The sequence below is a fragment of the Macrotis lagotis genome, chromosome 1 (assembly GCF_037893015.1).
Source record: "Macrotis lagotis isolate mMagLag1 chromosome 1, bilby.v1.9.chrom.fasta, whole genome shotgun sequence".
In the NCBI taxonomy this organism is placed as follows: Eukaryota; Metazoa; Chordata; class Mammalia; order Peramelemorphia; family Peramelidae; genus Macrotis; species Macrotis lagotis.
The window spans coordinates 414,432,855-414,575,875 of record NC_133658.1 but is presented as its reverse complement, the minus strand read 5'-3'; the positions used below and the strand labels follow the sequence as shown (position 1 = coordinate 414,575,875).

General features: G+C 40.5%; 5 protein-coding genes and 1 pseudogene across 25 annotated transcripts in view; 5 read left to right on the top strand and 1 right to left on the bottom strand.

Annotated features, from left to right (window-relative positions):
- Positions 1–43,827, bottom strand: part of CDC25C (cell division cycle 25C) — a 44,152-nt gene extending 325 nt beyond the window's left edge. Inside the window, exons 1-18 of one of the 18 annotated variants that reach the window (XM_074212941.1) lie at positions 43,237–43,826; positions 42,806–42,894; positions 42,195–42,307; positions 38,940–39,854; positions 37,963–38,090; positions 35,945–36,143; positions 32,622–32,716; positions 31,493–31,538; positions 28,924–28,957; positions 28,725–28,814; positions 27,203–27,301; positions 26,542–26,688; positions 7,771–7,869; positions 7,146–7,208; positions 6,469–6,567; positions 5,878–6,011; positions 5,394–5,505; positions 1–215 (exon numbers count right to left, since the gene is read on the bottom strand). The exon at positions 1–215 is cut by the window's left edge and continues 325 nt beyond it. In XM_074212941.1, the coding sequence (XP_074069042.1) occupies positions 24–215; positions 5,394–5,505; positions 5,878–6,011; positions 6,469–6,567; positions 7,146–7,208; positions 7,771–7,869; positions 26,542–26,688; positions 27,203–27,301; positions 28,725–28,814; positions 28,924–28,957; positions 31,493–31,538; positions 32,622–32,716; positions 35,945–36,105 (1,371 nt within the window). In that variant the 5' untranslated portion in view covers positions 36,106–36,143; positions 37,963–38,090; positions 38,940–39,854; ... (1 more) ...; positions 42,806–42,894; positions 43,237–43,826 and the 3' untranslated portion in view covers positions 1–23. Of the gene's footprint in view, positions 216–5,393; positions 5,506–5,877; positions 6,012–6,468; positions 6,568–7,145; positions 7,209–7,770; positions 7,870–26,541; positions 26,689–27,202; positions 27,302–28,724; positions 28,815–28,923; positions 28,958–31,492; positions 31,539–32,621; positions 32,717–35,944; positions 36,144–37,962; positions 38,091–38,667; positions 38,810–38,939; positions 39,893–42,139; positions 42,159–42,194; positions 42,308–42,805; positions 42,996–43,236 lie in introns of those variants that run through there. The other 17 variants (XM_074212942.1, XM_074212943.1, XM_074212944.1 and 14 more) reach the window with 17 other exon arrangements.
- LOC141506650 (eukaryotic translation initiation factor 4B pseudogene) lies at positions 8,732–24,499 on the top strand (annotated as a pseudogene).
- LOC141506628 (uncharacterized) lies at positions 37,441–42,687 on the top strand. The gene is made up of 7 exons (XM_074213562.1): positions 37,441–37,459; positions 38,713–39,254; positions 39,572–39,657; positions 39,754–39,858; positions 41,004–41,180; positions 41,422–41,542; positions 42,104–42,687. The coding sequence occupies exons 1-7, from the start codon at positions 37,441–37,443 to the stop codon at positions 42,332–42,334; spliced, it is 1,281 nt and encodes a 426-aa protein (XP_074069663.1). The 3' UTR covers positions 42,335–42,687.
- Positions 43,193–52,968, top strand: FAM53C (family with sequence similarity 53 member C). Its single transcript, XM_074212959.1, has 5 exons — positions 43,193–43,611; positions 46,598–46,829; positions 47,264–47,321; positions 48,296–49,077; positions 49,761–52,968. The coding sequence occupies exons 2-5, from the start codon at positions 46,752–46,754 to the stop codon at positions 50,016–50,018; spliced, it is 1,176 nt and encodes a 391-aa protein (XP_074069060.1). The 5' UTR covers positions 43,193–43,611; positions 46,598–46,751; the 3' UTR covers positions 50,019–52,968.
- Positions 52,969–55,980: 3,012 nt separating this feature from the next.
- KDM3B (lysine demethylase 3B) lies at positions 55,981–122,026 on the top strand. Of its 3 annotated transcripts, XM_074212939.1 has the most exons (25): positions 55,981–56,221; positions 70,502–70,669; positions 72,298–72,411; positions 85,635–85,740; positions 86,813–86,937; positions 87,955–88,026; positions 90,118–90,291; positions 90,379–90,711; positions 99,168–100,401; positions 101,764–101,965; positions 103,802–104,016; positions 107,876–108,028; positions 108,909–109,016; positions 109,660–109,787; positions 111,726–112,002; positions 112,564–112,820; positions 113,797–114,063; positions 114,843–115,014; positions 115,446–115,536; positions 115,842–115,972; positions 117,117–117,236; positions 117,935–118,074; positions 118,479–118,655; positions 118,956–119,090; positions 120,595–122,026. In XM_074212939.1, the coding sequence occupies exons 1-25, from the start codon at positions 56,033–56,035 to the stop codon at positions 120,673–120,675; spliced, it is 5,169 nt and encodes a 1,722-aa protein (XP_074069040.1). In that variant the 5' UTR covers positions 55,981–56,032; the 3' UTR covers positions 120,676–122,026. The 3 variants fall into 3 exon arrangements, with proteins under 3 accessions (XP_074069040.1, XP_074069039.1, XP_074069041.1); XM_074212938.1 differs by having other exon boundaries at positions 90,118–90,711; XM_074212940.1 differs by lacking the exon at positions 55,981–56,221 and adding an exon at positions 56,607–56,712 and having other exon boundaries at positions 90,118–90,711.
- A 1,426-nt stretch (positions 122,027–123,452) lies between these two features.
- On the top strand, positions 123,453–133,616 carry REEP2 (receptor accessory protein 2). 2 transcript variants are annotated; one of them, XM_074212961.1, is made up of 8 exons: positions 123,453–123,618; positions 126,786–126,858; positions 127,014–127,090; positions 130,933–131,053; positions 131,285–131,398; positions 131,668–131,815; positions 131,961–132,094; positions 132,255–133,615. In XM_074212961.1, exons 3-8 carry the CDS (start codon positions 127,023–127,025, stop codon positions 132,318–132,320), a joined length of 651 nt encoding a protein of 216 aa, XP_074069062.1. In that variant the 5' UTR covers positions 123,453–123,618; positions 126,786–126,858; positions 127,014–127,022; the 3' UTR covers positions 132,321–133,615. The 2 variants fall into 2 exon arrangements, with proteins under 2 accessions (XP_074069062.1, XP_074069061.1); XM_074212960.1 differs by lacking the exon at positions 123,453–123,618 and adding an exon at positions 123,821–123,945 and having other exon boundaries at positions 132,255–133,616.
- The last annotated feature ends 9,405 nt before the right edge of the window (positions 133,617–143,021 follow it).

The window sequence follows — 143,021 nt, the reverse complement described above, 5'->3', positions numbered from 1 at the left end:
ATTGGTCTGGTTTGCCACAGAAGTCACTGCTTCCTCACTGGGGGTCCACAGTGTGAGCCAGTGACCACTCCTCTCTCATCCTTCATGAGACAAGCAATCTGATCCCGGAGCTGCCGCTCTTCAGTCCACGCTTTGCTCTGGCTGCGGCACTTCAAGAGCTCAGTTTTATGATCCTGGTGATACATTGGGCAATAGCTCTGTGGTTCACACAATTCCTGGGGAAAAGTAGGAGAAAAGGAATAAGTGAAGATCCAAACCTGGACAGAAAGTTAACTTCCATGTTCCCAATTTTTGTGGCTAAGATCTCTCCTACTTTTTACTGCCAAACTTAAAGAAAAAGTAGTCTAGGCAGGGCAGCTAGGTGACCCAGTAGATAAAGAGTATTGGCCCTGGAGTCAGGAGGACCTCAGTTCAAATCCAGCTTCAGGCACTTAATAATTACCTAGCTGTGGGACCTTGGCCAAGTAACTTAACCCCACTGTCTTGACAAAAAAAAAAAAGTAGCCTAGGCTCATTTCCTCCATTTCTGGATTGTTTTTCAGTTATTTAGTTGTGTCTGACTTTTTGTGATTCTGCTCTCCATGGAGTTTTCTTGACAAAGATATTAAAGTGTACCCAGTGTATCCATGGGAATAGGTAATCAGAGCTTAAACTAGTGGGTAACTGGAGGCCTCTAGTCTTCCAGACTCTATCCCATGAGACACCTAGCTGCTACTCACTTATTTCTCAAACCTTGCAGTCTGGCTTCCAAATCCAGCATTCCAGGGACTCTACTGTCACAAAGTTTATTGAGGATCTCAAATGGGAAATCTAATGGCTTTCCCCTTGATTCACATCCTTCTTGACTTTTCAGTTTTTCAACAGTTTCTACATCCTCTGTCATGTGGCTTCTATGAAAATGCTTTCTCCCAGTATTCTTCTCATTCCTCTGAATGTTTCTTCTCAGTCAGCTTTGCTGCATTCACCTCCCTTTTCAATCCAGCAAACCCCAAGGCTGCCCTAGGACCTTTTCTTGCCCTCCACTCTTCCTTTGATGATATCATCCATTACTATCCTAGTTGAGATCCTCAATTATCACCTTTATGCAAATAACTCTCAAATATATACATCTTCTAGAAAGTAAGGAAATCATTGAATAAATAAAACTAAGAGTTGGTTTCATGAAAAAAAATGAACCATTGAATTAATTTGATTTTTAAAAAAGAAATCAAATTACCAGTATTCAAAAATGGAAAGAGTGAACTCACCACCAATGAAAAGGAAATTAATAATTAGGAATTATCTTGCTCAACTGAATGACAATAAATCTGACAACCTAAGCTAAGTAAAATGGATAAATATTTATAAAAATACAAATTGTCCGGATTAACAAAGAGGAAATAGGATACTAAAATGACCCCATTTTAGAAACAGAAATTGAACAAGCCATCAATGAACTCCTTAATAAAAAAAATTCTCAGGGTCAGATGGATTCACAGAAGAACTATCAAACATTTAAAGAACAATTAAGTCTAACACTTTACCTAAACCTGGAAGAGTCAAAACAGAGAAAGAAAACTATAGCCCAATTTCCCTAATGAATATCAATGCAAATTTTTTTTAAAAATGCTAGCAAGGAGATTATATAACAATATATATCACCAGGATCATAGCCTATGATCAGGTTATATTTACTCTAGGAATATAGGACTGTTCAATATTAGGAAAACTATCAGCATAATTGGTCATATAAATAACAAAACAAATAGATATCATATGATTATCTCATTAGATCCAGAAAAAAGCTTTTAACAAAATATAGCACCCATTCCTGCTAAAAACACTAGAGAGATTAAGACTAAGAGCAACTGGGGCAGCTAGGTGGCACAGTGGATAGAGCATCAGCTCTGGAGTCAGGAGGACCTGAGTTCAAATGTGACCTCAGACTCTTAAAAATCGCTAGCTGTGTGATCTTGGGCAAGCCACTTAACCCCATTTGCCTTGCAAAAAAAACTAAAAACAAAAAAAAAAATGATAAGTAGTAGCTATCTATACCATCAGTAGTAATAGTATAAACTGGAAATCTCCCCAATAAGATCAAAAGTAATGTAAGGGGACGGCTAGGTGGCGCAGTGGATAGAGCAACGGCTCTGGAGTCAGGAGTACCTGGAGTTCAAATCTGACCTCAGACAACAATTACCTAGCTGTGTGGCTTTGGGCAAGTCATTTAACCCCATTGCCTTGCAAAAAAAAAAATAAAGCAACGTAAGGATGCTCATTATCACCACTATTATTTAATATAGTAGTAAAAATGTTTACTATAGTAATAAGAAAAGAAAATTATTGAAAGAATTAGAATAATGAGGAAACAAAATTAGCACTCTTTATAGATGATATGATGTATGTATACTTAAAGAGTCCTAGAAAATCAACTAAAAACTCCTTGAAATTATTAACAAAGTGAATGGTTATAAAATAAACCATCAACATTTCTATATATTACCTACAAAACTCAACAGCAAGGGGCAACTAGGTGGCGCAGTGGATAAAGCACCGGCCCTGGAGTCAGGAGTACCTGGGTTCAAATCCGGTCTCAGACACTAAAATAATTACCTAGCTGTGCGGCCTTGGGCAAGCCACTTAACCCCATTTACCTTGCAAAAACCTAAAAAAAAAAAAAAAATTCAACAGCAAGAGAAGATAAATTCTATTAAAATAATTGCAGATCATATAAAATACTTGGGAGTCTACCTACTAAGACAAACACAGGAATAATATGAACACAATTATAAAATACTTTGCAAATAAATAGTCAGATCTAAACAAATGAAAAAATATCACTATCACTGTCGTGGTTAGGCCAATATAATAAAAATGACAATTCTACCTAAATTAATTTCTTTATTCAGTAAATTAAATTTGTAAAATTTATTTTAAAAAAGTAGCAAACTACCAAAAACCTATTTTATAGCACTAGAAGGAATAATAATAAAATTCATCTAGAAGAATAAAAGGTCGAGAATATCAAAGGAATTAATGAAAAATACAAATGAAGGTGGTCTAGCCTTACCAGATCTCAAACTATATTATAAAGTGGCAAACATCAAAACTATCTAGTACTGGCTAACAAAATAGAGTAGTAGTTCAGTGGAATGATACAAAAGACACAGAAGTAAATGACCATAGTAATCCAATGTTTGATAAACCCAAAGACTTTGGCCCAGCTTCTGTGATGAGAACTCACTTATACTGTATACAAAGATAAGGCCAAAATGTACACATAATTTAGACATAAAGGGTGATATCATAAGAAAATTAGGAGAGATCTATGTCAGATGTGTGGAGAGGAATTTTTGATCAAACGAGACAAAGAACTTTACAAGACAGAAAATGGATAAAACTGATTATGTTAAATTTAAAAGATTTTGCATAAACAAAACCAATGCAATCAGGATTAGAAGGAAAGCAAAAATCTTTACAGCAAATGTCTCTGATAAGGGAGTCATTTCTAAAATATATAGAAAACTGAGTCAAATTTATAAGAATACAAATCATTCCTCAATTGATAAACTGGTGGTTTTCAGATAAAGAAATTTAAGTTATCGTCATATAAAAAATGTTTTAAATCAATACTGATTAGAGAAATGCATTTTACACTACCTCACATTTATCACATTGGCTAATATTTCAGAAAAGGAAAATGATAAATGTTAAAAGAATGTGGGGGGGTGCAGATAGGTGGCACAGTGGATAGAGCACCAGCCATGGAGTCAGGAGTATCTGAGTTCAAATCTGGCCTCAGACACTTAATAATTACCTAGCTGTGTGGCCTTGGGCAAACCACTTAACCTCATTGCTGTAAAAACTAAAAAAAAAAAAAAAAAAAAAAAAAAAAAAAAAAAAAAAAAGAATGTGGGGGGGAAGAATGTGGGAAAATTGTGGGACACTAATGTTGATGGAGTTGTGAACTAATCCAACCATTCTGGGGAGCAATTTGGAACTACATTCAAAAGGCATCAACACTTCCAAAAAATTAGAAATTGAGGAGATGCCCATCAATGTGGAATAGCTGAACAAGTTGTGGTATATAAATGCAATAGAATACTATTGTGCTGGAAGAAATGATGAGAAGGGACAGCTAGGTGGTGCTGTTAGAGCACCAGCCTGGAGTCAGGATCCTGTACCTGAGTTCAAATCTAACCTCAAACACTTAATAATTAACTAGGTGTGTGACCCTGGACAAGTCACTTCAACCCCAATGCTTTGCAAAAAAAAAAAAATGATGAGAAGGAAGATTTCAGAAAAAACCTGGAAAGACTTACGTGAACTGATAACAAAGTAAAATGAGCAGACCCAAGAGAACATTGTACATTTTGTAGCAACATTATGCAATGATCAACTTTGAATGACCTAGCTCTTCTTAGTAATGCAAAGATCCAAGATATGGATGGAAAATGCTATTCACATCTAGATAAGGAACTATTGGAGCTGGAATGCAGGAAAAAAGCCTACTATTTTCACTTTACTTTTTTCTTTTGGTCTGTTTCCTCTTTCACAACATGACTAATACGAAGTGTTTTAGATGAATGTATAACATATCAAATTGTCTACCATTTTAGGGAGGAAGGAAGGGCAGGAGAGAAAAATTTGGAATTCAACATTTTTTTTAAAATGAACATTAAATTGTCTTCAAATTTAATTGGGAAAAAATAAAGACATTTTTAAAAAATCTATACATCTATTCTTGATCTATTTCCTAAATTCTTAATATTGTCAAAATGCCAACTAAGCATCTTCACTTAGAAATTCCATTAAAATTTCAAAATCTATGTCTGAAATCAGATTCATAACATTCATCCCCAAAACAATCCTTCCTTATTTCAGTTCAGGTGTACTATTATTTCCACCTGGTTTGTAACTTCTATGCCAGACACCAAGTGAAGTGCTGGCATCCAAGGCTTTCCAAAATCTAGTCCCAGCCTCCTTTTCCACAATGCTTCTCTTTACATATATGCCCTTCATTCCCACCAACTGTTTCCTGATTTTAGTATTCCATCTCCTGCCTCCATGAATTTGTCTATGACATTCACTTTGGGCTGAACATAGTCTTTCTGCCTTCTGCCTCTGATTCTGTCTCCAATGCTCAGCACTTTTCCATGAAAATCTTCCTTAATCTCCCCCACTGGCTAGTTCTCTTTCTCTCCAAATTACCATGTTTCATACTTAACCTGTGCAAATACTATATCTATTGAACTCCTGAGGAGAAATATTATCTTTATATTTTTGGTGCCTATCACATAGCAGGGATCTGACAAATGTTTATTGACCTGAATACAGGCATTCATTAAGAGACAGGAATTGGTCCCTTCTGTATCTAGGACCTTATTTTGCTCCCATGTGCTCTGTTTTCTTACCACATATTCCAGGAAGAAGTCTCGGTAGCCTCCCTTAAGAATGTAAAGTTCAGGGTAGTAGAGGGCAGGGTACTTGTTCAGAGCTCTGTCTTCTTCTCTTAGATAGCGGCACCTTCAAGGGGAAGCCCAGAACCAGGATTGGGGGTGGCAGATCAAAGGGAGTGAGGGTGAAGAATGGGTCAAACTAGCGGTGAGTCAAGGTAGAGTGGGATTCAAATATTTTGGGAACATTATAAACTAGTCTTATCAGCGCTTCTTCCTCTCTCTACTTTTCCACCCACTATTTGGATCAGGTTTTACTCCCTGTAGAAACACCTTCCTATCACTCAAGCAATAAAACCACCTTCTTTATTCCTCTTCCTCATGCTATTCACAAGCCAATGGAGTGAGCAATGGATTGAATGACTTCCAGGTAACTATGGAGGCCTTTCTGGGAAGCAGACCCCAAACCCATGCTCTGTCTCACCCAAGACCACATTCTCACATTCGAGGGCCTCTTTCTGAGGAGAATTCACAATGAAACACGATGATTATTCTTTTCTGGGTACTGGAAGGGACAAAAGGCTTCTTCAGGAAGAAATTATGTAGTTCTTCCTGACTGTGAAGGTTCAAAGCTCCCTGTAGAAGAGAAGAATCTAAGCAGCAGATTCTAAAAGACTTCAGATAGCACAGACACTAAGAAACTCCTAAGTCACCATTCTTGTGATATTACTTGAGCCTTCCTTATGTTACCAGGGCTATTGAATTATCAAGTATAATAACAGGAAGGGAATAAGGGACAAGAATTGTATTAATCTCCCACAAAACAAAGAACAAGACTGGTCTCCAAATATTAAAGTAATTATTTAGGACTAGAGGGTACTATGGCATAAAGAAAGTATGAAGACTCAGTTCTGAGTACCCAGGACATTTCTTGATAGATATCCCTAAATATATATAATCTTCACCCTTCTCACTCTCACTGCATCCTGCTATGGAACCTTCTTGTAGTAAGTGAAGGGGTCCTTCTTCCACATCACCCCCTGAGTGACCACCTTCTCCTCCTTCTCTGTGGATCTGTAATCAACACCCTCACCTGAATATGACCTCCTTGATACTCATATGGGAAACGGCAATCAATAATATAAAACTTCTCAATCAGATCTTGCAGCTGCCCCCTTAGCAAAGCAGCCACCTATAAAAGAGTAAAAAATGACTAAACATGTTGGTCACTGCAGTTATTTTGAAGAAGGTAGTCAGGTAGTGGTCTTTTTGGTGAGTGATCCTGCCCTTGGCCCCCACAGGTCCTGTCTTCTTTTGTGTATTCCAGGAGTGTCAGAAGCCTCTCTTGAGGACATCAAGTTCAGAAGAAGACACAGTGCTGGGTACTTGTGCAGTTAGCTCAACAAGCAACAATTAAGAGAATGCAAGTTTCCAAAGTTGCCTGTCCTGAGGCAGGAAGCCAAGGAAGGGAAGAACAGGCCAGACTAAAAACAAACAATTGGAATTAGACTCCCTTGGATAACTCAAAAAACAAAATGATTGGAAGAAAATCAGGCAAATTTTTAGGATGATACTTAAATTAAGAATCCATCCTTGTCTTTGAAAGGAAAGAGAAATGTAGGAGCTAGCTTCCTTAGCCTCTAAAAGAAAGGTTTCCAATTAAAGAATATTAATTAGAAACCCTTCAAATCAGTTTATCTGACTAAAAGGATTGGGTTAAAAAGGTCAAAAAAAGACAAATGGAAAGTATGAAACAGAATGAATGCCTACCATCTCTGGGTTGATATACTTCAGATCTTGATGCCTTCCCGACACTGTTGGTAGCATGTAGACCTAGGAAAACCAAAAATGGAAGGGAAAACAAGTATACCATGCTTCTCAAATGTGTGAAAAATGACATTGTAGAATCAAAAATTCACTGACCCTTATATTTTTCCTTTTAAATTTCTCTAATGCCTCAAAGGTTTCTGAGAACAATAGCCACTGACCTTTCCTTTTTTTCCCAGCTGGTGCATGAGGCATAATATTTTATAAAAAAAAGGGGGGGCAGCTAGGTGGCACAGTGGATAGAGCATGGGCCCTGGAGTTCAAATCCAGTCTCAGACACTTAATAATTACCTAGCCATGTGGCCTTGGGCAAGCCACTTAACCACATTGCCTTGCAAAAACTAAAAAAAAAAAAAAAAAAAAAGTTCAGTGAGCCTGGTCTTTTATTGGTATCTTCTGGCTGCCCACTACCCCAGGACCCTCACCCTATCACCAAGGGACATATGAAGGACTAGGCTTGAAGCATAGATTCTCATGGATAAGCATGAATATTCTTCTCTCCCAGCAAAGAAGATGTCCTATGTCAAAGTGGCTGAATGAAGCCCAGGTTGAGAACAGTCCCACTCACCTCAGTGAAATCACCTATCAGATGACTCTGGTCAGAATTTTCCAAGATCTGAATGGCATTAACATCATAATGTGAAATTGTCCTCTTTCCATTTGATTCCTGAAGATGGAGAAAAAAGCCCCCCATTTGTAATCTCAGCAGATTTAGAACTTAGGTACATGGTTTCTCAGCAATCATTGTCCACCAAACCATTTTAAAGTGTAATGCTGACTCCTCCTCTAGTTGACTAGTAGACTTAGAAGGTAAGATTAGTATTTCTAAGAATGTAATACAAAAAATTATACTTAATACTGACATTTTTTACACTAAGAAGTTGATAATAGAAACGATGGGACAAAGACCCAGAAAAGCAATCGGTTATTTTCTAAACAGGAAAAAATGGAGAAAATGGACCAAGGCAATCTTGATTTTGTAAAGGATAAGAAAATAACAAAATAGAAGTTCTGAGGTAATGTTCTTATTTTCTCAAGTACTCTGATACTAGTGCAACATTTTTGGTTCACAATGTATATATTTTCTAACTAGTTGTTTTAGTTTTGGCTTGTTCAAAATGGTATAAAGTTTCTATTCATGGCACCTGCTCAGAAATGCCAAGTTCCCTGGGCAAGCACCATTCCTCCTCTATCTCTGTCATGTGTCTTCCCCCAGCCTGCCCCAGGATGCCATGACCTTCCATCTCCACTTCAATCCAGTCAATTGCCTCACATAAGCCCATCCTTATAGGGGAAAGAAAACTCCAGCCCAATTCCTTCAAGGAATGCTAGGATACTGACAATTAGAAGTTAAAGAATCCAACAGAGCTCAGAAAAATGTTAAAAATAAAAAAGTGAGGTCACCAAAAAAAAAAAAGCAGCAAGCAATAGAAGTTAGTTGAGATTTTCTGCTTAGTGATTTCTTTTCAAGAGAGTGAAAAAAAAAGATAAATTTCCTTTCCCTTCTCTCTTCTAACTATATACCTAAAATGGTGGAAGAAGGTGGGGAGGGAGATAGAAAAATTGGAAAACAAGTATATAAAGAACTTTGCAGACAATGGAAAATAAAAAAACTTGGATTTAAAGTTAAAATCATCAAGGGGAATACAGAAAGCATAACAATGTGTAACTATGATCAAATTTATCCTCAAAAAAAAGAGATGAGAAAATGTACCTGACTACCTTTTTTTGAGCAGGGAGAGAACTAAGGGTGTAGAATATTGCATATAACGTCAAACTCTGTTGATAAGTTGGGTAAGGCTGACCTGCGTTCCACCCCATTTTTTTTTATTTTAGGAGGGAATATATTTTTTTGAAAGATTTTATTTGAGTTTTATAATTTTCTCCCCATTCTTGCTTCCCTCCCCCCACAGAAGGCATTCTGTTAGTCTTTACATTGTTTCCATGGTATACATTTATCTCAGTTGAATGTGATGAGAGAGTAATCATACCCTTAAGGAAGAAAAATAAAGTATAAGAGAAAGCAAAATTACATAATAAGATGATTTTTTTTTTCTAAATTGAAGGAAATAGTCTTCACTCTTTGTTCAAACTCCACAATTCTTTTTCTGGATACAGATGGTATTCTCCATTGCAGATAGCCCAAAAATGTCCCTGGCTGTTGCACTGATAGAATGAGCAAGTCCATCAAGATTGATCATCACCCCCATGTTGCTGTTAGGGTGTACGATGTTTTTCTAGTTTTGCTCATCTTGCTCAGCATCAGTTTATGCAAATCCTTCCAGGCTTCCCTGAATTTCCATCAGGAGGAGACATATTTGAAATAAAGATGATAAAAATCATCAGAGAATGATACTGGAAGGACTTAAATCAAATACTACGATATCTATGGTATGAGATTCTAAGAAGGATGTAGACTCTTTATCAGGAAAACAGAATAAAAATAGTCAAACTTTAGCATGTGAGAAAAAAGTAGATTAGACACCACCGTTAACCTTCTACAAAAGCAGATTTTATCACTGCATTGGTCTGAGATAAGAATTACATACATAGGCACTTATTTGGTGGGCATGGTTAGGTACCATTCAATAAGCACTTATTAAAACCATAAGGATACAAAGAGAAAATGGGTGGATTCAATAAGCACTTATTAAAACCATAAGGATACAAAGAGAAAATGGGTGGGTGGAGAGAAACAATCTCTACCCTCAAGGAACTTCCATTTTACTAGAGATATACAATATTTAAACAAATAAATAAATACAAAAGTCTGAGGAAGAAATCAACCTCTGGCGATATCTTCCAGTAAATTTGACATACCTAAATTTGACATTTTGCAGGCATCTCTCTAAATAGTTCTAGTTCTGGATTAGAGAGGTTTAGACTACTGTTCCTTTCCCACACACTCACCTAGCTAATTGTGATATTCTGATTTAGGAGAGTACTAGACAAACAGGACAGGAGTCCTGGAAGACAGGTAAACAGCCTTTGGTTTCTGAGGAATGAAGAGGAATAGAGAATTTATCAATGCTAGGTTCAATTATTTTAAACAAAGAAATCATCTTACCAAGAATTTACAATCATTTCAGTTACCAATAAGAGAATGCAAACAGTCAGTATAATTGTATCTAACACAAATTTTGGTGTTTCATCAGAAGCTCTTCAAGGGTAAGGGCAGTGTCTTTTGTGTTGAGTCAGTTGATTGGTGTATACTATGAATGTTTCAAAATATTAACTTAAGAGTCAGAGAAGTTAATGATTATCATGCTGGGTTTTCATAATCTGACAAGAAGTCAAGAATAAATGGACATCAGCAGATTCGCCACTTTCATAAATACAGGAAAGCACTATTGTTGTATCATAAGTTTTCTAATTTATTTAAAAGGAAAGAAGTTATCTACTAGGACCTAGCAACTTATTGCACCCAAAACGAATGTAAGGTAATTTAAGAATGGCCTTTTGATCCTTTCTAGCCAATGAGTAATTTGCCATTTTCTAGAAGCTAATGAGAAAAGTTCTGTGAACCAGCTGCTTCAGATTGAACCATACTAAAATTAACATCTGAAAAACAGTGGCTTTCATTTTTTTAAGGTTAAATTGGACCTTTTCCAAATGTCTGATGGACCTTTTAAATATTATAAAACCCAAGAGGTTTTCAGGTCTTCATGAACCTGAATCCTACCTGCAGCTTTTTAGAGATCATTTACTTGAATACTTTTTATATATGTTGCAAAGAGCTAAGTCCTGAGGTGTGAAATCCATTATCCAGATATGAGGCTCATATATTTTGCACTAAAGATATTATCTAATTCTTATAAGATCAACACAGTCATTATATTGAGACAGCTGGTCTATCTGCCCTGGATATTCACAATTTCCTCTTGGTGGTTCAAATTTTCTTTAAGTGTGTTTAGAGGTAGTTAACTTTACTGCTTGACAGGGATCCAGTGATAACCAGGGGATAGGGGTTATCATCTCTTTGCTTCATTGGACATGTGATACAGCCTCATCTTCAATTCTAATATAGCAACTCCACCCTCCCAAGCAACAGCAGTAAGTCACATATGCTAACTTACGAGTTTATAAGTTATTAGACATGTGCTTGTATCCACTTTGCATCAAAAGAAGAAAGTAAATGAAAGATTTCTCATATTTTCTCACCTCAAACCATACTTTACTATAGTTATTTATATATCTCAACTATCAATCCTTCATCTCTTCCTTTCACAACCAAACTCCTAGAAAAAGTTATTTTAAATTAACCACAAAACATAAATGAAAAGTACTTGAAAAGTTCTTGAACTTTATAATTTTGCAATATTTACTTTTGAGTTTGGTGTGATTGTTATTTCCATTTGCATTTGTTGAATAATCATTATTCACATTTCTTTCTTGTTTACTTCAAATAAACCTTTCTTTGCTTCTCTGTATTCATCACACGGATCATTTTTAATAGGACAATAATATTCCATTACATTCATGTACCACAATTTGTTTAGTCATTCTCAATCAATGGATACATACACTGTTTCCAATTCTTTGCTATCACAAAGAAGTACTGCTATGAATATTTTGGAATATTTGAGAGCTTTATCACTGGCTTCCTTGGAGCACAAGCATAACAATGGAATCTTTGGGTGAAAGGGTATTGACATTTAGTCACTTTTGACAGACACTTTAGTCACCAAAATGCTTTCCAAAATAATTGTACTAATTCATAGCTCCACCAGCAACATATTAGGGTGTCTCTCATTCCACAACTCCTCCAATATTGACTACTGCCATTTTTTACAATCTTTTCCAATTTATAGGATGTGAAGTGAAATGTTAGGATTGTCTAAATTTGAATTTTTTTATTTTTAGTGATTTAGAGCATTCTTTCATATGGTTGCTAATACAATGCAATTCTTCTGAGAAATGTTTGTTCATATTCTTTGACTATTCAGGAATACCTACTGATGTTATATATTTGTTAACTGTTCATATGGGCTGGATGCCAAATACTTATAAGAGAAGTTCAATATAATTTTCAACTATTTGACCACTTTACTTCTCATACTAGATAGAAGTTTTATCTGTACAGGAGGTTTTTAACTTTTGTATAATAGCCAAAGTTACCTATTTTATGTCTTATAATTATATCTATCTTTTATTTGGTTAAGACTTCATTTCCTCATTATAGTTCTATTAGAAACCAGGAGGGATGGAAATTCAGAGAAGCCTGAAAAGATTTGCATGAACTGATGCTGAGCGAGATGAGCAGAACCAGAAGAACACTGTCCACCCTAACAGCCACATGGGGATGATGATCAACCTTAATGGACTTGCTCATTTCATCAGTACAACAATCAGGATAATTTTAAGGTATCTGTGATGGAGAATGCCATCTGTATCCAAAGAAAGAATTGTGGAGTTTAAACAAAAACCAAAGACTATTACCTTTAATTTAAAAGAAAAAAAGGTATTTTATTATGTAATCTAGCTATTTCTTTTATTTTTTTTATTAAGGATATTATTTCTCTTTCAACACATTCAATTTTGATCAGTGTATAGCATGGAAACAATGTAAAGACTATCAGGCTGCCTTCCGTGGGGGCTGGGGGGAGAGAAGCAAGATGGGAGGGAGAATTGTAAAATTCAAAAAACAATTTAAAAAAAGAAAAAAAAGAATTCATTTCCTTGGTGGTGCAGTAGATAGAGCACCAGCCCTGGAGTTAAGAGGACCTGAATTCAAATCTAGCCTCAGACACATAATACTAACCTAGCTATGTGACCTTGGGCAAGTCACTTAACCCTACTGCCTGGGAAAAAAACAAAAATGCATTTCCTTGTTTTTATCTGTAAATGAAGAAAAAAAATAAAATAATAAAATTTTTTTAAAAAGCAATCATCTATCCATAGCTGTGAAAAGTATATGATCCATATATCTTTTAATTTTATATGATCTTTAATATTAGTGTTGCAAATCCATCTACTGTGGAATACAGTATAATGTGCTAGTCTTAAATCTAATTTCTGCTAATCTACTTTCCAGTTTTTCCAGCAGTTTTTATGAAATAGTGAATTCTTTCCTAGATAATTTGTTTTCCACTTTATCAAACACTGGGTTATTGAAATTCATTGTTTCTGATTCTTCCTTGTCTAGTCTGTTCTATTGATCTCCTCCTATTTTTTAACCAAGACTCGATGTTTTTAATGACTGCTACTTTACAACATAGTCTGAGGTCTAGAAGTGTTATTCCCCCTTTCATCCCTATCTTTTTTTTAATCATTTGCCTCAATATTCTAGGTATTTTGTTTTTCTGAAATTAATTTATTAAAAAGTCAAAAAAAGAAATTAATTTATTATTTTATCAAATCCTATCAAGTATCTCTTTGATAATTTGATTGGTAAAGAATTAAAAGTAATGGGGCAGCTAGCAGTGGACAAAGCCACAGTCCTAGAGTCAGGAGGATCCAAGTTCAAATTCAGCCTCAGACATTTAATAGTTGCCTAGTTGTGTGACCTTGGGCAAGTCACTTAACCCCACTGCCTTAAATAAAAATAAATTTAATTTAAACAGAGAATTAAAAGTAGAAGTTGACTGTAATCATAACCAATGATCTCTTATACCTAAAATCATTGACCTTTTCTTCAATTCTCATCCTTTATGATCTCTCAATTGCTTCTGTTACTGTTGACCAACTCTATGTCCTTTCTCCTCTCTGTACTTCTATGAGATTGTTTTCTTCTTGCTCTCCTCTCTCCTAGTTAAGCCTCCTCAGTGTTCTTTGATGAATCATTATCCCCAAATTGTAGATTGTCCCTAAGATTCTGTCCTCTTTTCTCCCTCTCTTCTCTCTTCCTTGGCAGTAGAATCAGATGCTAGGGGCTCAGTTATTATTAGGCAGATAATTTACACATCTATATATTCAGACCTAATCTCTTTCCTAAACTCCAAACCTACCCTATGCATTGCCTATTGGAAACTTCCACCCTCACATCCCATCAAAATCTCAATTCAACATGTCCAAAAAGGAACTGCATTCTATTTCATCAAATTCCATCCTCCTCTTTTGTTTATTTCTGCTGAGAGTATTTCCATTCTTCCAGTCAGTCACCCAGGTGTGCAACTTCAAGTGTTATCCTGTACTCTTCTTCTCACCCATTCACAAACTCCAAATCCAATCAGTTATCAAGTCTAGTCAATCAATCCTACCTTTACATCATCTTGAATCTCTGTCAAATGGACTTGACTCATATAACAACCATCTTAATTTAGGCCCACATTACTTCTTGTAATCTCCTGATTGTCTCCCCTCCCTTTTTCTCTCTAGTTCATTCTCCACACAACTATCAAACTGCTGAAGCATAGGTCTGACTATGCAACTTTCCTACTCAAAAATTTTCAGTAGCTCCTTTTTCCCTCTAATAAAAAATATAATCTCCTAAATCTGCCATTTAAGACCTTCACAATTTAACTCTAGTCTACTTATCCAGATCATTTCACATTATTTTCCTTCATGCATTCCACTATCTAGTCTAATATTCTATGAATTTTGCATTCCATTTCCCACTACTATGCTTTGCATAGACTGTACCTATTCCTGGACTGTGCTCCTTGATTTCCTTCAGAATCCTCACATTCCTACAAAACTCAACTCAAGCACTTCTCACTATTTAAAAACTTATTAAGATCCAGTCAGTTGTTACTACTCTCTCCTTCTCAAATTAACTTGTGTTGATACATTGTATGTCCCAGTAGAATTTAAGTTCCTTGAGGAAAAAGACATTTAAAACTTTGTCTATATCCTCTTTACACCCAATAAAAGCTACTTTATGCTTTGGTAAATACCTAAAAAAAGATGTGTTGAATTGAACTAAATTAGCCAAAATCTTCAATTAAATCTTCACATGTTTCTTTTTTATATCTTTATAAGGAAAAGAAACACAAGAAAATAAATTTCAGAGCTCACTCCCAAACCTTGACCAATAGGAGCTAGAAAATGTACCAACCCAAATTCTAATGGGGGAAATCCAAAAACAAAATTCAAGTCATTTTTTTCTAGTCAAGTTAAGCGTAAGGATTCAGATGGAAGGATCTTTGGTCACTGGAGATGGGGTCTGACCAGAAGCCATTGGCAGAGCACTACACAGCAGAGAGAGGCTGTGCATGACAGAAAGGCCGAGGATCAGGCTAGGCATCTTGATCTTGTACAGAGACATGGCCAATGAACAACTCTATCAGTTCAAAGTCACAGATCCAGAGTGGCAAGGGGGGAACTTGTGCCCAAGCTTCCCGAGCAGGGGCAGGCAGGCCCTGGACTGTGTCCCCAGAGAGAAGAAAGTAGCAATGGTGTGGTAACTCACCTCCAACATCTTTTTTTTTTTTTTTTTAGGTTTTTTGAAAGGCATTGGGGATAAGTGGCTTGCCCAAGGCCGCACAGCTAGGTAATTATCAAGTGTCTGAGGCCGGATTTGAACCCAGGTACTCCTGACTCCAGGGCCGGTGCTTTATCCACTACACCACCTAGCCGCTGCTCTCCCATCACTCTTAAGCACTTGTTTCTGCCCATGAGGGAGCTTCCAATAATACAATCACTTCCACAGATGGTTCTGTTAGCTCCCTTTCAGGCATACACTTGGAGATAATGTGGGTTCAGTTCCAGTCCCCTGCAATAAAGTGAGCTATTACCAACATGTGACACAGAGACACAATGTGAGAAGATGCTTTTAGGAAAGTGATGTTGAGACACGTTCAATGCAAAGTTGACACAAATCTTCAATTTGTAAAAAACAATTATCTGCAAAATGCACAATTAAACAAGGTATGCCTAGATATGACTCTTTCCTGAGTCTCATTGCTTCTACTGCCTAACTATTTTAGGTGAACATATCTTATGGATGGCAAATTTCTCGAGGGCAGGATCTATGTCTTCCAATGGTTTTATGTTATCGTCAATGATAAGCAGAACTATGCATAGGGCAAGCACTCAGTAGAATCTGGCAAGGTAAGTCTTTAAAACCACAGAACCCAATGGTCAGTATACAAAGTAGGAATAGAAAATCCATGGTACACACTCCAGAGTCTCTAGCATTTTACAAACCATTAGATGCAGATATTCTTTGCAGAGATATAAATAAAATAAAGGAAATTAGAGGATATATGAATTACTTGGATATATGTATATGTATATGTATATGTATATGTATATGTATATGTATATGTATATGTATATGTACGTATAGGAAGCAACCCCAGGAGGAATGGAGATTAGTTTGATAAGGTTAACTCTTCATTGAGTCTAATTCCTTGTTTTCTAGATTTAGACAGATGAAATATTGTTTTGGTTATTGACTTTGTCTCTATGAGGAGTTATGAATGCACTTTGTTCTAAGAATCATTAAGTTAACCACATCTTTCAATAACTATCTCATTCCTGGAATTAAAACCTGAGCTATACTCATGGATATAGCCTTTTTCTATTTCTTATATCATCACAGTTATCTCCATATCCCTATTTATCACTCTGAGAGTTATTCCCAATATTAGTAATTTTTAAAGTGTTAAAAAAAATCGGTACAATACATTGAAAAGCTATGTAAGTGTGTGAATGTGTAACACCAGTGCACTGCCTACCTTTAGACATAATATTTTAAAAGGGACAAGATGATCCTGGAGAGATAGAGAGAAGCTTGTCACAGGGACTAAGATCCTTGGAGGCAAGCCTTCATCTCCATGTGGTTCCTACATGGTCCAGTGTACACTAAGAAATCAATTGGTCCATGACCTCAGAAACAGCAATAGAGACAGCAATAAGCTTCTAACAAGCCAAGTCAAGGAAGCTGCCAGAACTGCAACCACCAGTAGAGAAATAGAAATAACAAAACTATGGAGCAGATGCTGGAACAGTAAAGGAACAAACCACTATGTGGAGAAGGAAACCAGGATTTTGTTCTTAATTAGTACTGTGAGTTCCATGGACCATGCAAGTGCAGGGAGAGAGATGTGTGAGGAAAAAGTAGATTCTCTAACAACCCAAGTACTTCCCCTGTGGAGAAAGCAGGGGCTCAGCTATAGGGCTGTAACAGCTTATATGTCCCTTGTCTCTTCCTCCAGTGGACCCCACTTCCCTTAGTGATCTATACAGCTCTTCTGATTTAAAATATTACACTGCAGTGAAGTCCATCTTCAAGGTGGAGTTAACTCAATAATGCCCAGAACAAGGAAAGTTCATAGTATGTTAAAAAAAAATTTACATAAGCAAAGGTTTCATCTGCCTTAACACTGTTAACAGAAGGGGCAGACAGGTGGCGCAGTGGATAGAGCAACAGCCTGGGAGTCAGGAGTATCTGGGTTCAAATCCAACCTCAGACACTTAATAATTACCTAGCCGTGTGACCTTGGGCAAGTCACTTAACCCTATTGCCTTGAAAAATCTAAAAAAAAACAAAGGGGGGCAGAGCCAAGATGGCGACAAGAGCAGATCGTGTCTTAGGCGCTCTCTCATAAATCTTCGAAATTAAGGACTCTAACTAAATTTTCGAGAGACAGAAGCCACAAAGGGACCCAGTGAGGTAGTTCTTCTACTCAAGGTAACCTGGAAAAGAGCAGAAAGGCTCTGCGACCCAGGGTTGGAGGAGCAGCCCGCCAGAGGGGTGGCCTGCCAGAGCAAAAGAACTTCAGCCTCCCAGAGGCAGCCCCAGGGTGCTGGGAGCCACTGAGCCGTGGGGGAATTTCCTAACCTACCCCACTGGAGAGCACCAGGCACAAACTGGGGGTACAGAGGGGGACCTCTGCCAGAGCAAGCACATAAAGCCCAGCCTTCAGGGCACATAGCAAGCAGCATGGCCACTGCAGCCCAGATCCAAGAAACAGAAGCAGGCAGAGCAGGTAAGCAGGAGCCCCCAGGGCATGAGCCCATTGAACCTAGGGAGGGGAGTGAATAGAGAGACTGCAGAGCTGTCCTCTGCTCCTGGAACAGGTCTCTGTGGCTCTGACCACATTCAGATCCTGCTTCCAGTCTAGGCCCCCCCCCATAGAACAGCAGGGGCCCCTCCCACCTCAGCCCTGTGGCAGAGGGGGACACATATGATCATTCACAGACCAGGAGGGAGGACAGAGCCTCACACACTGAGATCCTTGTAGGAGTGTCCCAAAAACTCAGGAAGCACCCCCAAAACAGGATACGGCTGGGAAAATGAGCAGAGAAAAAAGAACCCCACTGAGAAATATTTTGCATATGAGCCCAAGAAGAATCAAAACACTCAGTCTGAAGATGAGGAAGCACAAGCTCCTGCATCTAAAGACTCCAAGAAAAACAGAAACTGGGATCAGGCTATGACGGCTCAAAAAAGACTTTGAAAATCAAATGAGGGAGTTAGAAGAAAAACTGGGGAAAAAAATGAGAGAGATGCAGGAAAAACATGAAAATGAAGTCAGCAGCTTAGTCAAGGAGATCCAAAAAAATACTGAAGAAAACAGCATGCTAAAAACCAGCTTAGGTCAAATGGATAAAACAGTTCAAAAAGTTATGGAGGAGAAGAATGCTTTAAAAAGCAAAATTGGCCAGATGGAAAAAGAGATAAGAAAACTCCCTGAGGAAAACAAATCCTTCAGACAAAGAACAGAACGCAGGAAGATTGATGAATTTACGAGAAATCAGGACTCAATACTTCAAAACTAAAAGAATGAAAAATGAGAAGAAAATGTGAAACATCTCACTGAAAAAACAACTGATATGGAAATCAGATTTAGGAAAGATGATTTAAAAATGATTGGAATACCTGAAAGTCATGATCAGGAAAAGAGCCTTGACATCATTTTCAAAGAATTCCTACAGGAAAATTGCCCTGATATCCTAGAAGCAGAGGGCAAAATAGAAATGGAGAGAATCCACCAATCACCCCAAGAAAGAGATCCCCCCCAAAAAACCAACCCCTAGGAATATTATAGCCAAGTTCCAGAACTCCCAAGTCAAAGAGAAAAATATTATAAGCAGCCAGAAGGACACAATTCAAATACTGTGGAGCTGCAGTCAGGATCACACAGGACTTAGCAGCAACTACATTAAAAGCTCATAGGGCTTGGAATATAATATAATATACCAGAAGGCAAAAGAGCTTAGAATGCAACCAAGAACCAACTACCCAGCAAAACTGAATGTCCTCTTCCAGGGAAAAAGATGGACTTTCAATGAACCAGGGGAATTTCAAATGTTCCTGTTAGAATGGCCAGAGCTGAACAGAAGGTTTGATCTTAAAATACAGGACTCAGGTGAAGCATAAAGAGTGGAGGAGAAGGGTAAAATATGAGGGACTTGATGATGAACTGCATGTGTTCCTGCATAGAAAAATGACACTGACAATATTCATATGAACCTTCTCAGTTAATAGAGCAGGTAAAAGGAGCTTTTATAGTTGAAGCACAGGAGAAAGCTGAATTTGAAGATAAAATATGGTGTAAAAATGGAGTCAACAGAAAAAAGGGAAATGTAATGGGAGAAAGAAAGAGGAGAGGGGGAAATAGGCCAAGATATTTCATATAATAAGATTTTTCTTTATTACAATGAACTATTGCAATGATATGGAAGGGGGGAAGGCAAAGGGGAATGTGAGAATCTTTGATCTCATCAGAGGTGGCTAGGAGAGGAAACAGCATATACATTCAATGGGGTATAGGCATCAGGAGTAAGAAGGAGGTGGGGGACAGGGGGAAGGGGGGGGTGTGAGTGATGGAGGAGAGGATGGACCATGGGGGGAGAGTGGTCAGACATAACACATTTTCTTTTTTACTTCTTGCAAGGGGCTGGGATTGGAAGGCCTGTCTGGGACCATAGGGCCAGGTGGATGCTGGGCCTAAGGGGTGGTATGGGGGTGCAGGGCCTCTTGGCCCCAGGGCCAGGGAGCTGTCTGCTGTGCCACTCAGCGACCCTACAGCAGAATCAGAGTGAAAGGAGAGAGAACACATAGTACACAGTAGTGGAGAAATACAAAAGGAGGGAGTTGCAATCAGCAATGGCAATGGTGGAAAAATATGGAAGTAACTTTTGCCATGGACTTATCATAAAGAATGTGATCCACCCACGACAGAGTTGTTGGTGTTGGAACAAAGACTCAAGCACATTTTTTATTATTATTATTTGGGGGGGGGGTGCAGGGCAAATGGGGCTGGGTGGCCTGCCTGGAGCCACATAGCAGGGTGATCATTGGGTGTCTGAGGCTGGATTTTGACCCAGGTGCTCCTGGCTCAAGGGCCAATGGTCTGTCTGCCACCCAGCCACCCCTACTATTATTACTATTTTATTTTATTTTGGGTCTTTTTTTTCCTTCTTTTTGGTTTTTGCAGGGCAGTGGGGTTGGGGTGGCTTGCATGTCACACGGCTGTTGTTGGGTGTACAAGGCCGGATGTGGGCTTGGATGCTCATGGCTCCAGGGCTCGTGCTCCGTCCACTGTGCCACCTGGCCATATCTACAATTTTTACTATTATTATTATTTTTTTAATTTTAATTTTTTTCTCTCCCCTTTACTTTATCGTTCAAGCAAGTCTATATTTTTTGGGGGGAGGGGGTATTTTGTTTACTCTTAAACAAGAATATTTTATTAATGTATAAAAAACATTATTTGTACAAAATGAGAATAAATAAATATTAAATATAAAAATGAAAATAAACAAAAACAAACAAAAAAATTTGTCAACACATGAAGAGCACTGGCCTCAGAGCAGCCCTGCTTTGAGAACCTGCAGCGGGAATCCAGAAAGCCAGCCTGCACCTCCAGAGCACAGCCCACAGATGGTAAGGGGATCAGGGAAGACTGCAGAAATCTCTCTGCTCTCCCTGGGGCAGGACTCTGCTGTTGCCCACACTCAGATTCAGGTTGCAGTTTGGGCTTCCATACTAAGATAGCCCATCAGGGACCCTCCTCACAGTTCTAGGGCAGAGGGGAGCACTTGTGGTCCTCTACATATCAAAGCACAGGCAAGACAGCATAAGACCTTGGAGGAATAAAGGTCCCAGTGGGGTGTCCCAAAATACCCTCAAAGCCTAGGAAGTGCTGTAAATTAGTCTTAGGCTGAGGAAATGAGCAAACAAAAAAAAAAGAAGAATCTGACGATAGAAAATTACTTTGGTCCCCTGGAAGATTCAGAAGATGACAAATTCAAAGCTTCTGTATCCAAATCCTCTAAGACAAATAGAAAATGGGGTTCAGGCTGTGGATGAGCTCAAAACAGACTTTGAAAAGCAATTAAGGGAGGTAGAGGAAAAATTGGGAGGAGAAACAAGAGCAACGCAGAAAAATCATGGAAACCAAATCAGCAGCTTGGTGAAAGAAATACAAAAAAAAAAAAAATACTGAAGAAAATAATGTTAAAAACCAGTTTAGGCCAAATGGAAAAAAGCAAAAAAAAAGGCAAATAAGGATAAGAATGCAAATTGGCCAATTGGAAAAGGAGATAAAAAAGCTCTCTGAAGAAAATGCAGAATGGAACTAAATGAAGCTGATGACTTTGCAAGAAATCAGGAAGAAATAGAACTCTTCCAAAAAAATCAAAAAAATTAGAAGAAAATGTGAAATATCTCACTGGAAAAAACAACTGACCTCAAAAACAGATCCAGAAGAAATAATTTAAAAATTACTGGGCTACCTAAAAGTCATGACCAGGAAAAGAGACTAGACTTCATTTTTCAAGAAATAATACAGCAAAATTTCCCTGAGATCCTAGAAGCAGAGGATAAAATAAAAATTGAGGGAATTCACTGGTCACCTCCTGAAAGAGATTCCCCCCAAAAAACTTCCAGGAATATCATAGCCAAAATCCAAAACTCCCAAGTCAAAGAGAAAGTACTAAAAGTGCCAGAAACAAATAATTCAACTACCATGGCTCTATAGTCAGGATTACACAGTATCAACATTAAGGACTCAGGGATTGGAATATGATATTCTAGAAGGCAAAACATCTTAGTTTACAACCCAGCAAAACTGAACATCCTCTTTCAGGGGAAAAGATGGACTTTCAATGAAAACAGGGGACTTTCAAACCTTCCTATTGACCCAACCAGAGCTGAACAGAAAGTTTGATCTTCAAGGATGAGAAGTACTAAGTATGAGGAACTTAATGATGTTGAACTGTTTGTATTCCTGCACGGGAAGAAGATACTGATAACTCATATGAACTTTCTCATTTATAAGAACTGTTAGAAGGAACATATTTAGACAAGGCACAGGAAGGAGTGGAATATAATGGTATAATATAGTAAAAAGATGGAGTCACTTAATAATTACCTAGTTGTGTGACCTTTGGCAAATCACTTTAACCCCACTGCCTTAAGTAACTTAAAAAAAAAAAAGATGGAGTTAATGGATGATAAAGGAAAGTACTGGGAGGAAGAGAAAGGAGAGGAAGACGGGACTAAGAAATTTCACATAAGAGTCAAGAAAAAGCTTTTTTCCCTTTGCGTTCTCTCTCCCTCTCCCAACATGGTGGCTTCAGCTAAAAAAGAAGAATAAGAAGGGGAAGACCCTCACCTTGACAGACTTCCTTGCTGAGGATGGTGGCTCTGGTGGTGGAGGAAGCACCTTTGTGCCCAAACCAGTCAGCTGGGCTGATGAAACTGATGACCTGGAAGGAGATGTTTCCACCACTTGGCATAGTAATGATGATGACATGTACAGGGCACCTCCAATTGACCGTTCCATCCTGCCCACTGCTCCATGGGCTGCTTGGGAACCCAATAGTGATTGGAGCCGTCTTCCCAAGTTGCCACCCTACACTGCTTTTTTAGGGAACTTGCCCTATGATGTGACAGAGGATTCCATCAAGGAGTTCTTTAGGGGATTGAATATCAGTGCAGTACGTTTGCCACGGGAACCCAGCAATCCAGAAAGATTGAAAGGTTTTGGTTACACTGAGTTTGAGGACTTGGACTTGCTGCTCAGCACATTGAGCCTGAATGAAAAGTCTATAGGCAACAGAAGAGTACAAGTGGATGTTGCTGATCAAGCACAGGATAAAGACCGAGATGATCGTTCCTTTGGCTGTGATCAGGATCGAAATCAGGATTCTGACAAAACCGACAGACTGGAGGGCTTTCCCTGCCACAGACAGCTTTGATGACTACCCTCCTCGAAGGGGTGATGACAGTTTTGGAGACAAGTATCGTGATCGTTATGATTTAGACTGGTACCGTGATGGTCCACGAAGGGACATGGACCAATATGGAGGCCGGAATCAATATGATGACAGGGGCAGCAGAGACTATGATAGAGGCTTTGATTCTAGGATAGGCAGTGGCAGAAGAGTATTTGGTAGTGGGTACCGTTGAAATGATGATTATAGAGGAGGAGGAGATTGCTATGAAGACAGATATGACAGACGAGATGAGTGGTCATGGAACTCAAGAGATGATTATAGCCGGGATAATTTTAGATGTGAAAACAGAGGTCCCCCAGTCTAGCCGAGCTGCCTCCATCTTTGGAGGAGCAAAGCCAGTGGATACAGCTGCTAGGGAACGAGAAGTAGAGGAACAACTACAAAAGGAGCAAGAGAAACTACAGCGTCAGTTGGAGTAGCCAAAACTAGAAAAACGGTCCCAGAAGAGACACCCAAGTTGGCGAAGTGAGGAAACTCAGGAACAGTCAAGGACAGGAAGTGAGTCTTCACAGACTGGAAATACAGCTTCATCTGGCAGAAACACAGGAAGGAGGGTGAGAAATCTCTAGAAAATGAAACATTCAACAAGGAAGAAGACTCTCAGTCTCCAACTTCCAAGCCTTCTAAATCAGAAAAGTGATGCCTGCAACCCCACCAAAGGAAAATGCTTAGGTGAAAGGGAGCTCCAACCCTCCCGCCCCATTGCAGAGCTCGGACTCTGCAGAGAAGCAGTCTCCCCCAAGTGGTGGAGGAAAGGTACCCGCCCAGCAGTCCAAAGAAGGATCAACCAATATTTCAAGGAAAGATGAGAATAAGGTAGATGGGGTGAATGTGCTGAAAGGCCAAAGTGGGAACTCCAACCACGGTCCAGTGGATGGAGGAAGCAAAGACCATTGGAAAGAGTCTGACAGGAAAGATGGCAGAAAAGATCAAGAATCAAGACCTGCATCTGAGCCAAAGAAACTTGAAGAAAATCCGGCCTCTAAATTCAGTTCTGCAAGCAAGTATGCAGCTCTCTCTGTTGATGGTGAAGATGAAAATGAGGGCGATGACTACAATGAATAAACTTCCACATCCTGTGCTTTCTCCCTGTCTCTTGCCAACCTGCAACATTCAAGAGCAAATCGAAGACAAGACAAAATAAAACTCACCATCTCCTGGAGACCTTTCTTAACTTTTTCTTTAAGGAGATAAAAAAGGAAAACAAAATGAAATTCTTTTGCATCCTGCTGCAGTCTTTACAGTATTAAACTAACTGGAGAATTTCCAACCAGTGTAGCGAGAGAGAGAGAGAGAGAGAGAGAGAGAGAGAGAGAGAGAGAGAGAGAGAGAGAGAAGGAAAAAAACAGCTTTTTAAAGAAAAAGTTCTGGTGTGTTTAGCAACACCATATAACTGCCTGTATGATTAGTGCCTAGGGTCCTCCTTTTAGCAGAAACATTAATATTAATGAGTTGGTTTCTGAAAGCTGGTTGGGTGATAGGACAGATACAAGGAAGGAAGTGGGTTTTCTCCCTCTTAATTCTTGCTATCTTATTATGGGATATATGAATTCTGAAACATTATGTGAATAAAACTTCATCCTTGAAGATAGGATAACTAGTCTCTGAGGTTATTTTAGTCTCCAGGAGGCTGTCAACCCCTCCTCTCATTTAATCCCAAACTGTTGGGGGCCAGTAGTGGAATGAAATGTTGTCCAGTTTTACCCCCCCTGAGGGATGGTTGAGAGTTGGTGCCCTAGACAAGACCATACTACATGGTGAGCAGATGCAATGGGAAGGGAGATCTGGTTCTGAGGGTGATTCTGATCAGATAAAGTGAAAGGTTAGAATCTCCAGAAAACAGATAAGCAATTATTTCTTAAAACTTAGTTGTGGGAACCTCTAGATTCATCAATAATCTGTTGCAATCCTGAATCTTAGGATTTTCAGCCCTTAAGTACAATTAAAGTTTTATGAACTTCCCTTAAAAAAAAATTAAAAAAAAAAAGAAAAAGAAAAAGCTTTTCTCAATGGAATGGAATGGGAATGATGGAAGTCGAGAGGGAATGAGTGAGCCTTCATTCTCAACAGAAACGGCTCAGAAAGGAAATAACATACACACTTAATAGGGTATAGAAATCTATCTTACCCTAGAGAAAAATGAGGAGAAAGGGATGGAATAAAGGGTAATGCGGGGAGGAAAGGGGGGAAATAGGTGACAGAAGAGAGGGAAAATTGTGGGAGAGGGTACTCAGATACAACACAGTTTTGGACAGGGCCAGGATGAAAGGAGAGAGAATAGAATAAATAAGAGTGGGGAGGAACAGAGTGGAAGGAAATATAGCTAGTAATAGCAACTGTGGGAAAAATATTGAAGCAACTTCTCTGGTGGACTTATGATACAGAAAGCAACTCACCCCAGAGACAGAGTCAATGGAATATAAACACAGACAGAAGTACATTTTTTTCTCTCTCTCACTATTCTTGAGGTTCCTCATCTTCTTGGGGGGCAAGGGGGTAATTATGTTTACTCTTATAACAAGATTATTGTAATAGCATGAAATAAATACCCCCCCAAAAGAAAACATTGTTAACATGTGGTTAGTTTTGCAAATTAAATCTTAAGTCCTTAAGGAAATAGAATATTCAAGAGGGAATCCTCCTGAGCATCCATTTATTAAATTCCTGGACAAATGACTATTCAGAATTTATAAAACTAAACATTTTATCTGAGTCAGATTATAGAGGAGAGTATTGGAACTGTCTGGGTTATAGTGTCATCGATCTAGGGCTAGAAGGGGCTCCAGAGGCCACTGAGCTCAAATCTTTTGTAATGAGAAAGCCAAGGCCCACAGAGGCTTACTGGCCTAACCAAGGTCACACAGCCAATATATCAGAGGTGGGAATTATAAACCAGTAACCAGACCGGAGGATTATCCCAGGGCCCTTCCCATTAAAGTAAATGACATCTAAAGTAAAATATCCATAGTATCCACTCTATCCACAGCAACGATGTCTAAGGCATTGTAGAATCAATGAGAGATTTAGAGCTGGACAGTAGATATAGCAATCATCTAGTCGAATTCCCACCTTTTAAAGAGGAAGAACTTTGGTCTAAAGCAGTTAATCCTTTGTCCAGGATTATACAGAAGCAGTAATGAACAAGGCTAGGACTTGAACTGAGAATCTCTAATGCTCCTTTCACTGTATTTTCAAGAGTCTTTACCTTGGTTTCCTGCTCAGACAGGAAAACTTCTATTAACTCAAGTGAAGTCTCCTCTGCACAGCTTTCCTCTCTGTCCTGATGCAGTGGAATTCTGGTAATGGGGCTTCCCAGATCACTCATTTCACCTTCCACAGAGTTTCTGTTGTCCTGACAAGAAAATGATATTGCAAGAAACCAAGTGGCCCAGCCAGAGACCTAAAATCTGAAGCATGATAACTCCAACAGCCACCTAAAATATATATGGTCACTTTTTCACTAGTCTGGAACTAACACAGAAAGTCTGAATTCTGCTCCAAAGGAAATGTGACATAATAATAAATGAGTAACTTAATCTATCCCTTGAGAGATAATCAGTTTATAAATAAAATAAAATCACAATTGAGATCATCTTCCTATCTATGAGGCATTGTACATCACCTTTAAATTAAGGCTGAAAGATCTAAGGTGGCTCTCTATTATTTTGGGTCCTGATTTTGAGATGCTTTTGAGATGCAAATGGAATTTGTTTCAATAATGATCAGCTTTGTCTAACCTGTTTGTTCTATCAACTTTACCATTCACTTCTAGTCCAGTTTGGAATAGCTGAATGAGTAAAGACTAGGTCTTCCAGAAAGTATACTCCTCTGCAGGTGATAATAGGGCCTAGAAGACAAACACTTACTAATAGAGAAAGAGGAGATAAGAGAGATCTTCTTGATCTTTCTTGAAGTCTTAAGGATCTGAGTGTTGGCCGTATAGGTTGTTCCAGAAAGCTGTTCTCCTGTACAAAAAAAGAAGAGCTGGTATTGAGTGGGAAAGAATCAAAGAGACTCCTGCTTCTTATTTGATTCTATGGTGGAACAAATTCTTCCTATCTATGTTCCACAGAATATAAACATTTTAAACATATCTTTTTGGTTTTTTTAGACAAAAATTATGATACCATAGCATGTGAATATCTTTTAAAGGTTAATTTTTATCATGACAGAATGACATATTCATAGACTAAAATAAGGATATAGGAAGGGTGCCTGGTAGGAGAAAGAAAAAAAAGTGAAATAAAGAACCTGCTTGAAAAAAAGTAGCAAGAAGGAGCTATAAGAAAAGGTTTAGAAAGTCTGACATCAAAGAATTGATCTGGGTTAAAGAGGCCCAAGAAAACAGATGAAAGAGGTACTGGTTAAGATATTCAACAAGCTTAGAATTCAGACAACTATGGAAATAAAGATTTGTGCTTGGGCTCATGGTAGAAAGGACATAACTTTATCAGAACAAGTTTGAAATAGAAGAACCAAATCTGCATAGTAGGCCATGCCAAACAGTGTCAATGATAAAGCCCAAGTGTGGTTAAATCTGCTTTTCTGTAGAGTGCTGTTTTATTCTCCCTTTAAGTACATTGCACATGCTAACCAACTGAATGAAGTTCTGACTGCCTGCTATGGAGGACCTTAAGCATCAATGTGTAGTAGGAAAGGCTTGAAATGTAAATTTAAAAACAGGGATAGTGACTAGCCCTGCTATTTCATTAATATAAGGAATTCAAAGATGGAAATGTCCCATTATCTAGGCAGGTACATTAAAGAGGGCTCAGAAGCCCAGACAATTCTTCATTTCCCAATAGCTGCTCTCCTTGGATTCCACTAAACCATCATCATGCACCTTCTCCTCCTCCTATTCCACTCTTTTCAGTTTCACTTTATAAGTTATCCTCCCCTATTCAATTTTAAGCTCCTTAAGGGCCTGTAATATCTTTTTTCTTATTGTACCCAGAGCCTGGTATATAGTAAGTGCTTAATCAATGTTTAAAGTTTTGTAGCATATTGAAGAATTGCCTCAAGCAGTGAGTAGTTAAGAGTCAGTATGCATCAGAGACAGGACACAAAGAGAAATCCTTTCTAGTTCCTTAGTTGAAAGCAGAAAAGATTAGCAGCAAAGAGTACCTTCCATTTGCTAGTGTTCAATTCCAACCAATATGGAGAATAGGAATGGTCCACTCACCAGACACTGTCCCATTCAGTGACTTTGGCACTTTGGCAGCATCATACTCACACAGGTATCAAAGGGTATTTCCACCAGAGGGAAAGTGATTATTGGATCTCTCCTTCCCAAAAATGCTTGGAAAAGAGGAACCCAGAAAACTCCCCAAGTACACAGTTCATGACCAAACTGGCCAAGTCACAACCCTATTCACACTGAATGCTTACATTTTCTTTGTCTGAAGAGGAGCTACCTGGTACATCTGTCTTTTGGCAGAAGGAACCTAAACCACTGGGAGTGCTACACAGCAGCTGTTCCTGAAAGAGATCCAAAGAGCAGTTTTCTAAGGATGCTGACCCACAGGCAGCAGAGTTCCTGGTTCCCATCTCCTATAAAAAACAAACCTCATAAAAAGTCAATACTCACAGGGATGCATTTCCTAAAATGTTGATGATGAGCCCTGCAAAGAACAAATTAGAGATCAGTGACACACCCCCCCAATCAATCTCTTTTTTTTTGTTATTTGGGAAATTACAATTTTCCTTCTATCCTCAGCACTAAGGGATCTAATCTATCCATTTCTTTAATATCTAACATGGTAATATTAAATGTGATATCTGAGGAGTAAAACTAATTCTGAAGTATTCCTTCCACTCACTTTTAAATTTTTATATACTGACTTTTTTATCTCTATAGAGATACTATTACCATCTATCCCAATCTTATACTAGGTCTTCTTTGAATTCTTCACATTTTAAGCCAGACTTGTCTATACTACATAAAACAAAGGAGAAAAAAAATCAAGATTTTTCATATATGCTAATAAAAACCCTGTACAATGAAAAACAATACAATAAAATTCACCTAAATAATTAAGTATCAAGCTCTGAAGTGATCCAAACATATCAGTCCCTTTGCCCACTGACAAATGGGAGGAGCCACCAAGTGAAATATAAAGGTTTATAGGACCAAAGGAAGAAAGAGACCTTAGAAATAATTTGATCTGAGGTGGAGAACATCATTAAAAACAAACTAGGTAAGTTTGATTACATAAATTAAAAAGTTTTTGCATAGACAACACCACTGTAACCAAGATCAATAGAAATGTATCAAACTGGGAAACAATTTTTACAACTAGTATTTCTGACAAAGGACTCATTTCTAAAATATACAGAGAACTGAGCCAACTTTTCAAAAAAAAAAAAAAAGCCATTCCCCAATTGACAAATGGTCAAAGGACCTGCAAAGGCAATTTACAAATGAGGAAATCAAAGCAATCCATAGTCATATTAAAAATTGTTCTAAATCACTACTTATTAGAGAAATATAAATTAAAGCATCTCTGAGGTACCACCTCACATCTCTCAAACTGGCCAATATAACCAGAAAGGACAATGGTTGATGTTGGAAGGGATATGGGAAATCTGGGACACTAATGCATTGCTGGTAGAGTTGTGAACTCATCCAACCTTTCTGGAGAGCGATTTGGAATTATACCCAAAGGGCAACAAAAATGTGCATACCCTTTGATCCAGCAATACCACTACTGGGGCTATACCCTGAAGGGATTATTAAAAAGGGTAAAAACATCACTTGTACAAAAATATTCACAGCAGCCCTGTTTGTGGTGGCAAAGAAATAGAAATTAAGTGAATGTCCTTCAATAGGGGAATGGCTTAACAAACTGTGGTAAATGTATGCCATGGAACACTATTGTTCTATTAGAAACCAGGACAGGGGGTGGCTAGGTGGCACAGTGGATAGAGCACCAGCCCTGGAGTCAGGAGCACCTGAGTTCAAATCCAGCCTCATACAGTTATTAATTACCTAGCTGTGTGGCCTTGGTCAAGCCACTTAACCCCATTTGGCTTGCAAAAACCTAAAAAACAAAACAAACAAAACAAAACAAAACCAGGAGGGATGAGAATTCAGGGAAGCAAGGAAGGATTTGCATCAACTGATGCTGAGCAAAATGAGCAGAACCAGAAAAACATTGTACACCCTAATAGCAACATGGAAGTGATGATCAACCTTGATGGACTTGCTCATTCCATCAGTACAACAATCAGGGACAATTTTGGGGTATCTGCAATGGAGAATACCATCTGTATCCAGAGAAAGAATTGTGGAGTTTGAACAAAGACCAAAGACTATTACCTTCAATTTAGGAAAAAAAAAAAACAATTATCTTATTACATAATTTTGCTATCTCTTATACTTTTATTTTTCTTCTTTAAGGATATGATTTCTCTCTCATCACATTCAACTTAGATCAATGTATACCATGGAAACAATGTAAAGACTAACAGACTGCCTCCTGTGGGGGTGGGGGGAGGGAAGCAAGAATAGGGGAAAAATTATAAAACTCAAAATAAATAAAATCTTTCTAAAAAAAAATAATAATTTGGTCCAACCCCCTAATTTTACCAAAGAGAAAAATGAGGTCCAAACAAGTTAAGTAATTTGTTCAAGGTCACACAGATAGTAAATAGCAAACACAGGTTCTCAACCCAGGTCCTTCTGAATTTAACTTCTCTGCTCTTTCCACTGTTATTATTTCATATCTGTTGAGTGCATTTACACTAAATAGTTAAGGGGAGGTCACCTGGAATGTGCTGGGTAGTAAGGGGAAAGAAACTGATTTGCTATTAAAATTTACATCAGTTAATCCATATGCAAATACAAAAATAATACTGAACATTATATGCAAAGAGATTATGATGCCAAAAGCTATCTGTATCCATGAATAAAAAGATCTGGAGCCTTTTCCACACTGCATATATGCTATAACATTTTTCATTTTACAACATTCCTATGACATCAATATTTTAATTATGTCCTGCTTCAAGAGTGGGAAAAACTTGAGAAGAGAAAAACATTTGGGCTTAAAGGGAAAATTTCTTCATTTTGCAAAGTGCCTGAAAACAAAGCCCTAGCTGACCCATCAATAACTTGGTGGGTGGAAAGTCTTTAGTCCCAGGACTTAGTAACTTACATATCAGCTAGCTGTACTTCCTGAGGTCCTGAGAAATCCAAGTTACCTGTAACCAGACAGGAAGAGTCAATGACAGGCTGACAAAATCTTCTGGCTCAGTGTTTTTATAAGTCTAGTATTATGATACATTAAAACAGAACAAAGATGTCAACAAGTATATCATAGCAAGCTAGTTTTTCTCATAACTCAAACTCCAGTTCCACTTTTGTTTGTCCCATTGTTAATCTATATCACTGGTGAATACTCTCTTGAAAGGGGATCAAATTAGGGGTCAGTAAGGATAAGTAGCCTGTAATTGCTCAGAGACAACCTAATTCAAAACAACTAAAGGATCACATATTGCTTTGTACACAGACCTCAGCCTCAACAGTATACCCTTCATTTTGAAAGACTTGAGTTCTCCATTCCCTTTAAACAGCACTACCCACAATCACAAAATGCAAGTTCCTTGACAATAGGGAGTATCCTTTTTAGGTCAGTATCTACAGTACCTAATATGGTGTACTATGGTACACATACCGACATGCAATAGGCATTTGATAAGGTCTTAACAAAAGACTGTTGTTCATTGTTCCCATATTTTATCTAACCCACTTCTTTCAACTAGGTATTCCATGGTAAATTTGAAAATTTTTAAGTGCATCATCAAAATAAAAAGCCTTATAAACTTCTACAAGAAGAAAGGGGAGCTACAGAAATCAGAAAACCTGTAAGTATATCAAATACTGGGATGAATGCTAAAGAAAATAATCTTCAGTCTGGAGGACAGGGACCTTCCACAAACATTGCTACTGATTTCCTCAGTTCTTTAGAAACCAGACTAGAGCACAAAACCAATCTCACCTGGGGTATGGTTTCCTACTATCCTAACCAATCAACAAAAATTGCATTCTATTCCTTGAGTTAATACCATCATATAGTAATTAACTTATTATATAATCCCATCTTAGACACTATTTTGAGCATGTCAAAATATTTCAGAGAGGTTCCTTAATTCCCCTCAGATAAAATTTCTAATGCTTTCTTCAAGTGTTCCTTTATCAACTTTTCCAATCTCAATTCTCCTCTTCTATCCTTAGATAATAATTAAACCATCCTTCCCATAGAAGCCTTTACACCTTTTTCCTACCAGTTTCATCAAGGTCTGGTGATGTGGCAAGCTGGATGGCAGCCGTCTCCTCAATACTAATATTTGACAAGTCAAGGCAACGCTTTGGGGTTGTTCTGCAGAGTCACAAAAAAACAAAACATTAAAATCCTTGTTAGAATGGAAGTTCCTCAAAGACAAGGTTTGTGTCAGTTTCTTATTTTCTAACACTCAAAGTCCCCAATTCTAAGTATCTGTGTACAGTGAAAGTACAAATGCTATAAAAGAACCAGGTTTTGGTAAAATCAAAAAAAGAAGAGAATCTATTTACATGGAAATAATTATAGCCAAACACTGGAAACTAAGGGGCTTTCCTTTTAGTGGGGAATGACTAAATAAATTATAATTTGTAACTTTAATGGTATATTACTATGCCATGAGAAATGATGAAACAGACACTGTCAGAGGGAATTGCAAAGACTTTTATGAACAAATGCATGGCAAAGTGAGCAGAACTAGAAGAATAATTTATATGCTGATAACATTAAAGGGGGAAAATATGAATGACATCAGCACTCTGATCAATGCAATAAAGATGAAACATGCCACTTACCTTCTGAAAGAAAACTTAAAATGCAGAGAGAAATAGACATTCATTTTTGATCATGGAAAATATGGGAATTGATTTTGCTGAATTATGTGGATAGATAGTGAGGGTTTTGTTCCTATTTTTAGTTTGCTCAGTGGGGAGGAAAGTAGAGGGAAAGATCAATTTAAAAAAGCTTATTTGAAACATAAAAATGATAAACAAAAAAAATTCTCACTGTCCAAAATCAGATCATACTATTAATTCTCTAAATTTCACAGAACTACCTAAGCACAAAAAAGCTGAATAGAATGATAAGACTAAAACTCTCTTCTCTCATTCCAATAGTTAGACCTCTAATTTGATTACTAAAGACTTCCCTCAATCATGGTGCATCAGGATTCAATTCAATTCAACAAACATTAAATCTCAGTTATCTGCAAGGTGCTAGTCAGACATGGAGAATACAAAAAAAAAAAAGGGTAGTGGGAAATTCTTACCCTCAAGAAGCTTACATTTTATCAAGGAGACACTATAAATATATATATATGTATATAGATAAGCAAATAAAATGCATGTAAAAATAATCCCAAGATGGATAAAACATTAACCACCAAAGGGATCAGAAAAGTAACTTTTGCAGGAAGTGGTACTTAAGCTAGATATATTTTTTTAATTGAATTTATTTTATTTTTCCAAGTACATGCAAAAGTAGTTTTTCAACATTCTTCCATTTGCAAATTTATGAGTTCCATATTTTTCTACTACCCTCTCTTCTTTCCCCTTTCCCCATGGCAGCAAACAGTCTGGTACAAGTTGTACACGTTCAATTCTGTTTAACCTATTTCCATATTAGTCATGCTGTGAAAGAGAAATTTGAACTAAGAAGAAAGAAAAAAACCATGAGAAAGAAAGGAAAAATATAGAAGTTTTAAAAAAGTGAACATAGTATGCTTTGCTCTACATTCAGACTCCACAATTTTTTCTCTGAATGTAGATGGCATTGTCCATAGAGGGTTTCTTAGGACTGTCCTAGGTCTCTGAACTGCTGAGAGGAGTTGCATCCATCACAGCTGATCATCTCATAATATTGTTGTTAATGTGTACAATGTTCTCTTGTTTCTGCTCACTTCACTCAGCATCAGTTCATGCAAGTGTAAGCTATATAACTTGAAGGCGACTAGGGATTCCAAAAGGCAGAGATGAGAAGGGAAAGCATTCTGGAGATGGAACATCACTGCACGATTGTGGGATATGCAATACTGTAAACAGAGTTAGTAGGTCAGTTTGACTGAAAAGGAGAGTGCATGAAGTAAATAAGACTGCAAAGACTGAAATGCCATATTATAGAAGTTAATTGCAAAGCTGAGAATTTTACATTTTATCTTAGAGAATATAGTGTCAGAGATTTTTTGGGGGGAGGTTTTGTTTTTGCAAGGCAAATGGGGTTAAGTGGCTTGCCCAAGGCCACACAGCTAGGTAATTATTAAGTGTCTGAGACCCGATTTGAGCCCAGGTACTCCTGACTCCAAGGTCGGTGCTTTATCCACTATGCCACCTAGCCGCCCCAGTGTCAGAGAATTTTGAGAAGTGGAATAACAAGATCAGATCTTCATGTTAAGAATATCATTTTTGGCAGCTATGAGGAGAATGACATGGAGAAAGGAGAGCAGAAGACAGAATTAGGGTACTATTGCATTTGTTCTGTCCATCCCAGTTAGCTAGCATCCTATCTCTTCTTTTTTTCCATGACCTTCATCACATCACACCTAAACTACTGCAACAGTCTGATTGGTCTTTTGATCTCAAATCTCTCCCCAATGCAGTCCATCTTTTACTCAGCTGTCAAAATATCTGTAATGGTTCCTTATAACCTTCAAAATCTATGTTTGGCTTATAAGCCCCTTTCAACCTTTCCAGTTTTCTTTTCTCTTGCTCCCCTCCACATACTCTGCAATCCATCAATACTGGTCTCCTTACTATTCCTCTCAAATGATACTTCATCTCCCTACTCCATGCATTTTTACTGGCTGTTTCTCTTGCCTGAGATTCTCTCCCTCTTCATCTCTGCCTTCTGGAAGCTCTCTGAAATTATCAACAATTTGTACTGTATATACATATATATATATATATCACATATATATTATATCTTGTTTGTACGTAGTTTTATATATATACATATATATACATAATATCTTATTTGTATATGTATATAGTTATTTGGATGTTTTCTCCCCATTAAACTGTGAGCTCCTTGATAGTAAGAACAAGCAAGAGAAACAGCTAATAAAAATGCATGGATGGGGCAGCTAGGTGGCGCAGTGGATAGAGCACCAGCCCTGGAGTCAAGAGTACCTGGGTTCAAATCCGACTTCAGACACTAATAATTACCTAGCTGTGTGGCCTTGGGCAAGCCACTTAACCCCATTTGCCTTGCAAAAAAATGCATGGAGTAGGGAGATGCTATTTATTACATCTCCAATCAGCACATTGCATGGCACCATAGGAACTTACAAAATATTTGTTGATTTGATTTGAATATTGCAGTCTTCCAGGACAGATGCAATGAGGTTCTGAACTAGACTTGAGATGGTCTGGATGGAGAGAAAGGAGCAAATGAAAGAGAGTTGCTACACAGGTAGAATCAACAGAACTTGGCACCTGATTGAATTCGGGGATGAGAAGAAGGAATCAGGAAGATTGACTCCAAATATGAACTATCTGGACCAGGGAATAAATATAAGAAACAGTAAAGGATAGAAGCAAAAAATGGATTTACCCTGTCAAAGAACTGAGGTTTCCAGAATCAACAAGGAACTTGCTAGACGGGGTCTTGGGAAGTTCTGAGTAAAAGGAAAAGGAAGCATTTTTCTCTAGAAGCAAGTTCAACTTTTCTCTGTAGGTATATCTGAAGCAGGATCTAAAAGGAGTCCCAGACATGGCCTCAAAAGAATATTATACTGGAAAAAAATGAGCCGCTGAAAATCAAAGAGAGAAAACACATCAACTGAATATCCATACCATAATTCATAACCCTTGTCTCCCATATATTCTCTTCACTCAAATTGCCCATCAAGAAGACAGCAACCACTAAGATTAGCAGAACTAAAAGAAAAACTTAATAGTCCCCAGTTTCCAAAAGGAATGGGCAACATACCCAGAAAGGAAAGTTAACTGGATTTGATTTAAGATCTACATTTCAGTCTGCCACTCTCTACTTATGGGATCTAGGGTCAAGTGTCTTCCCCTCTCTGAACTTCAGTTTCCATACTGGTAAAAAGAAAATAATAATGCCTTCCTTACTCCACAAGGGTCTTGTGAAGAAATTATACTCTGTAAAAATCAACATAAAATGATAATGACTGGGAACTGAGCCAAGAACAAAAGCAAATTCTCTGCTGCCCAAAGGGCTTTCTTTTCTCCAAGGCATACCCCTAAGAACCATTCTGGATATTGTGTGAGGACTCAGCATAATAAAGTATAAAAAAAAATTTGAAACTGAAATCAACCTATTTATTATCTGCTATTTACTATACTTGTTGACCTTAGGCACAAGTCACATCCCTTCACAGAGCTTCAGATTCTCCCTCTATTAAAAGAACGGTTTGATAAATTGATTGTAAAATTATAATGATCAAGTTTGGTCACGAGATGAGAAAAAATACAATTTTCTCTCTTCTTAGAAGAGGTTGATGTTCTTCTGGCCCAGTATTCAAGCTTAAAGTAAGATTCTAGTGGATCATAAAATGCAATAAAAATGATTAATAGTAAAAGTTGAAAAGAATACAGTTCCTAATGTTTAAAAAGATTATAATTCATATTAAATGGCTAGTCCCTTCCACCATATAACATTCCACAAAATGGAAAGCATAGGCCCTGAAGAATAGGAATTCCACTAAAAATCTGCCACAGCAATTCCCCATTGGGTAGGCCTCAGGTGGCAAAGAAGTCAAGCTAATGATAATTCCCCAGAAAGGCTTCTCCATCTCTTTAATGGGAAATTAGCTCAGCCTACATAAAACAGGTGCAGCTCATACCATAATGAGGATCGTGGATTATATATATATATATATATAGAGAGAGAGAGAGAGAGAGAGAGAGAGAGAGAGAGAGAGAGAGAGAGAGACACACAGAGTTAGGGTCAATTGATACATTAATTTTGTTCAACTGCTTTCCACAGGCCCAGTTCCCACACTGCCCTCTACTCCCCTTAAGTTTCTACCTTCACCTTCTATATGAGAAGTAGAATGTTATGGTTTCTATTATTAGAGACAAATGGCTACACCCTCAAAAAGTATTACTGAATACTGACATTACTGAAATGTCAAGTTACACATTTTGAAAAGTTGGAAAAAAGCAAATGGTATGAAATAACATAATTATACAATAATTTGACAGTTAACATTTATTCTGACATGCTATGTTTAGCTCTCTAAGCTATTCCTGGCCAACAAAACCATCAACTTTGTCCTTGGGAAAATCCCTTTGGGGGTGGCTAGGTGGCACAGAGGATAGAGCACCAGCCCTGAAGTCAGGAGGACCTGAGTTCAAATCCAACCTCAGACACTTAATAATTACCTAGCTGTGCAAGCCACTTAACCCCATTTGGCTTGCAAAAACCTAAAAAAAATAAACAAAACACACACACAAAAAAACCAGAAAATCCCTTTGCCTTTCTGTTTCTTAGTTCACTTTAGGTGGTACTTTAGCACATTAGCCACATATATTTACTTAAATGCATTTAACAACAGTTATGAGATAGGTATGTGATTCTCATTTAATAAATTGGTTTCCTACTTTGTAGAATGAGAAGACTGGTCTGATGGAGGCTCTGCTAAACAAAGAAGCAGCAGAAAATATTGCTACACTATAAGAAAAAATGATTTAGGGATAACTTAGAGAAGCATGAGAAGATTCATGTGAACCTATGAAGAACAAAATAAGCAGTATTAGGAAAACAATTTGACCATGATTATAACAACATAAACTTAAATAAAAATAAAAAAATTATGACTAAGAGTGGACCTACTGAATGACTAAAAAATTTCAGCTCTTCCTTGCAGAGACAAGGGAATGAGTTAAGAATGTTATATATGCTATATATTATATATATCATCAGGAACTTGGATGTTATGGGCATGGTCCCGGGGGAAGGAGGGGAATCTATTCAGGAATAGAGGTGACAATGTATAAACTAAGGAATAAAGTCATATTAAATAATATAAGTGTATATAAAATATATAAACAATGAAGTTTATAAACAAGACATTGCCAGTAGCGGCTCATACTCAACAGTGCTTTACGTAATGGCATTTGATCCTGTCCTAGGAGGGAAGTAAGCGAGTAAAAACTCCCATTTTAGAGAAGGCCCCGAGGTCTTGCCCCGGGGACACGGGGTGGGGCGGGGAGGATCGGGGGACTTTTGAGATCCCTTTTGGTTCCAAAGCTAAGGTCGAGGCCGGGCAAACAGCCCTGCTTCCCCGGGGGAGGGGGGGAGCAAACCAGAGCGTCGGTGAAGTCCGCGGCCGCCTCTCCGGGGACCTCTAGGGAAGTGCCGAGAGTTCTACGAGGGGGCCGTCAACCCAACAGGCCACGACACCCAAAAAGTTCAAACCTTCCGCCTGCCGATCTACGCGCGCGCGACTCCCGACCAATCCCCGAGAGCCTGGGAGAAGCCCCGCCCCCTAGCGACTCCTGACCAATCACTGTGCGCCTCCCAACCAAATCCCTTCCCCCCCTCGCGCCTCCGCCAATCTTCTAGCCCTACCACCGACCCGCTCGCTTTGGCGTCACTTGTAGCCGGGCAAGACTCAAACTCATTAGGAAGGGCGGGACCCGAGTCTGGGCGCGCCTTCCGAGCCAGCGCGAATCGGCGGCGGATTGGCTACGAGGTTGCTCCGCCTTCCGGGGAAATCGGGTACATGATTGGCTCGTGCGTTGGCCATTCATGCCTTCCTCGCGATCTTCTTCCTTTTCACGCCTTCCACCCCGGGACATTTAAATCCGCGCTCAACCTCCGCCTTCCCGCACCTTCCTTCCTCTTCTTTCCCCGCCCCTGGTTGACTTTTTTCGAAAAATCGGGAGTGCAGGTGAGGGATTCCGGATTGCTGTGTTTTTTATCCTCTGCCTTCCTGTTCGTCTTCTTACCTAATGCACAGGCTTCTTACCTTAGTGCTCTGCCAGGTGATGGATGAGACGAAATGGAGAACCTCAGGTGTTGGAGAAAAGAGAGGCGTGCAGGTTCCCCATTCCCTCCTTGGAAGGGAGAGGGGGATCGCAGGGGATTGCTTTGCTATCTCAGCTGTGTAACTTGTTCTCTCGATTTTGCATCCTTCCTAATCAGGAATGGTACTGTGTGTGTCATTCCGATATCTCCTTTACCTATAGAACCTATGTTGCTTAAAAGAAGATGTTTAAGTATGGAAATTCTTCCTCCCCAGTGAAGATGGTGAGTGTGGGAGTCAGCACAGAGCCCAGCCACAGAAGGTCCAGGTGAGTTATGAAGTCTGGCAGACAGGGAAATTTGGCTTTCAGCATAATGAGATGTGTTTTAAAATATTTTACAATAGGATATTTATTTCTCCACAGGCAGGAGGCAGAAACAGATGAGATTGTTCTTCGAAGGAGGCAAAAGCAGATAGACTATGGGAAACGAACGGCTGGTTACCAGCGCTTCTTGCAGCAAGTCCCTAAGTAAGAGCAGAGGTTGGGGATGGATAATATTTATCTGTTGAAGAATAGAAGGCATCTTTAACCACAAATATTTATCAGTTAACACCAAGACACCCTTGACAACTCATATTAGAACGCCTCAAGAAAAATTAGGTGTTTTCGAGGTCTATGATATTTGTTCTGATCTTGTATATGGCTATCTTTTCTTCCCAAGCATTCTCACCACTTGCCTTTCTGCATGCCTCTAAAGACTTCCATTTTAAAATGTTTTATTAAGCTAAAACTTTCTCAGACATTCCGTTTCTTCTTTCAGGCTTTGAATATGACACAGTACCACTATTCCTCAATAAGGAGGGGCATTTTGGAGGGGTTCAACCTTGCAAGCAGTATGGTATAGGTAGAAAGAGTGGTAGATTTTGGGTCAGAGACCTGAGTTCAATTTCTGGCTTTTTTTTTTTTAATGTAACCTGTATGAACTTTTGTACAAGTCACTTAATCAGGAAGTGTTTATTAAGTGTCTACTATACGTTAGACAGAAATGAAATCCTACCAGATCTCAAGGGCCTTATGTTCTGAAGACAACATGTATACAAAAAGTATATATGAGGTCATTGGGGGGGGTAGGGGTTTCTGAGCAGGTGAAGATAATGTTAAAGGGGGCCTTTTAAAGCATGATAAATGAGAGATAGTGGTGAGGTGGGAGCATGGAATATGGCAACTTCAAAGTCCCAGAGCCCAATCTTAGCTTTATAGTTGTAAAATGAGTTATTTGGTCTCAGTAGTCTCCCTGTACTTTTTTTTTTTTAGGTTTTTGCAAAGCAAATGGGGTTAAGTGGCTTGTCCAAGGCCACACAGCTTAGGTAATTATTAAGTGTCTGAGACCAGATTTGAACCCAGGTACTCCTGACTCCAAGGCCAGTGCTTTATCCACTATGCCACCTAGCCACCCCCTCCTTGTACTTTCAATGTTAAACCTGTGAACCTATGAACTGTTCTAAAAACTGTTTCTAAACACTGTTCTAAAATCAGTCTCTGACATTTACAATCCTGAAGAATTCTTTCTTTTAACTAGGGTACTTTTCAACCATGCCAATAAAACAAACACTAATCCTCATCCAGCTATGTTTAGGTGTCTTTGACCCTAAAGATCTTCATTTGATCTCCAGGGTAGCTCGGCAACCAGGACTTCACCCTCAAACACCTGACAAAAGTCGAAGATACAGCCGACGCTCTTGGGATGCCCAAATTAGGCAATGGAGAAGAGCCCTACATGTTTGGGACCCCCCTGGTCAGCATATGTTATACAAGGAGAGTGATATATGTTCTTCTTGTACCTGGCTACAGTGAGTTGTGGGAATTGGGTTCTAAATCTTCTTTTCCCCTGTCAAGAGTTGGGGCATAAGAAGAGAGAAAGAACCAGAGCCAAAATCTCTTAATGGAGTAATTTGTGCTGTTACCTGAACCCTAATCTAAACGTTTTTTTGTTCCCAGTTCTGACAACTATCTACATTAAAAAGTGGGTCTGAACTGGTTCTGGGTTATTTTACTTCTGCCTCTTCCCCTAATAAAGTACATCTTTGCTAGGCAGAAAATGGAGAATCCTTCAGGGACCATGGATTCAAGCTCTTCCAATGGCTTGTTGGAAGACTGGCTCAGTATTTTGACTCCTCTAAGGAATCTAGATCAAGACCAAATGAGAACCCAGGTGGGTTCATCTCTCCATAGGAACAGTATCAAAGGAATTGTCTTTCAGGCTGTGGTTAGGTTTCAAAATGAATATGGCCGAATTAAGGGTGAGTTCAAAGCAGGTGTATAAGGATAAGAAACTAGGGGTGGGAAGTCAGGATGGTTAACTGGGAAGTGGAGGCACTTAAAACTTTCTTTTTATGAAAATAAATCAATGGTGTAATGGGAAGAAAGCTTAAATATAGAAATTAACCAAGTGTGGGAGGACAGGGGAACTATTCTCAATTAGAGCCCTAATTTTAGCCTCTGCCCATAAAGTTACATTATCTACAAGTCTACTTCCTTAGACTTTTGGAAGAATTGTCTAATGCTTTACAATCTGATCCCTACTAGGGTTTTACATTGTTTTAAAATGTTTATGGATTTTTTCTCTCAGAATTGGGAAAGGGGCATAATAAAAATCTTAATGAGTACTATTCTTTCCTCCAAGTTAGAATACGTCTTTGAAGTAAACAAGGAGGGTAGCTGTGGTCTACCTATCTCTTGAAAACGGCTCCATTTTCCTTCTTTCTCTTTTCAGTTTGACATATTGGCTCTTACTGCCTCACTTCCTTACCTCCAGCTGGAAGCTCCCTGTCACTGGCTGTACTTGGGTGATGGAAGCTACCTACCACTTTCAGTGTTGGAGGGTGCCGAGTGTGCCGAGAAGACAAGACCTTTAGGAAGTTGGTTCCTGGAGGCCAGGGAGGGTACTCAGCAATCTGGGGCAAGACCATCGTTGACCCTTGAAGAAAATGCCTCCTTAGTTTAGTGTCCTACCTTACTTTTTTCCCCTCCTTTCCTATTCCTTCCCTATTTTGCAAACTTGCCAGCTTCAATGAGAACCCTTCTCAGCTCAAACTTGAATCACTCTCCTTTGCCTCTGCTAGCATGACTGTAGATTCATTTATTTGCCTTGGCAGCTTCAAGTCTCTGGCCCTAGCTTTTCCCTCTATTTTAGCTTCTTTCATCTCGGCCTTTCTTAGGAACTGTTGAGTTTTAACTTGCCCCGTTATTTCACAGACAGATCCTTGTGGCTTGGGTGAAAGGAATAGCCCCTTTCCTCTCCCTGACCACTCCTGCTTTATGGACAAAGAAGGTCTTTGCAGGAGCTGACCTCTTCTACACAAAGAATGGAAAAAAGGGACTTGATGGAGGAGTCCTGCAGGCGCCTCCTCTCGAATGGGGGGGGGGGGGGAGAAGAGTTGAGCTTATTATGATGTCATAATCACAACCCAATTACCTCATCCTGCTGTGACTCCAAGGGGAGGGGAGGCGCGGTGGAAGAGAAGGGGCCCAGGCCCACTGAGTGTTACGGACATGCAGGCGCGGCTTCGAGAGAAAGAAGGACCAGGGTCCTGGGGTCCGGGGCGGGAATTCGCCCTCCTTCCCTCCCCAATCCTGATCTTTCCCTTGCTGCCCACGGCCCTGAGGTCCTTTCTAGCAGGCCCCAAGTCCGGCCAGCATTGGACTACATCTCCCATCTGCCCCTGGGTCTCGGACGAGTCCTCGGCGGCAGGGAAGGGGGGTTGTTTCCAGAGCAGTGACAGGATTGGGGGAGACGGAAAAATAAACGCGGGGGTGCGAGGCCTGCTCTGCGAGAGCTCAGGTGGGGGAAGAACGCTCAGGTCGGCCAGAGCAGGATCCGGGGAGAAGGGGCCCGAGTTTGTTTACCTCCGACTCTTCTCCCCACTAGCCCGAAGGTAGTTCAGCCTAGAGCTGGGCCCTTCCACCTCTCGCGATTTGGCGGGGGAGCCCAGTGGGCAGTGAGCACCCTTTCGCGCGAGGACCGCCGGGGAGAGCAAGTAAAGGGCTTTTTCCACCACGGACGCTACTAACTACCCACGTTCTCTTGGGGAGGGGGAGAAAACCCCAGAGGCTCTGGCCCTCGCACGGGGTTTCGGGGCGGGTCCTGGGAGTGGGCAAGGTACCCCCCCTCTCTGGTAGCGGGACGATTGGTTCGCTCCAGCGTTATTTAAGGGCGCCGTGGGGCGAGTGGCGAGCTCAGAGCTGCTCCGGCTGCGGCCCTGGGAAGGGGACCGAGCTGCGGTAGGTAGTGGGCGGGCGGGCCCTCGGGGCAGGTGGCGCTGGGCCCCGGGGCGGAGACCTCGGCCGCCCCTCCCTCCCTGCGCCCCTTGCCAACAAGCCCCTCCCCGCGGCCCGGCTGTGCAGGCCGTCCCGGCGCGGGAGCCTGGCACTGGTGGGGGAGGGGGCCGCTGGCGCTCCGGGGCCCCAGATGCCCACCCCCACCCCACCCCCGCCGAACTCCTCGGGCCCGGGTCCCAGGCCAGAAAGCTGGCGTTAGGGGGCGGGTAGCCGCTCTTTTGACGTCATCGCCCCACCCCCACGGGGTCATAGGTCACACCATGCCCCGCCCGTGGTTAAAGACTGGGGCTCCGCGAGGATGGGGGGAGTGTGGGGGGGTATGGTCTTTTTGTGGATGAAGGAGGAGGGGTGGGCAGCGGTCCTCACACCCACCCCAGGCTCCACCAGGGACAACTCCACCACTGTTGTTTTGTTCAGACCCTAACCCCAAGCTTCGGAAAGGGGCTGGGGGGGGGGGGTGGGCTTGGGCTGGTGATTGGGAGAGAAGGCATGGGGGTCTCCAAAAACTCTCCCACCAGACTGTCCCAGTGAACTAAGTAGATCCAGCCCCAAGGGAGAATTCTGCTCTTCGGCTCTGGCACAGTGTTTCTTGGACCCAAGTGTCAATCAGTGGTCACTTAGCTCTTTGGGGAATATCTAGTCCCCCTTTGGGCAAAGGACTAGGAAATTGGGGGGACAGAGGGCTGCTGAGAGGGTTGGGCCTGATGGGTGCCTGAGAGGCCAAGCCAGCTGCTTCCTCCCAGAAAGGCTTTGCTCCTTGCCAGATGTTAGGCTTGAGTAGTTTTAACTTGTTTAGTATGATCAGGGCTTTTTTATTCAGAGTTAGAAGTTAAGGGTGATGAAGGAGCCAAGAGTAAACCTCGTAATGCTTTAAGTTTGACTGCCTAGACTAGGGAGATAGACCCTCCTGAAGCGAGATCACCTTATTTTATATCTTGGTTCAGTTGTTTCAGATTCCCTTTCCCCCTCCCCCCCCAAAAAAAACCCTGCTGTAAGAAATGCAGGGCCCAAAATCGGTTAATGTGATAGATAGTAGTTGAATTGTTGCAGTGTATGACCACATCCCAACAATTAAAATGCAGAAAATATAAAATCATTCTCTTCATTTGGTTCTCGGAGTTTACTCTTTGGCCCAAATCTTACTTAATAGCCTGGGAATTAGTTTGTCTCACACACTAAAGGTTGTAGTTCCTAGTACCTGAATGCAACTAGGTACAGGTTCCTTTTCTATTAATGGATCTCCAAAAAAAGATAGTTTTAAGAAACCAAGAGCATGAAATGTATTAGAGCTTAAGCTTTACTTCTATAACAAGGGCATACATAGGGGGAGCAGCTGAGGAGAAATCTCAGTTTATAGGACTTCTGTAGTGCCTTTTTTTTTTCCCCTGAAGAGCATAGAGAACTTTTCCTGGGTGTCTTAAGGAAACAATCTTTCCCTGAGATTGGGGATGGCTTGGGAATATTCTCCCCATTTTACAGAAGGAAAAAAGTCACAGAATAAGTTGCCCCCAAGGTCACTTACAAAGCCGAGCTTGTCATATACAAACATTGCCCTTTTAGACTATTATGAGTACACAGGCACAAGTGAATGAATGAGTGAATGGTGTCCAGCCAGAAAGGTAGAACAGATTGCCTTCTGCATCCTAATGATGTCATCACTCCCAGCATCCCTAGGCTTTGTGGTGCATTGAACAGGAAGAGTGAGAGATGATACCCTGCTGGACTCCTCTGAAATGATTCCTTGAATTTATGTAATGTGTTGTTCCAAAAAGCTCAAATGGCTTTTATCCCTTGTTACCAGTATATGTTTATTTTCCCCTTATTTTCAATTATGAAGAAACTGAGGCCCATAGAGAGACTGAAGTTATTTGCCCAAGGTTCATATAGCAAGTCAAGTGGGAATTGGTACTAAAAACTAGGTGCCATTTAATTTCTTCCATTAGAGTAAGTTATTTACTCTAGAGGATTCTGTTACCCTCTAGGACATTCCAAAAATGGATGCACAGTCACCATTCAAAGACTAGGATAGCATCTCTACTTCAGTCCAGCAAAAGTCCCATAGCTGAGGTGGGTTCAGAGCCTGCTGTTAAATACGATATGAAATAGTATTCCTTAGAAAACTTTGTCAGGAAGTGCCAGAGGAACTCTGAAATTTGACAAAATGTGGTCATCTGTACAATTCAAATTTTTCTGCTTGCCAGTTTTTGGGTTTTTTGGGTTTCCATTCAAAATTTTTTGTAGTTGGCACTTAGCAAATAACCATTTTGTCAAGGAAAACAAATTCTTAGCTCTAGTTGAATGCAGTGCAAAATTCTGTTCTACAAAAACCACACTTTTTATCCTATTTCTCTGTAGTTTAGGCATGTCAGGAAAGAACATTTGTTACGAACTACAGATGAAATTTCTTAGTCATTAGTTCCATTGTCCTTGAAAGCAAACATTCAAACTTCTCTGACTGAGCAAACTTGAACTTTGGGTATGAGTTCAACTGATGTGACTCCTGAGAGTTAGCACCCCACTCAGATCTCATGTTACTTCTTGTACAACTTGAATGTATTGTATCATTTGTTATATATGTGTATTTCACATCCTTATAAGACTTTTCTTGAAGTAGAAAGTTTATCTAAACTTTGTATTTCTCTCAGCATCATCTAGACTCTTAGTTTAGAGGCACCCCGGAGATTTAATACATGTTTATTGAGTTGAAGGTTGAAGAAAATATATTAGCAGGAGACCAAGATGGGAATGACCACTTGGGTGCCTAGTTCTTTCCAAAAGTTGACAGCATAAAATGACTCTTGACTGTATTTAGGCTGCTGCCTAGTCAGGTAATACAAAACAAACTTAAATTAGGTGAGAAGAAAATAAACCAGAAATACGTATTCTCTAATACTGGTGGTAGGAAGCTTGGTCCTTGTATACCTTGCAGATTTCAGCAGGCATGAATCAAGTGGGAAGCCCCTTCAATGCTAGATCGGTGATGGATTGGCAGAAGGTGACTCAGAAGTGAGGTGATCAAAGGTTAAAAAAGACAAAGGAGACGTTCAACTTCTCCACTCAAGTTCTGCCTCTTGGGGAGAATCATGATAACTTTGATTACTGAGCAACTACAGAAGCAGAGTTTGGAGGAATTGAAATGCACATGCTTCAGGATCAGTCTGGTAAAAAAAAAAAGTTGCCTTCCACATGCCCCACTTTTCCTTTAGTCTTTAGGAATAGGCTTTCCTAGTATCTTGTTCAACACCTTGTGCTGCATGCTTCCCTTCCTTGGATTGAAAGGGCCCATAAAAGGTTATCTAGTTGAAAACTGGCCTAGGGTGTTAAGGAGTGGGGAATAATATAACCATGTACTTGGGAGCAAGAATGTTGGTTAGATTTTGGGGAACTCTGTTGCTTGTTTTAACTGAATTGAGGGAAGAGATAAATTATTTTGTATAAGGGGATGGGGGCTGGGAAGGGGGGATTGGTTTGATGCAATATCCAGACTTTTGTGTATTACATGAAATTTTTTTGAGCCATATAGGTTGGATATGGGGTCTTAGGCAGAGATTTCTCAGTATGTCTTGACTTTTTGTTCTGCTTTCTTTAATTAAAGCCTTTGCCTGATCATTCTGATGTCTCTACCTGTGGGGACTCTTTCCAGCTTGTTTCTGGTGAGATGTATTTTATGTATTGTCATACACGTCATAGGCTTACATGATTTTCTGCATTGAATAGTAACTTAGAGAGAATAAAGACCAATTTAAAGAAGTATAATCTTCTTTCTGACACTGACTAAGTCTGCCCAAACACCCTGACAGATCCTAGGGGCAATTCAACTTTTAGATCAGGGATTTCAACATGTATTTGTTTACCATTTGTTTTGCCTACTGACAAAGGATGGAAGGAACTTGGCCCATTCAGCAGAGCTGGTTTGTCTAAGTTCAGATTTCTCCAAATTTTATTGTTCATTTTCCTGGATAATATGATCAAGGAAACAAAGAAAAATTCTACTTGGAAGTCTTTCCCAGAGAGTTTATACTCCTTGAGGTCAGGGAATTATTTCTTTTTTTTTTTTTTTTTTTTTTTTGGTTTGTATCCCCTGTGCAGCAGAGTGCCTTGATAATAATATTTGCTTGGTGCTTGTTGATTTGAATTTGAATTGAATTTTGTTTCCTTGGGTGACAATGACCCTGTAAAGACAAGTACCTTATAAGAAAAAAGAATAGCTTGTAGTTGACTGTCTTAAAGGGGATTAGCTGGGCTTGGCATTTGAGGCAAATATTTCCTAAAGAAAGAATATAAAGTATGCTGTAGGGGAGACTGTGTGGTGCAGTGAATAAGGAGTAAGGAGTACCTGCGTTCAAATCTGGCCTCAAACACTTAATAATTACCTAGCTGTGTGGCCTTGGGCAAGACACTTAACCCCATGCCTTGCAAAAAACCTAAAAATAAATAAATAAATAAATTAAATAAAGTATGCTGTGTATACCTGAAACCACTTCTGGAAGAAGAGATGGAGTTAGGGGAGAAATCAGAAATGTTCACGTGTACTGTTTCTTATGGCTTGATTTGACAATCATTTGGGAATTTTCTGATTTGGCAGAAGAGTAATGATTTTAAATCTGGTTTTCTTAATGTCTTCCAGAAGGTGCTTCCTGGAGGGGCCTGCCCCCTTGTCCCTGTGCCGGGCTCAAGGACAGCCTTAGTCTCAGCTATCACCACTCTAGTCTGAGTTTGCACTTCAAACCTCCAAGCCGTGGAGGCTCCCCACAGGAGAAATCTCTCTGCCAGGGGCTTTCCCCAGAGTCTCCAGGCTCAGAGAAAGTTCCTGTCCCTCCTGCCCCTCCATCTAAGAGGCATTGTCGGTCTCTCTCAGTACCTGTGGACCTGTCTCGATGGCAGCCTGTGTGGCGGCCTGTTCCTTCCAAGTTGTGGACTCCTGTCAAGCGTCAAGGCAGTAATGGAGGAGTGGGTGGACCACTGGTACCGCACCAGAGCTCCCCCAAGCGGGTCTCCAGCCTCAGGTTCCTCCAAGCCCCGAGTGCCTCTCTTCAGTGTGTCAAGGCCAACAGATCCTGCAGTCCACCTTTCTTCAGTTTGGCTCTGACCCATCATGATTCCCCAAGACCCTGTGCTGCATCCCCTCCCAGTGAATCATGGGAGAGTGATCATGAGCCCCTATCCCCTTTCCCTCCACAGCGTCGCTTCTCCTTGTCCCCCATCCTCATCCCACAGGCAGGCCGGTTCCTGCCCTCTGCCCGGAGTTCCCCCTCCTCTTCCCCAGAGCTGACCTGGCGACCCCATGGTCTTCCCCGAAGCCGATCGCAGCCTTGTGACCTGGATGCACGAAAGGGTGGGGTCAAACGCCGCCATGATGATGACCCCAGGCGTCTTCGACCCTCACTGGACTTCGATAAGATGAATCAGGTGGGGCTGACTGGGGGATGAGGGAGCTTGGGGGAATCTACTCTGCTCCCACCCTTGAGTCAGCCCCCTTCCCCAAAGCAGCAAAAGAGAACTCCAAGGCAGGGGCTCCCTAAGATCCTTCTCTAAGTTCTTCCTGACCCAGGGGTTTGGCAAAAAATCCAGATCAAATTAAAGCAATGAGATGAGTACCCGAAGTGAATCATTCTGGTATACCTTCCCTGTATTTCCTTTTGCCTCCTCCTGCCAATCCTTCCCATTCCCCACCTTTTCCTAACTTCCATCAAGAATATTGGTGGTCAGAGAACCATAACTTTTTCCCATATTCCCAAGGTTTTACCATTTCCACCTCGCAGCTTTTCTCTCAAGTGAAAAAAAAAAGGTAGGCTTTTCAAAGCAGCAGCTGAAACAAGATTTTGAGCGAGCATTTTGAGATAGACAGAGTTGGCACACTGTTTAAGCGCCTTTAAAGGTCTCTAAAACTTAGCACTTTGATCTGCTCCAGCTTTGGGAGGGGGTGGCTCAGCCAGGAGCAGGAGAAGAAAAGACCCTATGTGGCTGGGCTGTTTGCCCATTAGAAGACTGATGACTTGAACTCATGCTCTGGGATTCCCTAGGGAGGGAGGGGAGGGAGGGATGGGGCAATGTTGCCTTTGTATTCTTAACGTTTGTTGTTTGTTTGACAGAAACCGTATTCAGGAGGTCTCTGTCTCATAGATACAGCCCAGGAAGGCAACAGCATCTCCCCGCCATGGTTCATGGCCTGCAGCCCTGCGCCCCTCTCTGCCTCCTGCAGCCCTCTTGGCGGCTACTCCCAGGTTCTGAGTGAAAGCGAAGAGGAAGAAGAGGGGACCAGGAGGTGGGGCCGATCCCTTTTTACCAAGCGGACACTCTGCCAGCAGGACTTTGGGGACCTGGACTTGAATCTGATTGAGGAAAACTAGAGCTGAGAAGCTGCTTCTTGGGGGGAAAGCAAACTTCATGTCTACTAACAAGTGATGAGGCCTCCAGGCCAGAGACTAAACCTGGGAACTGGGGTGAGTTGAGGGCTCCAGTTCTGGGCAACTGGGAAACAGCACGCACCACGAAGCTCCAGCAGTGCAGACCCAACAGCTCAATGAAAAAGGAGCTGAGTTTGGTTGTGGGAGAGCAAGGGGGTCAGATGGTGCAGAGTTCAACTTGTGTTGAAAGTCTTTAGCTAAAATCTGAGAAGAGCTACTGTGTGTGTTATCAAGAGAGCAGTGGGATGAAGTCTAGAGGAGGGCTTTGGGATCCCGTGTTTCTGTGTGGTGATGTTCACAAACATCTTTGACTGGAGAGATCTGTCAGGTCTTAGAATTTGTCCAAGATGTCAAATGATTTGTGTGTGTGTGGGTGTGTGGGATGTGAGGGCGTTTGTGTGAGCAGTCCCAGGGAAAATGTGGCTGGCCCACCGTGGAGTATCTAGTGGTATCAAGTGGTATAGAAGATCCCAAGTATCAATGAAAAATAAGGGGAAAATCTCTAAAGGGGAACAGGGCACCCTCCTTCCAATTCTATTCTTTCCTAACTGGTCGTGTGCTGGTATATGGTCAACTGTCCCTCTGCTTCACTATGTTTCTATTTTGGGTGGAAGCTTGTTCTTTAGAGGGGGCTGCCCTAAATTTGGGGACTTACAGAGCAATCCCCTGGAGGACATCTGGATTGTCCTAAAAATGTTTCATTAGTCTCCCAACTCTGGGAATAGTACCAGCTGTTGGGGGTAAGTATGTACACCCCAGATTGGTCATAACCAATCTTGATCCCCATCAGAATGGTCTAAGTATTCTACTCCCTCACCCTTTTTTTGTATACACAACTGGTAAATGTGGGGGAGGGGATGTTGAAGAGGGACAGTGGCTATGATAACCCTGCATGTTCATTTCTCCCTTTATCCCTACTTAGAGAAAGGTGTCTGTCATAGATACCTTTTCTCTCTGATCTTCCCCCACCCCACCCCTTTCGTTAGTCTGGGAGAGGGAAGCTTGGGAAGGCACCCCTTCCTGTTCCAGATCAGATTCACCGGCCTCCATCTTCACCAAGAACTGATGAGCACAGCAGCAAGAGGAGTGACAGCAGGTCCCAGCTGGCTTGGGTGAGCTCACCACATCACAAACATTTCAAAGCAGATGGGGAGGACAAGGTGGTGGGGGAGTCACTCTTAGATCCAACGTAACCTGGCCCAGTTGCTAAGCTTGACCCCAGGAGGGAGTTGGCATTGATTACTCTGGATTATACCAAACTCCAACTAGGAAATTAGTTTCTAATTGACCCTGGGAAATAGAAGGGAGTTTGGGACTCACTGAGGGAATTAATTGACTGTAGATTTTTAAAGCAAAACCTTTGTGAGGAACAGCTGGAATTTTTTTATTATTTGTTTGTTTGTTTAATAGATATTATTTTCTATCAGTGACCTGAGCCAGAGCATCAGGCCCTGGTGGTAGTGGTGAGGCTTTAAGGGCTATGCTGGTGACAGTGGGTATCACCTTTCTCTGCTGCTGTACCTGCTACCACAGTTTCTAAGTAGGTATTTTGTCCAGCTTTGGCTGGATCTAATACAGGACCCTATTTTTCCTATTATAGACACAGGGAAGAACATCTATTTCCTCTTTTAGTTACTAGTGTGTCCTAGGGAGACTTTCTAGGCCCTCATTTATGGAGGCTTCATATAGGTTTGAACCTGCCATTTCTTCTGCTTCTCACATTCCCATAATAGTAACACCAGTAAAAGATGCTGACTCTTGGGATCCAAGGGATCCTATAGTAGGTGCTAAAGGGGCCTTGCTGAGCTGGGCATGATTCCTAAAGTTCTTTCCCTTATATCTCTTCATGATCCTTACCTGATTTCATCTATACATTTCTCCTTTCTTGAGTCTCTCCTTGCTGTAAATGGGAGTGCAAGCCTGATAAAGACTGGGAAATATAATGCTGGAAGTTGTCAGTCCTTTGTTTCTTTCCTTCCTGTACTTTTGTTTCTTCCTGCTTTTTTCCTTCAGGTCAAAATTTCTTCTAGCCCAGGCTTCTACTATTTTCAGCATCATATTCCTATCTCGCTACCTAGGGAGTGCTTTTCTTCTATTGATGACTGTCTGCTTAATCATCTGATGTCTCTTTATGAAGGTAGACATCAGCTAGTATAGGAGGGTTGAACTCAGTAATTTGCACCCTTGACCTGGCTCTCCTAATGCCTTAGGGAGTATATTCAATTGAAGGAAAAGCCTAATCGGTACAATAGCATTAAAAATTGAAAAGCTTGAAGGTGTTTTTATGAAATCTACTGGAACCACTGTCTTGCCCCAGGATAAGTTTTTTAAAGAGCAGGTGAATTTTGCTTCACTGAATATATTCCTGAAAAATTTTGTGTCAACTGGATCCAAATATTTTAAATACACTGAAGGAAGTTCACCATTTTGAAGCATCCTGAAGCAAATTTTTGTCAAAAAAAAAATCTCCCAATTGATTTTATTTTGTAACTCTAGATTTTTCACATTGAGTTTGCCTAATACAAGGGGTACCCTTGTACCAGATTTATAGTGGGTACTGCTGGGTGAAAGTCTCCATCAGTGATATGTTGGGTTGATTGACTGACCCATGGGTGAGTATTTCTGTGTGTATGATTGAAGCTGCTGTAAGACTGGTGCTTTCATCCTCCTCAATCTTCCTTGTCCCCTGGTTACTGCCCAGCAGCAGCCCCTGCTGCCATGTACACTTCCACCTGCTGCCAAAGTCCCTGTGCTAATGGGATTAAAACCCACACAACAAAAGAAAATTTTGGTAACTTTGTTTTATATTAAAAGAAAAAAGTCTGTGTGTATTAAACATGAGGTGTCCTGCCTCTGTGGCTGTGTTTGAAAAAATAAAGTTTTATTAGAATAAGTTTTTCCCAAGCAACCCTTGTGGGCTGCAGTGTCTTTGTCCCTTCCCAGTTTCTCCCTCTACTTCCTCAGTATTAGAGGGGAATTTTGTATTTTACCTATAATGATACTTTTTCTGTCCTCAGATTCTTCTATAGCTGCAGTTAATAAGTAGCTGTGATGGCCAAAGATCTTGCCAGAGATACATTGTTTGTACCTTTCTGCTGCAGGCTTTGACTTTTGTCAATCTTGGTATATATAGTTCCTCTGTTTTCTTACCTTTTTGTCTTTTCTTCCCTGTTGCCAATACCTGGCTCCCAACTGATGAATGTTCCTTACCCTATGAGGATTGTTTGATTGTAGAGGGTGGGTAACAAGCACTTCAGTTAACAATATTTTCTTTCCTTTTTTGAGAGTGTTACTTGATAACAGTAAAATCTCAGGGTAGTGGAGAAACTATCAAAATTAAAATGCCAAAAAGTACAGATAGTTTTTTTATAATCCAGGGGGTATTGATTTTGAAAATGACTCAGCTATTTGTCCTATATGTAATGAAGACAGTTCTCTCTGCCATAGATTATAGTGTGTGTTTGTTGAAGAAAACTTAAGTGATCCTCTTGTACAGACAGCACTAGACTTTAGCCTTTAGTTCCTGATTCTGTTCCTGACTTTTCAAATCCCAAGAGTCAAGTTTTGCTTAGCTTGAGTTCCAGCTCTGAATTGGTGGTACTTCTCTCAAGAATAGGATTGGTTTAATTTATTGAATATCTCTAAGGATAAATAGAATTTCAAAAAGAATAAATAATGATTCCTTGGACTGCTTCAAACAATATCCTTTGAAACTAGTGAAATCTCATCAGAGAAATAAATGGAGTTGCAAGGAATAACACTGAAAGCAGAAAATGGTATAGCAGAATATGGCATGCAACTGAGTTCCTGGCTTGCCCTGGCAGGACAACAACTAAGAAATAAAAGTAGGGCTGTCCTGTACAACAGTAGCCTCTGCTTGGATTTTTTTTTTAATATCTCTAGCTCACCTGTTTTGTGAGAGTAATAATGAAAAGGAGTCAGATGGTAACAGAAAGGTACGAGGGCAAAAAATGAGCAGTGTACTGAATTTTCTTCGACAAAGGATCATTTCAAATTGAAGGATTGAGTTCCCAACCAGAGAAGTAAGGAGAATATTATATTTTTAGATATTCCAATAATGCTCAATTACTATATCTACTAATAGGTGATCGTCCCCTTGTTTTGGTGAAAATTTGAGGATATAATTGCTTTCCATGTTTTATTGCTCAATCAAATAGAGGATAATTTTTTTGTTTATTAATATTTCTTGTTATAGTGTCTTAAGGGTTGTATTCCCCTTTCCTTCACTAACTTTCTCCTTCCCCAACATCCACCCTCCAGTAATTGAGCGCTATATGGGAAATGGCTCCCAATACTATTAATGTTGGCTACCAGAAAACAACCTGCAGCCTTTAGGCCAGGGACTGGGGGGGGGGGATTCTTGGCCCTACTGTCGGCAGAAAGACACCCCAAAGGAAAAAAAAATTCACTCTGAGGTTTGGGATCAGTTAAGTGGGAGCGGTGCAGAGGAAAGAGGCCAAGGGTCAGAACAGGAGTCAGTTAATTTTGTACATGGTGCCAAGTAAAGTTCAATATTTTAAAAACCTAGTAATCATAAGGAAGAAAATAGCTCCTAGCCAAAGAACTGGGATGTGTGGGTGCAAATAAGATTTAAGGAGACCAGTATCTTGTCATATTAGCCAGAGCAGAACAATGTAAAAAATGACTATCCCTCCCTAAAAAAGCTGCCAAGGAGCCTTGGTCATTTAATACTTTTTAATCTGTTCTCAGGTAGTTTCTCTTTTTGGATAAAACTTGCATTGCTTTTTAAAAATCATCTAAGTGAACATTTCTTTCCTTGGGAATTCTGAAAGAGTTCACATTGGTCTACTTATGGGTATTAGGATACACTACTCATCTAACAGATTAATTGGACAGCATTTCTTAACCCTCCCCCCTAATTGTAGCACAATTTTTCAAATGGTATCACCTATGTGTTGTGCTGGCTGGTCTTGAATGACAAAGGAAGCCATGAGTCTTGGAACACCATGGGGGAGGGAGGGCGCTTCCATATCAACACCATCACATTGAAGAGGGTTTCAGAAGAAACCCATGAGGATACAACAAAGGCCAAGGATACAGCAAAAACTGGGCCATGCTTATTCCGAGATTTACATGGAATATGGAACATCTAAGGTTAAAGAATAAGATTTGTACACAAGGAAAAGAAAGTGTTAGGGAATGTGGGAAAATGGGCAAGAAGATTCTGAAGGATGCTAGGTTGGCCCTTGGCCAGTGAAAAGACTCAATGGCCAATGGAAAAAAAGAATTTAGGCCATATGGGCCATAGACCAATGGGAAAGGATGACTGGATACCATGTGTTTTGAGAGCCAATGAAAAGAGAGAGATTGCATCTATGAACCAATGGGAAGAAAGAAACTACCTTATGGGCCAAGGGGCAGAAAGGAATTGAACCTTAGGTTTACAGAGTGCGAAGCCCAGGGCTTCGGGGCTGACCCCAGACCTGCACAGGGCCTCTGAACATACGAGTCCTCCCTAACGGAAAACCTCTGGTCCCCCAAGATGGCCTCAAAAGGTAGGGTGCCCTTCGGTGAGGGCATCATGACTCTTCCTCAAGTGCCTTCATAGAGGGCGCTGTTTATGAGGCCAGGGTAGGGGGCAGGGGAGAAAGGAGCCCCCACCCCACCCCGCCTGCAGTTCCCCTCCCGGCCGCAGGGGGCGCTGCCGCAGGGAGGCTCGGGGTGGGGTGCCGTGAGGGGCTCGGGGCTGCGGCCCCGCTCCGGACCGCGGGGGGCGCTGTGAGCAGCCCGGGGCTGCGGCTCCGCTCCCGGCCGCGGGGGGCGCTGCGCGGCGGCGGTGGTTGGTGGTGGCTTGGGGGTGGGGGGGGAGGGGGGGTAGGGGGTGCGGAGGCCTCGCGGGCGGATCGGGCGCTCCGCGGCGGCGGCTTCTGGGCTCGGGGAGGCGGTGGGAGCGGCGGGTCCGACCGGCCCTGGTCATGGCGGACGCGGCGGCCTCCCCGGTGGGGAAGCGGCTGCTGCTTCTGTTCGCGGATGCGGCGGCGGCCTCGGCCCAGGCCCCGGCGGCGGCGGCGGAGAGCGGGGATCCGGGGCCTGCGCTGCGCACTCGGGCCTGGAGGGCCGGCACGGTGCGGGCCATGAGCGGGGCGGTGCCCCAGGATCTGGCGGTGAGTGGCGGGCACGCCGGGCACGCGAGCCCGGGGCTGCGGGGCCTGCGGCGGCCCGGGGGGCGAGGGGGCGGCCCCGGCGCCCTGCCGGCCGGCGGGGCCCTGCTGAGAGGGGCCCGGGGCCGCGGCGAGGGCCGAGCCCCCCGGAGCGCCCCCCCCCGTTTCCTCCCGGGAGACGTGCCGGGAGCCGGGAGCTTGTGCTTCCCAGCTATCAGGCCCCGCCTCCTGGGCGACCCCTTTCCCGACGCCCCCCTCTCCCCAAACACGCCTCCCCAACAGTCCCCCGGAATGCTTCCCCCCGACCCCGGGGGCCCCCCGGATCCGGGCCTCCCGCGCCCCATCGGCCGAGCCGGGGCGGCCCCGAGCCGGGGCGGCGTGCGGGGCCCGGCGGGGGGCGGCCCTGGGCGCCGCCGGAGGGTGACAGCGGCCTCGGCCCCGCGGCCCCGCTTCCTGCCCCCGGAGCCGGCCCCAGCGGCCGCGGAGGGCCCGGGGTTTGTGTGCGGCTGGGGCTGAAACTTTGTACTGGGCCTGTGCCGTTGGGGAGAGCCGGGAGGGCGCGGGAGGGCGGCGGCGCGGCGCGGCCCGGCCCGGCCGCCCGCGAGCGCGAGGGCGAGGTGGCTGCGAGGGGCCGAGGGGGCCGCTGCGGGCCGCCGCCTCCGCGGCCCGGCTGCCCGGCTGCCCCGCGGCCCGCGGCCCGGACCGGCCTTTTGTGGGCCGTGGGGGAGGGGGCGGCGCTGCGGGGCGCTGACAGTTAGCGCCGTGCTCGCAAAGTTTAGTTTTCAGCGGTAGTGTGCACCTGCCTGGGTCGGCAGGGAGTCCAGAAGAAATTTTTAACTTTGGGGAGTGGTATGATTTAATAATCGTTAGTCTAGCGGATCTTTCTTGTTGGTTCTGTTTGGGGGGGGGGAGCCCCGGGTTTATAGGTTTTTGGTCGTCTTGTCTGTCTTTTAAAAACTCAGCTTTTGTAAAATGTTAGGTGCCTACACCCAGAGTTTCTGAAAATGGACGGTGAAGGGATTTTTTTTTCCTTTTTTGAAGATAAAGGGAATGTGCAAAGCAGGAACCGCCCAAGGATAAGGGAATTCGGAGAGAGAGATCTCCACTGCTCCGATTTCATACTTTGACTTGGGGAAATAGGGTCAAAATTCGTATTCCCCCCTCACATCTGATTCCCAAAGTGGAGTTGGAAGTGAGGTTGAAATCAAGGTTTACCCCCATTAAGATTCTTGGAAACACATCTCTTCAGATTAATTCTTATTTTGTGGTGCAGTTATCGATGTAAGAGATGAATTAGGGTTAGCTCTGTAGTTTATCTTTCAAGTGACAGCCTTTAAAACCACTTTAACGTCTTCTGAGGGAGTTGGATATTTGAAGCAAGTTGAGTAAGCTTAGTGCCTATTAATTCGGGAGTGCCACAGACCTGGTTCTAGTTGCAGCAACTGTAGAAAGGAGTCTACACTTTGAAACTTCAATGTTGTTTATCAGTGGGACTCTACATAAAGCTAAAACAGTTTTTGGTTTTTTAAAAAAAGTTCTCAGAAAAATCAATTTGTGAATATTTTGACCAGCTTGCAAATATTCCTCCTCCTTCCACACTTAACCATTATCCTTGGTGATAATTTGGTTGATAAAAGTGCATATTTCTAATCCGAAGATGTGTAGAAGCCAAACTATGTCGTATTTTCCATTTTAATTAAATTAATTGTTTATCCACCTTATATCTTTTAGGCCTTGCTTGTGGGCCTTTCTAATTTGCATGGCCGTTGTACAACACACTGTAGTAAACATATCACACTGTAGTAAACATATCCATCGACCAATCACAAGTGCTCTTCCTGTACTCATGGGTGGAGTTTGTAGAGAGCAGGCCAATGATTGGACACATGTTCTTTCTGTTATTTTTAAGATGTTTTCAGACATTCATAGTTTTGAGTAATGCAAAGCAGGGCTTCCCTATTTAGTATGAATAATTGAGGGTTGACTGAACAAGCTTCTGGAGAGATTCAAAACATTCCTCTTAACTTTAGGCAAAAATGGTAGTATAAATTTCTAAATACACTTTAATGCTGATAAGAAGGTAATGATCCTCTATCAAATCCTTAGTGACAAAACAACATGAAAGTTTATATTCTTGAGATGGAAAATGAATTTATAAAAATGTGTTTTTTAGCTTAGAAATAGAAATCTAAATTGATCAGGAGCCAAGTTGATTTTTTTTGGTACTCAGTTACCTTGCACCATTTTTTTTAATGCCTATATCAGATCACTGCTGCTCATGAACATCTAACTAGAATTTATAAAATAGCATTGCCTCAACTTTCCTTTCTCTTCTACTCATTTCAGGTTTAGTATCTCTTATGTTTGTGCTTTTTCTCATAATGGGTATTCAATAAATGTTTGCTAAATGAGTGAATGAATCGTAACTTCCTCAATTTCCTTAAAATATCCTCTTTTAACTCATCTTTCCCTGGTATCTCTCTAGATAGTTTCAAGTGAGAAACACTCATCTTAAAAACCTCTTGTAGCCCAAGCCTAATAATTTTCTGCTTCATTAAGTATCTCCTTCCTGTCATGAATTTCCTTCCCTGAGAACAAGATTTTACCAATCTTGCTGTTCCTGTTGTTTTCCCCCCAAAACCATCTACCTTCCACTTCAGCATGGCTGCTAGGAGGTAACATGTCGGTTTCATTTGTCACAGCACCCTAAACAACAGCTGGGGGGGGGGGGGTTCCTTCAGGCTTTTCTTGCCAGAAGGGCAGGGGGCCATAGAGCACCTGCTGTTGCTACTCAGTTTTCATTTGCCTTTGACAGATTGTTTTTCAAGACTCCAAAATGCCTTAGCTTCTTGAGATGACAATTGTCAGTGTGTTTCAGGAAGTTTTTCATGTTGGAAATGCCTTTTAAGAAAGTGGAGGGACAGTCACCCTGTCCACAGTATTGCAGATTGTAAGCTTACTTTTTTTTTTGTTTTGTTTTAGATTTTTCAAGGCTATGGGGTTAAGTGGCTTGCCTAAGGCCACACGGCTAAGTAATTATTAAGTGAGACCAAATTTGAACTCAGGTACTCCTGACTCCAAGGCCAGTGCTCTATCCATTGCGCCACCTAGCCGCCCCATAAGCTTATTTTTATTGTCTTCACCTAAGAGCAGTCTCACTCTGAATCATAAAATCTAAATTCATTAAGAGACTGGTTTATAAACCTTGAAGTAGGGGGAAGGAAAGTGACAGAACCTAGTACAAGCAGACAAAAGTGGGAAACGGGATATGATTTCACTGGGAGAACTCCTTGCATGAAAACTTTGAGAGGAGTCCAGCCCTGAAATCAGTGGGACATTAGGCACTGAGGTGAGGATCTAGGTTGATACAGTCTAATCCTTTAGTTTTCTATTGATGAGTTTCCTTAAGGGTATTAATGGAGTCTAGTCCAAGCCAGTACTGCTAGGTAGGAAAAGAGGAGAAAAGGATGTGTCACCAAAAAGATACTGACACAAGCTAACTCATTGCCTATTGTGTTATCTTGTTCTATTGAAATTGAATTTCTACCTAAAAGATTTCCTTTATTTGGCACTTAATATTCTTTTTGGTTATACAGATGCAAAGCAAACTAGTCCCTGCCTTCCACAACCTTACATTCTTGTGGATGAAGACTTTACTTAAATCTGAGCTAAATTGAGTTGGGGGGAGGGTGGGGAAGGATAAGCCATTCTTTGGAGCTACAGCCAGGAAAGGAGGTAAAGCTTCAAACTTGGGGTAGATAGATCAGGCAAAAAAAAGGTCACTCCTTGGAAGTCTAGAGGTGAGGGGTGGGTATGATGACCTGGGTGGAGACTTCGTGGTTTGAAGCTGTTGGCAGATAGTAAATCAGGTACTGTATTGTACTATAGACAGTAATACTAATGACATACTAATCCATTCTTAGCTGTCACTTTTTCCTTCAGTCTTTTCCATTTATTATCAGCACATTCCATTACTTGACATCATTTGTCTCTTTTGGTATATTGTTTCCAAAATTAAAGCTTAATTAATAAAAGTTACTGCCTTAATTGTACCTGCATATTTTTTTTTAGGTTTTTGCAAGGCAAATGGGGTTTAAGTGGCTTGCCCAAGGCCACACAACCAGGTAATTATTAAGTATCTGAGACTGGATTTGAACCCAGGTACTCCTGACTCCAGGGCCAGTGCTTTATCCACTGCGCCACCTAGCCGCTGCCCTCCCCCACATTATTTTTTTTAAGTGTAGGTTACTTTCCAAAGTAGACTTTAACCTTACATCTGTTTTTGTGAACTTTTGTTATCCTAATTCATGGAGTTTATCCTTCTTGGACCCTACCTAACCTTATAAACCTTGGGCCTTGACCTACTCCATTTGCAGAATATCATTCACCTTCTATATCTCTTATAATGAGAGAAAAATAGAAGTACTTGTAAGTCTTTCTACAACTTTCTTTTTTTGACATTTTATTTTTCGAATTACATGTTATGATAGGTTTTCAACATTCATCCACATGCATATGCATATTTTTAAGTTACAGGATCTCCTTCCACCCTCCATTCACCTGGAAAGTCAGGTGAATATTGTACATACACATTTATGTTTAACATGTTTACAGATTAGTCATTTTCAGTATGAGGAATTAAGATTAAGGAGAAAAAAGATCCATGAGATAGAAAAGAAATACATAAGAGAAATTTTAAAGTTGAATGTGTTATGTCCATTCAGATTCTATAGTGTTTTTGTTTTGTTTTGTTTTTCTTCCTTTGGATGTGGATAGCATTGTCCTTTACAATAATCCTCAGTTTTTCCTAGGTCTCTGAACTGCTGAGAGAAGTTTCATCCATCAAGGATGATCAACTCACAATGTTGTTTTTAATGTGCACAATGTGCTCTTGGTTCTGCTCCTTTCTCTCAGCATCAGTTCCTGTAATTCATTCCTTCCTTCTCTAGTCTGACCATTCATGGTCTCTTAGAGAATACTAGAATTCCATAATATTCATATACTACCATTTGTTCAGCCTTTCCCCAATTGATGGGTATCCCCTCAATTTCCAATTCTTTGCCACTACAAAAAAAGAGTTGCTATGAATATTTTGCAGCATGTGGGACCTTTCCCACTTTTTATGATTTCTTCTCAGTGTAGGCTAATATTGGAATTGCTAGGTCAAAGAATATGATCAGTTTTATTGCTCTCTGGCCATAGGTTAACTTTATAGTCTAGCTAAAAAAGAAAAAAAAAAGTTGAGTTATCTTCCCTGGTCTTTTTCTTTGTATGTCAAATAAATTCAAACTTAATTTTTTTTGGGGGGGTGGGAGAAAGAATGTCAAAGGGAGGATATACATGCATACCAGCATCAGAATAGAATGGGGAGAATAACTCCCCCTTCCCCCAAACTAGCCCTCCTCTAAATTTAATGTTGAGAGCATCATTCTTCTGGGCACCATTTTCATAACAATATAAGTCTCCTTGCCACTTAATTCTCCATTATCCCAATATCTAATCATTTTCTCACTTATATCAATGCTTCTTTTATAATACACCTTTCCCAATTCAAACTATTGTACTTCAGGCTCTCATTATTACTTACCTGGACTATTCTTTGTAGAATTTCTATAATAATCTTCCTCAAAGCATAGGTGAGATCATGTTATTGCTCTCTTGCTTAAAAATCTTCAATGGCTCTCTACTGCCAGGGATAAAATATATACTTCTTTTATTGTTTGAGAATTTCAGATGTGTCCCATTCTTTGTGACCCCATTTGGAGTTTTCTTTGCAAAGATCCTAGAGTAGTTTTCCATTTTCTTCTCCAGTTCATTTAACAGATAAGAAAACTGAGACAAACAGGTTTAAGTGACTTGTCCAGGGTCTTACAGCTTGTGTCTGAGACCACATTTGAATTCTTCCTGACTTCTTATCTGACACTGCCCTTTTGTTTGTTTTTATTTTGGCAAGTGACTTGCCCCAGGTCACACAGCTAGGCAATTATTAAATGTCTGAGGCCAGATTTGAACTCTGCTGCCCCCATTGACATTGTTCATTTTTGTTTCTCTGTTATCAGTTCCCCAAGTTTTGAGAAGCAGTGTTATCAATTCTGCTTAAGAATCTTTACTTTCTTTCTAGGCTCCCCTCCTCCAGTTTCTTAGTATTCACTTATCTGTACATAGATTCTCTCCCTTTGCAAACTCCTTGGGGGCAGGTTGTATTGAATTTGTATTATTATTTGTATTCCTAGCTCCTAGACTTACTCCTTTTAGGTAGAAGGCACTTAAATGTTGATTAACTAGCACTGAAATGTTGATTAACTGATTGAAATTCTTTTTTTTAATTTAATTTTTTTTTTTTTAGGTTTTTGCAAGGTAAATGAGCTTAAGTGGCTTGCCCAAGGCCACACAGCTAGGTAATCAGTGTCTGAGGTGGGTTTTGAACTCAGGTACTCCTGACTATTGATTCTCCTAGAAGTCCCTTCCAGCTAGTTTACTATATAGTTTTGTATGGATAGGTATGTTGGAAGATTCTCATTTTATTGTGAAATGTGGAGGAGAGGGGAAGCTTAGGGTGGCACAGCAGTGCTCTATCCACTGCACCACCTAGCAGCCCCATGATTGAAATTCTAATGCTTATTTTCTTTAAAAAAAAAAAATAGGCTTTGTGGTCCCATCTAGGGTGTTAACCCTCATCTACAATATCTTTCTATAGGAAAATGTGTTCTAGATTCCAAGTGAGACCAACTTAGAATTTTTTGAGGATGACCCCATTCATAAGTCAGTTTAACTTGTTAGATGATAAATCCAATTGAATTTCCAGTGATATTCCCATTCTGTGCCTTCCATTTCAATGATGTACTTCAATTTACAATCAAAGTGTTACTTTGGATTTATTTAGTGATAGTGCAATCATGCCAGTAATTTATTTGCCTTGAGACTAGTAAAGTCATGCTATATCAGGCCTTTTTATACTAGTTTTCTGGGTCAGGGTTGCTAGAGAATTATGTTTCTCAGTTAGCAATAACTACTTATTTGTTCTAAATAAATTATTTCTTGTACTCCTCACTTCCATTCTGAAATTTTATAACCATGTTTCAAGACAATAAAATGGCTATTTCCATCACATAAGAATTTACTTCTTGAATTATCCTGGGATCTGATCTTCATTAGCCTTTGGAAAGCTAAGATCATCCATACTTTCTACATTCTAATTGGTTCATTTAAAGTCCTGAATGGAAAGTTCTCCTGGGTGTTTGTCACTGGCTGGGACCAGCATTTACTCTTTGGGAGTTTCCTCCATCAGCATCCTTTGGGATCTTGTTTTTAAATTAATTAGACTAGAATACAAAAATGCTCAAATGGATAAAGACAATTTTTATACTGTTTTGGAAACATTTAAGATGTACTTTTAAAATACCTCCTCTTGATACTGACATACTCAAATATATTTATGATTATAGGGATATGAATATTGCCACCAGATATTCATATTGCAACCCATCCATACCTGCCCGTTTTGTGAGTCTCTTGTCCAGGCCTGGCCAGAAGCTTGTTGTGGAGATAATTCAAAAGTACTTGTATTTCCTGACTTAATGAGAATGCCAACATAGCACATAAATCCATCTGTATCAATTATACTTAAATTATTTGTCATGTGACCAGCCCATCTTGGTGTTTTGCTCATATTTTTTAAATTACTGTCCTTCAAACTACTGCTCCATTGAAATTCCTGACTACAAAAGTTTATTGTTATCAGGTGAACTATGGTTTGCTATTTGAAGTTGAGCAAATAGCTTCTTAAGGTCCAGGGGTTGGTGAAGGGTGAGGAATACAATCTAAAATAACCTATGGGAAGTCTTTGGAGTCACTTGGATGAAGAGGATTAAGTGAAAATTGAAGGTATTTTGATACACATAAGGTGTTTTTTAGAACATATCTCTGAGGTATCTAAACTAACATCTCTGAGGTAACAAATTATTTAACTTTAAAAAATACTCTTCAGGAATGTTTGAGCTAAGTTCTTGTAGGGGAAACCTTGAGAATGAAAGGGAGGAATAATATCTACCAAAATATCAGTTCTCCCAGAAGTCCCTTCCAGCTCCACCTATTTATGATGCTATGAAGCAATTGCTTCTTCCCCAACATTGTCTTAGTTTACTATACAATTTTGTATGTATAGGTATATTGGAAGATTCTCAGTTTATTGTGAAATGTGGAGAAGAGGGACAGTTTAGGGTGGCATAGCAGTTAAGAGCACCAGCCCTGGAGTCAGTCAGGAGGACCTGAGTTCAAATCCCACTTAAGACGCTTAATTACCTAGCTGTGTGACCTTGGGCAAGCCACTTAACCCCATTGCCTTGCTTAAAAAAAAAAGAAAAGAAATGTAGAGAATATTGGAAAGAGAAGTTCTGTTATCAATGGTATCTCAAAATAAAGTTAGAACCAAACATTGATCTGACATTGTATAATTTTGGAAAACTTGTTTTTCTTGTTTTAAGTCTCAGTTCCAGCATACTGTTTCCTTTTCTTCTCTGAGAAAGAGTGCTATTTTTCAACTATTTTGGAACATCTCTTTTGAATCATGTCCCATGATTCAAGTTCTAAAGAACTTAACATTTTACTTGCAGTGTCTATGGGTTGATCCACATACCATAACCTATTTTGCTTTCATCTTTACTACTAACTAATCTATGATCTGACTACTATCAGTTATCTAAGGTGTAAAAATTTTCTGACTATAATTCTTTTCTAAGATCTTTTTCCACATATGAATTAAGCTCAATGTTAGATGCATATCCTTCAGCAAATATTAATTTATCAAATATATTCAATATTTTTATTTTAATCATTAATCTTTAAGAAAATATGATTTTAGGGGAGGCTAGGTGGCGCAGTGGATAAAGCACCGCCCTGGAGTCAGGAGTACCTGGGTTCAAATCCAGTCTCAGACACTTACTAATTACCTAGCTGTGTGGCCTTGGGCAAGCCACTTAACCCCATTTACCTTGCAAAAACCTAAAAAAAACCCATATATATATATATATATATATATATATATATATATATATATATATATATATATATATGATTTGTATTTTTTATATTACATTATTTTTAAATTTATTTTAAATACTAAAACTATTTCCATTTGCTCTAGAAGAGAAAAGTGTTGGTCATGCATGAAACTAGGAGTCTATTGTATATACAGTTTGCTTTTCTTCTTAAAATATGTAATAAACTCAACATGTAATTTCCAAAATCAGCCTGCTTGTGATGTTTCCTAATCTCTTCATGCTTGGATAACCTCTCTTTTTTTTTCCCTCCTTTTTTTGGTTTCCCTGTATCATTATCCACCCCTTTGGGGGGGGAGGAAAACCTTATATAATCTTAGTCAAGCAAAATAAATTCCCATATTGCCTATAGCTGAAAATATGTCATCTTGTGTGCTTCATCATCATTACTCTGGAATGAAAATTGAATATTGCATTAATCCATCTTTCAACGCTTATTTATATTTTACAATTTTTGCTGTTGAATAATTCTCTTGAGTTTCTTCTGTTCACTCTGCATCAGTTGATAAGAGATCTTCCTAGTTTCTTTTAAATTATTCCTTTATTTCTTACAATATAGTAATATTCTATTTTATATATATGTACCATAATTTGTTCAGTTATTCCACATTGATGGACACTCCTTTAATTTCTACTTTTTTGCCAGTTTATTTACTGGGAATGAATCTTTGAACACATTTTAATCAGTTTCTTATGTATCTTGAATATGAAAGCATTATCCAATGACTTAGTAAGAAAATAATTGATCTATATCAATTAGGCAGCTCTTTGACTGTTCTACCTTAGAATTGTAAAACAATTTGAAGAATACCTAAGAGTTTTTTATGGATTCTCATTTTTAGTTTCCAAGATTAACTATAATAGAATATTGTATTCTGCCATATGCAGAAGGTTTCTATTTATTTATTACTATTTTTACTTAAATTTTAGCATAGGTTTTTAATTTAGTATATTTGTATTAAGCTGACCTCCAAGCCAGGAAGCCCTGGATTCCAATCTCATCTCTGACCTCCATTGTGTGATCTGGGGCAAGTCACTTATTCTCTCCAAACATTAAGATTTTGGATTATAAATTTCAGAGAAACAATTAGTTGACCATTAACCAACAAGCTTATTAAATGCTTACTATGAGCCTGCATCAGTTATATATGAGATTTTTTGTAAAATGCTTAGTACAGTACTGGCCTTAAGTATTAAGTACTTAATGATCATGTTTAAGAAAATTGCTACTTAAATAATAAGTACTTATTAAATGATTGTTCTTTACCCTTCCTGAGTGCTGGGCTTGTAAAGAAAAAGCAAAAAAAACCATCCTCTACATTCTATTCTAATGGGGGTGAGGAAACAATATAAATACATAAATCTGGAAGTTAGACGCTTTAGAATGCACATTACCAGCAACTGGGGAGAGCAGGAAATGGTTCCAGGAGTAAGTGGTTCTTGAGTTGGGTATTAAAGGAAATTGGAGATTCTAAAAGTTTTAGATTGTGAGAAAGAACTTTCCAAGTAATAAGTGGAAAGGCACTAAGCAAAAATGGTGGAATAACTAATAGGCCAGTATGCCTGAAATGTGGAGAGGGTAAAGGGAAGTAGAAGAATGAAAAGGTAGGAAGAGGCCAAGAGTGAGATCTAATTGTCAAAGGACTTTATATTTGATCCTGGAAGTAATAGGAAGCCTCTTGAATTTATTGAGTGAGGTGGGAGGTGTAAGATGATCAACCCAGAACTTTAGGAAAATCACCTTGGCAGCTGTGGAAGATAGAGTGAAGTAGAGAAAGAAAGAAAAGAGGCACAGAGGTCATTTAGGAGGTGAGGCTGTTGAACTAATAGTCCAGGCAAAAGAAGATGAGATTCTACACTAGGAAGCTGGGTGGGTAGTATAACTAGAGAAACAATTATATTTTAGAGATGTTATGGAGAATATATGATTTGGCCGCTGATTGGATAAAGGAGTCAAGAATGACAGTGTCACTGAGGTTGCAAATGTGAGTACACAGGTGCTAATGGTGACAGTACATAAGGGAAGTTAAGAAAAGGAGAGTTGGGCTAGTTTGGGATGCTTATGTTTCTCTTATCCTTAGAATAGGACAGCAGGGTCTGATAAGGATGGGTAGAGTTTTTTTGGTTTTTATTTTTTTAATATATCAAAAACTTTGCTTTAATGACACACTAGTCCCAGCAGAAAATAAACACCCACAGCCCTTCTCGCCCTTGTCAGTAAGGTGATGAAGTTGATCAGCTAATTCTTACCTCTCTCCCATGGAAGCCTGCTTCATTCAATGTGTTAAAACCATAGCCACCTAGAGGCCTAGTGATTCTTGCTGCCTTTACACTGTGATTCCTTCCACCTAGCAAATGAATGGGCAGAGAGATTTAAAAATAGTTCAATAACCACCACAAATTGAAATAAAAGATGGCCAGTAACCAAAATTAACTTTTTGTTCCAATTCCTTTTTGCCACAAATAGTCCTTTTGTCTTTAGCAGGAGAGCTCCACTTCAGACCATATTTTCCAGTTTGTTCTGCTTCTCTGGTGGCTGCTATAATGACCACAAGGCTTTAATTCTTATGTTCTAGATACACAGTCCCCCATATACATATACACTCTAGTGGGTTTTTGTTTGTTTTTAAATTTTAAATTTAATTAAATTAATTTTATGATATAGGGAGGATAAGTGGCAAGAAGTTCTACTCTTTTCTAAAGTTGAGCAGTCACATTGGTTCATACAGCCTACAAATTTATCTTTTGGTTGTTCCTCTCCAGACTAAGGAAAATATAAAGAGTTGCATATAATTAGAAGACAAAGGGTTTGTTTTCCTGCCTACCTAAACTGAGACCACCACCCCTTACTAAATCTTAACCTTACAGTCTCATGAATTTAATATTCTTCCCTCTATTCACCCTAGCCCCTAATATAAATTCTTATTCTTTTTTTCCTCTTGAAAATCACAGTTATCTGATGATTAGATGGAAGCAGTGGTTGTTTTCCCATTAATACAATATTTCTTAGTCTTCAAAAAGTTATCAATAATGGGAAAAAAGAAAGACTAAAAAATTGTCTAAATCCTATTCCCTTCCCCCATACACATATGAAAGGAGTTATCTATGGGCCAAAAAAAATATGGAAATACATGTATATATATATATATGTGTATATAGATAGATATATATAGATATATATATAGATGTGGATTATGTAGTACTCTAAGTTAAGGAAATCTGGAAGAGAAGTGAGGTAGAAGGAGAGGTTTGAGGTTATGGGATAAGACTACAGAAGGTCTTGAGAGACTTGAGAAAATGAAAGGTATGAATAAGTGGAGAAATGAGTGTAGAGGGGTTAAGAGGTTGTGATGAGAATGAATAGGTTCAAGAAGGGTAAAACATAGGGATAGATGGAATGAGAAGAGGTTTTGGTCAGATAGAATGTCAGAGTTTTGGGTCAAGAAAGGAGAACAGTTGTAGATAATGATGAATTCTTGGCTATGATCCCTGTATGTGAGGGAAGGGAATCATGAGATTTAGAAAGACTGAAAGAAATGAAAGGTTAGAAGTTTGAGGGGACACCAACAAGGAAGTTGAAGTCTCCAGCTCAAGCTGAAGAAAAGAGGAACATAATGAACCAACCAGGTGTCCAACTCCTGAGTAGAAAACTTAATTGGACAAATTTTAAAAGGAAGTTAGACAACTGTCTTAGAAGGTAGCAATAAAGGTCTCAGAGTGAAAGCAGGAAACAAAAAGTCTTTCAACTCCTCCAGGACCATTGTGTTTAGGAGGATTTGTGTGAAGGTGAAGCAAGTATTAAAGAGGATGACCTGGGATGCACTGTCATCCAAGAGCAATTAGATGGAAGGTGAGAGAGAGTCAGAATGAAGAAAGCTTGTTTACTATGGAATGGGAATTCCAGAGGATATAGGGGAGAGCCCGAACTTTTGGTTAGTAATAATTTGCTTCTAGGTATCCAGTGACTTGAGAATGGGGTGGGGGGTGGTAAGCAAAGTTATAAGCAGACGTAAAATGTTAGTGAGTAGGCTCCTTGTGAACAGTGATCATCTATCCTCTTTTTCTTCCCTTTCAGTGGCTTAGTAAATACTCTTTTTCCCATTCTTTCTATTTCCTACATTTGGATTGATTGTTTGGTCCCAGAATTATATGAAATGGAAACAGGAATCTGGGTCCATGGTATACAACATACTTTATAGAATATTAGGAAACTAGAACTTTGTATCTGTCACTTAATTGTTTGAACAACTTTTTAGTAGCATCTGTCAACAAATATTTTATTAAGAATTTGCTGTATGTTTAACTATTGAATAGATTGTATCTGTATAGATACATCTTGGGTGTTTTGTGACACCCTATATGATTGGGAGTTAAAGTAAAAGCAGATGGAATGGGAACTTGTTATTGAAAATAGCTTTAGTATGAACTGTTTTCATGTAGTAATTTCCAGTTAACTACATTTTAAGAAATTGAATGTTTCTTTAGGAAAGAAGTAAAAGCCTTATTGTAACTAAAGCTATGACCAATAGATTATAATCACTAATGGCAAGAGCAATTATTATTAAATTGCATGTCCCTCTTGTAAATTATTATCAACATAGGTACACAGTCTTAATATATCCTATAATCTTGCCATAGTATCCAAAAAGAGATTCCAAAGCCAAAACCATAATTTTATTTTTATATGTTATGACTCCCCTAAGATCATTTAATACATTAAAACTGTTTATTGGCTTTGAGACCTATTGGGAAGGAAGTAGAACCCTAGAACTTCTTGTGTAGGCCTTGCTGAGAATTATTGTCTCTGTGGATGTCAGTGTCTTTGATTCTTTTTCTTAAATGATGAAATGGACCTGGAAAACCAGCTTTCATCTCATTAGACTGCTTTGGATCTCTTAAAATGATTCTAAAGTAATTTTGAAAGAGCTTATTTTTTTTTCAGGGGCGGCTAGGTGGCACAGTGGATAAAGCACAGAGCGGCCCTGGAGTCAGGAGTACCTGGGTTCAAATCCAGTCTCAAACACTTAATAATTACCTAGCTGTGTGGCCTTGGGCAAGCCACTTAACCCTATTTGCCTTGTAAAAACCTAAAAAGGAAAAAAAAAAGAAAGAACTTAATTTTTTCTCAACCATTTGCAGAACACAAATTTATATGATGAAGAAAAGATTTAAGATGAAGAAATTACAAAAATGCAGTTTCTAAATCCTTTTTTGGATTCTTTGACAGATATTTGTTGAATTTGATGGCTGCAACTGGAAGCAACACTCCTGGGTGAAAGTCCATGCCGAAGAGGTTATTGTGCTGCTGCTAGAAGGCTCCTTAGTCTGGGCTCCTCGAAAGGATCCATTCCTCCTCCAGGGGACCAGGGTCTCAATTGCACAGTGGCCAGCCCTGGTGAGTATAGTGATCAGCAACCCATTTAATTTTCTGCCTTTTGAGTTTGATGTGGAAATTACATTTGTAGTATGTGTCTTGATGGGATAACCACAGCTATACTATATACTTTTGAGAATTAATCTGCTTAATTTAGAAACATGGTCCTTGCTGACAAATAATTTTCTGAAGGAAAAAAACAAACACAAATGTTTTATGTGCTCTGAAAGGTTCTTTATCTTAAAATATTTAGTTACTTTTTAATCTCTGGGGAATTTTGTCATCTTCATTATGCTCTCATAGATATTATCCTTGAAGACTCTTTAAATGATCAAATATTTGCCTTTTTAAGGCATCAACTAAGAGCTAGTCTCAGAGCCAGTAAAATATGGGTTCAAGTACTGCCTCTGGCTCCACTCAGCTCTTTGTCACTGGACAGGGCCTGATTTCAGGGCCTCAGACAGTTCTCTACTCCAGGGAAGTTTGGGAAACTGAGAAGGTACAGACTGCCTTGATAGCCATTTCCTCTCTTGGGAGTTGCCTTTACCAGGTAAATTACAGTCTAATCCCTTTCCCTATCTCTAAGGTAGGATAAACAGAATTTAATTCTAAAGGTAAGTAATTTTTTTCTTACTACATGGCTAAAAACATTAGGTGAAAAGTGGCAACAACCAAAAGAAAATTAAACTGCTTCACAGTTTAAATTTAAATTCATTTTTTAAAAAACTGGATCTTAAATTTTTAGTGTGACCCATTGTCAGTTATAAGTTATATTTTCACTTGAACAATTTTTCACTTATTTTTGTTTGGGGAGTGGCATTAAATGTATTTTTCTTTTTATAACAATTTATTTAAAACATTTTTAACAATGTAGAAATAAAATTGTCTCTGGTTTTTAAGACCCCTTCTGCATTTCTTGTCTGTATATTTTAATGAGTTTTGTTTTTGTTGTATTAGTCATTTTAATTTCCATAGTTGATATGAATATTACATATGTTGATGAAATTTTTCTCAGTATTGCTTCCTTTGCTCTGCATTACTTCTGTTTTTCCATATTTCTCTGCATTCTTCCTGCTCAACATCTCTTTATGAACTAGTAATATTCTATTTCATTTATATACCATAATTTGTTTAGCTACCTCTTTCATTATAATTTTGAATGACATTTATTATCAAGTTATATTTGAAAAGTTATTGTGTGGATATGCTCATACATTTTTAAGGACCTTGAACCATTTCAAGTTTGTCAGATTAAGGAATGATCAATTTTTGGAACTGCTGAGATTTCAGGAATACTATCCAGAGGTCTTAAATTTGAATCTGTTTTCCCTGGGTCTTTACCCAGGTTCAATCCTAACACGATCTGTCATGATGTTAAGTCCCTTAGAGATTATGGAGAACTTCAGAATTTTTGCATTTTGGCCTTAAATTAACTTTTTTGCTTACAGTGCTGAGCCAAATAACAGACAAAGAAAAGGGGATCTTTGAAGAATTTGGTGCTGAGTAGAAATCATTTTGCAAGACTTTGTGCTTTAAATTGTCAATCAAAGAAGTTTATGAACAAATGGAAAGTCTGGGTACTGTCCAGGTAGGAGTTTGGCCATAAATATCCTTTCAAAGACTTATTTTACTTCTTCTCCACTTCACAGACCTTCACTCCATTAGTGGATAAATTGGGTTTGGGGTCTGTGGTTCCAGTGGAATTTCTTCTGGATCGAGATCTCCGATTCTTGTCAGATGCTACTGGATTACGCCTATTCCAGGTACTTGAACTCCTGCTCTAGAGCCTTGTAACTATTTCTGTTATCATTTACTTGACTAATATATATGCAGTCTATCAATCAATAAACATTTCCACAAGCATTTGCTAAGCGTCTACTATAAGCTCTAAGAAGTTACTGTGAAGAAGACTGAAGAAAAACTATAGTACTTCCCTTCATAGGCAGCTAAGTGGTGCAGTGGATAAAGCACCAGTCCCAGAGTCAGTAGTACCTGGGTTCAAATCCGGTCTCAGACATTTAATAATTACCTAGCTATGTGGCCTTGGACAGGCCACTTAACCCCATTTACCTTGCAAAAAAAAACCCTAAAAAATAAAATAAGGGAAACACAAATCAAATATATATATCTATGAAAATTGTATGTATGCCAGTGTGTATATATATGTATGTAAATATACACATATAAATGTCTCTTTGTAGGTATATATATGGATTTATATGTATGTCAGTATGTATATATGTTTATATCTAATATCTATATATCCATGCTTATAGTCATCTGGAGAGAAGTGAGAGAAAAAATAAATAGTACACAACAGAGAACAGAGAAAAAAACACAATAAAACAAAGAAAAGATGACCAATTTTGAACATAATATGTAATGTTTATTATACAGGCTCTCTTGAAATAGAAATTTATAGTTTTATGTTATGAATTCTCTCATGGTTCGCTACACATATGATAGTTTTATTTTGTATTAAAAATAGGATAAAAAGAAGAAATGATGAACAACAAAAATTTAGAGATACTTGGTTTGACATAAGAACTGAGAGAAGCTGAATTAAGTAGACCTAGAATAAAAATATATAAAAAATTTCCACCAAAATGTAAAACTTAAATGCTATATAATTTTAATGAAGAAACCTAGAGAAAAATGAAAAAAATCCCTCCCTTTTCATTAAAAAAATTGGGGCACAATGTATGTGGAATATTGTATGCTCTTAAATACATTTGCAGGGTCATCAGGTTTTGCTAAATTTCTAATAATTGTTGCAAAAGGATTTTGCCTTAATAAATTGTTGCAAATGTCCCACAAATATGTGACTGTGTGGCCTTGGATAGGCCACTTAACCCCATTTACCTTGCAAAAAACCTAAAAAAAAAATGTATGGGGAGGTGGTAGCTAGATGGCATAGTGGATAGAGCACCAGCCCTGGAATCAGGAGGACTTGAGTTCAAATTCAGCCTCAGGCACTTAATAATTACTTAGCTGTGTGACCTTGGGCAAGTCACTTAACCCCCTTGCCTTGTAATAAAAACCAAAAAAAACCCCCAAAAAAAATTAAAAACAAAAGAAGAAGAATGTATGGGGGGAGGCAACTAGATGATGCAGTGAATAGAGCATCTGCACTGGAGTCAGGAGGATCTAAGTTCGAATTAAGCCTCAGATATTTAATAATTACCTAGCTGTATGATCTTGGGCAAGTCACTTAACCCCATTGCCTTGCCAAAAAAAAGGTATGGGAATTTTTCTACTTGCCTTTAAACTTTGTAATTCCTTGAATTATTTTTAAGTATTAAAGAGTACCTTGACCAGCTGCTTGCTTCTCTGTAAAGTAACACTAGCGATCACACCTTTTCCCTTTGTATACTCTTGTGTTCTGAAAATTTAAAACTTCGAAAAATGAATAGAAAACATTGTGACTACAGAAATGATCAACAAGATTTAACATTAGAAATCTATCTGGGGTGGCTAGGTGGCACAGTGGATAAAGCACCAGCCTTGGAGTCAGGAGTACCTGGGTTCAAATCCAGTCTCAGACACTTAATAATTACCTAGCTTTGTGGCCTTAGGCAAGCCACTTAACCCCATTTGCCTTGCAAAAGCCTAAAAAAATAAAAATAAAAAAAGAAATCTATCTAATGGAAAAGATGGTAAGAGAGGGGAAAAGATGGTGGAAGGAAGTAAGGAAAGATTCTAAGTGACTGATAATTATTTTAATTATACTCGAAAACCTAAAGCAGTTGAAAGACTGTTTGCATTTTGAGCTTAGGCAAAAATTGGTAAATTGCCCATCAGAAGCTGCTGAGCAAAGTAGCAACATGTCTCCTAAGTCTGCTATAATTAGGAACTCCTGTCAACTAGACCTCCAGGACAGCAACCTGGCACTCTGCTATATTTCCCCAAGAGGGTTGATGATAAGAAGGTAGAGGAAGGCTGAGGAAGGCCCTTGCTTCCAGTAAGTTCAGGAGCAAGGAAATATTTGCCATGGCATGCAAAGAGTATTCATGTTTTTTAAGATACTTTGCTCCCCCTGAGAGAGGAGGAAGTGAATACTTCCCTACTCTCCAGCGTGTCAAGAAGACAAAGTATTTCTGAAAATAATTTTGAAGAAAAAAATTTTCAAAGAAGCAGAGACATTTCATTATCAGGAGGCTTAAGGAATAATGGATGAATGTGCTATAAAAGGATGGGAAGAAGTACCGTTGAATATCTAAAATATAACTTGTTATGGACTAGGTCGTGGCAGGGCAAGCAGGCATAAAGTTACATCTCTGACTTTTTAAGTACCTACTATATGCCAGGTCCTGTGCCTAAGGACAAAAAGGCAAAAGACAGTCCCTGCCCTCAAGGAGCTCATGATTTAATATTGAGGACAAGCAAATATGTACAAACAAGCTCTATACAGTATACATAGGAAATAATTAAGAAAGGCACAACAGGAAGAGGAGGCAGGAAAGTCATCCTATACAAAATGAAATTTAATGGAACTTAGAGGAAGCCAGGGAAGATAAAAGACAGATATGAGGAGAGAGAACATCCCAGGTATGGAGGAAAGCCAGGGAAAATATCCAGAACCAAAGATGGAGAGTCTTCTTTGTAGAAGAGCCAGGAAACCAATTTGAATTGAAGAGTATTTAAGAAGAAGACTAGAAAAGTAAGAGGGAGAGTTTTGAAGGATTTGGGGGGGTGCAGTAGGTAGCCAGTGAATTTATTGAGTAGAAGGGTGACATGATCAGACTTGAATTTTAGGAAAGTGACAGAATGAAGGATGAATTGGAGTGGAAAGAGACCTGAGACAGGTGAACCCACCAGCAGCCTATTGCAGTAATCAAGGCATGAGGTGATGACAGCCTGCATTAGAGTGGTGGCAATGTCAAAGGAGAAAAGGGGCATATTTGACAGATATTGTGCAAAGGTAGGTAGTTGACAAGCTGTTGCAGCAGATTAGATATGGGGATTGAGAGATAGTGAAGAGTTGAGGATTATCTGCCAGATTATTCACCTGAAGGACTGGGAAGAAGGTGCTACCCTCTATTAGAAAGAAGGAAGATAGGAGATGGGTTACAATTTAGGGGGGAAACTTGAGTATTTTTTAATTAATATTTTATTTGTTTTCCAATTATATTCAATAGTATTTTCTACCTATCATTTTTTGTAAGGTTTTGAATTTTACAATTTTTCCCCCACCCTCCTTTCCTTTCCCCATCCCCCCCACAGAAGGCACTGATTATCTTTACATTGTTTCCATGCTACATATTGATTGAAATTGAATGTGTTGAGAGAGAGAAATCATATCCTCGAGGAGAAAATATAATATTAGAAATAGCTAAATTGGGTAGTGCATAAGACATTCTTTTGTAAAAGAAATTGAAGATGATAGACTTTGGTCTTTGTTTATGATCTCCCAGTTTTAATGTTTTCCTCTCTAAAATACTTTATATTTGCAGACATGTTATTTGCCCCTCAATAATAGAAATTCTGTGAGGGCATAGATAATTTGATTTTTGTCTTTTTATCTCCAGCACCTCCAAAGCCCTACTCAGATGCCTTAGTGTGTTTTGGGTTTTTGTTTTTGTTTTTTTTTTGGCAAGGCAGTGGTGTTGCATGACTTGCCCAAGGTCACACAGCTAGGTAATTATTAAGTGTCTGAGGCTGGATTTGAACTCAGATACTCCTGACTCCAAGGCAAGAGTTCTATCCATTGTGCCACCTAGCTTCCCCTTAATGTGGTTTTAAAACCTCTCAGAATCTTTGTCAGCAGATTGAGTGTAAGGACTGGCAGATTCTAAGTGCTGAAAAGTCTTTTGAGTACAATTTTTGGAACAATTTTGAAAACCAAATTAGCTAAGTATGAAGAAGCACATCACCAACAGACTAGCCAAATAATGATGAGTAGATTTTTTTTCCTGCAATGATAACCCATGAAACAAAGAAAAAAATAGAAAATGACCCTTAATCCTATAAGGGTCTTTCTACTTCTGCAGTGATTGTTGCAGAAAATGCCAGGAACATCACAATTTTTATACCATAACAAAGCTTTAATTTTACTATTCCTATTCTGTGTAAAATATTTGTCCAGTAGCTATCATGTGACCATCGGCAAGAGGTACTAGATTGTATCAACCTTGGCATTCTTAAGATAAACCAGAAGAAAGCCGAAAGTTCAGCTGAAATGGTATACTTAGTACTCACATGTACTTCTTGTACTCACTTCTTTGAAGAAACAAAGTTATTGGTGGGGGATAGATTTTATTATACACTTAAATGTAACAAAAAAAATAGTGATGGGATACTTAGTCAACACATAATATTAGAGTGGAAAGATAGAAAATCACAATCATTCAAGAGGAAGGAATGAAAGAGCCCAAGGATTTGAATGTCACAAAGTATTCATACCTTAATATCATGAATATTTTTATTGGAAGGAAAAGATGTTAGGTACTGAACATGTACAGTACCAAAAGAAAAGGAAATAGATTATATTTTAATAAACAAGAAGTTAAATATTATTGTGTGGGAATTATCCCTGAATTAACTTTCTAGAAACCTTTGACCCATACCGTCATTAAGAATTAGGTTTTTTAATTTTTTTTGTTTGGTTTTTTATTTAATATTTATTCTCATTTTGTACAAATAATGGGGGTTTTTTACATTAATAAAATATTCTTGTTTAAGAGTAAATGAAATACCCCTCCCCCCATAAATATAGACTTGCTTGAGCGATAAAATAAAGGGGAGAGAAAAAATTTAAAATTAAAAAAAATAATAGTAATAATTGTAGGTATGGCCAGGTGGTGCAAAGGACGGAGGACCAGCCCTGGAGCCACGAACACCCGAGCCCACATCCGGCTCTGTACGCCCAACAATCACCCAGCCATGTGACATGCAAGCCACCCAAACCCCACTGCCCTGCAAAAACCAAAAAAAAAAAGGAAGAAAAAAGACCCAAAATAAAATAAAATAGTAATAATAGTAGGGGTGGCTGGGTGACAGACAGAGCATTGACCCTTGAGCCAGGAGCACCTGGGTCCAAATCCAGCCTCAGACACCCAACGATCACCCTGCTATGTGGCCCCCAGGCAGGCCACCCAGCCCAATTTGCCCTGCACCCCCCAAAAAAATAATAATAATAAAAAATGTGCTTGAGTCTTTGTTCCAACACCAACAACTCTGTTACGGGTGGATCACATTCTTTATGATAAGTCCATGGCAAAAGTTAATTCCATATTTTTCCACCATTGCCATTGCTGATCACAACTCCCTCCTTTCTTATTTCTCCACTACCATGTACTATATTTTCTCTCTCCTTTCACTCTGACTCTGCTGTAGGGTATCAGTGGTGCAGCAGACAGATCCCCGGCTCTGGGGCCAAGAGGCCCTGAGCCCCTATACCACCCCTTAGGCCCAGCATCCACCTGGCCCTATGGTCCAGGACAGGCCATCCAATCCCAGTCCCTTGCAAGAAGTAAAAAAGAAAATGTGTTATATCTGACCACTCTCCCCCCATGGTCCATCCTCTCCTCCATCACTCACATTCCCCCCCTCCCCCTATCCCCCACCTCCTTCTTACTCCAGATGTCTATACCCCATTGAGTATATATGCTGTTTCCTCTCCTAGCCACCTCTGATGAGAGCAAAGATTCCCTCATTCCCCCTTGCCTTCCCCCCTTCCATATCATTGTAATAGCTCATTGGAATAAAGAAAAATCTTATTATATGAAATATCTTGGCCTATTCCCCCTCTCCTTTTTCTTTCTCCCATTACATTTCCCTTTTTTTCCATTGACTCCATTTTTACACCATGTTTTATCTTCAAATTCCACTTTCTCCTGTGCTTCAACTATAAAAGGTCCCTCTACCTGCTCTATATATGAGAAGGTTCATATGAGTATCATCAGTGTCATTTTTCTATTCAGGAATACATGCAGTTCATCATCATTAAGTCCCTCATATTTTCCCCCTCTCCTCCAATCTCTATTCCTCACTTGAGTCCTGTATCTGAAGATCAAACCTTCTGTTCAGCTCTGGCCATTCCAACAGGAACATTTTAAATTCCCCTGGTTCATTGAAAGTCCATCTTTTTCCCTGGAAGAGGACATTCGGCCTTGCTGGGTAGTTGATTCTCGGTTGCATTCTAAGCTCTTTTGCCTTCCGGTATATTATATTCCAAGCCCTACAAGCTTCCAGTGTAGCTGCTGCTAAGTCCTGTGTGATCCTGACTGCAGCTCCACGATATTTGAACTGTGTCCTTCTGGCTGCTTGTAATATTTTCTCTTTGACTTGGGAGTTCTGGAACTTAGCTCTAATATTCCTAGGGGTTGGTTTTTTGGGATCTCTTTCTCAGTGGCGGGGGGGAGGGAATCGGTGGATTCTCTCCATTTCTATTTTGCCCTCTGCTTCTAGAATATCAGGGCAATTTTCCTGTAGTAATTCTTTGAAAATGATGTCAAGGCTCTTTTCCTGATCATAACTTTCAGGTATTCCAATAATTTTTAAATTATCTTTCCTAAGTCTGTTTTCCATATCAGTTGTTTTTTCAATGAGATATTTCACAGTTTCTTCTAATTTTTCATTTTTTTTGGTTTTGAAGTATTGAGTCCTGATTTCTAGTAAATTCATCAAATCTCCCTGAATTCTATTCTTTGTCTGAAGGATTTGTTCTCCTCAGGGAGTTTTCTTATCTCTTTTTCCATCTGGCCAAGTTTGCTTTTTAAGGCATTCTTCTCCTCCATAACTTTTTGAACTGTTTTATCCATTTGACCTAAGCTGGTTTTTAGCATGCTATTTTCTTCAGCATTTTTTTTGGATTTCCTCGATGAAGCTGCTGACTTCATTTATATGTTTTTCCTGTATTTCTCTCTTTTCTTTTCCCAGTTTTTCTTCCAACTCCTTCATTTTATTTTCAAAGTCTTTTTTGAGCTCTGTTATAGCCTGAGCCCAATTTCTGTTTTTCTTGGAGTCTTTAGATGCAGGAGCTTGTGCTTCCTCATCTTCAGACTGAGTATTTTGATCCTTCTTGGGCTCACAGGCAAAATATTTCTCAATGGTCTTGCTCTTGTTTCTCTGCTTGCTCATTTTCCCAGCTGGAGCCTGGTTTGGGGGTGCTTCCTGAGCTTGTGGGGCACTCCCACAAGGGTCTCAGTATGTGAGGCTCTGTCTTCACTCCTGGTCTGTGAATGACCATATGCCCCCCACCCCCTGCTATGGGGCTGAGGTGGGGGGCCCTACTGTTCTATGGGGGGGGGGGTCGTAGACTGAGATCAGGATCTGAATGTGGTCAGAGCCCCAGAGTCCTGTTCCTGGGGCAGAGGAGAGAGCTCTGCAGTCTCTCTTCACTCCCCTCCCTCAGCTCAATGGGCTCATGCCCTGGGGGCTCCTGCTTACCTGCTCTGCCTGCTTCTGTTTCCAGATCTGGGCTGCAGAATGACCATGGCTGCTAGCTGTGTGCCCTGAGGGCTGGGCTCCACAGTGCTCTGGCAGAGGTCCCCCGCTGTTCCCCCACTTTGTGGCCGGTGCTCCCCGGGGTGCAGCTCAGGAGACTCCCAGTGCCCTGGAGCTACCTCCGGGAGGCTGAAGTTCTTTTGCTCTGGGGGGCCACCCCTCTGGCGGGCCGCCCTTCCCACCCCAGGGAGCAGAGCCTTTCTGCTCTTTTCCAGGTTACCTTGAGTAGGAGAACTGCCTTTTTGGGTCCCTCTGTGGCTTCTGTCTCTCAAAAGTTTAGAGTCCTTAGTTTAGTTTATGAGTTTTATCAGAGAGCACCTAAGACATGATCCTTTCTTGTCACCATCTTGGCTCCGCCCCGAGAATTAGTTTTTGGGGACGGCAAGGTGAAGCAGTGGATGAAGCATCTGCCCTGGAGTCAGGAGTACCTGAGTTCAAATCCAGCCTCAGACACTCAATAATTACCCAGCTGTGTGGCCTTGGGCAAGCCACATAACCCCATTGCCTAGGCAAAAGCCTAAAAAAAAGAGTTTTTAAAAGAAAAACAATATGGGGGGGGGGGTTGTACCAAAGAAACAACTTTAATACTAATCTCTTTAAGCAAGTAATTGACTGTTAAAATTGAAAATGAACAGTATATAATATATCAATCCTTGTTATAATAATTTTATATGGCAGTTTAACAAATACAAATTAATTGCCACAACAAAGAAAACAAAAAAGCCAGAAAGTACCTTAGTCAACATCAGATTTACTTTCCTAATAGAGATAGAGATGACTGCCAAAGGCTGTAACACCAGGTTAGAGAAGAAACTCATGTATAAAATGTTCTGAAGAAGACTGATGGATTATTATGAGCATATCATCTAGTATTATAAAGAATGAATTGGCAAACAAAATTAGCTTAAAGACATTCAACAAAGCAAAATCATTCCAGAGGCAATTAAAAATAAAAATGGAAAGATAGCAAAACAAGGGGGAAATATTTGTAAAAGTCATATTAAATACTCCCACCTGATCACAGAACTAGATTTGGACCCTACCATTACAATTCCAGATGTCTAAGAGGGGAGGTATATAAATAGCACACAGAGAGCAGTTAGGCAAAAGCAGCTTGATTGGATTAAGTATAAAAAGAGAATACATCCATGCTGGAGGAGACGTAATTGTGGAAGGTGTTGATGGATCATTGGATAAATACCTGAAGGAAAGAATATATCAAAAGCATGGGGGGGGGTCTCATTAAAATTGAAAATTTAATTAATATTGATCAAGAGAATATTATTACTATCAGCCTATTGTCTCTTTATTCAGAGTCATATGAGAATCCCATACACTGGACATTTTTGAAGAGGATGTTAGTGAAGAACAGTCAGGTGTTCACAAGCACTATTCGGCAATAGATTGCATCTTTACTATTTCACAGTTAACTGAAAGATGTAGAATGAGATCTCACTTTGCTTATTTGATTATTAAAAAGCATTTGATGGAGTAGAGTAGAATATTAATAGACCCTCTTTCAACAAAGTGTCTCCAATCTATATGTTGAAATCATTCAAATAATTTGAAAGAAATAAAAACAAAAATGATATGCAGTTCAGTGACCCCCTTATCATAAATATCAGAGAAGGCATAAATGAGCGAAATATATGTGTGGTGGAGATTCAGCAGTGTCCAAATTGAAATTTCTTATAGATGGATTATATTATAATTATTATGATATTAAATAGATCATCTTATCTGCAAATGACATCTGCATCAAAACATTTCAGAATATCCTAGAAAATATAATTACAGGAGTTTGGACCTGACTGCACAAGAAAGACTTAAATGCATTTAAGATGTCTTTTGCCCAGATAACACCTGTATCTACATAAACAAGTTGAGTCCAGAGTTAAAACAAGAAGAAGAATGTAAACTGGATTAACTTCTGAAAATTGCAAAGCTTTTTAATGACCCCAAGCTTCCACAACAGCAAAGGTCTTTCTTTTTCATACCAGTTTTAAAGATGGGAGTATGGACAGTCGAGAGGTACTTGTTGGTGGTTTGCAGGTTGTGACTTGATCAGTGAGGAACTTAGAACAGGAATGAAAGGTGCCATCAGGGAATTTTATAGTACGAAGAAAGGTTGGTCCCAAGTTGAGAGGAATGGATGACGTGTGGACAATCAGAGTGCTCTACTGTTCCTTGGAGATCTTGTCAAAAAAGCAAGGAGAGCCTCCCGGGTCTCCCTGTGGCTAACACATGAAAAGCTATGGAGAAGAATTGTTCAGGATGGTCAGATATGGATAGGTTGTGATTTCTATACTTAAGAAGAAATAACCAAATCAGTCCATTTGAATATTCCCCAGCACCTGGTAGGTACATAGTAAATACTTAATAAATGAATGTTGAATTGTTGGATAAATGAATTCTGCAATCCTACAAACTTGGATTTACAGATGCCAACAAGAACAAGATGATTGGGAATGATCAGAGAAAAAGACAAAAGTAATTGATAATTCCCTGCTTAGGGATATTGAGCCAACTTTTGTTGATCTGACATGAACAATTGAAAGATTGCCTGTCTTCTGGGGTGCAGTATTAGAGACCTGAGAAAAAAAACTTCAAAGAGATTTGTCAGCACTATAGACTCCTGCCCATTCCTAGTGAATTGTTTAGAGACAAATGAAAGCAACATAATGAAGTAGTAAGAGATATAGACTTAAAGCAAGATGAGCTGTCTACCTGTCTTCAAAATCCTCCAGAATGCCTCTGTGACCCTGGTGAGGGGCAGCTTCTCCTTATCTGTAAGGTTGGACCACATAATCTAGAATGTTCTTGTTCTTAAATCATTATGAACTCTTAGGAAATTCAAGGCTTTAGGAGACTCAGTTAATGTTATGTCACTGCTATCATTTGAAATTTGGGAAATGAATAGGTAAAAAATCATAAAATGTAATTTGGATTCTGAACCACAGCTTAAAATAGAAGAATAATGGACTAGGAATGTGGGATACTCAACCAGGACTGGCAAAAATATATTTGTCTAGAAACTTGCAATCTTTTGAAGAGGGCTTTAAACTGAGAGTGGAAGAAAAAGAGAAAGGCAACTGCCTACATATCTCAAAGAATAGAAGCTACATCTTAGAAAAGAAGGCATTTGGCCTATATTCCTTATTAATAAAATCTGAAATTAATGTGTCTTGTTTGCATTAGAGGCAGGCAAATGTTCTAGTGTTCAAAAAAGAAAAAAAATGGGGAGTCCTTGATTTTCAGTTCCTGGCAAAATTCTAAGGCACTGTCTTTGTTCTAAAAGTATAGTTTGTAAGCTTTTGGAATCAGGGGCCATGAAGGCTAAAAGTCAATATTTTGTCTCTTTTTTAGTCAAGACCATTAGTGTGTAATAATTGGTAGACATTAGTCTGTCTAGATTTCAGCAAGGTATTTGACTCAGTCTCATATTCTTGAGGACAAGTTGAATAGTTGCATCATTTCTCTGCTCAGAAAATTCTGGTGGTTCATTGCCTTTATGATCAAATGTAGATTCCTCTATTTTTGTATCCCCAGTTCCTAGCATATAATTGGTACTTTATAATGGTTGCTTGACTAGGTTTGTATAGTTAGGTACATTCTGAATAGGTTAAATGAAGTAGCCCCTCAAAGTAGTGAATTGTCTGTGATGTCAGCTTGGAAGAAAATTTCTGGTTGAGTATTTGGCTGTGGGTTTAGCATCATCAATGACTTGTAAAAAGGCACATCTGAGATTCTTATCAGATTGTAAATTTCTCCAAGCCTAGGCTGATGAGCTTATGGGAAAAGAATCAAAACAAATGTTGACAGGCTAGGATGAAGGGCCAAATGTTAGAAGATAAAAGTTCAAGGGGGGGGGGGGGCTAGTTGGCATAGTGGATAAAGCACCGGCCCTGGAGTCAGGAGTACTACCTGGGTTCAAATCCCGACTCAGACACTTAATAATTACCTAGCTGTGTGGCCTTGGGTAAGCCACTTAGCCCCATTTGCCTTTCAAAAACCTTAAAAAAAAAAAAGATTTTTCAAGGCCATGGGGTTAAGTGGCTTGCCCAAGGCCACACAGCTAGGTAATTATTGAGTGTCTGAGGTCGAATTTGAACCCAGGTACTCTTGACTCCAGGGCTGGTGCTGTATCCACTGCGCCACCTAGCTGCCCCCGCAAGGGTATTTTCAAGCTAAAAAGATAATGTGAACAAGAGAAACCATGCAATATATACAGATCATTTGAAAGAGCTGAATTTTAGCTAACTTGAAAAGGAGAAGATTATAATGGGCAGGTGTATTGGCCATCTTCAAGTGTTTGAAGAGCTGTCATAAGAAAAAGAGATCAAATTTATTCACATGATCCCAGAGGGCATATTTTTACTTTATATTATCAGAAACAACTTTGTCCAGAAGTGAAATGGAAGCCTGAGTAGTGAATTCCCCCCTCCCTGGAGGGCTTCCTTGGGAAGCTAAATGATTTATTGGGGTTGACACTGAAAAGATTCTGTTCAGATGACACAGACTAGATGATGTCCTTTCCAGCTATTGAAATTCTGTAATTTATGATTTTGTAACTTTGAGCCACAACTATTATGGTTACTTCAGAGGTAAGGGTATCCCTGATTCATGCCACACCTCCCACTTAATAAAGTTTCAGAGGATCCAGGCCTGCTACAATGGCAGGGCCATCCAGAAGTGAGGAGACTGTTCAAATATGAATTTTTTTTTTTTGCAGGGCAGTGGGGTTAAGTGGCTTGCCCAAGGCCACACAGCTAGGTAATTATTAAGTGTCTGAGGCCAGATTTGAACTCAGGTACTCCTGACTCCAGGGCCGGTGCTCTATCCACTGTGCCACCTAGCCATCCCAAATATGAATTTCATTGTAGATAAAACCTAAGCATAGTAGATGGTTGGGATTATAATCTGGTTAATGCTGTATTTATTTTAGGTTTTTTTGGATCAAACTTTCTGAAAGTTAGAGATGAGATTTCTATAGAGCTTCTCTACTTATTCTAAAACTCTGTCATGGTGATACTATAAAAAAAGAACTAAGTCTAGTATAAAAAGGACCTCTGTTTAACTACCACTAGTGTTGTTTACTGCCAACTGGACAAATCACTTAATTTTCCTGGGCCTCAGTTTCTTCATCTACAAAATGAGGACATCATACTAGATCAGAGTTCTTAAGCTGAGACCCACTTAGCTACTATGGATAATTTTCAGAGGATCCATGACTTTGGATGGGAAAGAAAAGATTTTATCTTTATTTTAATGTGATTGGATTCTTCTGTAATACTAATCCTATGTATTTTCAAAACATTCTCTTGATAAGGGGACTGTGGACTTCACCAGATGGCCAAGGGCTTTAGGACACAAAAAATGTTAAGAACCTCATGGCCAGGTTATCCTTGAGAACCCTTTCAGCACTAGTCCTAGGAGCTTAAATCTAGACTACTTAGGAGGCTATTTCTTTTCTGTTCTTACCAACTAGATGCTATTGCTCGTAACTCCAACATTTTGTATCTTTTTATTTTTTTGGCAGATGGGAACAGAGAGCCAGAATCAGATTCTTTTAGAACATGCTGCATTGAGAGATACAGTTAATGCTTTGATCAGTGACCAAAAGCTCCAGGAGATATTCAGTAGAGGTAAGAACTGTGCCTTAGCTACTTAGAGCAAGCCTTTGACCAGTGTTGAGGATGGTGAAATTAGGCGCCATGTTCTTTAGTAGTCATTTCTCAAAAGTAAAGTTGTGCAATGTGAAGTTATATAAAGTTTTCTTGCATATATTATTTCAGAAGAGATTAAAAAGCCCAGTTCCCTTCTCCCAGTACTGTGGCATATTCAGATTTCCACAAATGATCCTAGTTGAATTGGCTGTTGCTTTGCTTATTTTCCCCTCTTCCGCACTTTCTTTTCCCCACTGAGTCTTGCAAATATTTAGATTCAGTAGCATAGGGTCCCCAAACAGGGTTGTGACTCTGCCCCTAAAGGAAGTGTAAGCAGGTTCAGGAAGAAAATTGACCTCCTGATAAGGTGAAGGAAGGGGGGAAAGAGGAGAGAAAAGAGTTAAGGGATATCAGAGACTATTGTAGCTTGGGAGGGGGTTTGGTCATCAAGAAAACCAGCTGAATAAGTAGAACCACTATTACCTGTGGATAGAATAGCACATGCACTTTCTCACTCAACTAGGAAGAAAGATGTTAAATTTGATCAAATAGTTATTAGTATAGAAGCTATTGAGAATGTGATATATATCATTCTTAAGCACAATGGTTTATTCAATTTATTAATGTTACTTTTTTAAACCCTCTCTCCCCATTTTATATATATATATATATATATATATAAACAATTTTTAAAATAATTTTTCTTATCCCATAATCAGGGAAAGTAAACCCAAAGTTTAGGAGGGTCTTTAGGGAGAAGTTCCCAGTAAATGACAGAATTGTGGGAGATTTGAGGAGAAGCAATGTAAAGGAACTGAACAAAACCATCAGCTTTTTACTTTTGGTATGTCCATATCTATTAGATGGTTGAATATGAGGATCTAGCTTTCCTAATTTATTCACTTCTACATGAAAACTGAAAGCACAAATATTAACTGACAATGCAAATATTAGTGCTGTACACTATACGTATATCTGCTTTGAATGTCCTGGTAAAATGGAGCTCATGTTGGATCTTTTCAAGATTGATACTGACTGATTTCACCTCTAGGTCCTTATAGTGTAAAAGGCCAAAGGGTTAAAGTATATCAGCCAGAAGGTGAAGAAGGTTGGGTCTGTGGTGTTGTAAGCCGTCAAGACTCCATCACTCGTCTTATGGAGGTGTCTTTATCGGAGGTGAGAACCTTGGGACCTTGAGTTTACATTTTCTTATATAAAATACTATTATATTTCAAATTCATAACAGTTTTAATAAGCAATTGCCATTTCTTTTTTACTTTTCCATGCAAGAGTTTGTTTTCCTTTAGAATTGGGAATGGATGTGAAACAGGAAAAAATAAAATACTTGTTAACTAAAAAAAGCAAGAGGTGGGGGGAATGGTAAGGAATAGTAAGCAAATATGGATTTCTGAGGTTTTTAAATGTACTTTGCCCATAAAACTCAGGAAATGGTTTCTGGTAAGCTAAATGAATCAAGAAACCTAATCTAGTCAGTGGATAGAGCAGTGGCCCTGGAGTCAGGAGGACCTGAGTTCAAATCTGACCTCAGACACTTAATAATTACCTAGCTGTGTGGCCTTGGGCAAGCCACTTAACCCCACTGCCTTACAACAACAACAAAAAAGAGGCTGCTAGGTGGTGCAGTGGATAGAGCACTGGCCCTGGAGTCAGGAGTACCTGAGTTCAAATCCAGTCTTACATACTTTAGTAATTACTTAGCTGTGTGGCCTTGGTCAAGCCACTTAACCCCATTGCCTTGCAAAAAATAAAAAAATTAAAAATAATAAACAACAACAAAAACCCTAAAAAAAATAAAAATAGAAACCTAATCTAGACTCAGTAATCAAATGGTTTATTATCGAGATTTCTTAAAAAATAAATGCATTTACAATAGTATCTCTGAAAATTAAAGGTAATCATATTTTACTTTTTCGAGTACATTTAATACAAGTATCAAAGGTTGTATATGATTGGGTTTCAGAAGCATTTCTACTCTTCTGGTCTCAGTAATAAAATGAAGAAAAGTTTGAAAGTATAGAAGTAGAAACTGTAATTTCTAAGAAAAAACATGAATGTTGAATTAATTAGTATGTGTCATGTATTTCTCTTGGCTGATATATTTAAATATTTTCTTTAATTCTCATATTTCTTGCCATTTTGCTCCAATCTCTCTCATCAACTGAAAATTATCAGAGTGGTGAGATCAAATCAGTGGATCCCAGACTAATACATGTGATGTTGATGGACAACTCTACTCAGAATGAGGTACAGTAGTGCCCTGAGTCTTTCAAAGTAAGGTCTCGGCTTCATTATTTAATCCATATTTATTACACATACTAAAGGAAATTGAATATTAATTATATGTACTTTTTCCCCATCCCTACTACCTACCCTCTTACTCCCACATACTTATAAGCATACATTCACACATATACATTCTCTTTCCCATGGTACCATAAACAGTAATTCCATATTTTGGTTTGGTTAAGGTAAAGGTGAATAAGAGGGGATGTTTTATTTTATTTATTATCTCATAGTGAACATTTTCAATCATAATTCTATTACCAGTCACTCTCAGATTCAAAACCAAAAAGCCAAACTCTTGACTTCTTAGATATTATAAGTAGACTCTTATATTTGAAAGATGTGCTAGATAGAATTACCATATTAAGATACCAATTAAAATAAATTAAAGAGAAATTACATCCTTTGCATTATATCATACTTGAGCTCCAAAGGGTATGTAAAATTTTATGATGACACTTTGTTTCCTTGTTCAGCACTCACTGAATTACTCAGAATAGTTGTAGTACAGTTTGTATATTATAGATCAGGAAAACTCCTTCAAGTTAAACCAACCTATCAGTGTCTTTTCAGTTTCATTTCCACAACTCTTTATTTTTGTTCTTTCTAGTATCAAAGACAACTCTTCTTTGTCTTTTGGGTCTGCTATCAGGGCTGGGTCAAAAGAACAAGGAGTGTTCACTACTGGAATTATTATCCTGTAGAATGAAACTTCTGATAGTGATATCTTTCACTGTACTGATAAGATAAGAATAATGAAGATGTTAAAGTACTGAATGTATGGAACTAGCAGTAACAGATTACCAATATTTTATTAGTTAAATAACACAAGAATGAAAATAAGGAGCTAATTCTAAGACTAGTATTTAAAATGAATTCAAGTAAAATGAGATATCTTAAATGTAAGAAAAGACTTAAGGTTAATTATTGTCATTGTTAACATGTTACTGTGGCCAACATTCACAATTAAAGAAATGCTTGTGGCTTGCCTATTGCAATATTTCATCTAGCAGGACACCTCATTGTGCTCTCCAGACAATCCTGAGAAGAATGGCTGATTCAAAATAGGATACCCAGGCCAAGAAAATCACAAGTTGTAGACAGTCAACAAAGACTGCCAAAGATTTTCTGTTGGTTGAAATGAATCACAGAAAACTAACTAAATCTCTAGGCACCCCTTAAAGAAGATGTTATTCAGAGTTATTGATGGTCCCTTCTAGCCTTCTGCCACAGTGATCTTTTTACATTTAGCCTCACTAGTAATTATTTAATTTAAATTTAATGGGCTCTGATATTGTTACTATGTAAATGTAATAATAGATCTACCTGTGAAAACTGGGATGGTTTAGACTTCTTTTCTCCCTTCAATCCTATTCTCTTGTGAAATAGTAATTTGGGAGATTGTTAGTAGAGTTCTAAAGATATTTGACCAATATAAGTAATAATAAAAACATAGATTTGAAATTTTAGAAACTACTAAGGTATGAAGCCCATCGTATTTTTTGACAAGGAGTGATATAGTTAGTTAGATTTATGATAGCATGGGTTTTCTTACTTTCTTATTGTGTTCTTACTTCTTAAACATATTAGTGACTTGTCTAGTGAAAGTTTTTTCCTTTAAGTACCCATAAATCCCTTATTCTGAGAAGATTGGATGTCTCATTTTATGCCACAACATTCTAATATGTGAAAGCCTATATATTTTGAAGCTTTGTGCACCTCCCATATGACCTGGGCCATACAGATATTGTAGAATGGCCACAGTGAGCCATTATTAGAGTAATGTCTGTTATATGGAGTCCCTCTGAAGTGACAGGGGCATTTGTAAAGGGGAAAGGTATTCCAGAAGTAGAATAGAGGAAGTTCATAATAGATTAAAATAGTTAACTAAAAGAAAATATATGTAAAAAGCTGAAATTAGCACTTAAAACATCTTTGCCCCTTGTTTTTGTTTTAATTGTTCCTTCTGGAAGCAAAAGCAAAATGGTTTATGATTTTAACAAGAAAGAAGTTCCTTTTTATAGTAATAGTCTTCTAATTTCGCATTTATAGGGAGGCACATTAAAAGCAGTAAAGCCTTCCAAAGGAAAGAAGAAAAGAGAGAGCATAGAGGGAAAAGATGGACGAAGGAGGAAAAGTGCTTCAGACTCTGGGTGTGACCCTGCAACAAAGAAATTAAAAGGAGAGAAGAGTGAAGTTGACAGTAATGGGAGCGATGGAAGTGAGGCAAGTCGAGGGCCCTGGAAAGGGAGTGCCAGTGGAGAGCCAGGGCTGGATCAAAGGGCCAAACAGCTGCCTCCATTTGTTCCCCAGATCAATCGAAACATTCGATTTGCCACATACACCAAAGAGAACGGCAGGACTCTGGTAGTTCAGGATGATCCTCTTGGAGTGGACATACCTGTACCTTTCACTCCATATTCTTCAGCCACGGGTCAATCACCTTTGATCACAGAGGTGAGTGGACCTGGAAACAAGGAGGCTGGAAAATCACTGGATCAAGGTGCTCAGAGTCTGGCAGTTTCAACAGCCGTGGTCACCACCACCAGCTCAACACCAACCACAGTGAGGATCTCTGATACTGGCCTTTCAGCAATGACCCTGCAGGAAAAACAGAAAGTCAGCTGGTCCCAGACTCAGGGAGAGGTAAGTGACTGAAACTTCAGTTTTTTTTTTTCAATTTCTTTTTTTTAATGTTATTTTTTAAATTCTCATTTTGTACAAATGTTTTTTTTTACATTAATAAAATATTCTTGTTTAAGAGTAAACAAAATACCCCCCCCATGAATATAGACTTGCTTGGGCAATAAAGTAAAGGGGAGAGAAAAAAAATTAAAATTAAAAAAAATAATAGTAATAATTGTAGGTATGGCCAGGTGGCACAATGGACGAAGCACCAGCCCTGGAGCCACGAACACCCGAGCCCACATCCAGCCCCATAGACCCAACAATCACCCAGCCGTGTGACATGCAAGCCACCCAATCCCCACTGCCCTGCAAAAACCAAAAAGAAGGAAAAAAAAGACCCAAAATAAAATAAAATAGTAATCATAGTAGGGGTGGCTGGGTGGCAGACAGAGCATTGGCCCTTGAGCCAGGAGCACCCAGGTCCAAATCCGGCTTCAGACACCCAAAGATCACCCTGCTGTGTGGCCCCAGGCAGGCCACCCAGCCCCATTTGCCCTGCACCCTCCCCCAAATAATAATAATAATAATAATAAAAAATGTGCTTCAGTCTTTGTTCCAACACCAACAACTCTGTCATGGGTGGATCGCATTCTTTATGGTAAGTCCATCGCAAAAGTTGCTTCCATATTTTTCCAACGTTGCCATTGCTGATCGCAACTCCCTCCTTTCTTGTTTCTCCACATGGTATCTTCTTGTCACCATCTTGGCTCCCTGATCTGGTTCTTTAGAGCTGAAACTTCAGTTTTACAATAGCTTTGCAACACTATTCATTTTTTTAGATATCTGTGGTTCATACATTAAAAGCCATCTCAATTACCCAAGAAAAATATAATTTCTAAGATAATGTTAAATTATACTCTGTAGACAGGGTCTTTAATGCTTCATGAAATGTCATGCTTCTATTTTGATAAATTTATCAGGTCTCGATAGGTGCCTCAACAATTGAGCTTACTGAAAACTGATTATGCAATTCAGTTTAATGAGAGGATGATATGTTTCTGGTGGAGAATCTTCTTAAATTCATGTTATCCATTTGGTTCACATAGCAGTTGGCAGTTTTCACTAAGCCTATAAAAGGCAAGGTTAATGAATTAAAATATTTGTAGTAGTAAACACTGTAATTAAGGGTTTGTGTAGGCTACCATTACTATCCTCATTTTTCAGTTCATAATTTTCTACTAAATTTTTCCTAAAGGGTGAGATTTTTCCATGATTGGGTTCAGAAAAAAATTCTTTCTAAGTTTTTCACATTTCAGGTAATTTCCTTAGAAAAATTAATAGGGTTAGTCATGATAAATAGCCACCTCACATATTCTTAAACTACCTTTTTTTGTTGTTTTTAGGTTTTTGCAAGGCAAATGTGGTTAAGTGGCTTGCCCAAGGCCACACAACTAAGTAAATTAAATTAAGTGTCTGAGGCCGAATTTGAACTCAGGTGCTTCTGACTCCAGGGCCAGTGCTCTATCCACTGCACCACCTAGCTGCCCCCTGTTGATATTGCAGTTGGTTGCTTAAATATCAATTCAGTTTTATCTAGATACAATAAGTAGATTTCCCAAATAAAGTTTTTTAAAACATTGATGTATTTCTATGTATACCACTACAAAATGTATGTTATTTCTTTTTAAAAAAAAAATTGGCTACTAGCTCATAACTTACAACAAAAAACTTGAAGGTGTCCACTGTTTCCCTAAAGCACAGTGTCTAATAGGTAAAGTTGTGATCCATAAGGATTTTGTATCCTTAAAGATTATAAGATGAAGTTGAAACATAATAGGTATCATGATAGGTATCTTAACTTATATTTATCAAGTTTATGATAAAAAAGATAAACTTTTAAAAATAATAAATACAAGAGCACCTAGGTGGCACAGTGAATAGAGCACTGGCCCTGGAGTCAGGAGGACTTGAGTTCAAATTCTGCCTCAGACACTTACTACCTATTTAGCTGTGTGTCCTTGGGCAAGTTACTTAAAACCTCATTGCCTTACAAAAACCAAACTAATAATAATAATAATTACATTTCTTTCTTATTTAATATTTATTTGTCCTCATTTTGTACAAATGTTTTATACATTAATAAAATATTGTTTAAGAGTAAACAAAATATACCCCCTCCCCCAAAAAAATATAGACTCGCTTGAGCGATAAAGCAAGGGGAGAGAAAAAAATAAAATTAAAAAAATAATAGTAATAATTGTAGGTATGGCCAGGTGGCGCATTGGACAGAGTACCAACCCTGGAGCCAGGAGCACCTGAGCCCATATCCAGCCCTGTACACCCAACAATCATCCAGCCGTGTGATATACAAGCCACCCCAACTCCATTGCCCTGCAAAAACCAAAAAAAAGGGGGGGGGAGGACCCAAAATAAAATAATAATAGTAGGGGCAGGCTGGCGTGGACAGAGCACTGACCCTTGAGCCAGGAGCACCTGGGTCCAAATTCGGCCTCAGACAACCGATGATCACCCTGCTATGCAGCCCCAGGCAGGCCACCCAGGCCCATTTGCCCTGTACCCCCCCAAAAAAAATAATAATAATAAATGTGCTTCAGTCTGTGTTGCAACACCACCAACTCTGTCACGGGTGGATCACATTCCTTATGATAAGTCCATCACAAAAGTTACTTCCATATTTTTCCCACCATTGCCATTGCTGATCACAACACCCTCCTTTCGTATTTCTCCACTACCATGTACTATATTTTCTCTCCCCTTTCACTCTGACTCTGCTGTAGGGTAGCTGAGTGGCACAGCAGACAGATCCCTGGTCCTGGGGCCGAGAGACCCCGAGCCCCCTACCACCCCTTAGGCCCAGCATCCACCTGGCCCTATGGTCCTGGACAGGCCATCCAATCCCAGCCCCTTGCAAGAAGTAAAAAAGAAAATGTGTTATATCTGACCACTCTCCCCCCATGGTCCATCCTCTCCTCCATCACTCACATCCCCCCCTTCCCCCTGTCTCCCCCCCTTCTTACTCCAGATGCCTATACCCCATTGAGTATATATGCAGTTTCCTCTCCTAGCCACCTCTGATGAGAGCGAATATTCCCTCATTCCCCCTTGCCTCCCACCTTCCATATCATTGCAATAGCTCATTATAATAAAGAAAAAACTTATTATATGAGATATCTTGGCCTATTCCCCCTCTCCTTTCTATTTCTCCCATTACATTTCCCTTTTTTTCTATTGACTCCATTTTTACACCATATTTTATCTTCAAATTCAGCTTTCTCCTGTGCTTCAACTATAAAAGCTCCTTCTATGTGCACTATTAACTGAGAAGGTTCATATGAGTATTAGTGTCATTTTTCTATACAGGAATACATGCAGTTTATCATCAAGTCCCTCATATTTCCCCGCTCTCCTCCAATCTCCATGCTTCACCTGAGTCCTGTATCTGAAGATCAAACCTTCTGTTCAGCTCTGGCCATTCCAACAGGAACATTTGAAATTCCCCTGGTTCATTGAAAGTCCATCTTTTTCCCTGGAAGAGGACATTCAACTTTGCTGGGTAGTTGATTCTCGGTTGCATTCTAAGGTCTTTTGCCATCCAGTATATTATATTCCAAGCCCTATGAGTTTTTTTTTTCCTTATGAGCTTTTAATGTAGTTGCTGCTAAGTCCTGTGTGATCCTGACTGCAGCTCCACCATATTTGAACTGTGTCCTTCATCAATCTCCCTGAATTCTATTCTTTGTCTGAAGGATTTGTTCTCAGAGAGTTTTCTTATCTCTTTTTCCATCTGGCCAATTTTGCTTTTAAAAGCATTCTCCTCCATAACTTTTCGAACTGTTTTATCCATTTGACCTAAGCTGGTTTTTCGCATTGCTATTTTTCTTCAGCATTTTTTGGGGTTTCCTTGACTGGGCTGCTAACTTCATTTTCATGTTTTTCCTGCATCTCTCTCATTTCTTTTCCCAGTCTTTCTTCTATCTCCCTCATTTGATTTTCAAAGTCTTTTTTGAGCTCTGTCATAGCCTGAGCCCAATTTCTGTTTTTCTTGGAGTCTTTAGATGCGGGAGCTTGTGCTTCCTCATCTTCAGACTGAGTGTTTTGGTCCTTCTTGGGCTCACAGGCAAAATATTTCTCAGTGGTGTTTCTTTTTTTTCTGCTTGCTCATTTTCCCAGCCTTAGCCTGTTTTGGGGTGCTTCCTGAGCTTTTGGGACATTCCCACAAGGATTTCAGTGTGTGAGGCTCTGTCCTCCCTCCTGGTCTATGAATGACCATTAGCGCCCCCCTCTGCCAAGGGGCTGAGGTGGAGGGGGCCTAGACTAGGATCAGGATCTGAATGTGTTCAGAGCCCCAGAGTCCTGTTCCCGGGACAAAGGTCAGAGCTCTGCAGTCCCTCTCTACTCCCCTCCCTAGGCTTAGCACATGCCCTGGAGGCTCCTGCTTACAGGCTTCTGCTTCCTGTTCCTGGATCTGGGCTGCCTTGCTACCTGTGTGCCCTGAGGGCTGGGCTTCATGTGCTCCCTTTCCCCCCCAAGTTGTGGCTGGTGCTCCCCGGGGCATAGGTCAGGAAACTCCCCCAGCTCTCCCAGCCTCCTGGGGCTGCCCCCAGGAGTGTGAAGTTCTTTAGCTCTGGCGGCAGCCCCTCCAACCCTGGAAGCAGGGCCTTTCTGCTCTTTTCCAGGTTACCTTGAGTAGGAGAACTGCCTCACTGGGTCCCTCTGTGGGTTCTATCTTTCGAAAATTTAGTTAGAGTCCTTAGTTTATAAGTTTTATGAGAGAGTACCTAAAAGATGATCCTCTCTTGTTGCCATCTTGGCTCCACCCCCCTAATAACTACATTTCACTCAGCTATTAAGATGAAAGCTTGCCTCTTCCCTGAAATCTTTTGGAATCAGGGGAAAAGTAATGTTGGTTGTAGTAGAAAAGGAAAAGGGGACTTAAAATGAAGATTCTTTTACTCTGATCATTCTTCTTTCTGAAGGGAAGGCGTTCTATTCTCAGTTATGAGCTAGCTGAAGTTCTATTGGAAATCCCAGGTGTGAAGATTTTATATTGTTAAATCCAACATGTCCCAATCATTTTGTACTTTTGACTCATTTAAAAATAGATTCTACTTAAGTTGATGTGTGGGTCTAAATAGGCTTAAAGCAAAAATAGACCAAGCTTTATATATTAAGAGAAAAGAACTACAAAAGCTGCAGCTCTACAAAATTCTTTAGAAGCTGAATAGGTAAAAATATACATTAGAAAACATTTTCTAATCAGGCTGTTGAAATTTCTGGGACTATTTCTGTCACTTTGCTGATAATTCAGCCTGGGTCTCCCCTGGGAATATAATTTAAAATAAAGGGAATTATGCCTCCTTTATAATGCCAGATTCCAAAATGGGGACATCTGGCCATTGAGAAACTTCATAACCTAAATATCAAGTCCACTTGTAATTTTTCATCATTTATCCTATGAGAAGAATCATAATTTAATTACTTAAAGGAAAAATAGAAATAATCTCTTTTTTCCATTTTGATTAAAAAGCACAACTTTAGTGTTTGAAACTTGTGATATTCATACTTTTTTCTTTTAGTATTGTAGGTGTCTTAGCCAAACCTAGCTAGAAAACTAACAAGGAGTTTTCAATATCCAAGTTAGGGTTAGCTTCTCCTCTATAACACTGTTAGTATAGGGAATTCAAATCAGTGTCTACAGGCAAACAGAAAGAGAGAAAAGAAAAAATTAAATGACAACATTGGGAAGTAATTTTTCTTTTTTATCTTTAAAATAGCCCATAATAGCCAGCATGATCCTAATAGAATATACAAATTACCCATAAACGGTCTAAAAATATCTGATGAGACCTCTGATTTATACTATAAATGGTCCTCAAAAAAATCCTAATATTCTTATCCTTAATTTTTCCCTGTTCTGAGCTATTAAGCAAGGAAAATCCTGATTGACCTCAAAAATAATGTTAATATTAATGGCTAATAATCAGCAAATGATGATTAATCCATATTAAAAAAGAAAAGCAGCGTAGATCTGGGGTTAGAAAAACTTGAGTAGTCTTAAGATAATGTGTGATCATGGGCAGGTCACTTAATGTATCTGTAAAATGAGGATATTGGAATAGATGACCTCTATGGGTCCCTTCCAACTTTAAAACAAAGCCTTTGACCCCCTGTCAGATTGATCAAAAGAGATAATATTTGTAAAAAGCACTTAGCCTGGCCCATAGTGAACACTATATAAATGTTTATTCCTGGCATATTGTGGACACTAAATAAATTTTTATTCCTTCTTCTCCCCCCCCCCCCCCCCCCCCCCCCCCCCCCCCCCGGTTAGGAATGAAATAGGGTAGATTTCTCAGGTATAGGTTAGACTAAATGGACTTTTAGCCTTCTTTTAACTCTTTGAGCCTGATTTCACAAAAAAATTGGAGCATTTACACCTCCTGTCAATGGTACACCCCCCCCCAAAAAAAGTCTTTTTTGGGGGGTTTTTTTGTATAAGGCAATGGGGTTAAGTGGCTTGCCAAGGCCATACAGCTAGGTAATTATTAAGTGTCTGGGGTCAGATTTGAACTCAGGTACTCCTGACTCCAGGGCTGGAGTCCACTGCACCACCTATCCGCCCCCTCCCCCTTAAAAGTCTTAAGACTTCATTATGATTGGTTTGGTATTGACAAATATGAGATTGGAGTATTACCAAATTGTCTCTGAGAGTTTCTAATTAGTAAAATGATGGTACTTTTTTCTGGTATAGAATTTCTTTGCAGAACTAAGTTCATCTCCCAACAAGATGGCTTGGCTATTGCCTACTCTCTTAAAACAATTGCACTGGGTTAATATTGCATGGATTATTAGATATGTTTCAAATTAATAGCTGAATAATCACGTGGGAGTAGTAAGAAATAAGACTTAAGGAACTAATAGAATTACTCACTTTTGAATACTGTACGGGGATCACAAAAGTCAGCACAGTCTTAAGCTTTATGTTTTTCGGTTTGTGGTGGCCATCTGGATCAACTGGAGAGAAGGACTACAGAATGAATTGTTCTTTTTGTCTGTCTCTGATTAACTTCATTAAATAAATTATTCATTTGCTTTTTTACAAAATAAATTTATTTTTTCTTATCTGTATTTCTCAATTTCTCTATCTCCCCCCAGAGAGTTATGATTTATAATAAAAAAAAGAGGGGGAAAATAGTTCAGGATAACTGATCAACGCAACCAGAAGTTTGTTGTTATTTACAGTGTTTTATACCAGTGGACCCTAACTACTGCAAAGAAGCTGAGTGGGGTGAATACCTTCTCATATTTCTCATACTTCTTCTTTAGGAATAAGTTTATGTCATTATAATTTCATACCTTTCATTTTATTGTCTTATTCTTTGCATTTGGGATGTGTATTATTTTTCCTGTCACTGCTTTTCCTGCTTTGTGTCAGTTCATCTCAGATTTCCTAATGCTTCTCTGTATTCAACATTTTTGGTCAATCTATAATCTTGTATTAAGTACTTATTATGTACAAACATTATGCTAAGCTCTGTGGAGCTTACTTTCTGTTAGGGGCATATAAATAGGTACATACATGATATTTTTATCTTTGTTTTCAATAAATAATATCTTCTTTTTTCCAATTACATGTAAAGATAATTTTCAGCATTCATTTTTGTAAGATTTTGAGTTCCAAATTTTTATCCCCCCCCCTTCTTTCCTCACCCATCCCCAAGACAGCAAACAATCTGGATAGAGCTTAAAATGTACAGTCATGTTAAACATATTTCCACCTTGGTCATGTTGTGAATGAAGAATCAGAACAAAAGAGGGGAGAAAGAAAAAACAAAGTGAAATTCAGAATCCATAGATACTTTCTCTGGATGTAGATTTACCACTTGATATATTTCTTAAAAGCATAATAGCATTCCATTATATTTAAGTATCACAACTTGTTTAACCATTCCCCAGTTGTTGAGCATTACTTTGTTTCCAGTTTTTTATGGTAAGAAGTGTTAACTATAAATATTTTGCTGTACATAGATCCTCTTTATTATTGAACATCTTTAGGTGTATGCCTAGTAATGGAATAAATTATCTACATGTTAGTCACTTTATTTGAATAATTCCAAATTATTTTCCAGAATGGTTGGACCTTACCAAATAATCATTAGTGTGTCTGTTTTTCTATCTCTCCTTTATTCCATCTTGTCTCATCTTTGGCAATTGGCTAACATATATACACTTTTATTGGTGTTTCATGTGACCCAGATATTATGGCAACACTTCCACAGAATTGTGGTAGTGGAGAGTAAAGAGAGTTTTAGTGGAAAATATAGAGAGTGTTTGAGTCATGGGATTCAGTGATGAAAAATATGAATGGTATTATCTCCCAGGCCTAAGAAAGAATCTGTAAGATTTGAGTGAGTTATAAAAAAAGATACTAAATAATTGTTCTCCTGTTTCAGAATTCCAGAAACTCCCTCTTGGCTTCTTCTGGATTTGGAGCATCTCTCTCAAGTTCATCCCAATCCTTGGCTTTTGGAAGTGTTAGAGCCCAGTCCAATGGGGTCTTGGCTACAGAGAGCAAGCCTTTAGGGTTTTCTTTTGCCTCCAATTCTGCTGCAGAAACCCAGAAAGATTCTGATCTCTCAAAGAACTTGTTTTTTCAGTGCATGTCACAGACTTTGCCCTCAAGTAACTACTTCACAGCTATTTCAGAGAGTTTGTCTGATGAGTCCTCTGGTCGGGACTCATTCAAACAGAGCCTAGAGAGTCTAAGTTCTGGGCTTTGTAAAGGCAAACCTCCCCTGACAGCAGATCCAAAGGCTGGTAGTTCCCTGGACCGGAAGATGCCCACAGAGTCCATGCCTACCCTCACTCCAGCCTTCCCAAGGAGCCTCTTGAATACCCGAGCCCCAGAGAATCATGAAAATCTATTTTTGCAGCCCCCTAAGTTGTCCCGTGAAGAGCCATCCAATCCTTTTCTGGCATTTGCAGAGAAAGCTGATCTCAGTCCTTTCAGCAGTTTTACATCTCAGACAGCAGGTGGCTCCACTTCTGCTACCACTGGAGCACTCAAAGCAGCTTCTGGCTGGCCAGAGTCTCATGCCTCTGCAGATTCAGCATCCTTAGCAAAGAAGAAATCTCTCTTCATCACAACTGATTCTTCCAAGCTAGCCTCCAGTGCACCCAGCTCAGCTGTGCCTCCCAGTGTCCCAAACCTCTCTGCCATGGGAAATGGCCGCTCTAATTCACCCACCAGCAGTCTTTCACAACCTATTGAGATGCCCACTCTCTCTTCCAGCCCAACGGAGGAAAAGCCATCAGTTGGGCCTGGGCAACAGGACAATCCCCTTCTGAAAACCTTTACTAATGTCTTTGGCAGGCACCCAACTGGCTTTCTCTCCTCAGCAGACTTTTTACAGGAGAACAAAGCTCCTTTTGAAGCTGTAAAAAGGTTCTCACTGGATGAGCGGAGCATGACATCCAAACAGGACTCAGATTCCAGCACCAATAGTGACCTGTCAGACCTGAGTGACTCTGAGGAGCAGCTGCAAGCCAAGGCTGGGTTGAAGGGAATCCCAGAGCACCTAATGGGAAAGCTGGGCCCCAATGGAGAGCGAAATGCTGAACTGTTACTGGGAAAAGGAAGAGGGAAGCAGGCCCCTAAAGGCCGACCTCGAACAGCGCCTCTGAAAGGTGATGGTGCTGGGCCAAGCTGAGCTACCAGGGTATACACAGGATTGATTTTCTGTGCCCTGGCACATTCCTTTGGTTATAAGAATCCTTGATTTAGAGCTTTATGCCCTGGTAGCCCAGAGAATCTGAGGGGAATGGTCTGTAATCTAGGGCATTCCTTTGTCTCTGGACAAGATCTCATCTAAATTATAATAGTTAAAATGGTTGTCTCTTTTATACTTTTGCTTCAGTTTGAACCCCTCTTCCTTTATTTCTTTAGGAAAGGTGGAGACCAGCTGGTTACTATTCTCCATGTGAAAGGGATATTGGCTGTACATAACACTTTGTATGTTATGCTGGGGCAGTTAATAACAGTGGTTTGTAGCTTATTATAGTGGTATGCACAACAAAGTTATTGACTCGGGTCCAAGTACTTTTTTTTTTTGTTAGGTTTTTGCAAGGCAAACGGGGTTAAGTAGCTTGCCCAAGGCTGCACAGCTAGGTAATTATGAAGTGTCTGAGACCAGATTTGAACCCAGGTACTCCTGACTCCAGGGCTGGTGATTTATCCACTACGCCACCTAGCCGCCCCTAGGTCCAAGTACTTTCATATCATTTTGATTTGGGTAAAAGGCAAGGTCTAATAGTAGGTAGAGTTGCCAGCTTTCCAGTCAGTCCTTTGTAAAGAGATATGCAAAGATACTAAAAGATTTAAATTTTAAACTTAAATTGTCTTTGCTTCCTTGGTCAAACTATTAGGACCCTTGACCTTGGAAGGAAAATTTTTTTAGAGATGTAGTTTTGATCAAGAATGATTTTTTTTAATGCTGAAAAGTAAAGAATTATAGGTCATCTAGGAAAAATACATGTTATTATTGGGGAAAAATATTGAAGTTCATGGGGTTTAAGATATTGATAATGTGAATTGATTGGAGTCACTCAGTACAAACTCTTGCTTAGGTCCCTAAGATAAGTGGCAAGTGGAAGCAGTTTATTGGAGTCCCTTGTCTCTTGAATCTGTCCCATCTTTGGGATGGAACAGCCATTATAGTATGAAACTAGCCAGCACAACTCCTTTCCCAAGCTCTCTATTGTCTTAAGTTTCTAGCTGCTGTGTCTCTTCTCTCCTCTGCTTTTAAGTGAGCAAACTGGAGAGGAAGAAGATAGGTAAGTTACACTTTTTAATAAGTAGAAAGTCAGCAGTAAGCCATGTAAGAGGGACTATGAGAATGGTAGCTGTCTTGGGCAAAGAGGAAATTGAGTGATGTTCTTTGAAGATGGCATAATTGCTAGTCAAATCCTAGATTTTGTTTCAGGCTGTTTTGACCAGTATTTTTGTTGTTTTTTTGTTTGTTTGTTTTCCTTCTCTTTCTCCCACCACAGTTGGCCAATCTGTGCTAAAAGACATGAGCAAGGTGAGAAAACTCAAACAGTCAGGAGAGCCTTTCCTCCAAGATGGATCCTGCATTAACGTAGCCCCTCACCTGCATAAGTGCCGAGAGTGCCGCCTGGAGCGTTACCGAAAGTTTAAGGAGCAAGAACAAGATGATTCCACTGTAGCCTGTCGATTCTTTCACTTTCGGAGGTGCCAAGAATCATCCATTTCATCTGGATTTTTTTCTCCCACCATGTCTCTTGTTCCTCTCTTTCCCCACCACCTTCCACTTATTATTTTCATATCCTGAGATTGTAAACACAATCTTTCCTGCTTCTACTGTACCTACTCTAAAGTTTACAGAGTATTCTTTCATTTGATCATATGAACCATAGAAATTCCAAGTAGCACTATTTTATAGATAAGGAAATTCAGGCTTAAAAAAAAAGAGGGTACTTGATCAAGACATAGAGTATAAGTATTGCCAAAACCTTATGTCGAGATTGTTCACCATTCTTCCCACTACATTGTATTACCCAACAAAGAAATCAGTTGCCTCCCCCCTAGTATTTAGTATAGCAGCAGAATCTGGGTTTGATCTTAGATCTCAGTTTTTGTAAAATCTCTAAAAAGTTTTCATTGAAAATCAATCAAATTGAAAATTGTAGGAAAATGGATCTACCAAGATTCTGTACTCGTTCCTGCTTGGATGTGCCCCTTCACAAATTTGTCTTTTGGGAGTTGTAGACCCCTTTGACAATTTGGAGGAGCTTGTGGCCTTCTCTACAGGATCGATAAGGGGGGGGGGTATTCATAATTTAAAGAAGTGCTAAATTTCAGTTAGATAGACATTAGTGAAAATGAAGGTTTAATTTATTTTTCTTGTCCAAGTTCACATTCCACCCCAAGGGATTCATGGACAAGTTTAAGAATACCTGCACCAAGAGGATAAACTCCAGAACTCCAGTCTATGCTAATGGAATGTAGTATCTCACCTGGGAGTTTGCTATGGCAATGAAATCATGGGTCCAGCCCCATCCCATTAAGTTTCGTTTACAAAGTACTGAAAGTTCTAAGAGCTTAAAATTAAAAGAGTCTCTTGACACTGAAGTATTCTGAATTTTTAACACAAGCTTATTGAAATGAGATATATTGCATGTCTTTTTCACTTTAATTCATTTGATGGCACTGCATCATATAATAACTTAGTTGTTGAATTATTACAAGTTACCTTTGGAGGATTGAAGTTCTAAAGTTTGTGAACTTTAGCTGTCAGTTTTCCAGCTCAGTTTAGTTTCTGCATTGGAACTAGAAAGTTAAGGAAAATGAGTCGATCCACATTCCTGGTCTGCTGCTTTGCTTTCTTTTTTTTAAAAAAATTATTTTAAAGCAGTGGGTTTAAGTGACTTGCCCAAGGTCACACAGTTGTTAAGCGTCTGAGATAAGACTTGAACTCAGGTCCTCCTCACTCCAAGGTTAGTGCTTTATCCACTGCACCATTTAGCTGCCCCATTTCTTTCAATCTCTAAAGTAACTTAACTTGTGTTTGTGTTATGAAAGGAAAGCTTTAGGCTAAATTCAATACATGTAAATAAGCCACTGAACCACAGAGAATTGTCACTGGACCTTGGAAAGATCCCATGCCAGTACCAAATAATGGCCATTCCACTCAGCAAACAGAAATGAAGAAACTACTTTTTCCTCCATTTTCTCATTTCAGTATTTCCTTCATTATGAAGAAAACGGATTGAAGCACTGAGGGAACATTTATTTTAAATAAAAGATCTGGTAGAGCTTCTTGCAATCATTTATAAAAAGCTTAAGACTTAAAAATTGTTCCCAGCCTTTCTTATTTTTAAAGGTAATTCATGCCAGAGTGGGGAACATTAGGAGCCTGAAGGATAGGAATCATGCTTTTAAGTGAGAATTTTTACTTGCCCTCAGCCTTATTTCTTTAAGCTTAAACTGATTTCAGACCCTAGAATTACATACTTGAGCTGATTTATGTGACTCGCATTCTTTTGACCAGCTTTTGTTCCTTCACAGGCTTATTTTCACTCGGAAAGGCATCCTCCGTGTAGAAGGGTTTTTGAGTCCACAGCAGAGTGACCCAGAAGCCATGAACCTGTGGATTCCCTCTTCCTCCCTTGCAGAGGGAATAGATCTGGAGACCTCAAAATACATACTGGCCAATGTCGGGGACCAGTTTTGCCAGCTTGTTATGTCAGAAAAGGAGGCCATGATGATGGTAGAGCCACATCGTAAGTCTTGCCTTTTTGTAGTTCTTCTTGTTGGAGAAACTGTTGTTTGTTTTACTTAAATGGAGTTATATTTCCTTCCCTTCTTTGAAGGAGAAAAATCACTACTAAAATTTCCCACATTGTTGAGAAGATTTTCACTTATAGAAATCTGCCTGAGGAGCTAAATTAAATTCAGAAATTTTATTTTAAGGCCTCTGGAGATTGGATGCTGATGAACTAATTTTACTCTCCACATTTTGTTTTATGTAAACAAGAGGATAGTCCTCTTTTTGTTTTTTCTTATCTAAAGTGCTCCTAGGTACCAAGGCAACTTGTAATTCTTCCATTCTGAGGGGGACTTGGGAGTTGATTATGTGGTCATGCATACAAGATGCCACATCTTATTTTCTTTTTTATTTTAACATTTTATTTGTTTTCAAATTATATACAATAGTAATATGTATGGGACGGCTAGGTGGCACAGTGGATAGGGCACTGGCCTTGGAGTCAGAAGTACCTGAGTTCAAATCTGGTCTCAGACACTTAATAATTACCTAGCCATATGGCCTTGGGCAAGCCACTTAACCCCATTGCCTTGAAAAATAAAAAAAAAAAAGTAATATATATCTATTATTTTTTGCAAGGCTCTGAATTCTTCAATTTTTTCCCCACCTTCCCTTCCCTACCCCCCCACAGAAGGCTGTCTGATAGTGTCTATAGTGTTTCCATACCATACAATGATGTAAATTGAATGTGTTATAAGAGTAAGCATCCCCCCCCTTCCGAGGATGAGAAACCTCAAGAATAGAGAGAGAGAGAGAAAATTGTACTTCAGTCTGTGTTCAGAGTTCAATGTCTCTGTCTCTGGGGTGAGTTGCTTTCTTTATCATAAGTCCACCAGAGAAGTTGCTTCAATATTTTTCCCCACAGTTGCTATTACTAGCTCTACCTCCACTCTATTTCTCCCCGATCTCATTTATTCTATTCTCTCTCTCTCCTTTCATCCTGGTCCTGTCCAAAAGTATGTTGAATCTGAGTACCCTCTCCCTCGATCTTCCCTCTCTTCTATCACCTATTCCCCCCTTCCCTCCCCCCATTCCCCCTTATCCCATCCTTTTCTTATTTTTCTCTAGGATAAGATGGATTTCCTCACCCTATTAAGTGTGTATGTTATTTCCTCTCTGAGCCATTTCTGATGATAATGAAGGCTTACTCATTCCCCCTTGCCTACCCCATTTCCACTCCATTGAAAAAGCTTTTTCTTGACTCTTATGTGAAATTTCTTAGCTTCTTCGTCTCCTTTTCCTTCATCCCAGTAGTTTCCTTTATCACCCATTGACTCCATCTTTTTACTATATTATACCATTTTATATTCCTTCCTGTGTCCTGTCTATATGTGCTCCTTCTAACAGCTCTTATAAATGAGTTATCATTATCTTCTTCCTGTGCAGGAATACAAACAGTTCAATATCATTAAGTTCCTCATAGTAAGTCCTTCTCTTCCACCCTTGCTATGTTTCACCAGATTCCTGTGCTTGGAGATCAAACTTTCTATTCAACTCTGGTTGTTTCAATAGGAAAGTTTGAAAGTCCATCTTTTCCCCTGAAAGAGGATGTTCAGTTTTGCTGTGTAGTTGATTCTCAGTTGTAAACCAAGATTTTTGCCTTCCAGAATATCATATTCCAATCCCTAAGAGCCGTTAATGTAGATTCTACCAGATCCTGTGTAATCCTGAATATGGAGCCTTGATAGTTGAATTGTTTGTTTCTGGCAGCTTTTAGAATTTTCTCTTTGATTTGGGAGTTTTGGAATTTGGCTATAATATTCCTGGAAGGTTTTTCTTTTGGGATCTCTTTCAAGAGGTGACTGGTGAATTCTCTCATTTCTGTAATAAAGTCTAGGCTTTTCTCCTGGTCGTGGCTTTCAGCTAGCCCAATAATTTTTAAATTATTTCTTCTGGATCTGTTTTCGAGGTCAGTTGTTTTTCCAATGTGATATTTCACATTTTCTTCTAATTTTTGGCTTTTTTGGAAGAGTTTTATTTCTTCCTGATTTCTTGCAAAAAGTCATCAGCTTCCTTTAGTTCCATCTGCATTTGAAGGAATTATTTTCTTCAGAGAGCTTTTTTATCTCCTTTTCCAGCTGGCCAATTCTGCTTTTTAAGGCATTCTTCTCATTGCCTTTTGTTTGGCTTTTTCCATTAGGCCTAAACTGTTTTTTTGTTTTGGGTTTTTTTGGGGGGGGGGGGTTTCCAGGTTTTTGCAAGGCAAATGGGGTTAAGTGGCTTGCCCAAGTCCACATAATTATTAAGTGTCTGAGCCTGGATTGGAACCCAGGTATTCCTGATTCTAAGGCTGGTGCTTTATCCTAAACTTGTTTTTAACATATTATTTTCTTCAGTATTTTTTTGTATATCTTCCACCAAGCTTTTGATTTGGTTTTAGTGATTTTTCTGCATCACTCTCTTTTCTCCCAGTTTTTCCTCCATCTCCCATAATTGCTTTTCAAAGTCTTTTTTGAGCTCATCCATAGCCTGAGCCCATTTTCTATTTTGTCATTACCTTAGTATGTATTTTGATCTTCCCTGGGACTAAAGTAATCCTCTGTGGTCACATTCTTTTTTTTCCTGTACTTTATTCATTTCCTCAGCCCGAGACTAATTTACAACACTTCCAAGGTTTGGTTTTTTTTGGGGGGGATACTCCGCTGGGACCTTTCTTACTCCAAGGTCTTTTGCTCTCACCTGTGCTTTGATATGTAGACACACACACACACACACACACACACACATATACACTTCCTTCTGCCCTGGGGCTATAAGGAGAGATTCAGCTTGGTTATTTAGTATGGAAGCCCAAACTGCTATATCTAAGTGTAGGCAAACAGCAGAGTTCTACCCCAGAGGGAGCAGAGAAATCTCTGCAGACTTTCCTTACTGTCTCTGGGGGTGCAGGCTGCTTTCTCCATATTCTCGCTGCAGTTTCTGCTACTGGTGCTCCTCACTCCACACTCATTCTGGTGGAGCACAGTTCTCCCCGCCCCTTCAAGCTATTGGTGTTGATCTCTGGACTGGGCTGCACTGCAGCCACAGCTTTTTTCTAACCCCCCGGTCGTGGTGAAACACACCTTTCCCATGGAACTTTTAAGTTATCTTGGACTGGGAAAATGTATCACTCAGTCTTTCTGTGGGTTCTGCCCCCTCTAAATTTTGGCTAGAGTCATCATTTTTTTTGTTTTTTTGGAGTTTGGGGGCAAGGAGTTCCCAGGAAATGCTGCCTTCACACCACCATCTTGGGTCCACACCCACATTAAAATTTGCTTTGGAACAACATTATGACCCTTCTTTGCCCCATTGAAGGAAGGCTTCTTGATTTTTGGTCCTCAAGAGATGAAGTATCTTCATTTCCCTTGGGGTTTTTTTTAGGGTTTTTTTTTTTTTGCAAGGCTACCCCATTTCCCTTTCTTAATGTTATCTCAGTACGATCATAAGCATTCAAAACATACTCTATTGCAATTACTTATATAATCCATTTAGAAACATTTTTGTTTTTTATTGGGGTTATTTTGCAAGGGAAGGGGGGGGAATTAAGTGACTTGCCCAAGGTCACACAGCTATGTAATTATTGAGTATCTGAGGCCAGATTTGAAATCAAGTCCTCCTGACTCCAGGGCCTGTGCTCTATCTATAGTGCCACTTAGCTGCCCCTTTTAGAAACATTTTTAAAAAACTTATAGTCTCCTTTTTTCAGTCTCTTAAGTCATTAATTTTATGGATTTGGTAAGTTTTTAACCTGAAAAGACTAGATAGATAGGTCTGAAGAGTTACTACTGTTTATTTGTTTAGCAATTATAAATCATTTTCCTCTTGATCTACTCCAGAAAAAGTGGCATGGAAACGAGCAGTACGTGGTGTCAGGGAAATGTGTGATGTATGTGAAACAACCCTCTTCAACATCCATTGGGTTTGTCGCAAATGTGGATTTGGAGTCTGTCTGGACTGTTATCGACTTAGAAAGAGTCGTCCACGAAGTGGTAAGTGACTTTTTCCCAGTCTTGTTCAAAAGATAACACAGGGTGGGGGCAGCTAGGTGGCTCAGTAGATACAGCACCAGCCTTGGAGTCAGGAGTACCTGAGTTCAAATCTGGCCTCAGATACTTAATAATTACCTAGCTGTGTAGCCTTGGGCAAGCCACTTAACCCCCATTGCCTTGAAAATAAAAAAGATAACAGAGAGAAATTCTGTTAAGGATGAAGTGAGTTGAGGTTTTAGGACTAGGGAGTGGGGAGACATTAAGACTTAAATGTTCCTCAGGCATTGGCTAAACTCACCAGCTTATTCATATCACTGAATCATATCCCTTAAAAACAATTCATGCTAACCCTCTTGTTTTATAGATGAGGAAAACATAGCAGAGAGTGAAGAGGCAGCTTATCTGAGGTCATAGTGCTGGTATATTGCAGTAAGAGTGATACTTGTTTCCATTCACTCCATAGCCAGCATTCATTTTTTTTGTGTTTTTTTTTTTAAGGTTTTTGCTAGACAGTGGGGTTAAGTGGCTTGCCAAAGGCCACACAGCTAGGTAATTATTAAGTGTCTGAGACCAGATATAGCCAGCATTCTTTCCAGAATAATTCTTTGCCAGTTTTCACTTATTAGAAAAATTTTTGCCAAAGCAAGAAAGTGTATCCTTGATCTGTTTTTCATTCTTTGTTGCCCCAGCCAATGGCAAGAAAGTCTTCCAATTGCTTCCTTGGTTTCTTCAGTATTACCTGGTTGCACAGGCATGGAGAAACTCTGAAAATCTGAAGGGATAATCAATGACTTAGAAAGAGGAGATAGGCATATCTTAGGTCCATGGTAGGAAGCATACCCCAAGGAATAAAAATAAATAAAGGCTCATCCCATTTCAGAGACAGAGGAGATTGGTGATGAAGAGGTTTTCTCTTGGTTGAAGTGTGCAAAGGGGCAGTCACATGAACCAGAGAATCTCATGCCCACACAAATCATCCCTGGTACAGGTAAGTCCTCAACTACACTTTTTGTGGTGAGAGAGGGATGGCTTGCATCTTTTTTAGGTAGATACCTCAGAGTAGAATAATTTGCAACATAAGTCTTAAAAAATTGTGGTTTAAAAAAACAAAGTCATAGAACCTTATTAATGACTCTTGCCTAAATCCTTCTATACTGATTCTTTTTTTTGTACTTAATATTTTTTTATAATTATAAAATTATTTAGAGAAAATATAACTGCAGACTTAATACTTTCATTGTGTTATATGAAGTAGTCTTAATAGATTCTTTTGATTGGATCATAAGTTTAATTTTTCTGTTTCCTCTATAAGGTCTCTTAAGTCTGTTTGTATTTTGAAATGTACCTGCTATAAATAAAGTGAATCCAGAGAATTGTCACTTGCATTTCTTTTTACTTAATAACTGTTTGCCACTTCGATGACAATCTCAAAATATTCGGAAATACTTGTAGAAAAAGAATATTTATCAAATGTAGAGGTAGTAATTCTCATTGAGTTGGTAAAGTTTTCAGGTTGACATATCTAATTTATGTTTAAAGCTCTTTAGTACATGGATAATTTCCTAAAGTTCCCCTACATGGCCTGTCTTTCATATATTTTTCAGATAAATCATATTTCACTTTCTTTTTAGCTCTTTACAATATTGGAGATATGGTACATGCAGCCCGGGGCAAGTGGGGAATTAAAGCCAACTGCCCTTGCATTAGTCGCCAGAATAAATCTGTATTGAGACCTGCTGTCACTAATGGGATTTCACAGGTAAGCAAGTCAGGAAGCTACTTATAAATTAACTATAAACTATGTTAGCTGAAGCAGGAGCTGTGGAGTGCTTGGAACTTGGTCAGGTATCAGAAATGCCAGGGTCATCCACTGCATCCTGGGCCATTGCCACTTATCTTGACTTTTGTCAGACTTAGGCAGAAAGACTGAGACTGGTGATTTTATGTAGCTCTACCTCTCTAAAATTCAATTCACATGGAAGTCAAACCATCGCCCATGATGATGTCATCGATTCTCTTAAAAAAAAACAGTTGTTTTAAAACAACTGTGGAATATGGCTGCTTGTTGACATTATTCTCCTCCTGTCTGAGATAATCTAACTTGATCCATCTTGTCCCTAGATCTGTCTTTGAGAGACTGATTTAGAAACAGATCCAATTGGTGTTTCACTAGTAGCCAGTGAATGCTTTAAAAATTTCTCAGTGACTTGTTAGTTTTCCTTCCTTCATTTGTCTGTTCTCAGTCTTGATTCAGGAGGAGTATTAGAAACACCTTTGACTTAGAATCAAGATTGCTATGACAAAATTCAGGTCTTTCTGTGTTCACAGCATGGAAAAGACTACTTAACCCCCATTAGTCTGTTCAGTCACACTGCACAAGCAAAACATGATCACCATCTGTGGCATCATTATCTTCAAGTCTAGTGATAGAGACTGATTGATTTATTTGGGATTATCAAATTCTATTTCCAGCAATTCTGGTGTTAGAAAAGTAAAAAAAGAAACTATTTAAGTTGATTAATTTTATCCCAAGATCCTTTCAGCATAAAGAATACAGCCAGTAATTAAAACATAAGAATTGAAAATGCAGGGGGAAGAGTAGGTAGATAGGAAGATAAGAAAGTATCTAGAGAAATGTTTCTATTTTTACTAAGATTGTAATATTAGGCCAGGCAATATGAAAAGTGCAAAGCATTTTTAAATGTTGTTTTATTTAATTTTTTCCAATTACATGCAAAGATAGTTTTCAGCATTCATTTTTTTGTAAGTTTTTGAGTTCTACCTCTCTCTTCCCTCCCCCTCTCCCCATGACTGCAAATAATCTGATCTAGGTTATAAATGTATAATCACTTTTAACACATTTCCATATTAGTCATGTTGTGAAAGAAGAATCAGAACTAAAGGGGGAAAAAAACATGAGAAAGGAAAAAAATAAAAGTTTTAAAAAGTTAAAATCAGATATTTTGGTCTACATTCAGACTCCATAGTTTTTTCCTCTGGATATGAATGGCATTTTCCATCAAGTCTTTTAGAACTGTACTATTGAAAAAAGCTCTAAGTCTGTCATAGTTGATCATCACACACAATGTTGCTGTTAATGTGTACAAACACACTTCACTGAACATCAATTCATGCTAGTTTTTCTAGGCTTTTCTGAAATCCCATTCCTCATGATTTCTTACAGAACAATAGTACTCTTATATTCATATACCACAATTTGTTCATCCATTCCCCCAATTAATGGGAATCTCCTCAATTTCCAATTCTTTGGAAGAACTGCTATAAATATTTTTGTACATTGGAGTCTTTTACAAACCCTTTCTTGTGATTTCTTTGGGATACAGATCCAGTAGTGATATTGCTAGATCAAAACATTATTGCCCTTTGGTCGAAGTTCCAAATTGCACTCCAGAATGACTGGATTAGTTCATAGCTTCACCAACAGTGTATGTCCCAGTTTTCCCATGTCTTCTTCAATATTGATTTCCCTTTTTTGTCATTTAGCCAATCTTAAAGTTGTGAGGTGGTGCTTCAGAGTTGTTTTAATTTAATGCAGGGCTTTTGAAATTAATCTTAAAATAATTATAAAATACTAGCAACACTTTAGATATCCTTATGTGTTAACTATGGGCAATTCATCAATTGTTCTTTCCCAAGAACCTTGTTTAAGTACAGCTGATGACTATATATGTTTCAGCTTCCCAGTATAAATTCCAGTGCTTCCTCTTCTGGAAGTGAAACTCCCTTCTCCAGTGGAGGAGGAACAACAGGAGTGACAACACCTGAGTCTGACCTTCTACCCAAACCTGATGCTGTGGACAGCAGGGGTGAGGAGGCAATGAAAACAGATGCATCAAGTAGCAGTAGTGAGACAAAGACAAGCAAGCCACTCTGCCCTGAAACAACACCGCCATCTTCTGCTCTGCACTGGTTGGCCGATTTAGCAACACAGAAAGCAAAGGAAGAAACAAAAGGTAATTAAATCAGATTCAATCACACACATACAAAGTATGGAGGTTTAGAGCAAAAGTCATAGCAGTGGACCCTGTAACTTTGTGCATTTGCCCCACAGTATTAGATGAGTGCAGGAATTGAATTGCATGTACATGTTCGTGCAGAACAATGTAGTCTTGGCTAGACTCTATCCAGGGAGATGTCATGGCAGAAGGGATCATTTGGAGGAAGACAGAAGTCTAGGGAAAAATATAAAATGAGAAATGAGTGAGAGCAATCTAGCAGTGAATACAAAAAGATTTGGATGAAAAGAGGTGGGGGAAGAAATGACAAAAACAAAAAGTGAGAAGGAAGGGAACAAAGTGATATAGCTAATATGTTCTCTGTTGGTTGTCATTTAAATGTATAGTGTACTCTCTCTTGCTGAGGAGTGATATAGATTGAAAAGCCTTCATTCTTTTCTACTTTTCCCATTGTGTTTATGGGTGTCTCTGTGTTAAAACATTTCAGAAATTCACTTTTGCTCTGTTTCCTTCATTACTCCATTAACTTTACTTCTCCTTATGATTCTTTTCTTACAGAAGCTGGTTCCCTGAGATCAGTACTCAGTAAGGAATCTCATTCCCCCTTTGGGCTGGATTCATTCAACTCTACAGCAAAGGTTTCTCCATTAACTCCAAAGCTCTTTAACAGCCTGCTACTGGGTCCTACTGCCTCAAACAACAAAACAGAAGGCTCCAGCCTTCGAGACCTGCTACACTCTGGACCCGGAAAGCTTCCCCAGGCCCCCTTGGACACCAGCATACCTTTTCCTCCAGTCTTCTCAGCATCTTCAACAGTGGGTATCCTCTCCATGATTTCAGCCATTGAATGTTTTTTATAATTTTTGTTTTCATATTTAAAATATACAGTGTTATAGTTCACTATTTCTTGAACAGAAAAGAAGGAAGCATGCTCTAATATCAGGCATCTGGAATCAGTTTGGCTTTTGTATTCGACTCAATTCTGTTGTCATACTGTTTTTTTTTCATTGACCTCATTATATTCATAAGACATATTCTTTTAGATCTGTTTTATTTTTTCTGTTATCATTTTATACAAGTTCTATCTTATTTCTATGACTCCGTCATATCCCTCATTTCCTACAATACAGTCATATTCCCTTGCATTCAGATACCACAGTAATCCTTGGATCCCATGAAAGCTGTAAAGGCATCATTTTTTTTTTTTGTAGTTCTCTAGTTTGAAAGCTATACTGATAGACTCCCTCTGTGTGTTGAAGCTTTGTGGAAATGCCAGATTCTATTGAAAAATCTCTGAAATTCAGTGAAGCATCATCTCATTGGTTTTGCTAAGGAGAAATAGAGCAAAAATTGGACTGTTTCCTTCCCAAGTGGTAAAATTATATAGCATTAGTTAAGGCAGGGGTAGTTGTAGCTGACTTGAATTATCTGTTAGTCTTTTGGTTAGATAAGAAACCTGTTTCTAAAGGAGAATTAGATACAATATATGAGTGTTTTTAAAGACTTTCTAAATGTCTGCACACACATAAGTTTATTACCATTTAGACACTCTTAACAACCAGAATAATTTTTTAGGTCTTTTATCAATGTGCCCCTGGGTGAAAGGTAGGATGAGTAGAGAAAATATAATACTTCTTAATACTACCCTATTTGATAAAGGATGTTTTAAGAACCTACACAGAATAAGGCTAGCTAGGTCAGTGACTTTTTTCTGTGTTAGTAAGAGTCGTTTGACTATCTTTTTCGCTGATGATTGTGAAACTAAATATAACTGTGGGCTTCTATCTCTAGGGGGTGAAGAACAAGGCCAGTCTTCCCAACTTCCTCGACCACATCATTGCCTCAGTGGTAGAAAATAAAAAAACTTCTGATGCTGCAAAACGGGCCAGTAACCTGACTGACACCCAAAAAGAAGTGAAGGAGATGGTGATGGGGCTGAATGTGCTGGACCCGCACACCTCCCACTCATGGCTCTGTGATGGGAGACTGTTATGTCTCCATGACCCCAGTAACAAAAACAACTGGAAGATCTTTCGGGAATGTTGGAAACAAGGCCAGGTCAGTGTGATTAAAGACCTGGTTAAAGCCTTGGACCCAGGGAGAACATGTAGACAGCTAGTTCTGGTTTGAACCCCGGTTTTATCCCAACTATATCCAATTTGTCTACCATATTTTGGGGTAGTGAGATTGAGAAAAGGAGGAGGGAGGGAGAACTAGTCATAGAACAACCACATTCTTTTTGGAGAACCTTTGATTACTGTAAGCTCCTTGACATTCTTGAGTACTGAAAAAGACCATGGAAATTCTTGTCAAGTTAGTGATCCGGCTTGGATGTTGTCTTTGGAAAAGGAAGCAATATAGGTGTAATGGGGGAGGAAGAGGTGGTACTCTACTAGGGAAATATTTCTTGGCTATACCAAGTATATGTTAAAGCAGCCATTTATTACATTTCAGATACATAAGGAAGGGAAAGGGTGTGAGATTTCTGGAGTTATACTTTCCAAATGTGAAATGTTGCCAAAGGTTTTATTTTTTCAGTATTTGGCCTCCCACCTTTCTTTTATATAGAAGTAGGTATCCAGAGCAACAGGAGTGATTTATCTGATTGGATCTGGAAGTAGGGGGGGAAAGTGATAATAATAGAGAGGAGGCAGTTCCTATAAACCTCAGCTAATGTTAGAATCAAAGATCACATAATAGAGATGTCAAGCTAACAAGCTCAGGATAAAGAAGAGAAGAAAAAGTTACTGAGGGATCCTTATTCCTATTCCTTCTCAGCTCCAGGGTCTCTTAATGTTTTTTCATGACCCTACTGAGCAAGGTATTTATTTCCACAGCCTGTCCTTGTTTCTGGGGTGCATAAGAAGCTCAAATCTGAACTTTGGAAGCCAGAAGCATTTAGTCAAGAATTTGGAGACCAGGATGTGGACCTAGTGAACTGTAGGAACTGTGCTATCATTTCAGATGTGAAAGTGCGTGACTTCTGGGATGGTTTCGAAATCATATGCAGTAAGTGGCTTTGAGGTTATATCCACTGAGTGCAACCTGGGAAGAAAGCCAGCTCTCTGTCTTTCCAATGCTGCTCTCCAGTACAGCATGCCCCTATAGAAACAGTCACAGAGGTCACTGTAGCATGGTGGGAAAGTCTTGCCCTTGGACTGGTCACAACAGAAGGCTATCTGATGAAATAAATTCCTAGTCCTTAGTTTGTGGTCCAGTAAGGTTTGTTGCACACATGGGCAAACAATAGAATCCATTTTTGCCAGATGTGTATTGGATCTCTGAAGTTTGTGGGCACCAGAAAAGTTGTACATCTAGTCCACTATCAAGGAGAGAACTGAAGATAAAAAGATAGTCTTCTATAAGATTGAGAATCCAGACTTTTCCTTCATTTACTTCAGTGAGTCAATGCTAGTAAATGACTACTTTATCTCTCATAGAACGACTAAGGTCAGAAGATGGGCAGCCAATGGTACTGAAGCTCAAAGACTGGCCTCCAGGGGAAGATTTCCGAGACATGATGCCTACAAGGTTAGCAAACAAAATCAAATTACAGCATCTTCAGGGTCTGTCACAAGAGAAGTAGAGTTATAAAGGCTTAAGCTTTGAACACCATCAAAAGACTGGCTACTAGGGTATGAATTGTTTCAATCACAGAAAATCAAAACTATTTCCTAAGACAAGCCAGTAAAGCTTGCCATCTGTTTTGTTTGAGCAAATGTCCCCATCTATGAAATTATAACTCTTTGAAATATTAAAGTCAGGGGACCTTTTAACTTAGTGTACTTCTCTTCTGCAGCATAATATGTCCTTTCCTCTCTTTTGTCCTCCTTTAGGTTTGAGGATCTGATGGAGAACCTCCCTCTGCCAGAGTATACCAAGCGAGATGGAAGGCTGAATTTGGCTTCTAGGCTACCCAGCTATTTTGTTCGACCTGATTTGGGTCCCAAGATGTACAATGCCTATGGTATGATGGGATTGCTTCTTCTCCTTTAACAGCTAGAGAATGATTTGTGGGCGATGAGGAAACAGGAAACATTTCTGATTAGGAGCCAATATAGCAAGTGACCCTTTATTATGTCAATAATCTTTATATTCTTTTTTTTGAAAGATTCTATTTATTTTGAATTTTATAATTTTTCCCCTAATCTTGCTTCCCTACCCCCCCAGAAGGCAGTTTGTTAGTCTTTACTTTGCTTCCATGGTATGTATTAATCTGAGTTGAATGTGATGAGAGAGAAATCATGTCCTTAAGGAAGAAACATAAAGTGTGAGATATAGCAGAATTACATAAGATAATTTTTTTAAATTAAAGATAATAGTCTTTAGTCTTTGTTCAAACTCCACAATTCTTTCTCAGAATACAGATGGCATTCTCCATCGCAGATATCCCAAATTTGTGCCTGAATAATCTGAATATTATTGACAATTTTATTTTTTTAATTCTTATCTCATACTATGACTTATGTACCTATCATTTGTTCCCCCAAGTCTTGGTGGAACGTACCCTTTAGTACCCTTTTAAAATTGTATATATATATTTGAGAAATATTTTCTTTTTTGTAAAATTGAAATAGTCATACTTGCAACATCTGTGAGAAAAGTAGTTTTTAAATTAGAAAGCACTTTATAATTATGAATTGTTATTGTTAAATATCATTTAATTCTAAAATAATATCAGAGACTTAGAGTGAAGAAGTTTGAATGCCAAGATACTAACCATATCAGGAAGTCCTGGTAATAGACATCACAGAGAGAAGCACATTTTTCATAGATGTCACTGAGCCCAACCTTATTATCTCTTTAGCTTTAGATGGGGAAAATGTGGTAGCGTTTTGTTTTTGTATGATTTGTTTTGGTGGAAGGTAGTTGTTTAGTCAAAGATTTGGTTTGGCATATTTACCATGTTCTGTCATTTACCTGGTTACGAATAATTGCTGAAATTAACTGGAAAAATTTTCAAGGCAATAATTTGTTTGGAAGTGATCTTAAAATAAGACCTCATTCATTACCTATCTATATAAAGCAATCCTGACACATGTTCTTGGCAAAAGATTTGTATGGATTATTTAGAATATTGATTTTTCATGCTAATTTTCTTTTACTTTTAGGTTTAATCACTGCAGAAGATAGAAGAGTTGGTACAACAAATTTGCACTTGGATGTGTCTGATGCAGTTAATGTGATGGTGTATGTTGGGATCCCCATTGGGGAGGGAGCTCATGACGAAGGTAAGATCCCCAAGACACATTCATGGATTTATTGTCCTGCATTCTACATTCAAGAATGTAATAATTAGAGGCTGGTTGGTGACCCAGTAGATAGGGCATTAGGCCTGGAGAATCCCGAGTTCCAATCCAGCCTCAGGACCTGGGCAAGTCACTAAAACCTTCTCTCTGCCTCAGTTTCTTCATCAGTAAAATGAGAATAAAATAGCTCTTACCTCCCAGGTTTGTTGGAAGGACCAGTTGGAATAATAATTACACCATATCTAGCTCATAATAAATACTATATATTAGTTATTGTTATGTTATTATCATAATTAGCTGTTATCAAGTGACTTGGTAGAATATATTTGATATCCTTAAGTCCCTGAGCAGTGTTTAAACCCCATCCCATCCACCTTGTGAGTATATAGACTGTAGTCTAGACCTAAGAAATGATTAGTTTGGCAGGCTTTTCATTACCTTCCTTAAGAAAAGGGAAAGGGTCTATCTATAGAAGGTTTAAGTTGTTCTTCCTGAAGGTTTGGTGAAGGTATTTTGACCCTTTGATCTTCTGATTTATCCTGAAATTCTCCAGAAAGAAACTGAACTTATGATTTTATAATCACTGGACTTTACTTTTTTTTTTTTTTCCAGTTTGTGGCAAAGAACTGCCTGGGTCTGGCTGGTGGAAATCTGTTTACAATTTCTGTTTGCCCTTTCAGAGGTGCTGAAGACTATTGATGAGGGTGATGCTGATGAGGTGACAAAACAGCGGATTCATGAAGGGAATGAGAAGCCTGGAGCTTTGTGGCATATCTATGCAGCTAAGGATGCTGAGAAGATTCGAGAACTTCTCCGAAAGGTAGGGAGGTCTCTGCCAACCCCTTTTCTCATTCATAGAAATGATTTTTGGATTCCAAAGAAAAGGCTGACCTGAGCCTCTGAGACTTGGCCTATATGAGCCTTGCCACTCACCCAGGAATTCTCAGGATAATAATCTTTTTTGTGAACTAATTACTTGACAGTTTTATCACTGGTTTACCCTGTGGCCCCTGCAACATAGACACAGGATAAAGTGCTTATGCTTCCGTCAGAGTGTGCCTTGTATTAAACGTCCCCTAAACCCCTCCCTATAAGAAATGACCATTAGAGTACTTTTCAGTTCAGGTTGACTCAAACCCTGTTTCAGGATGTCAGGTGGCTCAGTAGAATGTGATTTCTGCTACTTTACAGTTCATCCACATTTTTCTTTGGTGACTGGATTAGGTTGGAGAAGAGCAAGGTCAAGAAAATCCTCCAGATCATGATCCAATCCATGACCAAAGCTGGTATCTGGACCAGACCCTTCGAAAGCGTCTCTATGAGGAGTATGGTGTGCAAGGCTGGGCAATTGTGCAGTTTCTGGGGGATGCTGTCTTCATACCTGCAGGAGCCCCTCATCAAGTAGGTGTACTGTTTTCTAGAAAGAAAAGCAGAGTTTGAGGTAGTTGAAACCAGACAATTGACTACTGAAAATGTAAAAGGCTGAACCCCTATAGTATCTGTAGCTCAGTGGATACTCTGTAGCAGCTGTGTTCTCTCAGGAAACCAGTTTCACACACTGATACTCGTATTCTTCTCATATATAGGAGTTGCCCCTATATTTCTTGCATGGTAAGGCAAGAAGTAAAGTAGCCAGTGTTAGAAAATTCAGTTTTTCACCATGTCTTCTAGTGCCTATTACTTTTCCCAAATCTTTTTCAGGTTCATAATCTGTACAGTTGCATAAAAGTGGCAGAAGATTTTGTATCTCCTGAACATGTAAAGCACTGTTTCCGCTTGACCCAGGAGTTTAGACATCTGTCCAACACCCACACAAATCATGAGGATAAACTGCAGGTGATTATGAGGCCCCATAGACACATTATCCATTTTCTGGGAGAAACTATAGCTGAAAGGGGAGATTCTCAATTTTTCTAGAGATGTTGTCTTACTGGTTGTGTCTAAATCATATTGCTCCAAGTTTTTGATATTAAAGAGTCTACTTATTTTTTCCAACCTAATATCTTTTTGGGTATAATTTACTATTATTCTACTTGAGGAGACATTCTTTGTTCTAATTGCTGTCTGAAATCTAACTGTACCAACTAAACAGAAAGTATTTTACCAATCAGTATCTGCCAAATGAGTAGAAGATATCTTGTTTTATGGGAAGTGGTTCTCCGTTTAAACAGATTGCATTTTTAGGCATAAAATCCTTCAAGTCTTAATTGTTAAAAAAAAAAAAAGGGGGGGGGGTGGGGGGATTAATGGCCTCATTTGTCACAAGTCAGGTGACTCTTAAAGTATGACCATCCAAGAGATCCATCAATAAATGAATTCTTGTGGACAGCTAGCTGGTGCAGTGGATAGAGCACCGGCCTTGGAGTCAGGAGTACCTGAGTTCAAATTTGACCTCAGACACTTAATAATTACCTAACTGTGTGGCCATTTGCCTTACAAAAAAAAAAAAAAAAAAAAACAGGGGCAGCTGGATAAAGCACCCATCCTGTAGTCAGGAGTACCTGGGTTCAAATCCAGTCTCAGACACTTAATAATTACCTAACTGTGTGGCCTTGGGCAAGCCACTTAACCCTTGTTTGCCTTGCAAAAACCTAAAAAAAAAAAAAATGAATTCTTGGGCACAAAGACTTCCTGGTTCTCCTTTTAGAACTCCAGCTGCCTTGCCCAGCATTGGGTTAGATATTGATTTGGATTGCTCTGCCATGTTTCTCATATAGAGGCAGCTAGATAGCACAGTGAGAGCACCAGACGGTCAAGAGGACCTAAGTTCAAATCCAGACTCACTTACTACTAGCTTTGTCACTCTGGGCAGGTCATTTATTTTTAAAGAAAATGGCAAACTTCTCTTGGCCAAGAAAATGGCAAATGAGGTCATAAAGTGTTCGTGACTGAAAAACAGCTGTACATGAATTTTTTTTTATCCTTCATGTTCTCCTCAAACTCTGAAATTTAAAGGTCACAACCATGGTGCCTACCAGTGCATCTAAGCTTTTGTAACATACAAATAATAAAGGAGAAAGTAAACAGGAAGCACTTTCCTTGCTTATCAGTCTTTATTAGTCTGGCTTGATCTTACCTTCTAAATTCACTGTCATCAGGTGAAGGTATCTTGTTTGTTTGGAAATTAAGTCCCCTTCAGCTCCATGTTTTAAGATGGTTCATTTTGATGCTGGGAGCTCATTATTGAATTTAGCTCTTGATGGTCTTTATAATATTTCATTTGGGAGGTATGATATGTAGAATGCTTTGCACTAATCAGATAGTATTGCAGTTAGAGCAAAACACTCGTTTGTCTTCACAGGGATGGGCAGGGATTGACTCTGTCCTTTTAATCTCCCAGGTGAAGAATATCATTTACCATGCAGTGAAGGATGCTGTTGGCACACTGAAGGCTCATGAATCCAAACTGGCGAGGTCTTAGTTGTGGCTAGTTTCCAAACCCTTGTGAAGCAGGCCTTTCACTCACAGTACTTACAGGGAACGGGCAAGGGTCTCTGCTGGAGCAGGGACCCCCTCACTGGGATCCAGTGCGGTCAGTATTACAAACTCTCCAGCCACTGTTTTCTACGCTGCCTCAAACACTGATGGTCGAAACGGGAAAGTCGCACTGTTACACACACAATTCCAGACTTCAAGCTGAGGGTGCCACATCCCCCATCCTGCGGCCTTTTGGGAATCCAGATCACCTAAACACCGCTGGGTTTTCCTGCATTTTCTTGTGATTAGGAAGTCAAAACCAAGGATGTGGGCACTTCTCCTTTTTTTTCTCCTTTTTCTTTCCTCATGCCTAGTTAGTTGGGAATATGTTTGGAGGTGGGGGGATCTGATAGCAGCAGGTACAGTAGGTGGCGTTTTCTGAAGTGTGGCCCATAGAAGCCTGACAGCATCTGTATGACCTTTTGTGTGACCCAACCTGAGGAGGAGGGCTAAAGTTGTCCCCTACTCCCTCCCCTGTACACCGTAGACTTGCAGAACCCAGGGAGAATCCACTGCTTTTCCCAGGAGGCTCCAGGAATAGGAGAATTGTGTATTTAGTGAAAAACTAGGTTTGTAGTGAAACAGTTACTATTTCATGAAAGTAGATATTTTTAGAATTTTTGAAATATCACAACTGTTTTCCTGGATTATGAGGAAAGGCACATTACATTTAGTCTTCCTTTCAATAAAATCTTTGAAGAGAAATGGTTTTTAGGAATTAAATGTCCATAATAGCACAAAATTAGCCAAAGCAGAGCTCAAAAGAATTGGCTTTTTAGGGTTTCTTTCCTTCCTCCCCCTCCCATCCCAGCAGTCTCTACAGAGAGGGAACATTAAACCAAGAATGAACTTTTGTCCTGTCTGTGAGCTGTGGTGTGTATATGTCCCTGCACTGGTGACTCCAGGAACCATTCCACCTGTTACCAGTGTTCCCTTGGGACTCAGAATACTTTCCAAACATGAAAGAAAATTTAATTTCCAACATCAGGTTTTTTTGTCCAGAAATATTTTCAACAAAACTTTAAAGCTCAATGGAATTTTATTCAGATTTCAATGTCAACATTTGAAAATGATGGATTTCATTGTCCCATAATAAATACATTGGGAAGTGTATCTACCTTCTTTTCAGCTGTACTGTAGTGCCCCCTGCAGGCTTGTTTATATGTTCACAGTTACTTCATTTTTTAAAAAATAAAAGTCATTTACTGTAGAATACTTTTAATTTCATTTTCTGTATTTTCATTTTGTGAAGGGCTGATTGGGGTTTCCATGTTCTTATTAAAATATAACAAATCTCTGTGGAGTGGACTAACTTCTTACCCCTAAACCCAGGGCCAGACTTTTGGATGATATTACAGACAGTACCTAGTACACACCAGAAAATTCATCGTGACTTTTGGCACTTGTAGCTAGCACCTTTGCCAGAATGGGACCAAATATTGTTTTTTCTAATAGAATTTTTTTTTTTTGACATTTTATTGATGGTGGAGTAAGAATTTCTAGGGGTAGAAAGTGCAGGAAGATTTTTGTGAAGTTTATCTTTGAATGAATAAGACACTTTCCTATCTATGCTGAGGCAGAGGTCCCAGACCCTAGTCCAAGTTTTAAGTGGCTTCTTTTTCTTTCCTCACAAATGCTGTGAAGCTGCTAAGTCTCCACATATTCTCAAAGAAAGTCAAGTCATACTCTTCCTAGTTAACCTTAAAGTAAGTTTCTTACATGTTTGAAAGTGGTTCATTTGACAAAATGAAAAAATTTTAAAACTGGAAGTCCTTGGACAAAAGCAGGAAATAACTTTTGTTTGACTGTAAAGAAGACCGACCACCAGGCCAACCTTGGGGTAAAGGGACCAGAACAAACCTTGACATTTTATAACTAGATAGCTAGAATGGTTTACATATTGTTTTGATGAGGAAGAGCTGAAAGTAGGTGGAAAAAAGCTGTTGGAAGAGGGAGCTGAACCGAAGGAAGAGGATCATCGGGATATTTTTCTGGAAGCTCTGAGATAGCTAATTTCTGGAGTGTTTGAGACCCAGAATAAATTGCCATCAGTAAAATTTTGATGTCAGGGTTCATGGAAATTGAATGGCATTTATTAAACCTGGTGCTTTAAAATATGTTTAAGTTTGGGAGGGACCCTTTTGAGATGTACCACCTTTTTTACCCCCTAATTTATCTTATTTATTCTCTCCACCCACCCAGCCTTACATGCAAAAACAAGTTTTGGCATTCACTTCCAAAAACCTTGAATTTCAGATGCTCTCCTTTCCTCCTATCCCACTCCCCTCAAGGTGAAAACAATAAACTTGGATGTACCATCTTTATAAAGACAATGGGGGGGTGGAAGCTTTGAAAACATTGCACCAATGGGATCAGAGGACGCTGTAGATGTGAAATACAATGGAAATTGGGATTTTGCTGCTTCAGTAAAAGTTAGCATGAGAGATAGCCTACATTTTGGCTATAAATGTCTCAGTAATTAGGGCAGCAGTTGGAGCAGGCACTGCCCTGTGGGAGCTATACCGGCCCCGGCTCAGCCCTCCTGGCCTTGCTGCCTCTGGCCCGCTGGTCTTCCTTTCTTTGTGGGGGTCCTCGGAGCGGCGCGCCCCCGCTGCCCCCAAGGTGTGCTTGCCCGGCAGGCCGCGCGCAGGGGCGCCGACAGCTGGGCTCGGGCCCTCAGTCCCCCACGCACGGCCGAGGCCGCAAACGCTTGGTGACAGGCTCTTGAGCTCTTTTTCCTTCTTTCCCAATGACATGTTTTTAACGTTCGTTTTTTCCTAAGATCTGGGAGTTCCGAATTTTCCGGCCGCCTCCACGTACAAAGGGAAAACGGAAACTGGCCTTGGGTTTTCGTTTGGTCTAAATAGTGCTTTTTCCGGAGGTGAAGGTATTTAAACATAGGAGCCGCTCCAGGGCTGGCGTGCCACGCTGGGAGCCCGTTCTAGAGGGGGCAGCCGGGCCCGCGGGCTCCGGGGCGGGCGGGGCGGAGCAGGTGCGGGGGGAGGGGCTGCGCGGGCGGCCGACGCCGCGGCCTCCCCTTTAAGAGCCGCCGCCGCCGCCGCCAGCCCCGCGCCTGCTGCAGGGCCCTCCCCTTTAACGGCCGCCGCCGCCCCGCTCGCCCGCCCGCCCGCCCGGGCTTCTCCATCCCACGGCCCGGGGCTCCCGGCCCGCCCGGCCCCGCCATGGTGTCCTGGATCATCTCCCGCCTGGTGGTGTGAGTGGGGGCGGGGCGGGGGGGGGGCTTGGGGAGAGGCGCGGGGCCGCGGGCGGGGGCGGGGGCGGCGGCAGCACCGGGGACAGCGGCCGGGCCCGGAGACCCGCCCGGGCCGCCCCGCACGCAGCTTCCTCGCGGCCGCTCCAGGACTGGCCGCTCTGCCGCGGCTGCAGACGAGGGGCCCCACAGCAAACGGGGTACAGCGACCTGCCCAAGGCGCACGGCCCAGACGTGCGGGAGGCCGGGCTGCGCTTCGGGGGGCGCACGGCCATTGTGTCGGAGCTGGCGGTGGTGTGTCCTGGAGGAAGCGCAGGGACGGGATGGGGTGCTGGGCTAAGTCACCAGCCCCACTCTCCTCCAGAACCCGTCTGGGTCCAGTGACCGGACAGCAATCAGGACACCTAGCCATGGCCCTGAATCCCGGAGTTAAGTGACTTGTCCAAGGTCTTATGGCTGGGAAGTGTCTGAGTTCAGCTGCAAACTCCCTGCCTCCATCCTAGGGAAAACGGGGGAAAGGAAGGCTCCCGTGCCGAGTCCCAGCCCCAGGAGCTAGGTCATGCCCGAGCTGGGGCTGCCCGGGACCTCCAGGGCTTCACACCCCGCACACTTCCCTCCCCGGCCTCGTGCCTGCCGGTTTACCTCCTCTGACGCGCTCCTCCGTCCACCCCACTTGGTCCCAGGGTCTCCTGAAGGTGAAACAGCAGCCCCTCCTGGCTCTTTTCCCATGGACATCACCGGGCCGGGCCGGGCCATTGTAGTCATCATTCAATTAAAAAGCACCTATTTTGGGATCAGACACCAGGGACCATAGACAAAAAGGAAAGACCTAGCCTTCGGGGAACTCTCGGGGAGGAAGCTCTGCCAGGGCAAATGGGAAGCTTTGCTATAACATATTCTTTTTTTTAATAATTTACATTTTATTTTCCAATTACATGCAATGGTAGTTTTTTTTAACATTTATCCATTTGCAAATTTATTAGTTCCACATTTTTCTATCACCCTTCCCTCCCTCCATCCCATATGGACAGCAGAACTCTCTGGTAAAAATGTACATGGACATTCCTGTTTAACATATTTGCCTCTTAGTCATGTTGTAAAGGAGGAATTAGAACTAAGGGGAAAAACCATGAGAAAGGAAGGAAAAACATTAAAAAAAAAGATTTTAAAAAGTACATAGTATGCATTCAGATTCTGTAGCTTTTTTTCTCTCTGGATGTGGATGGCATTGTCCATAGCAGGTCCCTCAGGAACAACTTACATTCTTAAAGAGCAACCTAGAAATTGAAAGGTTAAATTACTTGCCCAAGACCACACCAGCATGGGACTTGCATCTTGGCTCCAAGGCCACTTCTCTATCCACTGCATAGAGTGCATAGAGAAATGAATAATATATACATAAAAACTAAAGGCAAAGCAGTGGGGAGGGGAAGGACTAAAAGTGGGGAAGGGAAAAACTGCCATAATTAATGCCATCTCAGGAGCTGGTTGGCCCCATGACAGATCACTCCCCTCCTTCTAAGGCCTCCACTCTCTGTGAGAGTCCTTGGAGTCGAATATCCTCAGGCCCTTGGATTGCAGGAAGGCATTGAGTTCCAGTTCTCTTGAAAAACTGGCTCCTTAACATCTACCTCCCCCTCCCAGGCTGTGCCCTGGGAAGGGCTGAGGCATGCCAGTAAATGTTTAACAACTGGCTCTCCAAAAACAAAAGAAAAAATTCTTGAAAATGAAAAAGACAGAGTCTGTAGTTTAATTTGCATTATTAATGACTCCTTTAATAAGTCAAACAATCAGGGCCAGCTAGGTAGTGAAGTGGATAAAGCACCAGCCCTGGAGTCAGGAGTACCTGGGTTCAAATCCAGTCTCAGACACTTAATAATTATGTAGCTGTGTGGCCTTGGGCAAGCCACTTAACCCCATTTGCCTTGCAAAAATCCTAAAAAAATAAAAATAAAAAATAAGTCAAACAATCAGCAAGACAATAAATCAAGCCCTGATTTGTGGTCTTTGCTAATTTCTGAAGTGTAAATATTCCCTGAACAATCAACTCTGTCATTTCCAGCTGGCTTCAACACATCCCTCCAGGGGATTGGAGATGGACTTCTCAAACAGAAAAGGTCCCTTTGTGCCCTCTGGGAGTTGGGCTGAGAGAAAGTCACATACTGACTCTTGGAAAGGTGGGCAGTGACTCTGCTCTGGCCCTAGGACCTCAAACTGGCATTCTCATTCCTTCCACCTACCCAGGTCCAAAGACGTTGGTGCCTTTCCCCTGGAACAGGGCTCTTGACCTTGTTTATGTCATATCCCACTTTGGCAGCTTGATAATGATTATGGAACCCTTCTCAGAATACTGTTTTTAAATGCATAGACTAATCAAATTGCAAAAAAAATGCAATTATGATGAAATAGTTATCAATTTTTTTTTTATTTAAGGCAATGGGACTTGCCCAAAGTCACACAGCTGTGCAAGTATTGATGCCAAAATTGAACTCAGGTCCTGTTCTATCCACTGTACCATCTAGCTGTCCTCAAAATAGTTTATTTATTTATTTGTTTGTTTATTTTGAATTTTACAGTTTTCCCCCAATCTCACTTCCCTCCCCCCACCTGCCACAGAAGGCAGTCTTGTTAGTCTTTACTCAAAATATTTTTAAAGAACAATCTCATAGATCCTAGATTAAGAATCCTACCTGCCTTAGAAGATCCCTCAGATAAAATCTCACAAGCTCTTTCTGCTCCTCTAGACCCCTAGCCAGAAGCAGGGGAGAAAAGAGGGTTTTGGTGATGAGGAAGGGCTTCACCTGGGCTGTGAGTCACAGTGACTGTCTCTGCCTCTCCTTTAGGCTGATCTTTGGCACACTGTACCCGGCCTACTCCTCCTATAAAGCTGTCAAGACAAAAAATGTGAAAGAATATGTGAGTGTTCGGGGCTTCCTGCCTCCTAGAAGGGGGGAGGGGGAAAGAGGGGAGAACTAAGGTAAGATCCCTAAGGTCCAAGTGGGATGAGGAGCTGAGGGAGGGGTATGTGTAGCCCACATGACTCCTCCACACACCTCCTGCTTTGCCCACAGGTGAAGTGGATGATGTATTGGATTGTGTTTGCCTTCTTCACCACTGCTGAGACCCTCACTGACATTGTGCTGTCCTGGTAAGTCCTGTTTCCAACCCATCAGTTCCCAAATCCCCTTCCCACTCTTCTAGTGGAAAGAGTCCCACCCACCTACCCACACTCTCCTGGATCTGGCAGATGATGGAAACTCCAGAGTCAAGTCAGAAAATTGTTTTGAAACTCCTGTACCCTGTTTCCAGTACAGACTCTCATCTCTTTTTTCGTCTTATTATAGCAGTAATAATGCCCTCTTATGTTTGCATTAGCATTTTATGCTTTTTCCAAAATCCTTTTAGATATTTCATTAGATCATTATAACTGCCTTGAGAGATTAGGCCAGGCAAGAATTATTGCTCCCTTTAGACAGGTAAAGATACTGAGATTGAGAAAGAATAAATGACTCAGGCGGCATGTCTCAATGGAGAGGAAGGAAAGAAGGGAACAAGTATCAGGGACTGTGCTAACACTTGAAACAACTACCTCATTTAATCTTCACAAAAAGAGACAGGTGCTATTAATTATATCATTCTACAGATGAGGAAACTGAGTTAGATAGAGTCTATATGACTTGCTCAGAAGTCAACAAGGGGGAGGTGACTGAGACTGAATTTGAACTCCCAAGTCACAGGACTCTATCCACTGGGCCATCTAGCAACCCTCAGAAAAGAGCATTGAACCTGCAATCAGATGACCTGGCCTCAAAACCTTCCTCTGACAATTTGCTCCTGCTACTAACACCCCTAGGCCTCAGTTTTCCCCACGTGTAAAACAGGGAGGTTGGACTGGATGGTCTAGGTGTATATGATGTAATGATAGGAAGCACAGAGCCTCAGAATTGGAAAGGACATGCAAGCTCATCAATTCCAAGCCATACCTGGCCAAGAATCTCCTCTACCACCTACTATAGCCATGTGACCAAAGAAGCCTCCAGTGATGGGAAAGCTCACTCCCTCAAGCATTAAAGAAGCACCTACTCTCTTTTAGGCCAATTTGAGGATACAGAGAGAGGTTCTTGCTCTCCAGGAGCCCAGTTTGGTGAGGAAGACAGCATGCAAATAGATACATGCAGACATGATATTCTGGATAAATTTTGTTTTGTTTTTAGGTTTTTGCAAGGCAAACAGGGTTAAGTGGCTTGCCCAAGGGCACACGGCTAGGTAATTATTAAGTGTCTGAGACCGGATTTGAACCCAGGTACTCCTGACTCCAGGGCCAGTGCTCTATCCACTATGCCACCTAGCTGCCCCTGATAAATGTTGAATGAATAAAAATTAAAGATGGTCATAGGGAAAGTGTTAGGATTAAGGAGGCCTGGGAAAGGCTTCTTGCAGAAAGTGGGATTTTAGAAAGTGGCTTGAAAAAACCCAGGAGAAGCCAGGAGATGGAAATGGTGAGGGGGGACAACTAGTGAAAAAGGGAAAGGAGATGAAGTGTCTACAAGAACAGCCAAGTAAAGGAAGGAGAGTACATTTTAAGAAGGGTCAAGGTTATGAGAAGCTTTCATAGCTAGAGAATTTTATATTTGATCCTGGAGGTAATGGAGAAGGGAGGTATATTAGAGAAAGATGTTGGGGCAGCTAGGTGGCACAGTGGATAGAGCACTGGCCCTGGAGTCAGGAGTACCTGATTTCAAATCCGGCCTCAGACACTTAATAATTACCTAGCTGTGTGGCCCTGGACAAGTCACTTAACCCCATTGCCTTGCAAAAACTAAAAAAAAAAGTTATAAATTTAAAGCTGATAGGCCTTGTCAACTGATTGGATGGGGGAATGGGATGAGGGTAGAGAGGCAGGGAAGGGGAAAACAAGGAGTCATGGTTAATTGCTAGGTTGTGAGCCTGAGGGACTGAGAAGATGGTATTCTCCACGGTAATGGGCAAGGTAGAGAGTAGGAAGGATTCAGGAGGAAAGATAATGAGATCGGTTTGGGGCATGTTAAGTTTCAGATATTTTTTGGACATCTATTTTAAGATGTCTAAAGGCAGTTGGAAATGTGAAATTGAAGATCAGCAGAGAGGTTAGGGCAGAATAGGTGGATTTGAAAATCTTCAGTGTAGAGATGGCAATTAAATCCATGTGATCTGATATCACCAATTGAAGTTTTAATAGAGAGAAAATAGAAGATCTAGGACAGAATTCTTGGGATACTTATAGTGAAGGGTGAGAATGTTGCTGTTCAGTCGTTTCAATTATGTTTCATGACTAGATAGTAGAGCAATTTGACATTTCCTTCTCCAGCTAATTTTACAGAGGAGGAAACCAAGGCAAACATGTGACTTGTCCAGGGTCACGCTGCTAGTTAATGTCTGAGTCCAGGAAGATGAGCCTTCCTAATTCTAAACTCAATGCTCTATCCACTTTTCATAGGATGAGGTCATTAAGAAACTGCATAGTTAGGGTATTTGAGGGAAAGTCAACATGTACATGTAGCTTTTTAGGACGAGCGCAGGAGTTGGGGAGAAGAGAAAGATTGTGAGCCATGTACATTCACTGAAAAAGGAAAGGGAGTGACCTGGAGACACCAGTTACTAGGACTTTGGTTGGGTGGGAGATGAATAGCATGAACTTCAAAGGAGAGGTTACTAAATGGCAGAGGTTGGGAGAAAAGAGGCCACAGGGAGCAAGGAGTTATCCCTTGCTATGGCCAATTAGCTGAGGAGAATGATTGAAAGAACTGGAAAGGCTGTGTCCTGGGGGGCTGTGTCCTGGGGGGGGGGGGGTCAGTCAGATTCCAGTAATATCTAAAAGATGGAAAGACTGGGAAAGGTTAAGATTTAAGATGAGAGGAGTTTATTGCCTATGGATAGGATTTCAAAGAACATAGTGAAAGAAAGGGTAGTATTTGATTGGACCTTTGGGGTAGGAGGGTTGAGGGAGATGGAAATAAGGAATTGACTGGTAGAGAATAGGGGATGAAGGAGGAGATAATGGCAGAAGACCACTAGGTAAGATGAGGAAATGGGGAGAAGAGGGAACTCTTGCCCAGGGGCCTCAATTTTTACAGTGAACCCTGACAAGGTTCTCAGGAGAGAGCATGAATAAAGGAATCCATGGAAGAGTTGAGAAATGACCCAGTTGAGTTTATTGAACTTAGATCTGTAGTGGACCAGGCTGCAAGCTTTCATGATTTTCTGTAGCTTAAGTAAGCAGCACGTGAATAAAAGAAAAGGCAGTGAGCAGAGAATAGAAGTGATTCTAGGCTAAGAAATGTTAAGGCAAAATCGGCAATAAGATAAAGGGGAATGAACCTGGATAGATGAGAACAGTATAAAATTGAACTGATTCACCAAGGAATCCAGTCAGGGGAGGGAGGAGAGTCTAGCCAATGTAGGGTGATAGCCTAGGAAAGGCCAGAGGAGCAGAGAGCCCAGGGAGGAGGATGGTCTGTGGCATTCTTATTGTTAATAACAATAGGTGGGATTTATTTATAAAAGGCTTTATGGTTTGCAAACTACTTTATAAATATTACCTCATTTAAGTCACAAAACCTGGAAGTAGGGGTGTTATTATCATCCCCATTTTACAAATGAAGAAACTAGGGATGAGAGGCTGCTTAGGCTCATATACTTTGTAAGCATCTGAGTTAGAATTTGAACTCAAGTCTTCCTGACTCCAGCCTTCTATTCACCATACCACCTCACTGCCCAGGTCAAGTCCCAACCTTTCTCTTGGCCACTTCAGCCCACTGCTCTGTGTTCTGCCTTCTGAGGCCTGATAAAACGGTTCCAGTATCCCTCCTCCACGGCTGCCTTTCTTTCAGAAGCTTGAAAAGTACTTGCCCAAGGTCACACAGCTAGTGGATGGAACTAAGGCTGGCCCCAGGCCACTGACCCTCTCTCTTCCTGCCCAGTATCTTAATGCCCTTCTTGGCCCTTTCCCAGGTTTCCTTTCTACTTTGAACTGAAAATTGCCTTTGTGATCTGGCTACTGTCTCCATATACCAAGGGTTCCAGTGTGCTCTATCGAAAATTTGTGCATCCTACACTCTCCAACAAGGAAAAGGTTTGGCCCTGCTGACCCTCTGTTCTCTTTCATACCTTGAACCTTTTCTCCCAAATTATTGTCCAAGATCGGGGGAGGAGAGAAGGGGTTTTGGTGACCATCTGAGGCTTGTCCTGAGCCATTGCCCTGGACCAGCAGCCTTGGGGTGGCCAGGCAGGCAAGAGTGACCCAGTCCTCCAGGGTGGGGCTTGGATGCCATGTTTATCATTCCATCCTCCTCTCTTGCTGCAGGAAATTGATGAATACATCACACAGGCCCGGGACAAGAGCTATGAGACCATGATGAGGGTGGGCAAACGGGGCTTGAACCTGGCAGCCAACGCTGCTGTCACTGCAGCTACCAAGGTAACAGAGGGACCAGAGGGAGGATGTGTGCTCTCAGGGCTTCCACCCCTCCTTCCCTGGATGTGGCTTCAGAAGGTCATTTCTGTCCCTTCTGTCCCCTTTCTCCACAATGTCTTACAAGCACCTTCAGCTCAACTCTCCTCCTCCTCACCCTCTCTGCTCTCTGAAGGGAAGTCTGTGTCCCTTCTCTGGGAGCATGGCTTTTCTGTTAACTTTGCTGGTCAAAGGGAGGCTTTCCCTCCTTGAGCATCTGTCTGTCACTTGCCCAGGGCCAGGGAGTGTTGTCAGAAAAACTGCGAAGCTTCAGCATGCAGGACCTGACTCTGATCCGTGATGATGAAGGCTTGCCCCTGCATGGTCCTGATGGCCGCCTCCGACCCTCAGCCAGTGGCCTCCTGGACCCCATTGAGGACCTAGGTGAGGACGAATTAAGGAAACTAGCCCAAGCCAGAGGAAAGACAGAGCACCAGGGCTAGAGGGCCTGGAATAGAGGAGTATCATGTCTGTAGGGCCACCTGGGTCAGCTTCCCCCTTGTTCTAGCCTCACTCTGCCTCTCCCCAGGGGATGACCCTGGCCTGAACCTTCGGTCTTCAAGTGGGAACCAATCAGACACACGAACAGAAGCCTCTGAGGATGACATGGGAGACAAGACCACTAAGCGTGTCAAGCCAATCAAGAAAGTGCCAAAAGCTGAGGTGAGGCCCAAAGACCTTTGCCCCCCCCACCAGCCCCTTCTCCTATGGCGCCACCCCACTAGGCTTTCTGGCTTCAGCTCAGGCAAAGGTAAAAGGTGATGAAGTAGCTTAAAAGGAATCCTCCCTCCCAAGCACTCAAATCTCCTCCCCTCTCCTACAGCCAATCACCAAGACGCTGAAGACCCGGCCTAAGAAGAAGCCCACAGGTGGGGGAGAGTCAGCCTGATGTGAGACTTCCCCCCCAACCTCTGCGCAGTGACCCTAATGGGGGGAGTCATGTACAGAACTGCTGCTGCTTCCTAGACTGAGGGGCCCCCCAGGGAGAGGGCATCCCCTGGGTATCCATATCCTCAGGCATATCCTCCATAGGAGCATCCCCCTGCCCCCACTCCTTTCTCTCACTGAATGCATCTGAGAACCAAAATGTGAGATGCTGCCTCTGGGGTCTCCCAGTGAGGCATCTGGCCAGGGTTGGGTGGGCAGGTATGAGGGATCACAGGTCTGGGAACTGTTGATAGTAAGCTGACGAGCCAGGCATGTTCTTGCTTTGGACCATTGGTTTGGGTCCACAAGGGCCAAGGCTGGGGATGGGGTGGGGTGGAGGAGGAGTTTAGATCCATGGAAGAACCACTCTCTTTGGGCCTTTTTGGTTGGAGAGGTATGTGTGTATCTGTGTGTCTGTGTGTCTAAGTCTTAAGAGGGGTCCTGAGGACAAAGCCACATCAGGGAACTCATTAGAGCATCGTTCCTTCCAGCCTCCCCACTCTGGCCCACATAGTGCCTTGCCGGATGTCACGGCATGCTATGGGGGAAGTGGTTAAGGGCCAAAGGGTCCTTCCAGCCATAACTCATATATTCTGACCTTCTTCACCCATTCCTTTTTTATTAGACCTGGGCTGCCCCAGATCCTCTGGTTGATTTAGACTGGCTGAAAAATGGATTAATGTGCTTAAGCCACCCACTAGTGGTGGGCCCCTAGATGGCTTCTCCCCCCACCCCCAACATGGAGGGATTGAGAACACTTGGACCATATTGCCTCTAGATTAAAAGGGAACAGAAGAAGCAATTTCCCACCAAAAGTCAGGATAGTGGGTGGGATGGGGAGGAGCAAGGAGAAGGGGATGGGAACCTCTCTAGACCAATACTTTCCTTGAATCCCCTCTTTTCTTCCCCCTTCCCCTCTCAACTTTCCCCCTCCTCTGGCTTCTATTCGTCTAGTTCTAAGGATGAGGGGAAGGTGGGGGTGGGTGGGGAGAAAAGTCCCTTGGGACATTTGAAGAAGCCAAATAGAGATTGATTTGGGCAAGGGCTAGTAGGGGGATAGGGGGATAGGAGGGAAGAGTGAACATATGATTTGGTGTGAGTGTGGATGAGTGTGCGTGTGTGTGTGCCCACAGGCTTGCACATTAAGGGGAAATGAGGTTTGTGGAGGGAAAACTTGGACACTTGGACACTTGGACCCTTGGCCATGGGATGATCCAATAAACTATAATAAAACCCTGGTGTTTCTTTGTTCCCCAACCTAAGTGGAAGTAAGGTGGAGGCAGGTTTGGGGAGAAACACAGATTGTACATCCTGGGTCTAGGTAGTAAGAAGTGGTCACTGGCTCCTCAGGCACGCAGCCCAGAGGAAAGAAGAGGGGAACCAACTTGATTCCCCAAATCACACATTGTAAGATAAGATCACTGGAGAGTCACAGAAGCATTTGAGAGGCACTACTGGAGTCAGCTCTTCACCAAGAAAAGATGTTCATCTATGGGTCAGGTTTAATTGACCTAGCCCAATAATATAGCAAGGACCTCAGGAACTGTCCACATCACTGACCTAGTGGAATCCACTTGTCCTCCCCACCTCCTGAGGCATGGAGATGCAATAGGGGATTCAAGTTGGCCTCGGCCTCGCCACAGTACTGATGACTTGGAGTGGGGGTGGGAGAATCTCTCCCCGGGTCCAAACCTGTGTCAGAGCTGGCTCTTTGGCCCAGCCCCCCACTCCTCCCCATTCCCAGTGGGGAAACAAGGGGAGGGCAGGAGGGCAAGGCTGGCAGCGGGAATGCTGAGGCAGCACAGCTGGAAGTCAGAACAAAGATCAAATGCCCCATGGGGCCCCACTGGGGGGGAGGGGAGTCAAAAGCAGCCCACAGGGTCAAGCAAGGAAGGGCCTGAGTCCATCCTGGGCCATGGACACAGGAGACAGACCAAGGGAAAATGAGCTAGAGAGCTGGAGGAGAAATGGAGAGACAGGGTGGTTGCAGAGGGCCTCATGCCCCCAACCCCAGCTGCTGGGGTGGGTAGTTTGGGGAGCTGTAGGCACTGCCAGAGAGGAGCCTCGAAGGTGAAGTAAAGCAGGAAATCCAGACTGAAGCAGATCATGATAGGAAGACATCCAGGGAAGGAAAAAGGCCTGAGAATGAGCAGGGGCCCAGTAGACTCAGAACTAGGGGGATATCCATGAACAAGGTACAGGCAGTGGGAGGGGGAGGTGATTGGGCAGGAGTCCAGAGAAGGGAGGGCAGAGTCCTGGGAGTGGCATCAGGGCCAAGAGCAGGTCCTGGCAGGCTGACTCCACTATGCTGCAGAGCCCCCCAAAGAGGATCCCAGACTGTGGGGAAGCAAGTCATCCTGGGAAGGGAAGCTGGAAAATGGATGTTAGCATACATCTGAAGGAGCAGAGACACACTGAAGTGGGAGAGCTGGAGAGAGCCTAGAAAAAGGAAAACAGAGCTGCTGGGGTTCTAGTCTAAAGGGGATAAAGAAGGAGGGTGTAAATGTCTATAAATGAGAAGGGGCAAAGGATAAAGGACCAGGCCTGGAGTCACGAAGACTGTTCAGATCTGGCCTCAGACACTAGCTGTGTGACCCCAGGGCAAGTCACTTCACTGCCTCAGTTTCTTCATTTGTAAAATGATTTGGAGAAGCAAATGGCAAACTACTTCAGTATCTTTGCCAAGAAAATCCTAAATGAGGTCATAAAGTCAGACATGAAGTGAAAAACCAGCAATGACTGAGAAAACGGAGGAAACCAGGAGAAAACCAGGATGGACAATGACTTGGCAGGTTCTCCCCAGATGAGACATGGGGTCTTTGGCCTTCCCAGAGGTGTCTCATTTCCCTCCAGATGCTGGCACAGCAGGCCTAGGCTGAGGGCAATGGGGGACAGAGGAAAAAAACACTGGCAATTCTCCACGAGGTGTCTCTGAATCAGCCCCCCCCACCTGAGCTTGCCAACTTCACCTGCATATTAAGGAGAGACTTTCTCAATTTCTTCAGTTATCTAGAAAGGGCAGATGGGGGTCTCTCTCACATAAGCTATGCTGAAAGGAATTGAAACCCTATTGATGAATAGAGGAAATAAGTGAAAGAGGTTGAAAGAGGTTCCAAGTCCCCTTGGAACGGGCGCATTAATCCAGGGTCATGAAGGTCCTCCCCTCCACCTCTGTAATTTCAGAGATGCAGAAAGGTGGGGGAACAGCTATATCCCCTTCTGAACAGTCCCCAAAGAGGGAGAGGCCTTGTCCTTTGGTCTAGCTACTGAAGTAAGAGAATGGGGAAGTCCTTTCCTGGGTCTCCCCAACTCCCTCTGAAGGGTCTGTCCCATATCCAACATGCCTCCATGCCCCTGGGATGGTGGCATGGTCTCTTTCCAGGGGTTTGCTTCCCTGCCTTGTCCCAGGATTGTCCTCATCGGAATGAGCAAGTTAGGCTACCAGACCCATCTGTCAGTTGCCATGGAAACAGCCAGGGCTTGCTCCTATGCTATTAGTGCAGTGAGGAAAAAGATAAATGTGGGTTGTTGAGAAGAAGCCCTTGGCTCTGGCCCAAATCTGCCATCTCTCCTCCCTGCTCCTCCAGCAGCTGGGTGTGACAGCCCGTCCTCTGTCCTCAGAGAAGAGCGGAGGTGAAGGGGCAGGGCAGTCAGGAGGAAGGCAGGCCTGCCCCAAGCTCCGGAGCACCTGAGATCATGCCCAGGGGTCCAGCCTGAGATCCTGCCCCACCACAACACCTCCAGGCCTCCATCAGTGCCCACTGAGGCCTTTTCTCCTTGACTGTAAAAATCCAACCACTGAGCAAAAAATTTTTCACCTGGGATTTTCAGCCTGTGATGTCAGAGGGAAGCCAGCAAGATCCCCAAACCTGGGTTTGATTCTAATTCTGTTCTGTAACTGGGGTCCCTGCATTCCCTCTCTGGAGGAAAAAGAGCACTGGGAGAAGCGAAGGAGCTGCTCAATCCAGACAGGAAGACCCCCTTCCCCATTGGTCAGATGTAGCCCTCCTCTTCTTAAAGGCACAGAGAGACAGGATGTCACATCTGACATCCAAAACCAGATCTCTAGCCCCATCCATCTCTTTTTTAAATGAAAACAATACTTTTAAATTTTTTTAAGACAATGGGGTCAAGTGACTTGCCCAAGGTCCGACAGACTCCAAGGTTGGTGCTCTATCCACTGTTCTATCCATCTAGCTGCACCACCCCCCCATCTATCTCTTGCAAAATGAGCCCCTCTGGTGGCTCAGTGGAAACAAAACAAAGAAGGAAATATCAGCTCTTCCCCCATGCTCCCCACCAGTGCAGTCTTTTCTTGTCTGGGGTAGGACAAACCTGGTCAGGTACTAGTGCCTGTGGGGTGCCCACCTCCTCTCCCCCTCCTCCCCAGGTTTGCATTCCCAGTCTCCTGGGAATCCAAGTCGACCTGTACTAAGGTGCAGAGGCCACCAGGTGGCACTGCCTCCCACTCTCTGCTTCTCCCAAGGCAGCCCAGGCCACCGGAAGGCAGAGTCCTCCCAAGCTTTCAGTACAGATAGACCTTTGGAAGGGCTTTTTCCCTTTGTCCAAACCTCCACACACTTGGGAGCCAGCGAAGATGGCCTCCCTGAAGGGCAACCTTACCTGTCAGGAAAATAGGAACAAAGAGATTCTTTCTTAAAAGAGCTTCCATCTTGCCCCAGCTTCCCACAACAACCCAGAAGGGCTCCTCCAATACATGTTTCCCTTGCTTGATCGCTCCCCTTATCAGAGATTTTTGAAAGAAGGATGTTGACTAGAACTAGCACCAGCCCTGGAATCAGGAGTACCTGTGTTCAAATCCAGCCTCAGACACTTGACATTAACTAGCTGTGTGACCTTGGGCAAGCCACTATGGTCTCATAACCAGGGACGTCTCCAGTCATTCTGAATGAAATCTGGTCACTGGTCTCAGATGGCTCTGGAGAAGAAAGTGAAGCTGTTGACTTAGCACAGCGCCCCCTTCACTCAAATCCAATTCATGATTTTGTCTTTGTATCAGCTCCCTGATGTCATGGTCTTCTTCAAGAATGAAGGACAAAGGGGGCAGTTAGGTGGTACAGTGAAGAGAGCACCAGCTCTGGAGTCAAGAGGATCTGAGTTCAAATGTGATCTCAGACACTCAATAATTACCCAGATATATGACCTTTGGCAAGTTACTTAGCCCCTTTGCCTTGCAAAAAAACCAAACACACACAAAAAAGGACAAACATCAGCAGTAGTAGCTTCTACCTAGGAGCTCTGAGGAAAGAATTCCCCTCCACAAATGCAGGTTGTCATTTTTTCTGTAACTTAGGGTTTTAGAGTAACTTGCCCAAAGTCTCACAGTAGTATGTGCCAAAGGCAGAAATGGAAGCAGGTCCTTTTGACTCAGACCCCTTTGCTCTGTGATGAATACTGACTAGGAGATCCTGGAAAAGTCACACACCCTTGGTGCCCTTCTGAGACCAAAACTTGTGAAGATGGAGATCTTGCACTGGAAGGACAAGTCCATCACCAGGTACCCTGGACTGATCCCTCAGTCCAGTTCAAAAAAAATTATCCATATGTGTGTATCTGCTTGAAAACCAGAAGTATTACCAAGATGCTCTTAGAGCTTCTCTGCCACCCAAGGGGGTAGACTCTCAGATGACAAGGGGGGTTAGCCACTGTCAACAGAATGGAAGCTGTCTTTGGTGTCAAGGGAAATAAATGCCCCAGGACATATCCCTCTCATCCTAAATCAGGCCTTCAGAAATGGTGGTAAAATTCCACTACTATGAACCAAGTCTCAGAACCTGTCAGTAAACTGGCAGGTGGGCATTAAAGTCTGCACAATCTACTTAATTAAGTCTCAGTGGCACCCCTCCCTATGACTCATGCCAGAGGAGATGATCATGATAGAGGCAGGTTAAGCCCAGGAAATCTCCAAACTCTGAGCTATAGGCCTTCTAGTCAAAGGCTACGGCTGTTGATTACAAATCGTTCCCAAGTTTTGTATTTTCTTAGTATACTGGTCCTAGATTGTCAATATGCACAAACCTAAGGGGTTGATACCTTTTTCTCCTTTCTAGTAATTCTATAGCTCCTGCTCTTCTTCTCTGTGTCCCTCCATCACTGTCCTTATTACCAGAGCTTCTCCCAAGAACCAACCCTGGTCAAAATTTGGATTATGTGGATTCATCCCTCTTCTTATTTATTTATTGATGCTTTTTTCCCTCTTATTTGTTGACATTGACACAGCACTTTCAAAATCATGTCCTCCCAATAACCTGTGAGGTAAGTGCTATAGGTAGTAATATCCCCAATTTGCAGATGAAGAAGCTATCCAAGCTAGCACATATGAGTGGTGGGATTCAAACTACAACTAATCTGATTGCAGGATCTTTACTCTTTACTCTGCTTTGCCTCCTTCTTCACTCTTAGATTCTCAGTACAGGGCCCTTTGGAAGCACTAGAAATGATTCAAGGAAGCTGGCAACTCATCCCTCTCCTACCCTCCCAGTACCTAGCTAGGGTGCCACCTTAAACTTTTCCCAACTTTGGCTGCCCCACTTATGACACCAGGTGACAGGAGCTCATCTGAGTCAAACCTGAAATATGGATGGTTAGTTTTACCCTGGCCTCCTTTAGACACCACTGTCATTCAGGGACCCTGAGAGATATTGAGAAAGGAAATGCCTTCCATTGGAGGACATTATCATCCTTCTCCCCTCAGGTGAAGGACTGTGTCCTAGTCTCTCCCCACCTTTTCCCCATTGACTTTCCTTTCTTCAGTTCTATGAGCTAACCTTGTTTTCTCCCCCTAGAGCACTGAAGAAGATGACATCTAGTCAAATCTTCTAACTCTGGTCTAGAAGGTATGCTAGATAGATGGGGGATGTGAAGAGGAGAGAAGAACTATATATATGGGGAATGACTGTCTACATCTCTCCTTGGAATCTTGGTCCCAGTGTTGTCACATAAGTAAGATGTTCTTAATAGCTAACACTTGACTATGTTGCTGAAATCTGAGCTCATTTTCCCCAAGGCCATCCCCTTAGAGCCCCTGCCTTCCAAATAGGGTAGGAATGGATTTAAAAGTACATGGAGGGCTACATTCCCTTCCTCCTCAAATGCCCAAGGAGAATGGGGTATGCCTTCCCAGACCTCTCTATGGCCATATCCTCCTTTGAACTCTACCGGATTGAAGAGACATCAGTGTGTAGTGGAGAGTGGGCCAACCTTGGAGTCAAGAAGACATGAGTGCAGGTCCTGCACTCTGATGCAAACTATGAGCACAAGCTTAGGATCTCAGGAAATTTTCTAAATTTCATTAAGTTACAGTTGTCAATAAGTGTAAATGCAAAAGTCAGTAGAGCAGGTTTCCACGTGACAAATCCCCCACACTGGTGAAACCACAAGGGATATGTGTATGAATATATGTCATACTTCATATATAGATATATATATTTGTATGTACATTTATATATTATATATTTATATATATAAACATACTTCCTATGTGTGTGAGTGTATATAGTTGTTATACAAAATCTATATAGTGGGTGTATATATTTGTCTATATACACATATATGGTAGATAGGTTTATATGTCTGTTTATATAAGGGTCAGTATGTATGTATGTTGATATAAATAGTATCTTCTCAGTTAAGTCTTATATTCTTAATAAACTTTAATCCCCCATCAAAGAAGATTCAATTTATGTATATTTTTGTTTTTTAAGGTTTTTGCAAGGTAAATGGGGTTAAGTGTCTTGTCTAAGGCCACACAGCTGGGTAATTATTAAGTCTCAGAGGCAGGATTTGAACTCAGGTACTCCTGACTCCAGGGCTAGTGCTCTATCCACTATGCCACCTAACCGCCCCAATTTATGTATGTTAATCTTATAACTAGGGAAGTTGATGTTTGGAAAGGGTGAATATTGATGCTTTTTTTCCTATTTATGTTGTATGTAAATATATACAATAGACATATATATGTTTACCAAGGTTATCAAGCTTTATTAATATAATGTACATAAAGCATTTTGGAAACCTATAAATGTTAATTATTACTTGAATTTATTTCTTTAAGAAATTCTTGGTCCCCAGTTCCTTGGAGAAAAGGAGGAACTAGAGGCCAAGTGTATAACCATAGAATCAACCTGGCTTCTCCATCTACTTTATCCCTCTATAGTCAATCAGTTGTTAAATCTTATCACCCCCCCCAATCTGTCCTATCATTTTCTCCACCATCACCCTTTTTCTCTTAACTATTTTTTTTTTGCAAGGCAATGAGGTTAAGTGATTTGCCCAAGATCACACAGCTAGATAATTATTAAGTGACTGAGTCTGGATTTGAACTCAGCTCCTTCTGACTCCAGGGCTGGTGTGCTGGAGTTGAACTCCAGTATCACCCCTTTCCAGTACTTTTTCCACAGAGCTGTCAAATATATAGATTCCTAAAAGCTCAGGTTGGCCTATGTCTCTCCTCTGCTGAAGAAACTATAGTGGTTTGTCATTGTCTCTAGGATAAAATATATCCTCCTCTGGCATTTATAGCCTTTGCATTCTGACTCCAACCAATCGTTCCAAATTGATTTACTGTTCTAGCCAGACTAGCCGACCTTTCCCCTGTAGATGACATTCTTTCTCTAGTTTCCTTGTCTTTTAGGAAAAGGCCTGGCTTGCTCTCCCTCCATACCTCTTCCAGGCCTCAAATCACTCTGGCTCTCCTCTAGTGGACAACAATGGATCTCAGCTTAAGCCCACTAAACATCTTTTGGGTCCCATTGGTTCAAAGTGAATTTAAACAGTAATTGTTTCCAATTTGGTCAGAAACCCTGAGGGTCTTTCTCTCCCCATAGATTGATTGTTTGATTTTTTAAAGACTATACTTAAGAGGATCCTTGCTTCTTTTCTTTCTTATCTGCCTAAATCAACGAGATTCCCCTAAGGGTCTTTCTTAACCCTTCCAACAATTTTTTTCTTTTTTGGAAGTAATCTATCTTGACCTCTTAGCCTCTTCTCTCACCTAACCTTAATGATTGAATGGGTGTGAACTGCAAAAGACCTGGCTTTAAAAGGCCAAGGTTTTCCATTGTAAGTAGGGTGATCTCCAGTCGTCCTGATTCATATCTGGGTACTGGACCTGTATGTCTCTGGAGGAGAAAGTGAGGCTGGTGACTTAGCACAGCACCCCCTCCCTCAAATGCAATTCATGTCCATGTCATGGCATCACCTCCCTGATGTCATGGTCTTCTTAGAGAACCAAAGACACAACAGAAACAATAACCCCTTGGCATCCCTCACTCCCATGTTGCATCTTAGTAGAGACCCTTTTTGATTTCTCCAGTTAGATTAAGTACTTTTCCTCACCCCAAAATTAGATTGTATAAACTTGGCAAATACTTTATAGTATTGTGGCCTCAGATTCAGGAAGTAAGTCTCACCTTTAACAAAATCTAGGCAGGTGCCTCTGGACTAATTAATTAACCAGCCTGCACCACAGGAAACAGCTCTAACACTGTAAATTGCAAAATAGCTGCCCATTTGGGTGGGTCTAAGGAGTTTCCTTAACAAGTATTTCCTGTGTCTATGAAATCACAGGTCCAATTTTCTATGTACTTGGCTTCATAGATCATGGGTCGGAAGAGACCTCAAAGGCATCTAGTTCAATCCTAACAGAACTTAAGAGTCAGGAAAATCAGAGATTCTATATTACCAGAAACAATTGATGTGTTACCCTGAGCAAGTCACTCAACCTGTTCAGGCCTTGTGATACAAACCTTAAAGTGAAATGTAAGTGCTGGTTATTATTATCATTTGTTATTATTATTCTGTTTATGACATGAGCTCTCAGACCTCTTAAATGATTTGCCCAAAGTCATACAAGCTGTGATTTGTCATGTGTAGGATTTGAGCCAAAATCCTCTAACTCTAGGAAGTTCTCTTCCTTCTTATGTGCATACATGTTATTTTAGCCCAGTAGAATGTAATTTCCGTGAGGGCAGGAAAATGGTTCATTTTCATCTGTATCCCTAGTATCCTAGCAGAGTGCCTGACCAACACACATACACACACACACAGTTATTTTTTTCTTGCTTTTTTAAGTGAATGATACTCATAGCTTCATAGATTAAAAAAAATCTAGAAATTGTTTACTCCAGCCCCCTCCTGATATTTGATCCAGATATGGATGGGGTTGACTGGAGATGGCCCAGGATGTAAGGCAATTAGAGTTAAATGACTTGCCAAGGTCACCCAACTAGTAAGTGTTTGAGGTCAGGGTTGACTTCAGGACTGGCACACTCTACTGTGCCAGCTGCCAGCACCCTCCCTTTAAAGATGAAACAAGCTTAGTTAGATGAAATGATTTACCCAAGGTCACACAGATTGTAAGGGGGAGCCCTGGGATTTAAACTCAGGTTCTGTGATTCTAAAATTCAGTGTGCTCTGGGCTTAATACAGTGCCTTTTGATAATTCATCTCAGAGGGGGAAAAAAGGTAACACTAAAAAAAGAGCTATTTTCCAACATGAGGGCAGCAGGCTCCATGTGAATGGGAACATGCCCCAGTCATTTTCCCTTTACCTCTGGGTTAGGAACAGAGAATGGTGAGAGGATTCTTTCTGCCCACCCCCCCTGCCTAAATGAAGACATACAAAGTATTGGAAGGCTGTCTT

Coding starts and splice junctions, on each gene's coding strand:
- LOC141506628 (XM_074213562.1), top strand. Junction 39,658..39,753: donor CCCAGCCACAGAAGGTCCAG/GTGAGTTATGAA, acceptor ATTTCTCCACAG/GCAGGAGGCAGAAACAGATG. Junction 41,181..41,421: donor TCTTCTTGTACCTGGCTACA/GTGAGTTGTGGG, acceptor CATCTTTGCTAG/GCAGAAAATGGAGAATCCTT.
- FAM53C (XM_074212959.1), top strand. CDS start 46,752: ATGATAACTTTGATTACTGAGCAACTACAGAAGCAGAGTTTGGAGGAA. Junction 46,830..47,263: donor CATGCTTCAGGATCAGTCTG/GTAAAAAAAAAA, acceptor CTTTAATTAAAG/CCTTTGCCTGATCATTCTGA. Junction 49,078..49,760: donor ACTTCGATAAGATGAATCAG/GTGGGGCTGACT, acceptor TTTGTTTGACAG/AAACCGTATTCAGGAGGTCT.
- KDM3B (XM_074212938.1), top strand. CDS start 56,033: ATGGCGGACGCGGCGGCCTCCCCGGTGGGGAAGCGGCTGCTGCTTCTG. Junction 56,222..70,501: donor CGGTGCCCCAGGATCTGGCG/GTGAGTGGCGGG, acceptor ATTCTTTGACAG/ATATTTGTTGAATTTGATGG. Junction 118,656..118,955: donor CTGCAGGAGCCCCTCATCAA/GTAGGTGTACTG, acceptor AATCTTTTTCAG/GTTCATAATCTGTACAGTTG.
- REEP2 (XM_074212960.1), top strand. CDS start 123,914: ATGGTGTCCTGGATCATCTCCCGCCTGGTGGT. Junction 127,091..130,932: donor ACTGACATTGTGCTGTCCTG/GTAAGTCCTGTT, acceptor GCCCTTTCCCAG/GTTTCCTTTCTACTTTGAAC. Junction 131,399..131,667: donor CTGTCACTGCAGCTACCAAG/GTAACAGAGGGA, acceptor TCACTTGCCCAG/GGCCAGGGAGTGTTGTCAGA.